This window comes from Aulonocara sp. 'chitande type north' Nkhata Bay, linkage group LG5 (assembly GCF_057382095.1).
Source record: "Aulonocara sp. 'chitande type north' Nkhata Bay isolate Kocher_YH1m ecotype deep benthic linkage group LG5, A_spYH_male_GT1.1, whole genome shotgun sequence".
Taxonomy (NCBI): Eukaryota; Metazoa; Chordata; class Actinopteri; order Cichliformes; family Cichlidae; genus Aulonocara; species Aulonocara sp. 'chitande type north' Nkhata Bay.
The window spans coordinates 3,993,918-4,138,096 of NC_141348.1; the positions used below are offsets into that span (position 1 = coordinate 3,993,918).

General features: G+C 42.9%; 3 protein-coding genes and 2 pseudogenes across 6 annotated transcripts in view; 3 read left to right on the forward strand and 2 right to left on the reverse strand.

The window, feature by feature from the left end:
• The first annotated feature begins 8,657 nt into the window (after positions 1 to 8,657).
• On the forward strand, positions 8,658 to 37,407 carry LOC147329716 (rab3 GTPase-activating protein catalytic subunit-like; annotated as a pseudogene). The gene is made up of 15 exons (XR_015128977.1): positions 8,658 to 8,675; positions 8,726 to 8,831; positions 9,590 to 9,663; positions 10,502 to 10,603; positions 10,781 to 10,953; positions 15,894 to 15,948; positions 16,249 to 16,577; positions 17,774 to 17,804; positions 18,107 to 18,334; positions 19,079 to 19,169; positions 21,935 to 22,038; positions 22,868 to 22,983; positions 23,275 to 23,377; positions 32,861 to 36,585; positions 37,168 to 37,407. The product of XR_015128977.1 is annotated as a rab3 GTPase-activating protein catalytic subunit-like (transcript).
• Positions 37,408 to 39,212: 1,805 nt separating this feature from the next.
• Positions 39,213 to 81,497, reverse strand: LOC147329717 (uncharacterized). Its single transcript, XM_086291019.1, has 7 exons — positions 80,766 to 81,497; positions 67,812 to 67,917; positions 61,275 to 61,955; positions 41,678 to 41,794; positions 41,140 to 41,388; positions 40,623 to 40,716; positions 39,213 to 40,284 (listed from the first exon to the last, which is right to left on the reverse strand). The coding sequence occupies exons 2-6, from the start codon at positions 67,827 to 67,829 to the stop codon at positions 40,663 to 40,665; spliced, it is 1,119 nt and encodes a 372-aa protein (XP_086147145.1). The 5' UTR covers positions 67,830 to 67,917; positions 80,766 to 81,497; the 3' UTR covers positions 39,213 to 40,284; positions 40,623 to 40,662.
• A 13,875-nt stretch (positions 81,498 to 95,372) lies between these two features.
• Positions 95,373 to 98,656, forward strand: LOC147329718 (uncharacterized). Its single transcript, XM_086294135.1, has one exon. It carries the CDS (start codon positions 95,379 to 95,381, stop codon positions 97,884 to 97,886), a length of 2,508 nt encoding a protein of 835 aa, XP_086150261.1. The 5' UTR covers positions 95,373 to 95,378; the 3' UTR covers positions 97,887 to 98,656.
• Positions 98,657 to 112,280: 13,624 nt separating this feature from the next.
• Positions 112,281 to 144,179, forward strand: part of LOC147329719 (NLR family CARD domain-containing protein 3-like) — a 44,768-nt gene continuing 12,869 nt past the window's right edge. For 2 of the 3 annotated variants that reach the window (XM_086291022.1, XM_086291024.1), the window contains exons 1-4: positions 112,281 to 112,356; positions 113,851 to 114,004; positions 114,077 to 114,190; positions 135,223 to 135,270. In XM_086291022.1, the coding sequence (XP_086147148.1) occupies positions 113,883 to 114,004; positions 114,077 to 114,190; positions 135,223 to 135,270 (284 nt within the window). In that variant the 5' untranslated portion in view covers positions 112,281 to 112,356; positions 113,851 to 113,882. The remainder of the gene's footprint in view (positions 112,357 to 113,850; positions 114,005 to 114,076; positions 114,191 to 135,222; positions 135,271 to 144,179) is intronic. The other variant, XM_086291023.1, reaches the window with a different exon arrangement.
• LOC147329720 (uncharacterized) lies at positions 133,219 to 134,956 on the reverse strand (annotated as a pseudogene).

The window sequence follows — 144,179 nt, forward strand, 5'->3', positions numbered from 1 at the left end:
CAACGACACTGCCCAATTCTGCGGTGATTTCACTCGATGCCCAGCAGGCTTTCGACCAAGTGGAATGGAGTTATTTGTTTGCTACTCTTGAAAAATTTGGTTTTGGGTCGAATTTTTTGAATATGATTAAGTTGCTTTACGCTTGCCCTCGTTCCTCGGTCCTTACCAACCATGAGAGGTCGCTCCCGTTCCTCTTACACCGTGGGACAAGGCAGGGTTGTTGCCTCTCTCCAATGCTTTTTGCTTTAGCTCTTGAGCCGTTGGCCATTGCCATCAGAGCCAATTCCCATATCTCTGGTATAAATTGTGGCACGTCAGAGTACACCATCGGTCTGTATGCAGATGATATCATATTGGCTCTTTCAGATTTAAAGATCTCCCTTCCTCCACTTCTTAAGCTGATTGACAGCTTTGGCCACCTATCAGGGTTCACCATAAATTGGAAGAAGTCTGTTCTTATGCCGCTGTCGTCTGGTCTGGGCCCTGATTTCCTGTCTAGTTTGCCCTTTAAGGTCTCCCAGGATTACTTTTCATACCTGGGTATTAACATCCCTAGGAACTCAAAACTCCTCTTCAGGCTTAATTATTCGGTTCTAACTGATGAGCTCAAGTGTATGATAGATAGGTGGAAACTTCTCCCACTTTCAATGATTGGCCGTATCAATATAATCAAAATGGTTGTGCTCCCTAAATTCATGTACCTATTCCAGAACGTTCCTATTTTTCTCAGGTCTTCCTTTTTCAAAGCATTGGATGCCATTATCATGCCTTTCGTTTGGGCCTACAAGCCCCCCCGCATCTCGAAGTCTCACTTGCAAAAACCCTCGGACGAGGGTGGTCTGGGCCTTCCAGTTTTCAGACATTATTACTGGGCCTGTAATGCCAGAGCCTGGGTCTTCTGGAATCTGCCTATAGTTGGTGATGCTGTGGGATGCAGGTCCAGCCCTAAATGGCTCGAATTGGAGCTTAGCACTGCTATCGAGCACACTGGAGCATCCTTGCCAGCTATCTTATTTTCAAAATCGGTTATTAAAAGTGCATGTGATGACTTTATTCTTTGCAACTCCGTAAAAATATTGAATCAAATTAAGAGAATCTTGAACCTCCCGGTAGTGTCAACTTTTGCCCCGATCTGCCACAATCCTAGCTTTACGCCTAGTACAATGGATGCTGCTTTCAAACAATGGCCTGTCAAAGGGTTAATTGCTATAAAGGATCTTTATATCGACAATCATTTTGCCTCTTTTGCTCAGCTTCAGACAAAGTACAATCTCCCTACAAGTCATTTTTTTCGGTACTTACAAATTAGGAATTATGTCAAGCAAGCATTCTCAAATTTAGATACCATCCCCATACAGCATGTCTTTTACAATATGATGAACGAACCTCCCACCTCAAAACACTTAATTTCTCGGCTTGTCAACCTTTTTTCTTCGGCAGCCCCCTCTTGCCATATTAAAGAGGCTTGGACAAGGGACACTGGTTTGGTTATCTCTGACGATCTATGGGCTGAAGTGTTAAGTCGGATAAAACTATGCTCTGTTAACGCCCGGCTTCAGTTAATTCAATTTAAGGTTGTCCATAGACTGCACTATTCCAAAACCAAATTGAACAAGATTTTTCCTAACGTTTCCCCCAAATGTGATAAATGTAAACTTGTGGACGGTACTCTTGGGCATCTTTTTTGGTCCTGTTCTACGCTTACAGCCTTTTGGACTAGTATTTTTAGTTTCTATAGCACTGTTTATGATAGGCAACTGTATCCTGACTGTCTTATGGTGATCCTGGGCTGCTCCGGCGACTCCTTGGCACTTCCCTTTGCTGTTCAACAGGCCCTCATGTTTGGTATGGTGATTGCCAAACGTTTGATTCTGGGGGAGTGGAAATCTTCCTCCCCTCCCTGCTTCAAGAGGTGGCTCGAGGAGATGGTCTCCTGTCTATACCTGGAAGAAATTCGGTTCTCTACGTCTGATTCCATGGAGAAGTTCAGGAAGATATGGGGGCCCTTTATAGACCACATTAAGAAGGACAGTCCACGCCCTGGGTCCTGACCACATTGTTTTAACTGCTTTCATTCTGAGCTGTTGCCCATAACTGTTTTTGCATGATTGTTATCAGCTCCTCCTAGCGATCTTTGGATTTGATCTTGTGGATTGGACTCACTAGATTGTGAGTTGTTTGACATGTATACCACTTGCTTTGTTTGCTTCTCTGCTGTTTTTAATAAGTGCTGGCCTTGTACCCTGTTGTGTGGTTTGTTGCTCTGTTTTTTTTGGTTCTTATTGTCTTTATTGTCTGTGTTCTTCTGTCCCGCTGTTTGTGAATGTGTAAAAAAATTTTGAAACTTGCATAAATAAATACATTAAAAAATGGACCTATGTACACAAGGCCATTAATAATTAACTGTACGTAGGTATTTGCTTTATGACTATCTAGACAGTGTGAAGAAGTGAAGTATTGAAATTATTTTATGTTGCATAATGACAACATGTTGCCCCTATACATTTAAGGACAAAGTTCAATGACCGCCACCTGCTGGATGGTGAGTGCAGAGGGGCGTGTAATTGTTGAGCTGGACAAAGAGAACACCTGTGCTGATGCAATGTCAGTCTTCTTTGGTTCATTCTATGTATTGAACCTGGAATACCAGGAGTCAGCGGGTGCAAGGTTTTTTGTAAGGATAAACCCTGAAGAGGGAACAAAATGTACCTCCAAGGTTGGGACAAGCAGGAAGACTGGGACCACTGTGAAGCGAAAGGTTGTTCACATTAACCCTCATGTCACAACTTTCCTCCAGTGGCTTACTGAATTTGAGTGGAGAACTTCAAATTAGGGAAATTAGTAAATTTCTTGTATAATTTAAGTGACCAATGTGTTGTTACCCATGTCTCCACAGATGATCCATGGCCCATGCTTTCTGGACATTTACACAAGACGAGCAACAATGAAGACAAGCTCTCTCGCCATCTTGCAAGACGCTGTCTCTGTCCAATAGGTTTTTTTGAGTGCAACAGTTTTGATTTTTTTCCCTTCTTTTACCCATCCATCCATCCATCCATTCGCTTCCGCTTATCCTTTTTCAGGGTCGCGGGGGGCGCTGGAGCCTATCCCAGCTGTCATAGGGCGAAAGGCGGGGTACACCCTGGACAGGTCGCCAGTCTGTCGCAGGGCCAACACACAGGGACAGACAACCATTCACACTCACATTCACTCGCACATTCACACCTAGTGGCAATTTGTATTATCCAATTAACCTATCCCCACAAGCTGCATGTCTTTGGACGGTGGGAGGAAGCCGGAGTACCCGGAGAGAACCCACGCAAACACGGGGAGAACATGCAAACTCCACACAGAAAGACCTGATGGTGGAATTGAACTCAGGACCTTCTTGCTGTGTGGCAACAGTGCTAACCTTCTTTTACCCGTTTGTTAAAAATTATTTCAGCTACTTACACTTTAATTGTCACATGTATTGGCTCACCCTACAAATCAATGAACTCAGTCCACAAAGCAAGATCAGGGTTCAGTGCAGGTCAGTCAAGTTCCTTCACACCACACACGCTCATCCATGTCCTTGTGGACCCTGTTTTGTGCAATGATTTGGTCGTGTGAGCCAGTATTTTGGACAAAGTGTATATAAAGGCAGACGTGTGGGGCTTGATATTATATCCATTACAATTCAGTTTGTTTGTATGGTGCCAACAAAATGAATGCCAAGGCACTTCACATTGTAGGTTTGAGACCCTACAAAATATAAGTAAGGAAACCCAACACTTGAGCATGTGTTGTCTGCCATGATATGGATATGACATAATATTGTTATTGTTTGTACAACCATCTGAGAAAATAATGGATTACATGGTTTAGTAAAAACAAGTGCTTCCTCAATGAAAATATGTTTTCAGTTCTTTTCAGTTTTTGATTTTGGAAATGTGTATTTCAGCAGGGAAGAATCAGAATTGAAATAAAGTGGTGTAAAGCACATGAATTATATTTTGTGTGTGTGTGTGTGTGTGTGTGTGTGTGTGTGTGTGTGTGTGTGTGTGTGTGTATCCATCCATCCAACTTTTTTGGAACCCTCCAGTCTCTTACAGTATGTTACTGTTAACTGAAATTACGGTAAATTACGACCTTTTAAAAGAGTAAATGACCGCCTGTTAGGACACGGTGTCCTCTAGCAGAGATGAATATTTTTGGTACTGATGATGCGTACCAACGGTAAGTTACTGGTTAATATATTGCAGTTTATTACCTTGCAGCGGGCTTACAGTGACATACCGTGAATAAACGGTAGTATACCAATTTCTTAATCACAGTATGATGTTACTTTGTTGACGTAATTTACGACATAACGACATAACGGTATCTCACTGACATAACTGTCGCCAGTGAGATACCGTAAAAAAGGCTACGGTGCGTTACCATAATTTGTCCAAGAGTATTGTTAGGTATTTTAGTACCATGGTAGCATTTACTGGATATTGTTTTATAGTGACATTATGCAGGAAAACTCTGTCATTCAATAAGGCCCCTTTGTTTTAGTTATTTTTCTCTTTGACCCAAGAATTGATGTGTGAGAATCACAGGCTGGTACAAGGTTGAAATACCACAGAGATCACTCCCTCAGCTACATTAGTTTCTTAATCTTTTAGACGCCTGTTGAAGGCCAAATGGTTTGTTTCAGATTTCACTAATGAAAGAACTCTTCGTTTTGTGCCTTGAAAATATGTCGCTGAGATAATCACAATTGTAGCTGAACTAATAAACTACACAAAGGATGCTTCTTCACCCAAGGGCAGGAAGACGCTGCCTTATCTTGGTCTGTACTGGTTTAAACTGATAAATCTGCTGTCTCATGAATTTTACCCTCTATATAAACTGTTGTACTTGTGAATAAAGTTGAGTCACTTTGGGAAGACAATCTAAAGCAGTCTCTGTTTTCTTGTTCTCCCAAGCTGCTCCCGAGCTGCTCGTACTAACACGCTGAATGGCATGCTTGAATATTACTTGAGAATATATTTGACTGTGTTACAGACTAAGGGACATTCTCTGCTGATAGGTGAAGGTACATTCTCTGCTGATAGACGTCCACGCCTCGGAGGAAGCCGATCCACGGAGTAGGCCCTGGAAACAGTTTCCTTCAAGTATTATACCACACCAGCAAAAAACGGTATCATCCTGCAGAAAGGTAAGCTACCGTAACACGGCGTCACGATATGACGCTGGCAGCAGTGACACCAGTATGTTACCGTAAAGTGGCGATGAAAAGTCTAACGGTGCAGATACACGGAGTAATCAGAAAAGTTTAGCATGAATCTGGACATTAGATTTAAGATTTAAGTTTTAAGCTTATCAGATATCACTTGTTAGAAGCTCCTTACCGTTTGAAGAAATCTCTTCTCAATCTGCTGTCCTCTTCTGCTTGCATCTTTTTTTTTTTATCTAACACTGACGTTATTTTTTCTCCGTGAAAAACACAGCAACTCATCTTATCCCGGGGTGCCAGGAAGTCGAGCTGCGGATCTCAGCAGAAAACTTTTCAAACTGATTGCAGGTTGATCCAGGTATACATTTGAAACAGGTTCTCCTCGGTGACGTGACAGTCGGAACGCATCTGCGTAACCATGGTTACAGGGGGACGCTTTGGAGCTCTGCTGTTCAGCAGCAAAATATTTCAGATCAATATGTAAATACTCCAACTCTAAAACCAAGTAATATAAATATGCTGCATATGTGTATAGTGCGTTCATGTGTGTGTGCGCTGCGTGGTGACGTAGGCGCGTGCATGTGTGCCCCGGTCACAGCTCCTTTCAGCATGGCCGGAGGTAAGTCACTGCCACGTTGCTCTCAGCTAATTAAAGTTTGTTCAGATCCCAAGCTGCAATGTGAATACAGCCAAACCGCCGCGTTTTTGTTTGTCATTAAGAGACTCATTCGGGATAAGTTTTGTGGAGGGCGGAGTTCACTAATATACGCTTATGAGTTTTAGCCGAGAACGCAGCTAAAATGCTAGCATGCTAAGTTAGCCTGATTGCTAGCGGCTACTCGCGGCAGTCTTTTTTTAACAGCATGCACTCTTTTTTCCTTCGTCAGGAGAGGTGTACTGGCAGTCGCGTGACACACACAGATCAGACACATATTTCTGTGTTGCAGGTATGGAGATGTTCTTATGTTTTGGAGATGCAGTCTTTCAGTCATTGTTTTTATAAGTACAGTGTTGTACTGCCTGTTAGATGGCGGTTATTAATATAATTGTACTGAAGTATAATGTTTGAACTATAAGTACCAGAATATTGGGTCCTGGTTATTGAATTGTATTTATCTGACTGTTTATTTGTTTTTGAATTATTTTGTTTATTGTTCTTATAAGTTGTTTTTGATGTTTTTTTCAGTGACATATTATTTATTTTGTGCTTTTTGTTTTTGAGAGCTCAAGTTAATGTTTTAAAACAATTTGTTGTATTTGATTCATTATATTATTGTAGTGTTAATGAAGCTGCAGACACAGCTGCTTTCAGCATGGCCGGAGGAGAGGTGTACTGGCAGTCGCGTGACACACACAGATCAGACACATGTTTCTGTGTTGCAGATGTGCAGTAAAGAGCCAAAGACCCAGTACTGTCTCCTGCCTCTTACTTTCACGCCAGAACACAACGCAAGAACAACAGGCGTAACACATGAAACGGGTTACACATACTGAGGTGAGTTGTTGAGGATATGTCGAGCTGTTGATAAGCACGGCTGTTTTTGTGCTCTTATATACTGTTAGCCTGTTTTGCTGGCGTTAGTGAAGCTGTTTTCAACTGGATGTAACATTGTTGAACTCTGATGATTAATGAATAAACTCTCGATGTGACGATGTGAGCATGTAATTGTAACCCTGTGTTCATTTAGTCGTTTGATACCGTTTAATATCCAGTACATCTATTGGGTGTTTTATAACATGCCCTGGAATCATTTTAAGTTTTACAATGCCGGTGATTTACGACTCTTTCGCGACAGTCAACTGTGGCGTAAACTCTGGCGGGTCTCAGAGCTAGCTTATGTGAGCCAGCAGTGACATCTATACATGCAGTAGCCTTAAAATACTGATTATTTATTCTCCTGCTAGGTAAGAATTTGTGTTTTATACGTTTATTGTCACATTGTGCGCCATGTTATTGTTTCGGTGAAATGAATTTCTACAATGGCGGACTTAGACAAAATAGTGTTACTGTTAATTTGACTCTCTGCAGTGTTTAAATGCTTACATATACACACACAGTTACTGTCCCTCCACACGTAGGACTCAGTTCTGCTTCTATGCCCCATCTTTGTTTACTCTTTCCCACCCAACAAGTGCATAAATAAGATGTTAAAAACGTCATCATCATATCAAACATGATCGATTTGGGGGGAGTTTGTTTGGCACATGCTGACTGCATCCTAATTATAACCAGAAGAGGAGGCGAGAGCAGAGAACGAGAGTGCAGCAGTTTGGTGAAAGGAACAGGTGAAGAAGAGGTGAGCATCCAAGAGACGAGCAAGAGGACAGTTTCAAAGCAGACATTATGGCACAATAAAAGCTGTAAGAGCAGAGATTCATTCATATCTTTACTATTTTTCTTTAGCTTCTACTCCCGCTGCTTACAATAAATCTGAGATAAAGAACAAACAAGAACAACTCACATGGCATTGATTGTTTAGTTCAGTGTCACTCTGTGATTGTTTGACATTTCATATAAATGTGACTCTAAAATATAGTCAATAATATTAAAAAGCTGCTGTTACTGAGTGAAACTTGAAGGATTATGATAAACTTCAGTTCTTACTGAATCTGTAACATTGCTTTTTTTAAAATTGTTAAATGACTTTTGTGTCACTGTGCACAGTGAAAAGCTCACCTGATGTAGTGGTGAGGCCATGTTCACCACTAGATGGAGACAACCTGGCACAGGTATTTTCTATACACTAAATTTCACACTGAAAAGCCTTGGTGGGAATTGTTGTTTCATAGAAAGTAAAGGAAAACATGTCTTGAGGTCTTTTTCCAGTGTTTTCAAAATTGTGTTTTTCACATACACATCAAAACTTCACACAGACAAACACACACACAAAACAACAAAATATGTCAAATTAGGGAGGGCAGAGAGCGCAGCCTTTACATTGTTTTATTGTAGAGTGACAGGAACTGCCTATGAGCTTCTAATCAAGCAGAAGTGTTGACGGAAAATCTATCAAAGGAAATACATTGATGAAAATCAAAGAAGAGAAATATTTATGTGATGTTCCATTTTCCTGAGAGCTGATTGGCTTTGATGACCCCTTCAAGTACTACATGCTACTTTGTCCTGCTAGTTAAGCCTGCTGTCTGTTCTCAGGCCTCCTCCTGTTTCACTGCCATATATCCACCACCAGAGGGCTCCACTGACCTGCCTGCTGACATCAGAGCACACCCCTGTGTCATGTGACCCCGCAGGAGTAGCAAAGCTGGACTCAGACCTGGCCAGGCAAGTTCAAAGGCAGCTGTGGTAGAGAGAGTATATGGGCTCAAATTGTGCTCATAAATATTTTGTACTTGTAAATCAATTTGTGTGTGTATGGGATCAGAACGATGCCACCTTGAAATGAAACCGAAAAAAATATTGAAACTGAAATAAATATTGAAACTGAAATAAATGTACAGCGCGGCTGCGGTCACGGACAAACTTGCATGTGTCTGTTCGGGAATGGCAGATGCTGAGAGGTCCAGCGTTTACATTACCGGCTATTTCAAAGTGACAGCCTGAGGTGTTCTTCAGTAAATTGGACTACCAGACAGGAGGACCTGAGGCCCCACCGTATTCTTTTCGGTAAGTTAAATGTGTGTGTAAGCTAATCCGTAACTTAGGTCCTTAGGTGAGCACTCGGCTGTCGGGGAAACTTGTTTTGTAAAGTTCGTTTAGCTAACCCGTGCAGGTGAATGAATTTACCCTGACTAAAGAAATCAAGAGAAACGCACCGGGCTGCTCAGTGACTAACCACGGTTACTGTACTTTTATTATGAGTATTATACTGTAAGAGCAACAGGCTGGACTCTGCTTCTGCTCCTGTGCAGAGCTGATTATTAATAAGAAGCTCGGTATACAGACAAGGATAACACAGTACCCAGGCTAGAAAGACAACTCCAGTTTGAGGCGCATGTCCTCCTGACATTTGGTGTTTGTGTTAACGATCCAATGGAAAAGCTTTGATGGGAGTGAGCTGTTCACTTGCACTATAGCACACAAAACGCTGCGCTGAGCACTGAGTGTTGCATCCGTGTACACACTGCATTGCTTCATATTTCACTCGTAAAGTAGGAAATGGGTGGAGCAGTTTATTAAAAGGGTAAACGTACATGGGTTTGATTGTAAGGCCCAAACAGAGCTGGCACAGGTCTAACAAGCTTGTGCATGAAGGGACAAACTGAGTGTGACATAAGGAAATGCTTACATGTGTAATTATCTTGATTACTGGTGAAGGACTACGTCACATGTAATCAAACATGACTCATTACTTATAAAAACCCTTTAACTAAAAGTGTATCAGAAACTCTCCTCTACTGTTTACTCTGTTTATCACCCAACAGTGACCTCGACCCTCTTCAAGCTCCTCACTGGTCAGTTCGAGTCAGGACGGCTGAAAATCCTCAGTGTTTACTGGGTAAGTTAAACTGATCAGTGGGACACTCAGGAACGGAGACCATGATGCTTTGGGGCTGACCACAGAGGTTTTACTAGTCAGTACAGATTTCAAACACACCGCTACATACTACATTAAGGTCAGTGCATTAAGTGCACTGACCTTAATGTTGTATTTTTCTGGTTGCTAATACACTTGGATCCATTACAAACATACACATTGTTGTGTGATGTGTGAAGACTTTTTATGGCTTTGTTTTTTGTCCGAACAGCACAGAGGAAACTATTTCTAAGCCAAGAGGCTAAAATTCATGCACCAAATGATACGCAGCAGATAAGATGGATGTAATCAAGCTACCGATAGAAAGAACATAATCAAGGACAAATAAAGTGTCTTTTTTTCCTCATTGTTCTCTGTGTGGGCCTCCTACTTCCTCCGTGTGGTAGTTTGACTCGTACTGATGTGGCTCCTCTGCTTCTTTTCACAAACAGTTTTTCCTTCCTGGTCACTGTTGAGCCCGTCACACTCAGCAGCTCGAGCTCGAGCTAAGACAGCCTTGAATCTTAAAACTACAGCCGTAATTGCATTTATGTCTTAGAGTGCTGGCCACAGATATTGATCCCATCTGACAGCAGCTCAGTAAAGCACAAGAGCGTCATCTTAAACAGGATATCAGACAGCGTTCTTATTTTTATTGTCTACTTCTGGTCACATCCTGCTTTTGCCACTGAGCGATCAGCATCCTGTGTTTTATCATGAAGTGATGACTACGTGAGCTCCACTTGTTTAATTCTTCTAACATCTATAAAACAACAGAGTTTCTAAATGACAGACTTATTTATTTGTGTTTGTGTCTCAGTATCTGTTTCCAGATGCTGCTGTGGAGAAGTCTGACTTTAAGAATAACACTCAGCTGTCCAACTCCAGTGGGACATCGGAGCAAGAGAAAACCTCTGATTATGTATGTTTGCCTCTTCACCACTCGCACACTCAAGGTTACACTCAGGTCAGGTCCAATATAAGTTTCAGAGTGAAGACAGGCACAGTGCTGTCAGTACTTTGTCAGGATTTTTATTAGAATGTATTAAATTTGGTGTCCTGCTGTTTGATTTCATGCTGGTCTTTTCCCTCGTTGTAGAACCTTTTCCACCAGCTGAAGTCAGCCCCCAGTGACAGTCTGACCTACCGTCTGGCTCTGTGTGTGTGTCTGGTCAACTATTACTACGGTGGGCTGCGGGCTGTTGGACACCTCTGGCAGGAGTTTGTCCTTGAGTTGCGTTACCGGTGGGAAAATAACCATCTTATTTGTGGGTGGGTACCTCACAGGCTCGTGCTGCTTTGATTTTAAAGATGTCACACATATTAACATTTTCATTTTATAGCAGGTAAAATAAGTATTGAACACGTCAGCAGTTCTCTAAGCAAATATATTTCTAAAGGTGCTTTGATGTGAAATTATCACCAGATGTCGGTAACACAGGGACATTAAACACACAGACATTTATTTATTACTTTATACAAATGTTGGTGATGACAGTTCATGGCAGCTTCTGTATGGAGAAACCAGTCCCATCATTGCTCATGACTTTGACCCACTCACCACACAAACAGTCTATAAATCCCGAATGCTCCGTGGATCCTTCCCACAGATTCAGCTCAGGTGATTGGCTGGGCCGTTCCAGCAGCTTTACTTGATTCCTCTGAAACCAACAGTTTCCATTGGCTGTGTTTGTGATCATGGTCTTGCTGAAACATCCATCCTTGTTTCATCTTCATCATCCTGGTAGATGGCAGCAGATTTTAATCAACAATGTCTCCATTCATCCTTCCTGGAGTTAGATTTAATGGCTCAGTCCCTTTTGCAGCTTGTTATAAAGTTTTTATGCATAACTTTTCTAAGCAATCACACATTTTTTTGGGAACATCAAAATCATCATGCTCCCACCTCCAGACTTCAGTGTTGCTGTGGTGTTTTTGGGATGCAGCCACCCAAACACGGTGTGTTTACAGCATTCAGAGAGTTTTGCTCTTAACAAAGGCAGTCGCACTTTTCTCCTCTCCCTTAGCTTCCCTGCTTAGCCTCTTGTGTCCTTGTTTACTCTCGTGTTTTTTGTATTACTTTTCCCTGGAACACTCTCTCACAGTCTGTTCTCTAAAACCTAAAAGAGGAATTATGGATTTGATCAACTGGTCCCTGAATGCAATTGACACCCCTTTCTCAACGAGAAGTCTGGGCTCGGGTGAGCCTGAGTGCTGAAGATATCTACCTATTCAGAACCATGATAACAGGGTTATTGCTGATTGAGGCTGGCTTGGCCCTGACTTATCGAAGAATTAAGAAAGCGGAACCGGCTGTTCAAACCCCCACAAGGCTGCCCGCTGGGATTCAAACGATGGGAAGAGGCGTGAGTTTCTCAAAATGAGCTCATTGAGTGCAGCATGGATAAGATCTTGGAGAAGCTTACGGCTGCTGTGAATACTCAGAATAAGACTTCTGAGTGCAAACTCGATCACATCTTGGAGAAGCTCACTGCGGTCGTTGTTAACTTGTTATTTTCTGTTATACTGCGAGAGTACTGTTGCCCGCGAAGGGTTGTTGTTGGTGTGGAGAAAAATGGCGTAACAAATAAAGCGCTTGGAGTGAGACTACGACGTCGTGTCTTTGAGTTCTCAGAATCGGCTCTCTGAGCACAAGAATGACAACATCACGGAGCGCAAGTTTGATAACATCATGGAGAAGCTCACGGCTCTCCAACGGGAGATTGAGAGACCAGTGTCGGAGTGTTAGAACAGCTTTGAAATTCATATGAGCTGTTCGCACTAAAGTAAAAACCTCCATCACTTATGCGGATACCCCTTCAGCCCCAGCCGTGGGCTCAAGGCTGGAGCCGAACAACAACTCCCTGATAACGACTGTGTTTAGACTGTTCTTCCCACTCCATGCAAGGCCACCTGGGTTGGCTGGAAGACTGTTTACTTAGCCTGGCAGGGAGGAGGACACTGTCTCAGCTGAACTCTGGACACGCACACGCTTACACAGACATATATACACATGCAGATGTACACTCCTCCCCCCTCCAAACGCCTTCGACGCTTATTCCCCTCCGATGCTGACGGTGGATCAAGGAGACCAGCGCACGCAGGCCTGGATGTACTGTCTACACTGGCTGTCTCTCACCCTTTACCCATCCCTGTTGCTTGTCATGTGTTTCTTTCGTGTATTAAGAGTTTTTTCATGTGCAGAGGTGTTTTTTTTCTGTTCTCAAACTGATCTCCCTGTTGGAGCTCAGTCTGGGGGGAGTTATTTTTTTCTCCTTATCTTTCCTCATGTGGTGCATTTTCCATTGTTATGCCTCTCTGACCTGTCTTCCCCATGTGATGTTTGTGTCATGTATGTATGGTCAGAAGGGTAAGATGGCGCTGGCAAAGGTCGGCAGCCTTAACCCAATTTCCATTGGGGTCAGCCTTCAGGATCAATAAAGTTTTATTGAATTGAATTAAGTGACCAAACTATAAAGTTAAAGCGTATTGTTGTACCTATGCATTACACTGGAGCAGAGCTTACATACATTCTTACCTGCTTACACTCATCATTCATTCGTCAAACTGAATAAAATAGCAATAAAATAGGGTGGCTGCAGCTCAGGCGGTAGAGCGGGTCGTCTACTGATCGGAAGGTTGGTGGTTCAATTCCTGGCTTCCCCCAGGCTGCATGCCAAATATCCTTGGGCAAGATACTAACCCCAAATTGCTCTCCGATGCGTTCATCGGAGTGTGCGCGTGTGTGTGTGTGAGAGAGAGAGAATGTTACTTAGAAAGCACCTAGAAAAATGTGCTTGTGTGAATGGGTGAATGCACAAGTTGTGTAAAGCGCTTTGAGTGCTCAGAAGAGTAGAAAAGCGCTATATAAGAACCAGTCCATTTACCATTTAACCAGAGGAGTATTGCACTGGTTGGATGGCAGCAGCCATGGAGGGAGGGTGTAATTGTCCCGTGTTATGCTGGTGTTTTGTATTAGATGTAAGCTTACATTTGGCAGCATTAGTGAACATTATACTGAATGTTACACAGGACTGTCTCAGGTAGGAGGGAGGCTCACTCGGTCCATTCACTGAGCTTAGTGTTCAGTGATCGATGGTCCAGGGGAAAAGCTGTTTTCTTAGCCTGGCTGTCCTGTTTCTTGAACAGGTGCTGTCCAGGATGAGATGAGATTTGATTGGCTCTCCTGAGACAGCGAGTGCTGACCATGTCCTCCAGGGAAGGAAAGGGACAGGCACTATTCTTCTGTGCTGTCTTAATGACCCACTGAGCAGTTAGCATACCAAGCTGTTAGCAGTAGGTGGGGACACACTATGGTGCTGTGGTAAAAAAGCCACCAAGACTTTCTTCTCCAGATGGTTCCTCCTCCTCCTCAGCATCCTGAGGTGGAGTCTTTGACTTTGGACCATGAGAGGTCCTCAGCTACGTGAGTCCCCAGGAACGAGGACACTCGCTGAACACAGTCTGCTTGATGTGGAGAGGAACGTGTTTCCCTCTGCTGAGGTCACATCTCCTTAGTTTTGATGGCGCTGAGCAGACGCTTGTGTTCATTGCAGCAGCCTGTCAGGTTTTTAACCTCCTGCCTGTTCGCCGTCTTCTCCGCTGATGATTGTCGCATCATCAGCAAATGTAACGATGGTGTTAGAGGGGCAGGTAGGTGTGAACTCATGAGTGTACAGGAGAGCAGGCAAAGACGCCTGTGGATACTTTATGAATGCAGATGATAATATTCTGCCAGCGTTTCACAGACTTGTTCAGCAAACTTTAAACACACTTCACGCTTCTCTTTTTTTCTGTGGCTCTTGCGCACATATTGTTTTCTTTGAAACAGTCGTACCTGCTGATTCCAGGCCTTTCTGTGGCTCTTCATAACTGGGCCTTGACTCTTCTGATAATTCTTTTCACTGGTCTGTGTGAAATCTTGTGGGAAGCACCTGGTCGTGGCCCATTTATGGTGAAATAATATTCTTTCCACTTTACCAAAAGTGCGCTGGAACCTTCAGTAGTTCTACTGTGACCACTGCCACCAGCATGTTTTGCAAAAGTCTTGAGAGAGCTCGTTGTTTTTACCCGTCATGAGACGTTTCTTGTGTGAAACCTGAATAATGAGACCATCAGTTGGGACTGAACCAGCTGATATTTGATTTGATATTAATTGGCGAGGTCTGTGACGAGTTACATGACTCTTTGGTGGCAGGACTCCTGGGCTGGAGGTGCGAGTCCCACTGAGTCTGTGGATGTTGTTGGACTGTCCTGGTTTCCCACCTCGGGATAAGCAGACTACAGTAGCGGTTTCCCTTTCTAAGAAGTGGGACTAGGGGCTGAGCTTGAACTTGGGAATGATACTCCAAAGCCTCCCTGGAAGTCTGTGACTGGGTCAGTTCGTTAGTTGAACCTGAGGTTGAGGATATATTTTCAGCCCTGGAGCTCCTCTGTCAGATGGTGACGGCATACAAAGTATCTGGTACCACTGTCCTCTGTGTGCTGCTGCTGTTGGTCCATCAGCTGTGGAGAGAGTGAAGAATAAGTGATAATGAAAAGTTGTTGTTCTCGTTGAACTCTGTTATTGCTGCTTTATTCGTGGCCAACACTCAGCAGATATTGGCACCAGCCGATTTCAGTCGGGATCTCAAAGGACTTCGTGGAAGAGCAGAACCTATTTGCAGACATTTGTGGGACCTCGTTAGACTGTTGACTTGGACACAGACAGAAGACAGAAACACATTTTGAGACCAGAGGAGATGGATCTGTCAGAGTGGGGGCCCCCAGGCTGTGGAGTGCTTTGCCTCCATCATTATGTTGCTTTGATTGCATTTATTTTTATAAACAGCAGCTTGAGACTCATTTATTTAGCCTGGCTTTGAACTAGATTTGTGCTGTTTCATATTATTGTGAAGCACTCTGTGGTTCTTATCCTGTGCCATATAAATAAAGTCAAATGCTGGATGTCTGTACTTTGTCCAGCTGAGCCGACACTTTAGAATCGGGCTTTGGTCTTGTTGTCAGTCATGTTGGATCTCCGTCCGTCTCTAATAACAGACAAATGACCAAAATGTAAAAATCCAAGTACATAATACCAGGCACAAAAGCCCCTGCAGTGTTTGTGCCGTGCTCTAACTAAAACTTTGCTTGAAATTGTTTAAGCAGTATTTGTTTCTCTGTTAACACACTGGTGTTCACTCATATCCATCTCTGTGCTTCCTAATCTGCAGGCTGGCAGGTGGAGCTCCTGATCTTCGCTGTTGTCTTTTGCATCAGAAGTTCCAGGTAGCCACACAGTGCACAAAGTGCAAGGACTAATCGAACGATTTAAAAGACAAAAAACAACATCATGCACATTTGTAGACTTGCAACTTTAATTCCAGTGGTTTATCAAAAGTGTTGTGTTAACTTTGATAATTGGAACGATGTTTAGGTGATAAAGAGAAAAATGAATTCTGAGAGCTGATGCTCAGTGTGATACAGCATCTTCAAACTCCCAAACACCTGTTTATGTCGTGTTGTCTGTTGAACACAAGTAGCAGTGTTATGTTTCCATGTGTGAAAAGAGTTTTTGTTCCTGGACAGATGCTGAATTGTTGTATCGAAAGGAAGAAGGCCAGAGATGAATCTCACAAGGTACCCGAGGGGAAAGAAAAGGAACACAGGGTCTCAGGTGCCTGCCAGAAGAGCCGCCAAGGACCAGAGTGTGCAACCAGTGCTTCCAGTTCAACAAGAGAGATGTCTCAAGGAAAATCCTGGGACTCGTGGAGTGACAGCGAGGAGGAATTCTTCGAGTGCCTGAGTGACCAGGGCGAGACTGAGGCGACACAAGCTGAGGGCAGAGCTGAGGGCAGGCTGCACCCCCACAACAACATGACTCTGCTCAACTCTGCAGAGCCTCTCTATGTTCACAGGTCAGAGTCACTGCCTCACTGTGCAAACACATCATATGCTGTTATTTATTCCAAATACAGCATGTTGAAAATAATAGTCGGGGTCACACGGGGTGGAGCCTATCCCATACCATAGGGCGAGAGGCGGGGTTCACCCTGGACAGGTCGCCAGTTGCAGGGCGAACACAGAGAGACAGACAAACATTTAACCCAGGGGTGGGCAACTCCAGGCCTCGAGGGCCGGCGTCCTGCAGATCTCACCCTGTGTCAACACACCTGAATCAGATGGTTAGTTCAGCCTCTGGAGAACTTCCACGATAAGGATAAGCTTTATTTGTTGGTTGCCTGCAACTGAGATGACCTAATCGACCATACATACCATGTACAAACTTAACATTGGGGATACAGGTCAGACTAACTAGCAACAAAGGATAGCCCTAACCCAAGACACTTTGAGGAGGTCATTTAGCCATTTAAATCAGCTGTGTTGGATCAAGGACGCATCTAAAACCTGCAGGACACCGGCCCTCGAGGCCTGGAGTTGGACACCTCTGATTTATGCTCTCATTCACACCTGTGGGCAGTTTAGAGTCAGAGTTAACCCAACCCCACTCGCTCCATGTTCAAAGACGTGCAGTTAATAATTAGAACTAAAAGAAAGCGGTTGTAACAGTACAGAGGCGGCCTTTGTGTGACAAAACCATGAAAGCAGATCTCATATAAGTGGTTCACAGAAATGTCATTAACCTCAGCTGAAGCTGACTGAGTCTGATATCTGTGCATCATGTTTCATTTTCAGGAACCGTCTTCTCTGTGCAGTTAATGAATGGGATATTAATGAATTAATAAAAAATGTCATGTAGGCTTTTACAAGTAAACTAGTGTGGAATAAGAGGACTGTTGATCAGCCTACGCTGTGGAAAGTTGTGACTCTGTCACTGACACGTGTGGCATGATGGATGCAGTCATGCTGGGAGAAGCTACGTGAGTGCAGAAACCTCTGATCACCAGACGATCACGTGGTCGTCAGTTTTCAAACAGCTCATTGCAGTTTTATAAATCATCTTCAGAGGTTATTTGAACCTTGTCTTTGCAGAGACCTGCAGACCTGAGGCAGTAATGCAGTGATAATGACCAGCACACAGTGTAAGTCATGCTGCAGCTGCCCTGAATCTACAGTGTTGGTTATTCCCACCATGTCTCTGTTTCTGATCCAGTGTGGACGAGCTCTTTATTCAGTCTGAACTGGTTTTAATACTAAAATACAATTGATTTGTTATTCATAGATTTTCAGATTTACTCTTACACAAAAAAGTAAAACATTTTTGTTGCCAGATCACACATATTTACTTCCAGTCCTGAACAGAAGGAAATCGTTTTGATGCCTAAATGACATTTTATGTTCAGTGACAGCCTGGTGTGCTTGGGTCCATGAATGCAGTGGTGTCGTGAGTGGGCCCTGCTCGAGTCGTCAGTGCCAGTATGAGGTGTCAGTGAATATATTTACACATTACTTCATTTAAAGTACGAGTTTGTGTCTCTGTCCACAGGCAGCCAACCCCGGCTGTGTCCTGGAGGATTTTGTGCGCTGGTATTCACCTCGGGATTACGTAGAAGAGGAAGTGGTTGATGAGAAGGTCAACACAATGGTGATGGGGACACTCAGTCCCAGGATGAAGATCCCAGGCAACACGTGGGTGGAGGCTTGGGAGACTGCCAGGGTCACACCTGCACGACGCCAAAAAAGACTTTTTGATGACACCAAGGAGGCCGAGAAGGTCTGAAGCAGGTCGTTCGTTTTGCCACATGCGTGTTTTAAGCCAAACGTGTTTACTAAGTGGATCACAAAGTGTTTTCATGAATGTTTCTGCTGATTTTCAGGATCCGCTTGTGCCATGGGACCGTTTTGGCTCATGTATGTTGAAGAAGTCAGTTTAACACAGATCTGTGCTCACAGACATGTTGAAGCATTTTCACATGTTGATGAAAAAGGATCTGATGCTGTCACACACGATGTTTAACTGACACACAGCAGCTCTCTGTGGTGTGATGGTGTTAAATGAAGAACAACTTTAAACCAGCTTCTATTAATGATCCGGTCGGCTTTATGGGAAAGGGACAAACAGTAACTGGGGTTAGTTGTTTCCTCACCCAAAGAGGGTCCTGGATTTGGACCCGGGCAGGTCCCTGCCAAGCGTTTGCATGTTCTTCCTGCACATATGAAAGCAGAGCTCGGAGCTCCAGTTTGCACCGTCACTGAAAATGTTGCCTGTCTTTTAAAGACATTGTTTATCCAAAAAGAGAAAGTTAAAAATAATGCTCACTGATAGTCTTATGACAGATTTAAAGATCTGGGTATGACTGGTCCCTCTGTGAATAACCATCATAGAGAAAGGTCACCGTTTATCTGGAGTCTTCTTCAGAGGCAGCCTGTTGGCTGTGCAAAAATATTCTGTTGATCTGAAAGAGCAAAAGGAAAACAGAAGCCAGGCAAACTAAACTTTTTGGGGGTTTGTCTTTAGGTTCTGCACTACATGGCGATGCAGAAACCTGCAGACCTGGCCCGTCACCTCCTGCCCTGTATACTTCATGCAACTATTCTGAAGGAAGAAGGTAAGTCCTCACCGTTTGGTTGAAAAACACGTTTATATGAAATAAAATCAGGGAAAATAACTCTAAGCCCACAGCAGGTAAATTACAGTAAGACCGAAATACAAAAAACTAAAGATATTAAAATAAGTACTAAGAAAATGAAATGCAACCCGAGATGTTAATGGAGAAAAAAAAAACAGAAGCTGCATGAATAAAAAAGTAGAAATCTTGGACGCTGCCAGCATAATGCACAGCCTTTTGACGGGGCTCGCACACAAACACAAAGCAGAGGATGAAGCATCACCAAATATGTTTCCAAGCCAAAGAAGATAAGATGAAGCATACCTGCGCAGCGGTGGGTGATGAGGAGAGGCCGCAGCGTGTCTGTCTTAAAGTGCAAGTTTGTGACAGTTTAAAGCTTAACAAGCTAAGACGCCAAACATCCAGAGCACAAAGACAAGTCAGAGGGCTTTTTCAGACACACACTTCTAAACCGTCGTGCTCAACAGTGTCTCTGCTAAAACTGCGTCTGTGCTCTGCTCCTGTAAAGTTGCCTATCGAGTGCTTAATGATAAGGTGCATGGTAGCTGCTTTCCTCTGCAGGTGGACAAAGGAATGACTTCTCTGCAGACAGGCTCCTGGCAGAGCCACTGCAGAGGAACTCTTTACAATCACTGACTGTGAAACGTGAGGACTGTGTGGGGATGTGCAGACGGGGGCGCGACGGCTGGGAAACGAGGAGGGCTGCAAGTGGATGCACTGTATGATACACACTGGCGTCTACACAGCTCAGTCCTGAGCTGAGTGATGTAATGACTGATTGCATCGACACAGTCATTACATCAAAATACAACCCCTTTTTTTCGGCACTGAAGCGAAACAGGCTCCGCCCACACAGCCGTTCTGTATCACAGCTGTGATGCAAAAAGATTTGGGCACCACTGGTATAGAGTGAATGGAACCCAGAACCTGGAAGTGTCCAGTGATGTGAGGGTAAAGGACGTCTCACTGTGTACTTTGGTGCACAGATGAGTTGTGGTCGGTTCAGTGAATGCAGCCCATGAGCTGCAGAAAAAGCCCAAATCCTGAGCCCCCCAAGATTTGGGCTCAAGATGTGTTCTGCACTGCAGGCCCTTGGACTCCATCAGGGTTTGGGCCAGTTTTGAGCTCTTATAAGTATCAGAGATGGACACGTGATGTTTTCAGGGCTGCGTAGGCATGATGGGTAGAACATGACCCTGGTGTTAAAATGCAGGTAAATGTGATTTAGTTTGTTTACTCTAACTAGCTACCCAACCCTCACTGTGAAAGGAGCCTGGAAAGTTTCCCCAACATGAATTTCTTTCAGTCAAGTTTTCTCCAGTAATGATCAGAAATCAGATAAAACCCACTCTTTATTTTATTCTACACACAATAAATTGATAATTATTCCAGGATACAGAAAAGTCTAGATTTCGTCTTCAGACTGTCACATCTGGAGCAGGGCATAATTTGAATTGGTTTTTAGAAGAAGCTAAAGATCTTTCAGTCGTGTTGCTGTTGTTCCCTGACACCTGCAGTGCAACCATTAATTTAGCTAATGAGAGTTCACGTATAATTATAACAGGTCTTAGTTTCTGGATCGTCTCTAAGTTGACGGTATACTGCTAAGACCAGTTCTGAGTCTAGAGACAGCCAATGAGAGACACTAGTAAGGACATCACTGAGGAGAGTTTTCTAGTACTTTGGAGAAACCTCAATCAGCTAACGTCCTGCTGTGATACTCAGACCTTTTCTCTAATTAAACCAGAAAGCTAGTTTTCATTTATTCTGTAATATCCCAGAATGTTTCAGCAGGTCAGAAATGCTTTGGTGCATATCCAGGTTGTATGCAAATTAATTCTGATTAAGTCTGGACTACAAAATACAAAACATAGCAACAATAATGTCCTCGTTTCACTTCTTTAAAAAATGTATTTTGATCTTATGACACTTACTAAAAGCTTTACTTCCAGAGGTTGACAGAGACGCTCCGTGCTGATAACACGTGAATGTGTGAAGGTTTGTATCATATCTATCTAATAGACTCCAGTTTGTGCATGTAAATGGAGAGTCCTCTTCACACACTGAGGTTAATTATGGAGTTCCACAGGGTTCAGTGCTAGGACCAATTCTGTTTACATTATACATGCTTCCCTTAGGCAGCATCATTAGAAGACATAGCATACATTTACACTGCTATGCTGATGACACCCAGCTCTATCTGTCCATGAAGCCAGATAACACACACCAATGAGTTAAACTGCAGTAATGTCTTAAAGACATAAAGACCTGGATGGCCGCTAACTTTCTGCTTCTTAATTCAGATCAAACTGAGGTTATTGTACTCGGTTATTGTAGATGGCCCCGCCCCTCCCTGAGCCTGGCTCTGCTGAAGGCTTCTTCCTGTTTAAAGGGAGTTTTTCCTTGTGCCAAAGCACATGTGGGTATATTCCTGGACAAAAGGCTTAGTTTCTATTTGCAGATGTGTTCTGTGATCCTCTGAAATAGCTGGATTAATTAACTCCAATAATAATCCATCAAGACTTTGTGGATATGTTTTAATCTCTGTAAAGATTATTATAAAATGTTGTGAAGGTTTTGTTTATTTCAAAAGGATCTGTATTAGTAAGATAATAGTTTGCAGGTTTACTCAATTTTAGGCTTTTTCTCATGTTAACAGTAATTGAGGTTACAAACGTGGCAGGTCTTTCTTTTAATCACAGCTTTCTGTCACTCTGGAAACACTGTCATTTCTTCTCTTTCAGAGTCTGCTGAAGATATTCCATCAGTGCAAAAAACCATTCAGCAAGCTACAGTTCAAGCGAGCAAGCTCCTGCAGTCCCCCAACCAGGACTACAAGAAGTTAGAGGTCAGTGAAAACTCGACCGGACTTTCCACAAATAATTCAGTTTAAAAGAAAGTATCATTAGATTCACCCAAAAAAGTTTTGTTTTTAAATACATTATTGATTGATTGTTAACTGTGTTTTTGTTGTAGTTGAGTATGTGCTGTACATGAGGTGTACGTAGACTGGACAGTGTGCACCATGGCTGAGAACTTGGCTGATAATTATTATGGCCATTGATGGTTGAACCATGAAAACAGGGGTGTGGTGCAGTGGGATTGTAGTGGGAGCTGGAGTAACAAACTCCAGTGCTTCCTCAGTGATGGCTAACTTTTTTCTAAACCTAGGTAATTCCTTCGGCTGTTCCCACCTGGGCTCAAAGCTTTTATACTCTGCTGATATCGGATGTGTTTATCAGTGATCGAAAACAGAGACTGAGATTGTTATTATTGAGTTTGATCACACGTTAGGTGCATTAAACATATGCTTTAATACTGTCCTAAAGTCTGAGAACAATCATCACTTCTTCACATATAAAAATGTTCTTCTCACTAGCACTCAGTATCCATACAGCCCCTTTTCTTTGAATAACACTGTACAGCTGCACAGCTAAACCCCACCATGTTAGTTCGGCTTGACTGGACAGTCTTGTTGTGTAAAAGCATTCTTGGCTTTCTCAAAGTACATTTAAGTATGCCATGTATCCACTGTGACTCCAAACACGCCTTTTACACCCCGAGACTCAGCCTATAACGTTCCACGTAGGAAAAACCACGTATGTGTATAAATGTGACAGTCTTGGGGTCTCATGCTGTCAGGATTGAGCAGACAGTTGTTCTTGTCCTGTGTGCAGGATTTCATTAACCAGCTGCTGAGCATGGAGACAGTCATCACTCAAGCTCGCTCGCTCAAGGCCAAGTTCTCCGTTCCTGAGGACGACAGCGGAGAGGCTGCTGATGAACTGAAGAAGTGAGTCGCAGAGTTTGAGCTGCGCTCACTGACAGCTTTGTTTGTGCTGTTGGTAACATGTAACCGTCTTCACCGTCACTATAGATAGTTAGTCAGTAACAGGTTGTCACGATGAATCTGTTTCACAAAGACGGCGTCTGAAGGATCACAGTCAGTTCACACGTTTCTTTCTCGCTCATGTTGGTGGTCTTATTTTATAGTTTTGGTGTCTTCAGGTTTTACATGTTCTTATTTAAGTGTTTTGTTTTGTGGGAATATTGTAACATTTTCCACATTGTGTGTTGTCTCTAGGTTTGTGAGCTCCCTGCTGGAGGAACCAGAGGTGGTAGTGACAGGAGCAGGCCAGGGCCTGGCTGGCAGTATAATCCACGGACTCTTCATCAGTGCTCAGAGGGTAACTCTCACTCTGCCTCCGTGTCCTTCCCACGTCTTGCTGTCAGTTTCATGTATACAGTCATGTATTTGTCATCTATAGAGACATCTTTAGAGGTACACACACACACCAGTCAACCACTTATTCAATATCAGCATCAAGAATAGGTCGGTGTCCCGGTCCTAGAACAAGACATGAAGTCAGCGCTGTTTTATTTTGTTGTGGGCAGTCTGAGGCACACCTGTGCACTACTCATGATGTCAGATCAGCATCCTGATGTGGCACACCTGTGAGGTGGGATGGATTATCTCAATATAGCAGATGTGCCCACTACCACACGTTTGGACTGATTTGTGACCACTGTTTGGGAGGGATGGTTATATTGTGTATCTGGAATGAATTTTAGGTCTCTACGTCCATCCCATGGGGAATGGGAGCAGTAACAAAGGTGTTGCGTTTATATTTTTGTTGAGTGTATATACTTCATGTAGATGAAACTGGAAGGACGTGGTCAGCACTGATGTAAAGATGCGGTGTTTTCTGTCAGTGTCAGGAGAGTCTGCTCTATTGTAACGTTGTTTCTTCCTGAAACACACAATTGCTGCTGCTGTGCTGTGAAGCACGTTCAGAGTAGAGATGGACCGATCCGATATTACGTATCGGTATCGGTCCGATACTGACCTAAATTACTGGATCGGATATCGGAGAAAAATAAAAAATGTAATCCGATCCATTAAATATCACGAAAGCACCTCACAAAACTTGCAACACACCGTAACTCACCTCAGGTTAGCACGTCGGAGCAGTATGCATCACGTGATAGAGCGGCTGTGGCATGCGGGACCTGTCGGTGGTCTGGATAGCATGTGGAGCTTCGCTAGCAACCCGGCATTTCATCTCCGACAAAGTTATCCCGAGAGAAGTAAAGCAAGTGTGTAAGTCCATCTCTGAATGTAAAGCATTCCTGCGTTAAGCTTAACAAGCGACTGCCTCTTCTTGCTGCTACTTCAATCATGAAACTGCTTAACGATCAGCTGATCGGCTTTTCTGTCGCGAGTCCGTGTCTCTTGTTTGCTTTTGGCCCACTTTGCACCAGAAAGAGGAAACCAGCGGCTGAACAACAGCAGCACGTTTAAGCTTGATCAGCTATTGTTAGAATGTATTTAATATTACTTTCTACTCGAGGATCTTTTTCTACGTAGCTGACGCTGGTAACTGTGCAGGGGCGGATCTAGCAAAGTTTAGCCAGGGGGGCCGATAGGGCATTAACAGGGAAAAGGGGGCACAAAGACATACTTTTCTTTCTTATTCTCATTTAAAATGTCTAGCTTTTAATAAATAATTATCTGACACCCAAAGTTTTAATTTGATGCAAAATGAATAGAAGTCCATTACTGTATATAGTAACTATTAAGTCTAATATATATACCCTAGTAAGCTATACTACTTTTTCCTTTGGGAAGGTACCATCTGTGCAGTCTGCAATTTTGTTGAAGAAAGATGTTGAATCTATTTAATATTTCTTGAAAAATAATTGATTTCTGTGCATTTTTTTTTCACACTGCATTAAATTAAGGTTGATTACGTCGATTAAGCATCATGAGGTGGAGCGTGAGGGGTGGTTCCCTATTTTTTATTTATTTATTTTTGTTGTTGCTGGGAGTTGGAACCCTATTAGTTAGGTTGCTTAATATTTATGCTAAGTACTCTTTAAAATACCAGAATAGGGAGGATGGTGTAGGTTTAAGTTTATTAGATTGATCAGTATTGCTGAACTATGAAATATTTTTTTTGTATACAGGTATAACAGAATAGCTTTAGTGTAGTTGTTGTTTTAAACTTGAGTATGAACTTATACAAAATGCAGCAAGATATTTAAAAAACAGTTTTGTTGATTAAAAAACACCATATCGGATTCATATCGGTATCGGCAGATATCCAAATTTATGATATCGGTATCGGTATCGGACATAAAAAAGTGGTATCGTGCCATCTCTAGTTCAGAGCTATAAGAACCAGTCTGTTTAACTATCAATGAAAAATGAAGAATTATCAGTTTGACTGTGTGACAATTCTGCAGGAACAAAGTTGTGCAGCTCTCTCCACAGTGGAGCAGATCTCCTTCCTGTCTTTGACGCTTCTTTTTCTCTTTCTGCAGTAACAACTATTAATGTGCATTTGTATATGTTTACAGTGTTAGCAGAAACAAAGCTTTGGTGGCCGTGACTCCAGAGATGGAGCCGAGTATCTAATCGAATCATCGGTTTGTTCTTTAAGCCTTAAAAGTGTCCATGTGCTCCACACTGGATCCCAGATTGACTCTGATGCATCAACTGGAACATGAATCCAAAATCCTGCTCCTCACATACAAGGTCTTAAATAATCAGGCCCCATCTTATCTTAATGACCTTGTAGTACCATATCACCCTATTAGAGCACTTCGCTCTCGCTCTGCAGGCCTACTTGTTGTTCCTAGAGTATTTAAAAGTACAATGGGAGGCAGAGCCTTCAGTTTTCAGGCCCCTCTTCTGTGGAACCAGCTTCCAGTTTGGATTCAGGTGACAGACAAAACTTTCCTCTTTGATAAAGCACATAGTTAGGGTTGGATCAGCAACCTTAATTAGTCTGCAATAGACCCTGTGCACGAGAAAATGCTAACTTCCTGTTTTAAGATCGGATGCAGGGTTGTACATTTCCGGTAGCTTTACTTTGCGGTCAATTGCTGCTGCAAAGATGGACTCCAAAATCATGTCCAAAATATGAAAACAGAAAGATGGCGTTAAGTTACAAAGAGCAGAAGGTGGGAACACTCACCACTGCTGTGTCATAAAAAAAATCAAATGATCAGTTTTGAGGTTTGAAGCGTGCAGATCGATTGGTGGTTTACATCACTCAACACAAGCAGAACTGCATTACAGAATCAGAAGCACATCTCTGTATTGATTGATTGATTGGTAATTTATTTCAACATGTGAACAATATACAAGTACATTTAGAAAAGAAATAAGAGAGAAAAAAATACTATACAAATTACATACAAAAAAAACCATTCTGATTAATTTACATGTATAGTGACAGTTCTTATGATTTAAACAGGCAGATGTTCAGCATTCAAACTACAGGTGAACAATAGTCAAAGGTTTCCCTGCTAGTCAAGTACACACCTACACAGCATGTCAACAAACCGTGGTAAGGGTCTCTATGCATGAGTATTTACGAAGGGTATGTTGTGACGTACCTTCAAAATTACCGCGGTCCCTCGCTATAACGCGGCCTCGCTGTTTCGTACATTTTTTTTGTGCAAGTTTGCATGCTTTTTTTTTTTTTTGCGCACAGCGCTTTGTGTTCTGCGTCCTGATTGGCTGCAGACTATTGTTGATCTCCTCCGTGCCGTCTCTCCTGTACAGAATCGCTGATTCATTGATTCATTAATGATTCATTGATGTTGAATTATCTCTCAGCTGCTCTGTTCTCATGTGCTGGACCTGAAAACACGGTTTGATCTTTGGTTTCTGTAATACTGGACTTATTTGTCTACGAAGGTTTGAACTTTGAGAGCTTAAACAAGAGAGAAACGTGTGAAAATGTTCATGTCTGTCTGAGTGTATAAAGTGTGTAGTGAGGGGTTTTACCTTAAAACATCTATAATAATTGTAAAAAATAAAGTTGGCTACTTCAGATTTCACCAATCGCATTTTATTTTTAGAACGTAACTCCCGCGATAAACGAGGGAGCGCTGTATACAAATACTGAGAAGTATAAAATTTGAATCCTGTCTCTCTCTGAGGCGCGGGGGGAAAAAATATCGACAAGTCGATCAACATCATCTACAGATACATTCGACATCTCGAGAAATGTAAATCGCCACTGGATTCGTCCATTTGGTTGAAAAACCCGACCGTGAACAAGGAGCGAATATCACACCGGAAACTAAGCGCTATGCCCTGGAAGTAGCATATGCTAAGGCTCACAGGTCTAAGTTATAGGTCTAAGTTCCCCATAATGCACTGGGTGTTTCTTCTTCACTCAACATGTGTTAGTAGACCTCTCTGCATTCAGTCCGTCTGCCCCTCATCTATCGATGGATGTTAGAGGCTTTGGTTCCCACTGTCGCTCACAGACGGTCACCTAATGTTTCCTGTGTAACTGCAGGGTCTTTGCCTTATAACATAGAAGCAGCTTGAGGTAACTGTTGTTGTGATGCTGTGTGTGTGTAATAAAGCTCCCTTACTGACAGTGGGTCACCACAGCTTGTAGCTCCATGTATTTGATGTGGCACGTTTGCCCTCGCTGACACAACCTTAAAGGGATTTGTGTGTATGAATAAAGTTTATTGTTCATACAGTTCATTGCCGTATGTCTGTGAAAGGCTGAATGAGGGTTGTAGCTCCCTCAGCAGCTGTGGAGCGATGGCTCGTGGTCACCTGATTCAGCCCTGGAGATGTGGTTGGTTAGACACGCTGCTTTAGTTTACACTACAAACCACACTCACCTGTTTACACTCCTTTTGTGTTACAACCACCTTGTTACACTCAAACACCAGATGATGCATCTGAGCCAACTAAGGATTCACTGAGACTGAAGAAGCTCGAGATCATAAGAATTTGAGGCTCAGCTGATACAGTATCATAGGAGAATCCAACCATTGTATGTCAAGAGACTATAGGCAGTGAAAGCTCCATCTGGAGGAGGAACGACGTGGTTCAGAGCGTTGCCTCCTGCAGCTGGTGACATGTTCAGATTTCAGCTCTGTCGGTTAGAAAGTCTGTTTTTGTTTTTCATCTGTGTGTTGCTCTTTCATCCTTTTCTTCTTCCTGTTTCTTGCATCAGGCTGGCTGACTTCACCACTGATGAGGTAACCATGAGCAGTAAGCCTCGTGTCGCTCACAGTTACATTTAACATAGTGCGATAAACACACTCAGTCATTATAAGGTACATCCTCTCTAAAGGTTCACATAACAGACAAACAGGATAATAAAAATAATCTGGTTCTTTGCAGCGTCCTGAGATGAACAACACACGACATTATTACACGTCTCAGTATTTGTTACACTGAACACAAATATAAACACAACACTTTTGTTTCCATGAGCTGAACCGGATCCTGACTGGTTTTGCGACATGTGTGTCATTGTGCTACACATGTACGGCATATTTCAGAGTGGCCTTTTATTGTGGGCAGTCTCAGACACACCTGTGCAATATTCATGCTGTCTAATCAGCACCTTGACATGCCACACCTGTGAGGTGGGATGGATTATCTCAGCTAATGAGAAGTTCTCACTAACACACATTTAGACAGATTTGTGAACAGTGTTTGCGAGCAATGTTCCCTGTAATGTTTCATGTGTCTGAGCGAACACACAAACTCCCTGCGCGTCCCTTGGACCACTGTGAGTAACAGCAGACGTGTGCACTGTGGTCACGCCAGCATCCAAGTTACATGTTTATTAAAATAATCAAATTACAGCATTTACATTTATGTTAGACTACTTTTAATTAACTGCTTTAGCCCACTTACAATGAAAATTAAAACAATCTTCTTCATGACCTGTGCAGCATGTTAACACTAATGGAAGTAAGAATAACTTGAACTTCAATTTTGAAAACACAACTTTCTTTAAATAAAGCTCTGACTTGTATTATGAGTCTGTGGTCTGAGAGAGAGTCTGTAACTCTGTCTGCAAAATACAGTAAATAATGACCAATGTTGGGCAATTAATTATATAGTTACTTCTTCAAAAAAGTAACTGAGTTTTGCAAACAGAGTTTTTTGCAGCTGTTTACCTAAAAATGCAGCCAAGGTGTTTTTTAAATAAACATTTCAAACTATTTACAGAACAATCAGCTGTTCTGCATCAAATCTGATGCCACACAAATTATTTGTGCCGCTCCAAAAAATAATTTCTGTCCACTATGAGATGAAGGAGAACAACAGCCTGATACCTGCAGGCCTGACAACAGGAGATGTATCACTGCTGTAACACCTGTAACACTCAGCAGTCGCCTCATTGTTCTGACACCCACAACAAAACTATTGACTACACTACACACTAACTACACAAGATTTGTGCTAAACTTGGCAATCGCATCTCAAACACCGCCGTCACTCCTAAAACTTCCCCCTTCCTAAACAACTAAATGTCATGTTGCCATATCATTTTTTGATTGGTCGACATGGTGCATTTTTCCACCAATAGGAAAGGCTGGTGGGGGTTTGTTTTGGTGTTGTTTTGGCTCACAGGCTTTCGAGCGTTTTCCTTATAAAACGGCGTTTTTACCGTTTCTTCCCGCAGTAAATATAAACAACGACAGTATTCAGGAAGAAAAACAAACATTGCAGATATTTTTATCATAACTCTGGTTTTACGCGGCCGATCAACACAATTTAAAAACTGGTATAAAGTCCACACTTTGTCCGTCAGTTGTTCCGTCTGTCCTGCTCACGTCTCCAATGGTTGTACACGCCACATCAGCCGCTTTGCTAAAACACCGGTGTCGCACATAAGGACGCTGTCATAGCCTGTCAGCCACGTTGATCAGCTGCGTATATACGAATGTGAATCGTGTGATTGGCTGGACTACGGGATAAGGTGGCCTCGTTCTGATCCCATACGGGAGCAGCCAGTCACTGACTAACACTGCAGAACAGAATTGTTAAAGTTTTCATTTTAATTTCAATTCAGGTGATTTTTTTTTTTTTTGTGCGCAACGCAGATTTTCTGTGCAGAGCCCGTGCCAGCAGTGCACAATTGTGCCAGCAGCGCGCAATTGTGCACGCGCGCAGCTTAGAGGGAACATTGCTTGCGAGTGTCGGGTCTTTTGTGTTTGTAGAAAATGTTTCATATCTTTGAGTTCAGCTCATGGAAAACAGGAGCAAAAACAAAAGTGTTGCGTTTATATTTTTGTTCAGTGTAAATGATAAAACATCAGGTTTGACCCAGAATACAGTTTGATCCACATGATGGCGCTGTGAAAAGTGCGCGCTGTACTGGTGGCACCAGTGTTCCCAGCCCACAGACCAGTGCTGCCACTAATCGAGTTTCATTAGCAGCATCTAAATGCTGTTTAAAGGTGGACTTCATCTGTCACACAGGAGCAGTTTGGCTTCGCTTTGCTTAAATAATGACCTGGTGTATTTCTGTATACACACCTGCTAAGGATCAGGTGACTTTTATAATAAAAGGTTAATACGTAAAACCTTAAAAATAAAAAGGGCTGTTTTTAGCAGTATTTAGGCTGCAGTCTGTGTATTATGTCCATGATATTCTACATTACAGTACAAACAGTAATTATATAAAGAACAGATGGATCAGGATCCTGTCTGTTCTTTACTATGATCTCAGCTGATAATGAGGCTTGAAAGAGACATGTTTGAACTTTTGCATTGATCAGACAAATAAGCCTGCATGTTTGCATGAGCTTTACCTTTAACTGTAAAACATGAAGCCTTTATTATTAAAAAAACAAAACCCTTTTGGTGTCATACAGGTAAGAAAGCAGTGAAGCGTTTTTCTCTCTAACAGATGTTTCATCTGTTTTCTCTGCCGTTGCTCTGATGGGACCTGCAGGGTGTTTTTGGTGACGTGGAGGTTTGCACGTTTCACTTGCTGCCTGTGGTTCATGTTCTAGTCCCACTGTGAAGCACATAGACGTGTCCTGACTTCCTGTCTGTCCCACACTCTGTTGTCTCTGTTTGTTGCTGCCAACAGTACAAGTCATCTTTGCAGATTTTACTGAATTAACAAAAACATGTTTACTGAAAGACTTATTCAGTAAACATTAGGGCTGGGCCATATTATACCGTTCACGGTAATACTGGTATAATGTTAGGCAATGATAGGAAAATGAAATATCGCGATAGAATATGAGTAAAACGCGCATGCGCAGTGCCTTTGTTTTCATACGCACATGGCCGATTGTTGAGTGAAACAGATGAACCAGAATTGGTTTGTAAAAATGGTGCAACTTCAGTGATGTGGAACTGGTTTGGTGTTTGTCCGTCAGATACACAACAAAGCACATTTTTTTTGCAGAACATGCAAGCGGCCGTCGTTACTGTCGTATTTGTCGGACTAAGATGCTCTTAAATCTGGGAGTAATCTGGGTCCTAAACTCCATATGGTTCAGGTCAAACAAACACTGCAGCATCACTGAGCGTTAAAAACTGTCTAAATTCTTTCATCTTTAATAAAACGATCAGCATTGCTGCTTTACCAGGTGTAACTATGAAGTTTAACTTCCAGGCATCCATGAAAACAAAAGTTATTACATTTAACGGAGTTAGAAGTTAGCAGGAAGCTAGCGGAAGTTAGCTCGCTAGTTTCGCTAGTTACCTAAGCATGATATAGCATGTTCTGACTGAGAGATTTCTGAAAAAATTCAAACGTACAGCTCTGCTACCACTTCCAACATAAATGAAGACAGGAAACTAAACAGCAGTGACGTTTGTAGGGTTACTGAAGTTGGGCTAGCTGGTGTATATAATGATGTGCTACGTGATCGCTAGCGACACAGCTATGTTAGCATAACATAAACAGTGAAGCTGGAGGACGAACACTAACACTTTTCCACTTATAAAAGTTAACGTGAAGGTTCCTGATGGTTAGAGACAAATACAATCGCATGGCAGGATGCTGTAAACGGACCAAACTTCAGTCAGGAGAACAACTGAGATAATCCATCCACAATACGAGGTTAGTCATTAATATACTGCAACAACATGGGAATAGAGCAGCTGCCAGAGAATTCAACATTAATGAATCAATGGTACAGAAGTGGAGGAAGAATGAGTTTAATAAAGTTTGATTTATCTGACTGCTTTGTTTCGCTTAATGTGCGTTATAATCCCGTGCACCGAAAACTACGTACTGCACACTGCAGTTTAATGTTGCAAAGCAGCTCTTTTTAACTTCAGTGGATATTATACATGGTTATGCTCAGGATATGTCAGCCCATTTCTACTGGAAATGCCTTTTGGTTAAACTTTCAGCAAGGAATTTGCATTTGCACTGTTACATTTTTATAAAGCTTTAATGTACATAAAAAACAGCTTCTTGTTTAAGTGAAAATAAATGGAAGGTTGTCTTTTTGCGCTAGTAATGTTGTGGAGTTGTATTTTGTCTCGCATCAATTATATCGTCAGTTATATCGTTATCGCAAATTTTCAAATATATATCGTGATAAATATTTTTGGCCATATCGCCCTGCTCTAGTAAACATGTTTGTTACACTGAGACTGAAAAAGAGATCCCTGTTTACGCTCATAGAAAACGAGCCTCTGTTTTACTTTATTGAAATCATTTCTAATCACAGACAGGATCAGCAGCGTGCAGCTGCAGTGAGGTGTTAGTAGAGGAGCTGTGTTTGTGAGCTGTAGTCTGGATCAGGTCTCTGTGGGAGACTCGGTTACAGTACTTCTGAATATCCACGTGTCCACCTCACACAGCACATTTCTTCAGAATCAGTTGCTGTTTGCTAACATTTGACCTTTGCCCTTTTAGGCTGCCCTTCTGGCGCCCGTCGATAAGGACTTGGGATCTGACAAGAAGCAAACTGGGGGAAGCAGCAGAGTACCAGACTTCCCTCCTCCAGCAGGCCGGGAGATCTTGTGTGCCGCGACCAGCAGCGTACTCCAAGGCGCTGCCTCAGCGGCTCTTCTGTGTCCTGATGAGGGAGGAGTTTAGGTTGACCGGAGCCTTTTCCACAGACACGTCCTTCTTTTAAGTCCTGTGAACAATTCACACCTGGGATAAAGATAAGTGAAGGACACAGGATGGAGACTTTCACATGTATGAACGTGGCCATGGAGTAAGATCATAGAAATACATTTCTTCATTTGTTTGCTTTATTTGTAAGAATGGTGCAATATTTCAGCATCTACGGCTCGCCCAAGCTTAAAAGCAGGAAGCAGTATATTACTGGCATTGATTAAGAAGCATTTATGGCTTTGTCTGGAAATATGTGAAACTACATCCTTCTCTGTATTCATAAATCTGCAGCTTCCTGCAGCTGTGATAAAACAGTTTCACACTAAAACCTTCATTTTACCTTCAAAGCTTCTCTTGATGCCTTTTTAAGGAAATGAAATTTGTCGTTAGGATGGAGTTCCCCATCCTGCACTCACCACACGCTAACACAACCTTCTCAACTCAGATATTTAGTAGATTATATTTCAGTTGCAGGGATTGGTCCTGATGGTAAACATGAGAGCCGGTGAGGACTTCATGGGTCGTTTCAGCTGAGCTCCATCCTCCAGCATGTCCTGCTGCTGGATTAACACACAGCTGTTTGTTTGCATCCAACCAGAACCAGACCGTGCAGATCTTATTCCTGTTCATAAGCTGATTGTTCAAACATGAAGCTCTTTGACGTTGTATAAAAACTGAAACGACACTTTACAGCTGACTGTGATGTTTTAAATGGAGCTGGTTCCTCGAGGCGCGTCCGACAGCATGAGGGGAAAATTGGTTTTGTAATATTTTCTTTGTTTTGTTAAGGGTGTATCCATCCCATGATACAGACACATACAGTTTAAACGAAGCACTGAAACTTGCACATATTTATTATAGATGCACTGAAGCTAATCGAGATATTTGCTGTCAATCTGTGGCTGCGATTAAACACTTTACTGGAAACTTTATTAACTAGTAACTTCATCAGTCATGACAGAAGCTAATATTTCTGTGCTAACATCGTTTAAACAGTAACAGCTTTCCTCCAATATAAGCTAACATTTACACCGTAACTTTAAGCTAGCACCATAAAGACGGTAAAACACGTAATAACATCTACAAATGCATCTTAAAGCTGTTATATTAGCACTCGGTGTATTACTAAGATAACCACATTAACATTACTGACACTCGCTGACTTTTAATAGTCATTCTATAAATGCTGTCCGTTTAAATGGTCTTACCTGTACCCACTGCATATCCACCGGGTTCCAGCCAGAGTGGATTCTGGAGTCTTCCACGCTCCTGTTAGTGATCCTCCATCTGGATGGATGAGAACAACCTTCTGAACAATCTAGCAGGAGATGGCCCATATCTATGGGACTGATTTGTGCTAATAACGCCCATTGTATGGACTGATAACAGCCGAAGCGGGTGAATAAAGTCACCCAGTAGCTAGCTGTGCCATTACCCAGCATACATCACTCCCTCCGTAAATGCAATAAACGATACAAAAGTATCGTTCTACCTGTTTTTCAGGTAGTTGTTTACATTATATAATTTATTGTGTTCAGTATACGTCACTACAATGTGATTTGGAAAATGTCTAAATATACCGACAGCAGGCACTTCCGCGGCAATCTCTTCAATCGGAGGACCCTTCACGTCAATTCCCGACGCGAGAGGGGTACCCTGCGCGTCCATAAGTGCAGCAGAGGGAGCCTGACCATGCGTCACACGTTTGACGAGTTGGGAGTGAGAACGTGTTGTATTATCGGATCGTCCATCTCTAGTAAATAGTGCACATTCATACAGTGCAGACCAGCAGCGGCACTGCTCACATATTTTGTGCTCTAAGAAGAAACCAAACCCAGCGAGTGATGTCACAGTGATTGTGTCCATCTTTCATATACAGTCTGTGGATATATCATGGTTTTAATGCCTCTGACAGCTTGTCATGAAATACAATGTGATTAACGTGGTTTTGTTTTAGAGGACTGAGGGACCTCCAGGGTCAAGAGGGTTGCTTTTGATTTTTGTAAAGACTCACACGGTGTGCTCGGGTGCTTGAAAATCTTTTCATCTTCACCAAAGCCCTCTGTTGGTTTGAGCTCAGTCTAAATGTGTTTGTGGTTTTCTGTTTGAACCCTGAAAGAAAAATTCAACTTCCTATTGCCGAGCTAATTTGCTTCATAATGACTCTGCCGGGTCATTATGAAGAAAATTTCATCAGGATCTCAACAGTGGAAACAGGATCAAACAATCAAATGTGTCTGTGCAAACGAGCTGAAACCACACAAAAGGATCCCAGACCGGCCCCGTCTCTCAAAGCGATCAACACGAAAGCTTGTGAAGTTTCATTTGAGGTCACGCAGGTTACATTTTCTTTGAAACTACTGACTATGTGTCAAATTCAGAACTATTGCTGCAATGTGACCCAAATAATACTTTTTATTCTGTATTCAATGAGATTACAGTCGTATCGCTGGGAGATCTGGCTGTTATAATAAGGGAAAAGTTAATGGAGTTATCAGTCGTCGCTGTACTTGAAAGGAGAGATGGCCCAGCCAGATTTATTGTAATAAAATGCGTGGACAGCAACATGAGCCCACAGTTTTATGTCTCTATTGTTTTATAGTTTGGAAAATGATTTGCCAAAGATGAGTGCTTCCAGTTTTCTGCAGACTGCACGACCTGACTGTGGAAGTCTGTTTCTGCCACCCAAATATGAAGTCGATGATAGTTTTGTGTTATTTTCTTCACAAGTTGGAGTCAATAAGTGGAGATAATAACCTGTTAAGTTTTGAATCATGATGAGGATCTCTGTCAGTGCCTGCATAAAAATCTCAACTGTAGCTCAACACAACCAAGTGCAGTACAATGAAAACACTGACCCCGGGTTTAACGAGGACCAGAAGGATCCGGAACAGAGTCAACGACTAACTAAATCTGACGGGTACTTCAATACAAAAACACACGCAGAGTTCATTTTTCATGTGCTGCAGCCTCACAAACAGCTGATATCATGGAGATATAAAGTCAGAGCAACTATACGTTACTCTTACTGCGCATTTTTAATCTCTTTTATTATCCCTTTATCATCCAACCAGAGTCAGAGAGGAGTCGACCCCACCCACCACAGGGCGAGAGGCGGGGTACACCCAGGACAGGTCACCACTGAAGTACCATCAAATCAAATGAAACATCCCTACACAGCAAATTCAAAAGTGTTAAATTTTTTGGTGTTAATAGTCTCCTTGCAAAAGTAGAGTTAATTTTACTCTAAGCAGAGTCACATTCTTTTAATGTAACTCTGAGGTGTAAAATGATAGTAGTTAAAATCGAGTGTTAAAAATGATTGTTTCTCTGTCAAATCTGGAGGTGTTACAATGGAAACATTAACTCTTGACCTCTTAACTCTGAACTCCTACAGGGGCTATGACACCAACAGAGTAAATTCACAGACTCCGCCCCCAGCACGGCTCCAATCGAAGCTGAAGTGAAGCCGTTTCAGAACATTTTGCTCTACATATTTGAGTTGTTTGCCATGCTTGGTAAGTCATTTTTTCAAAGATTGTTTCAATTATTATTATGAGCTTTTACTTCTGTGGCTCTTTGGAGTTGAGACAAAGCTGTGTGAAAGGCATTAGCCACGTTGCTCGCTGATAGCATAATATTCTGTTTTAGCTAGCTGAAAGGTATTGTTTGCGGGCAAATACCACAGCCTTGAAAAAAGCTTGCATGTGAATTTCCAGTCAAACCTTTGGTCAAATACACCTAAAACAATGTCTAGAATGTGAAATGTTGGTATAATGGTGCTACTTGAAGCCTGAAAACGATCGCCCATAAAAAAAAAAACGAGCAAATGGCAGTAGCAGGCGTCCTGACTGGATTCTACGTTAGCATAGATCCCTCCAGAGTTTTGTGTACACGGTTTAGGTAAAAATGAAAAAGGTTGAGGTTTTACATTTAGTTCAGTATTACCTGTTGCCTGTGTCTTTGTCTTTTGGGAAAATACTTTACACAAGTAATGGCTCAAAGAGGATTCCTTTTTTTTTTTACTGTGCTGCAATTGTTTACTGGATTATTTGTGCCATTAATTAGTGTCAACTAATTTTTATTCAATCTCCGTACAGGATATGCTTGTGAAGATGGAATATGGGGGAGAGCAGAAGTGCGTTGAAGTTCCACAAAGTGATGAATGAAGGACATGCATATTGTATTGAAGAAATAAGTGATGAGATGCTGTTATTTGCATTTACCATGTCAGACCTTTTGATAAACAAAATTCTAATGAAAGTGAGAACATGTATACTGTTACATCTTTCAGAAAATGTTTTGAAATTGTGGTGCACAGTTCAGAATAAATGTTTTTCAAAAACCATTGCGTCTTTTTAGTAAATGTTTATTTCCAAAGGAAATTTCTATAAGTTCAGAACAGTAAAATTACCGCTTTTTAGATGAATTAGAAGATAACTCTTACGTAGTTAAACTAAAATACTCTTTGAGAGTTAATATATAAACTCTTAACACCAAGTGTTAAATTATCAACTCCAGACAGATTTGGTGTTTAACACTAAATCAGAGTTAACGTACCAACTCTCCAAAAGGAGTTAAATTAACACTCTCTGGTGTGGACCCATATAGACACTTTAATAGTGTTGAAATCAAATCCGACAGTGTTAATTTGGACATGCTGGATTTGCTGTGTACAATAACTCTGCAGTGCTGTTTGAAGGACTTTTACGTTGCTCCATTGCTGCACTTCAAACTTGTCCTCAGAGCAAACATCAAATTCTCTTTCAGACTCTGAGGCTCTGGAATTCTCCTGCATATTCGCAGAATAAGACGGCGGCACAGAAGCCAATCAAAGTGCTGCTGTGCATGTGGTCAGCACTGACATGGACTTCAGATGTAGAATATTTTCACTCCCTTCCCCAGACAGTCCTAATGTTAAGCTCTTTAAATGCCATCAGACTTTGGCAGGACGGAGTCTGGAGGAGCCTCATGGAAGAGAGGAGCTCCGCCTCTTTGGCTACATCCACACGGGTGTTTTTGAAAACACAGAGTTTCCGTTTTTGTTTCTTTGTTTTTAATCCCGTCCACACGTGCAGTTTGGAAAAATATCTCCGTTGTGGGATTACAATATTACCTTATGCCATGTTAGACCCCTAATTAAAGATTGTGAATTGTTATGTAGTTTTAGTTTGCATTATTCTCCTGAATTAGAAGAAGCTGATAACTATTGCATTTATTAAACTGATTTGCATTAGAGTGCTGATTTATTGTGAATGAATGATATTGTTTTATGATGCATTATACTGCTGAGTTATAAGAAATACTGTTCACAGAAAGTCATCGCCTTATTTGTCTGATTAGAAGAGAACAGCCTAACTAAGCCTAACAGGGGACAGGTACTTCTGCCCAACCTGGCAGCCACAAAGTGAACTCATTTAGGTAAAGATAACCACATGCACCTAACCAGCCTGCACCAGCCTGACATTTCTTCCTCCTAAGTAAAAACGAATGGATGGATTGAACTTAAAGTCTCAGCTCAGTTTTCTATTTTGACCACCTACACCCCAAGATACTCTTTTAAAAAGTGTTGTTTTCAGATCCCTTTGAAGTTCATAAAGGGCCTGTTCATTTTCATTCAAATGTTTTATTGCATAAATGTTACTGTTTTCTTTTGATTTATGCTCCCACTACACTGCACCTCTACAAACAACAATGCCACGGACTGTCAGTTGCTTTTACATGCTATAAACATGAGTAGGTTTGATCAGAGTTTCAGTTATCAAAGAAAAGACAAACTGAGCAAAAAGAAGGAAAAAAAGACCAACTTCTTCCCAACTGACAAGAAAAATACTCGTCATGTTTTCATAATAAAGGATCAGGCTCCCCATTTATGACAGCTTGGACCAATAATGTATGTTACATTGATGCTACTGTAGAGACAGTGTCAACATCTCTATTTAAATATAATTAATATACAAAACACAATAAAAGTTATACATGAATTATTCATTATTTTTCACTATTGATAAAATTCATGTATACTAATCAAGGTTATACATGAGTAACGACATTATTAATAATGATTAATAATAATAATTCTAATGCCAACATGATGACTGTTCATAGCTCCTGCTTTGAAATACTGAACTTAAACACTGACCTGATGAAAGATCACAATTCACAGTGGCCCACTGTCAGAATCATTCTGAATATAAACTCATCGAGTTAATCTGAACCTTTCTCAAATGTGCTGTGAATAAATGCTGCTGCAAGCCACTGTGGGAAAGCTGTGTTATTATCATGGAAACATCTGTGACACATTCACAGAGGACGAGGACACAAAGGGACGACACGCAGAGGCTGTGTTAAAGTCAAAAATCCAAATCTTTAGTCCTAAACAGGCAGTGGTTACAAACAGGAAGACGAGCAGTCCATTAAACAGTCTACAGGGTCAAACATACAGAGAATTCAAACAGCTATTAAAAACAAATAACTGGACACTGAAAAACTTCAGTGATGTGTGAGGCACCAAAGGGAAGCAGCTGAGTATATTCAATTAATTATCTTCAAATACAAAGACAGAAACTCCTACAGGCAGCATGCAAACTGAGCAGGATACACAAAGATCAGAGATTACAAAATAAATCAGACAAGGATTTCAAACTTACTGAGAGCAAGGCCTCTGTTACAAATCTGTCTAATAGAAAAACATGCTGTACAGATACAATACGGTCAGTGTTCATGGTCATTTAAAAACTGGCTCTACCTGAACCACTTCAATATTTTATGAAGTCACTGAGTCGACCATTTCTACAGTTTGTTTCCTTCATTGCAGTTAGAGTGTGGCTGGTAAGGATGAAAACACACACAGAGCGTAAATTGTCTTTGTTAGTAAGAAACGTCAGCAAAGAAAAGACAAAACACACAAACACTCTCATGATATTCATGAATCATTAGAAAGCATCCAAACATTCTGCTCGTGGACTTTTACAGTCTTATTTGCACTCGCTCATCTTCATAATCATCCTGATCAGTACATGACAGGGGAGGCTTTGAGGTAGGCGGGGCTCTCTGCTGATGTCAGCATGAAAGGCAGGACCAGCGTCTGCCACATGTTGGTGAAACATCACAGTACACTGGCGTGGTTTCCTTTCCAGATGTTGGACGTTTGACACTTCAACGTTGAGGCCAACAAGAAGACACAGTTTTGGGTCGGGTTGCTGCAGGGTTTCTAACTGAGCAAAAGCAGAAGCACACAGACCAACAGGGATCAGATGCTGAGTGTTAGAGGAACATCTGTGCTGATCACTGAATGCTGCTGTGGTCTCTTGTTGAAGTTGGCTGGTGGGACAGTCTAATAGTGATATCCTGCCCATCGGAGGAACAGTTTTAAAAACACATGCAATACTTTGTTTGTATTACAGTCAAAGTTTATGTTAATTTTGTCCTTTAAAAGTGTTGCTGTACTATAAAGTCCTATAATTTGAGGCTAAAATGGCTCAGAGAGTCTCTCTCTCAGAGGATCTCCTTTGAAAGTGGAGACGGCTTTATCCGCTGATCCACGTCACTTTACCTGGATGTTTTCTTTGAAGCTGGATGAAGACTCCTCTCCCTCACTCCTGTTGCAGCTGTGTGGTCCAGTTGGCCTCTGAGGTCACAGTCAACATCTGTAGCAGAAGAGGGGAAATAAAAGTCCAGGTTACCAAAACTGGGAGCTTTTCCAAAATAGAGCGTAACTGGACTTTTTCAGCCTTACAGGCAGATAGTTGTCTGAAGCTGCAGCTTTTTCTTTTGAGCTTTTTCCAATCTCTGCTCTCGGCTTTCTTTGAGAACATGTCTGCTTTCTTGGCATGGGTCTGTCTGCTGTTGGTGAAGAGACTAAATCCACATACTCGCTACTAAGATCTCCTCAAGTAGTCTCAACCAGATTACAGTTTAAGAGTAAATGTCTCCTGAGAGTTTCACCTTGGGGAGATGCTGTCTTGCTAACATGCAATCATGAGCATTAATCTATGAGGTGAAAAAGTCATTTTAAAAGCTCCAGCCACAAGTTTTATTTCATCTGTGTTTTGGTCAGAGTCCCATCAGACCTCCAGAATGGTGTCAGAGTGTTTTCTATCCACGTGATGAGCACAGGCCTCAGGTCCAGACCTCCACGGGCACCATAGCCTCTTTGGAGCTAATAGGTGCAAGAAGGTTTTGTTGGGATAGGAACTGAAGAGGAAACTGACGAGGAAGGCAAGGATCTTCTTCAGCTCCTCCGAGCTGGGACCTCTTTGTGTAGGCCACCATTGGCCAGGTAGCCCTCCAGCATCGCTGGATGGCCGACAGTGGAAAACCTAGAGGAGTAGGAGAGAAACAGCAGCTTGGAGCATGTCTTTATACTGTTTAGTTTTTAGAGCCACAGACTTTCTTTTAATGTCATTGTTCAGGATCTATGACTGATTATGTATTTATTGTATTCCTCCATGACTGTGTGACAGCAAGTGGAAAAAACCAGCTTCACCTTTGTTGATATGCTTGTAATTTTAATATTGATTAAATGGCCATGAAATAATAGAAAGCTCATATATGAAAATGTATTTTAAGAAGTAAAATGTTAATCTGAGTACAAAGGAGTACACTCACCTTCTGGTAGATAGAGGTGTAGCGAGCTCTGGTGAACATCCAGGCCTCCTCGTAGAACTGATCACTGATTGGATCCAAAACATCGATGGAGGATCTGTGTAAGCGCTGAGGATCGTCCTGATGGACAGAACAGAAGGAGAGTGAGACAAGTGAAGATATACTAAACAACACTGTGACATGAACTGAGCCACACACAGTTTGATTCACAGGTGATTGACACATTATTTGACCACGAGCAATCTTTTCTGGTTTGACGCCGTCTTTGTAGCCAGAAACCAGCTCTCTCCTCGGCTTCCTCCACTACACGCTTCCCCCACGCCAGTCTCCTCCGTCACTATAAAGGGGAGAGTCATGAGCTCCATCACCCTCACCTGTGCCGTCCAACGTCCCGCCACCAGCCTCCACTGCAGCAGGCCAGAGACCACACCCCTGCCACAATAAGTAAAAGTATATCCTTGCTGTACCCTTAATGCTAAATGTGCTAAATTAACCGCTGCCTTTGCCCCTTTGGGATTATTCTTATGTCACTGGGATGTTGACCTTTGACCTTCACATTAGAGAGATGGGCAGACATAATTAGTGTATGAATTTTAAAGTAACAGGTAATAAAGAGAGTGTAGCAAATGTAGTCAGGTTTATTACTCTGTATCACACATGAGTGCCCGAGGGAGGCGGGGCTGACTGGGGAGACACAGGAAACAGAGAGACAGGGCTGACTCGACATGAAACGATGAAACGTGGGACACGGGAACAGAAACTAAACACAGGCTGAAATGAACACTGAGGGAGGGAGAACTAAGATTACTGAGAGCCTGATAAATAAGAAGAACAAAAACCAAGAAAAACAAGAGTCAAAGAAAACCAAAAACACAAAGCATTGGGCCAGGACCCACTGCTGTGACATTTATATGTGATAAAAACATTAAAAACTGCTCACATGTTGAAATCTTTCTACGTATACTTTAGGTTCAGCTCTCCAGCCTGGCATTTGGTTAAGCATGATTCAAACATTTGATTTTGTTTAACTGGTTTTAATTATAGTTACTTTTTGTGAACATTTGTTGCAGCATTTAAAAATACATCATTTATTTTCAAACTTTTATTTGATTTAGAGCATCATATTTGACCAACGTAAATGTTTTAATTTCATATAAAATAACTGAAACAGTGAACTAAATATCTGAAATCTTTCCTTCCTTAAAAGTTATAATCCTACTTAAGTTATAGTGCAAATGCTTAAGCAACAAATATACTTGATGCTAATTAATTAATATTTCCCTTTGATGTTGCAACTATGCGGTCACTTCTGTCTTTAAACAAAATAATATTTTCCAGTTACAGAAATCATAAAGTCCAAACTAAAGTGCTACTGTTGCTATATGCATTTTATATAAATCATGGATGATGGTCCTGACATGAAGGACGAGAAAGTTACAGGTTGCATCCTTTGACTTTGTCTCCGTGCCTTTGGGCGATTTTCAGAAGGACAGATGTTTCTGTTCAATTCTTAAATCAATTTTTTCAAACACAAACACTATTTTAAAGCTTCTAGAGAGTAAAATATTAATGATAATTATAATAACAATAATAAAAACAAAAGCTCTCAGATCCATCAAACCAAGCAGCAGAAAGAACAATAACTGAAGAGAAAACTTTAACCTTGTAGACTTCATTATGTTCCAGCTGCTCTACAGACGCTGTGACCTCGAACTTAAGCAGGTCGTAACGTATGTGCAGCTCAATAACTTCATAATCAATTCAATTAAATCTTTATTGGCAGACTTCATGTCCATAAAAACAAGACAAGAAAAAAAACACACAACTCCCACACACACACACACACACACACACACACACACACACACACAAGGTATAAACCATTAAATATATATATATGTATATAAATAAGTATATAAAGCATTTGTAAAAATATAAAACCATAATATACATAAAACACAATTACTTAAAATAAATCAATAAGTACACAAACACTTTAACCAGTGCTTTCTGAGACTGGATGAGTAACGGGAACCACTCACTGTCGGATCTGTGAGTGCTAAAATTATACTGTTACTCGAACCATCCAGTCGTTCTCTAAAATTGAACATTAACTTTCTTAAAAGTGCTTTAAAAGTCCAGACACCCACAGCTACAAACATCTGGCTGGCACTACCACTTCTAGGTATTGTTAAGGTTCAAAATTGAGGAGGGAGAGTACAAACCACCCATGGTCCAGAAGGTCTTGGTCAAACAATGATTTTAATGACTACACACATGTGGGAAGAACACTCTGTACGCCGACAGCAAGTGATCTCCAACTTAATCAAAGCATGAACAGATATTTTATAGCATCAGGGTTTGATTTACTGACGCCCCTTCATGCGTCACAGATACATTTTATACATAGATCAGATCAACACCACAATGGCTTTTAACCCAGAAGATCATCTTCTATTTTCATGGCTGGTACTTTCCGTTCTTGTCTTAAAGTAAATTGTTCCTCTTTCTTGCCGAGACAACAAGGACGGTTCCTCTTTTACCGAGACACTTTTGCAGTTACAACCAGACATGACTAATCTCTCCTCTAAATAAATTTAACTCATGTGTGTGTGTCACGACCTCACATGCTCTTTCTCAATTCACCTGTTGCACTTCTGACCTTTCACCAGACCAGAGGCTCACTGAGACTATATGTATGTCTTCTACTAAATAAATGTTTTAACCAAGAACCTCTACTTAAAAGCTTAATATAAAATGATCTGATATATAAGTGTTTTGTAAGCATGTACTGCAATTCCTTCTATGGCTCCAAGTCACTTGCACAATAGATTGTCCGGACATCGCGCCGAACAAAGCTTCCGACCCCCAATTAATTGACCGAGCTCCAACTCTTTAATAAGCACAGATATGCATTGTGTATAAAATAGTCATAACTGCACCTGAAATACAAGGTCAACATAATAACTGTATGCATAACATCTTAAGGCCTTCTTAAAGCTATCTGTTACATTGTTAAAGCCTCGTCTTAGCCTGCTGCTCAAAATAACTTTCACTTCTGCAAAACTCTCCAAGCCTGTTTCCTGTCCTGTTACTTTTAGCCTTTCTGAAAGACACACACTGTTCAACCCCTGAATGCAATATAAACTCCAGATTATATTATTAATGCAATGGTAATGATGACAATTATTTAACCATAGCAGTAAAATAATTTCCCTGCTCCACACTCCCTCTCTCGACCTCTGGAACACCAGAGGTCGCAATACATTGTGTCCTCGCTCAGACCCTCTCTAGCCGTCCTCTGGCTCAACCAGCTCCCATTCGAGAACACTCCATGTGTAAGCTTTGGTTTTCTCAGTCCCTCTCTGGTGGTTCAGCAGGCCTCGAGATCTCCAGGATCCTCGCCCCTCCTGTGGTCGCCGAGATCGATCTTCTGCAAAGGAAACAAAACACCTTTTCCTGCATCTCCCTAACTTATCCTATTTGGGACTCTTTAATCAAAAGCCTGATCCTAATTATGCTCTTAACTTATTGACTTGTATTTATATATATTCTTCAACGTTCCTCATCACTTTAAAACTCTTTAAGCCCTGCTTTCACGTCCGGTTGCTCGCTCTATTTTTCCCTTATCTGATCATCAACATCCTGTGCACAAATTGTCGCTGCTGCAAGTTCCTCTACTCTAAAAGATCCAAAAGAAAACAACCACTTTAATCAATTAAGTTTAAGCATATAAGCAATTACTCCTGTATACATTTCATCATAGCTAAATGCTGCCTAAAAACAACTCCTATGTGTTAACTTCATTTTAACCTCACATTTCCTATGTTATAACCCGTTTTTGGTATAGCCTTTTTATTTCATTTGCTCCCTTTAATGTAACAATACCTTCTAATTCTAATTTATCAGACTTAACCAAAATATATGCTTTCCTTCCTCTTTGGTCCTTCTTTAAGTTCAGTTAAAAGCTAAATGAATTTGAGGCCTTTTGCCTGGAATCAATACTGTCATGTGTGTTTCTGTGTAATATCTGTTTGTGTAAGCCTACATTATAACCACTTCTTCTAAAGATCAAAAAAGAAATCAAACCTGTTCTACTCCTTCAACCCTCACTAATTTTCCCTCTAAGATTTATTCACAGCTTTGAACCCTGATATTGTATCTTCTAAACAGGATTCAGTTCTTTAATCCTTTAACCTTAACATAAAAATAACAGTTTCAGTTTTACCATATCCAAATGATCAAAAACCCCAAAAGTCCTAAAATGATCCTAAATTATTAAACAATTAAATTATTAAACCCTAAACCCCCCTTTATCTTGATACATTTCATGTGTCAAGATACTATACAAAACTTAAAAATGCTCAGTTTTCCCCACTCATGTTCCAATCTATGTCATAAAAATAAACTTAAAACAGAACAGTTATCAGTCATGTGTTTCTTCAATTAATGGTAACTGAGTTACATCAAAAAATATTTCCCCTTTAGCATTTGGCATTCTCCCAACAATATACTATAATCCCATAATCTAACCCCAGTCAACAAAACAAAACAGAAATTTTCTCTGGTAAAAGCAAATTGTTTGTCCACATTTATTCATCCTCACATTCACTCACACATTCACTCCATATTTTTGCTAATAGTGGAGCTTCCCGCGTCAGATTCTCCACCCTCAGCAAAATGAGCTCAGTCATTTTTTATTTTCCATAGGAAAATATTTCTTTATGCTTTTGGACTGGATTGACTCGCATAAAATCCTTTTTACAGGGACTTACGACCTGAATAGTCCCCAGGTAGCTTTCTCCTCAGCCAATTGTAATCTGGAAAGCCCCCTTATATTTGCTCTTCCCGATAATTTTCAGCGCCGTTATTCACTCTTGCAGGCCTGCTTAAAACAGAAATGAAAAAAAAAATAGAGCTGATTGTTAGCTCATAAAAACAAAATCAAAATCACCTGACAGGTTTTCTTTAAGTGCACTCTTACAAAATAATGGGCCCAATTTTTAGACATGTCCATGTTTCCTAAAACTCCCTCTATTAAAAACAAAAACAACAACCCAAACCTAACTGACAGAATCAACCCATCACCACAACAACCTCAACAACCTTAAACACACAAAAGTTTTGCCACCACATAATTTCACCTCCTCAATACACCGAAAGTCTCATTAAAACCACACAATTTGCACACAAAAATCACCCCCTTATGCTCTGTAACATACTTCAATTCAGCATAAAACATAACCCCCCTTACAACAACATATCACTAAACTATAAATTTCCTACCCAAATCTGTACTTCTCTTCTCTGCTATGCTTCCTCTTCTGAACGTCACTTCCTCAGTCACACACACACACAGGAAGTTCCTTCGTCACCACTCACTCCAACTAATTTGCATACTGAGTCATCTCTCAATGAGTTGCTGTAACAACAGAAACATATGTTTAAACATTCCCAACTCATTAAATCATTTTATTTCTTTCTACAGTGATCACTGGTTTTGATCACTCAGTACGAGAGAGCACTCCTAAGGCTACGTTCACACTGCAGGTCTTAATGCTCAATTCCGATTTTTTGATCAAATCCGATTTTTTTGTCTCCTCGTTCACACTACAAATAAAATGCGACAGCAAACGCGCTCTAGTGTGAACGCTCAAAGCGGCCCGCATGCGCAAAAGAAGATGTCACACACAACGCGCTCTGTTTAGACCAAGAACAAACAGTATTGTTTGACTGATGGCCGTTAATATAAAGACTTCGGACTTTACGTTTCCCAATTTTTGCTTTAAGTTATTTTGTTATTTACATAATAATGTAAATAACCTAATAATGATCCTTATTGCTGTTTAAGAGAGGAGCGGTGCTTCAAAGGATAGCTGCAGATTTCTGTCAGAATCTGCAGATTATACAGTACAAATAAAATGTTTACGTTGTCTTCCCAACAGTTTCACTGACATCTACACTGGATGGCTAGGAAGCGTTCGCGATGTCTTCTCGGGCGCTGATAATTGGCTTCAGTCTTGTGTCGGTGACGTAAAAGGCGGATTTAATGCGACTTGACCGTTCAAACAGCAGTCGCTTTCTAAAACATCGGATATGTATCGGATTCAGTACCACATACGAAAGTGACCCAGATCGGATTTGAAAATATCGGATTTGCGCCGTTCACACTGTCATAGCATGATCGGATATGGGTCGCATAGGGTCAAAAAAATCGGATTTGATGCGCTTTCGCCTGCAGTGTGAACGTAGCCTAAGTCACTCTTTTAAAACTACTTTAATCACTTTTTGTTTACATAACTCACTCCCTTTGTCATATGGCTTCTTCTATTCCTCAATTACAAACTCAAATGCATTTTATTAAACATTCACACCATTGTATCATTCATACAAAATAGCAAGCTGTTCTTCATTGCATATGTTTGTGTTCTTAGCCAGGTTTAATCAGTGTCTATGCATTAAACTCCATGAGCTTGTCTTGTCTTTATAAGGTTAATGCATTTTCTGTTTGTGTGTGTGAATTTGCATATGTTGCTTTTGCAGTGTGTCAGACTCCTGCACAATTCTCCACTCAAGCCGTCAGTTGTCTTTCCCAAATTTGCTAACCCAAATTTTAAGTTCCCACCTTATTAACAGCATTCCTGCTCCTCAGCCAGAAATTAGGGCCCACTTGTCAGGTTTATGGAGACATGGCGCTGTGAACAATTCAACCAGAAACTTGCCTTGGCATGTCCAGTCAAGTTAACCTACAGGTTTCTTCCGACCGCTGCATGGGGAGAATTGATCCAGGTCTCTTTCGCCCCTAAAGAAACACAACTGAGACATTTTCATTATTATCATAAGTACTTAAACTACCCGTTTCCCTCTCTCTGGTCAGAAATCCCAACTTATGTCATGTATATACGTGTAAGCAGGTCTTCATTGCTTTTCCTATGTATTTTGTTAATGTTCAGTGAGTGTAAGCTGCTTTCTTCATTGCCTCTATATGTTATAGTCAGGTTTAATTCATGCATCTTTTCCCTGATTTCTTAATTCAAAACTATCTCACTTCTGATTCTTTCCAGAAATAATTTCACATGTAACACTTTGTCTATGTGTGTTTTCTATTCTTGTTTACCTCTTTGTTTGTGACGGTGGACATCTCTAAACCATCATGAGTTCAGGCTTTCATTTCAATCCAATTACACCCTGTATTCTCACAGTCAAACTCGTCCGGCTTCGCCTCTCACTGGTCACTGTCCTCTTCTCTCAGTGTCCTTTTGTTGTCTTGAATTCCAGCAAACACAGTCTGTTTCTTCTCTGTTTCTCTTCAGTATTTTCCTTTTGGATCAAGTCCCAGCCTGGCAAAATACCACATTCAGTGCCTTTAAACAGTCATGTCACACTGTTCTTACCAGCCTGCTGTCCACCGTGCATGTTTCATCACGTGGTTTCTTCTTTTCTGTTGATCCTCTCAGTCATCTCTTTCAAGATTACTCCAAGCATGGCAAATCTGACAATCAATGTCCAGTGCTTTCCACAGCTCATTATCCCACTGTTCAACTGCCCAGCCTGTAATTTACAGTACATGTTTCCACCTCGTGGTTCCTTACATGCTGCTGCTGGTGTCGTCAGTGTGGTTTCAGTTGCACTGTCTTTTGCCTGCTATTAATTCTTCTCAAGTCCACGATGTTCTGTTGGTCTTCATCAGGAGATTAACTGTCCTTTGAGCTTCTTCTCAGGATGGGGACAAGTGCGAGGTCAAGCTGTAAAATTTTAAGCCAAAATCTGGCCTGTTTTCTCCCAATTATGCTACTCTAGTGGTTTTGGCGCCATACTCAAAATTCCAGGTTGAGAGAAGTCCACCTTTATTTATCTGTAATCTGTGTTAACACACTAAAACATACAATTAATATCCTTTTCATTTCTTTTCTCAAAACCTCCATTCGCTTTATCTGCCTAAAGTTTAACTCATCTGTTTCTCTCTCTGGGTGCTCACTCGTCACAGTCACTTCCTTTTATGCGCATGTAACTTCCTGTCACACACCCACAGCTTCTCAGAGCAGCTCAAGCTGCTTTTCTGTTTCTGCAGGCTAATCAAACTTATTTTGTATTTACAATCTACAAACCCTCTGTAATTCTACTAACTTTTGATCTAAAATGTAGCATCATTCACACAATGATTTCATAATCCTCTCACACACACACCTTTTAAATAAACTAAACTCTTATAACATCACTCATGCATCTCTTAAATTAAAAACACTTTCAAACTTTAAAACATCCTACTTTACATCACCAAAGAAATACCTCTCACACCTTTATTCATCATTCAAAACCTTCTAGTCACCGCATTCACACACTTAAAGTGTGACCAGAGTTGAGGAATATAACTCAAAACACACTTTCCTAAGAGTATTTTAGACATGCTTGTCATAATCAAAAAGAGCAAGTCAAAAACAAAAAACAAACGAAAAATTGAAACCTCCATTAATTCTCACCGCACACACAAGAAATTGAAAAAATAAACCACACCAGCAACTAATGCTGGAGAAAAGTTACTACTGAAAGTAATGTGTTAGTCTTAAGTATATACAGTGCACTCAATATATTTATATATCTGCATCCAAACTCAGTCAATTACTATACATCCACTACGGCAACTCAAAACTTTATTTATAGTCCTCTAATAAACATAAATGGCATTTGAAACACACACTCAACAATGTTTGCAGCAGTATTTGTAAAACCAACTGTGGTTTAAACAGTTCACTGCTTACTCATTTGCATTTTCACTCACACACACACCGTCTAAAAATAGCTCCAGCATTGCCTCAGACTCCTTTCACACAGAGATCTCTTATTTTATATTACAAAGACATCTTATATTTACAACCACTGTCAGATCTGTCAGCTTTAGCACCTACACAATTTCGACAAATTTAAAATAACCGCCCAGCGGATAAACTCCCTGAGTTTTTTGCGACCAATTAACCAGTATCAAGACTTTAACTGTTTCTGGCCTCATCTCTAAAATCCCTAACTCAATTTAAAAGCGTCAACCAACTTTGCCTGAAGCTCTAATTTTGGCGTTTCACAGCCAAGGCTTACCCCAAAGTGTTAAGTTAAAGTTACACGCCCGAAGTCCAACTTCTCCTGTCCAAAAAAGCGCAGACTACCGTTCCAAACGGTAAGGAGACTCTAACTCCTAGCTATTTTGGAGGTTCCCAAGTTCTCCCCGGTTGCCAACCGTACTAACCCTATTCGCCGATAGGTCAGGGCCAAGCGTCCTTGGCCGGGAGGGAGCATTACCTCCGAGAACTGCACTTCCTAGAACCCCCACGGTTCCGTTCTAAAATAATTTATAATACTTTGAAACAACAATCAACACCCGAAACAAGTGTATAACTGAGGCAGGTGCAACCTAGTGGTCAATGGAGACTCCAACTCACAAAATGACCGCTCAGGTCCACTCTTATGACCAAATTTGGACTCTAACCAACACAATAACCAATTCCCTACCAAACTACTTGAGACTCTAACTCAATTTCTTTGGGACTTCAACCCAGTATTTAAACTTTTCTTATCAGACTCTTAACTGCTTTCATTTCTTCTTAGCAGAACTCTAACTGCTTCAACTCATGAGATTTTTCATCAAAATCAAAACAGACATCCACCAGTAACTTCAGTGAGTAGACTTAAATTTTATCATATCCAATTTGGCACACTTTGGAAATAATTCAACAGGTAGTGCCTTACCTTTTGGATAAGCCGGCTTATGCCCACTCACTTCGACCACTGGAATTCATGTCTGCCCGTCAGACCACCTAAGACCAAATTTCTCCATCTACACCTCCAATTCTCCCTCCTCAACCACCGGACGAGCCCCCAAATGTTAAGGTTCAAAATTGAGGAGGGAGAGTACAAACCACCCATGGTCCAGAAGGTCTTGGTCAAACAATGATTTTAATGACTACACACGTGTGGGAAGAACACTCTGTACGCCGACAGCAAGTGATCTCCAACTTAATCAAAGCATGAACAGATATTTTATAGCATCAGGGTTTGATTTACTGACGCCCCTTCATGCGTCACAGATACATTTTATACATAGATCAGATCAACACCACAATGGCTTTTAACCCAGAAGATCATCTTCTATTTTCATGGCTGGTACTTTCCGTTCTTGTCTTAAAGTAAATTGTTCCTCTTTCTTGCCGAGACAACAAGGACGGTTCCTCTTTTACCGAGACACTTTTGCAGTTACAACCAGACATGACTAATCTCTCCTCTAAATAAATTTAACTCATGTGTGTGTGTCACGACCTCACATGCTCTTTCTCAATTCACCTGTTGCACTTCTGACCTTTCACCAGACCAGAGGCTCACTGAGACTATATGTATGTCTTCTACTAAATAAATGTTTTAACCAAGAACCTCTACTTAAAAGCTTAATATAAAATGATCTGATATATAAGTGTTTTGTAAGCATGTACTGCAATTCCTTCTATGGCTCCAAGTCACTTGCACAATAGATTGTCCGGACATCGCGCCGAACAAAGCTTCCGACCCCCAATTAATTGACCGAGCTCCAACTCTTTAATAAGCACAGATATGCATTGTGTATAAAATAGTCATAACTGCACCTGAAATACAAGGTCAACATAATAACTGTATGCATAACATCTTAAGGCCTTCTTAAAGCTATCTGTTACATTGTTAAAGCCTCGTCTTAGCCTGCTGCTCAAAATAACTTTCACTTCTGCAAAACTCTCCAAGCCTGTTTCCTGTCCTGTTACTTTTAGCCTTTCTGAAAGACACACACTGTTCAACCCCTGAATGCAATATAAACTCCAGATTATATTATTAATGCAATGGTAATGATGACAATTATTTAACCATAGCAGTAAAATAATTTCCCTGCTCCACAGTATCCTGCAAAGGATTCTCATCGCATCATTATATGCAACATGCAGCTTCTGCATGCTACATTGTTTGTAGGATGACCACAAGGGGGCAGTATATAGCGGTGTGCAATACACTTTAAACAAAGCCACTTTAACTGGAAGTGAACAAAAGCTGAATTTGCGTGCAATAGTATTTGCCTGCACATAGAGCTTACATCGTTGTCTGTATATGTCATCATCATCATTCATTTGCTCAGTAATAAAGTGACCGAGGTATTTCACCTTTTTATGAACTTCAAGAGTTTTTTGTGCCAGTTTAAACAAAGGGAAATTTAGCTGTTTATCCTGCTTGGTTCTACATATCAAAACAGCACTTTTAGCAGCATTGTACTCAATGTCATATTGCACACCATATTCAGTACAGACATTAAGAAGATCCTGTAACCCAGCACTGCTTGGACTAAAAACAACCAGGTCATCTGCATACATGAGATGATTTATCAGTGCTTTACCTAATATACACCCAGTGTTACAGGCTCTCAGCTGTATGGACAAATCATCAACATATAGATTAAATAAAATTGGAGACAAAATCCCACCCCGTCTAACACCATTGCTGACACCAAAGGGGGCAGAAATACTGCTTCCCCATTTAACCTGCATGTTCTGATGAGCGTACCAGTAAGAGAGAATCCTCACCATGTATTGAGGAACTCCCCGTCTCTTCATTTTATCAAAAAGTTTTCTGTGGTTCACTCGATCAAAAGCCTTAGAGGCATCAATGAAACACATGAGGACAGATGAATTTTTAGCCCTATACGACCTGACTATTTCCTTGAGTGCATATATGCACATGTCAGTGCCGTGCTTTGGTTTGAAGCCAAACTGATTATCCAGAGAAGAGATGAACTCACTAACTCTATCAAACAAGATTCTTTCTAACACCTTAGATAAAATACTGGCTAGTGCAATCGGCCTGTAATTATCCAAACAGCTCACCTTTGCAGCTTTGTCTTTCATAACTGGTACCAGTAAAATACACAGCATTGAGTCTGGTAATATGCCATGAATCATAAACCCAGTGAAACAGAGCGCTAGAAGAGGAGCTAGCCTTAAACTAGCATGTTTTAAATGTTCTGCAGTGATGTGATCCAAACCAGAGGATTTATTATCAGACAACCTATGAATGGCTTCATATACTTCATGTGTCCTTACACTTATTGTGTCATTACTCATGTCAAGATTGTCCTCATATGGATCACTTTTTATACAGTTAAACAACGCACTGTAATGCTGTCTCCATAATGCTGCAATGTTATCTGCCCCAGAAACACCTTCAACAGTTGATGGTAGAGATGGTTTACAGTTATTAAGAGCTTTCACCTCTTTCCAAAAATCTGTCATATTATTACACAGCATTTTCCAAAGAATCTGCTCTCAGCATTTGCTCATTTTTAGTTATAAAGCGAACAGCGTACTTATATCTGGCATTCGCACATTTTTTCTGTTCAAATTCTGGGCCTTGTTTAGGTCTTCCAGCCATGACCCAACATTTATAAGCTATGCGAGCTTCATCATGGTACATGGATACATGTTCTTTCCAGCCAGGTCTGATGTTAGGTTTCTTATGCTTATATTGTTTATCAAGCGGTGTACCACTTTCATGCAGAGCAGTCACTATATCATCATACATGGAGCAGAGTAAATGTTTATGCACAGCATTCTTACAGTTGACATCCTTGCACAAAATAGCTTCTTTGGGCAAAGAAATGTTGTTCAGATGTATATCGGTATTACTATGATAAGCTAAGAAATCATCTTCACTACAAGCTGACCAGTCTAATTTTACACTGGTAGCAATATTGTTTCCAGTTGTTGCTGGCATTTGTTCCACATTCACAGTAAAACCAAAAGGTATATGATCTGACACAGTTACCTCATACCTGATAGTCATGTTTGCTAAAGCTGCATGTCCATCAGCTGTACAGATACAGTGGTCCAGCCATGATGTACTATGCTAGGCTTCACTTATGTATGTATAGCTATCTGCAGGCAGCAACACTTTGGTAGACAGGATAAGATTATTAACTTGACAGAAGTGAGTTAAGTGGTCAGCAAACTGAGAACTGCTGTCTGTGAGATCAGCATTAAAATCACCCAAAACATATATGCTGTAAGTATCGTTGTCTTGAATAAATGCATTAATAAAAGCCAGCCTACTGAGGTATTCTTGCTCATTTTGACAAGATTCATAGGGAGAATAAATATTAAGAATGATAAAACTACTATTGTTCTGTGTATATTGTATACCAATACACCAGTCTACATCCAGTCTAATGAGCTTTATCACAGGGTCTATTTTTTTGTCCCAAAGCACAGCAACCCCTCCAGGTATTCTGCCTCTGACTATAGCTGTGCTGAGATCAGTTGTTGATTCCCCCACTCCCAAAAAACTTGCATTTAGACAGTTAAGTTTTCCCAGGTCCTGTTTGGACAACCATGTCTCCTGCAAGCATAAAATGTCACATTCTGCAAGCAGACTGTCCACAACAATCCGTCGAGCTTTGTCCCCTGCACTCTGTCCCAAACGTAGACCATGACAGTTGTAAGATAATATCCTAATAGACATCTTCATGTTGATACGTTGGTACCAGAAGGCGCAGTTATCTCCCCTGCTGGATCCACTGAGCTTGGCACCACCGTACCGAGCTTACGAGGTTCATAAAAACGCCGGACCAGAGCCCCTTCAGGCCAGAGTTCAGGATTGTACATTTCACCCACATCATTACATTCAGCAGTAACCTTGAAAGAGCTGAACCTGCTACGTTTACTAGCAATTTTTTGACAGGTCACATCTCTTTTAAGTTTCTCTCTCAAATACAGAGCAAGAGTTTCTGCATCTACATCCAGGGCAAATATAGTGGCAAACACGCTCACCAATTTAGACCCTGTGGTATTTAGGCAGCAGAACAACTAAGAATAACAACTACAAATAATGTTTTTAGGTTTCTGTTGTACTGCAAGGTTCTGTACAGGAGAACCAAACCAAGAGCAAATATTACGTCTCATTTACACCTGAGCACGAAGAGCCATCAACATTTAGCAAATTGAATCATCTTTGTTTAGATGCAAGAAGAATCATATAGAAATGAAAAAGTAGAAATAGAAATCCAGAGCAAAGATATCCTCTAATTCAGCGTAGCACACGTGCAGCTGCTGCGATTCACGTAAGCATTCGGCTCGTCGCTGTTGCAGATTTTTCTCTCGCTGTTCTGGCTCACAGCGCTGCAAACACAAAAATAAATATCCCCAAAGGTGTGAAAGGGAGCTAATTAGTAAGAGTATTGTTACTCTCCGCAGGAGTAGTCCAGCAGTAGAAATCAGTCCAATAACAAGGTGTGTAACATCTAGCAGGGTGACAGAAAAACCCAGGGTAACTTCTAAGGACCTCAACGTCTCTCTCACATTGTGTTTTTTAAACATGCTTCCATTTGTCACTTCAGTCTTTACTCTGAAATACAGGAAGAGAAATCATGGCTGAAACAATTTCTCATGAAACCAGGGGTGTGGTCCAACAGTCAGTTTGGTGAGGAAGGTTCCTAACTGAGAGAAGTGACCCAGAAGTATCTGTGTAGCAGCCACAATGAATCCAGATCATGAGCTTTATTAACTGATCAAAGTCTCTTCTTTCATCTTCTGTATCATTCAGTTTGCATTGGTAATGCCCATTATTGTAATGCTTTTTTAAGACGAGCAAAACTTTATTTCACTTTGGGTTAGCTGGGATAAGTGATGGATGGAGGGAATTTTACTTCAGCCACAGAAATCCTAAACAGGAAGGAGGAGCAGAGTTACAGTGGATCACTATCCAGCAGGGAAACAAGGTTTATTTCAATTTCTTGGCCATGAGTGAGATTTACTGAGTGGGCAAATTAGGGAGACGACACCATCAGATCCCGAGCCCTCCATGTGTTAATCAAGAGACGGCTGCTGTGCTACATCCATAAATAATGAATAAATTAGGAGCTAAAGCTGAAAGGACAGTTTATTTGTACCATCTTCACGTGAACACATTCAAGAACATCACAGATGAAGAAACATTAAAAACTTCCACACTACATAAAGCAAGAAAAATAGTTCAGGTGGTTTCAGAAAAACAGAAACATCAAACATCTCCAAGACTCTCTTTGAAAGAACTAAAAACCTTTGTTCTCATGGTCCAATCATGAGTGAACTCCCCGATGAAGCCTTGTGTGCTAAAACATGTCAGAGTTTTAAAGGTTAAACATGAGTTTCCAAAACGTTTTGCTGGAGAACAATGAACTATTTGACTGAGTTTCAATCATTTACAGACGAGCAAAACCAGGACAGAGAAAAAAGGACAAAACTGACTCAGTAAAACACAGAAAAGAAGATCCCATGTAGATCTGTATTATGTAGAAGTTCAGCCCAGCAACCAGTTCAGTTCAACACAAGTTTAAATGATTCTATCTGAACTCTGTGGAGCCTGATCTCAAGCTTTTTGAGTCCGACACAGAAACCAGAGGATCTTTCTGTGTCTTCAGATTCACTGTGATCCAGTGATGGGAGTGATTTCAGCCCTGAGTGATCACGCTGATGTTTGCACAGAGCAGACAATGAGGTGAATGTTTGGGCACATTGGTAACAGTGAAACAGTTTATTAGTAACGTGGGATCGTTTGTGTGCAGAGTATGAACTGAGATTCCTGAAGCTCTTGTCACACTGGTCACAGCTGTAGTTTCCTTCCATGTGTCCACGTTCATGAATGTTACGATTACCTGACTGTGAGAAGCTTCTCTCACAGTGTCTGCACTTGTGTGGTTTCTCTCCTGTGTGGACTCCTTTGTGTGTTTTAAGCTGACCTGCAGTGGTGAAGGATGACCCACACTGATCACAGAGGTGCTTTTTAACCCCACTGTGAATCAGTTCATGTTGTTTTAAGTGATGTGATGTAGTGAAGCTTCTCCCACATTCTTTGCAGTATTTCAGTTTGTCTCCAGTGTGTCTACGTTGATGTAGTTTTAGGGTCTTTTGCCGACTGAAAGTTTTTCCACAGAGGTCACAATGAAAGTCTTTCCCACCACCACAGTGATGACAGGGTTGAGAACTGGATCCATCTGTGTCGCTCTGCTTCTAAACAAAGACACAAAGACAGTGTAAGTCAGTCCTTCAACATTTGTATCCTGAACGTCGCCTGAAATAAAGAGCATCTCTGCAGACGTCCAACTACATTTGACTGTTTCAGTTAACACACTCAGTTTACTGGGCTGCAATAACTACAATACTACCACCATAATACTACAGTAATACTAAAATCATAACTGAAAGGAAAATCTGAATAATCACTCAGAGCTGCTTTTCCATGCAGTAGAATTGCTAACATGCTAACACAGTTTAATGAGCAGAGTTGTTCCAAACATCCATCCATCCATCCATCTTCATCCGCTTTATCCGGAGCCGGGTCGCGGGGGCAGCAGCCTAAGCAAAGAGGCCCAGACCTCCCTCTCCCCAGCCACCTCCTCCAGCTTATCCGGGGGAACACCAAGGCGTTCCCAGGCCAGCCGAGAGATATAATCTCTCCAGCGTGTCCTGGGTCTGCCCCGGGGCCTCCTCCCGGTGGGACATGCCTGGAACACCTCACCCAGGAGGCGCCCAGGGGGCATCCTTGTCAGATGCCCGAACCACCTCAGCTGGCTCCTTTCGATGTGGAGCAGTAGCTGCTCTACTCTGAGCCCCTCCCGGATGGCCGAACTTCTCACCCTATCTCTAAGGGAGAGGCCAGCCACCCTTCGGAGGAAGCTCATTTCTGCCGCTTGTATCCGCGATCTTGTTCTTTCGGTCACTACCCACAGCTCGTGGCCATAGGTGAGGGTAGGGACGTAGATCGACCGGTAAATTGAGAGCTTCGCTTTTACACTCAGCTCCCTCTTCACCACGACGGACCGGTGCAGCGTCCGCATTACTGCAGCCGCAGCCCCAATCCGTCTGTCGATCTCCGGCTCCCTTCTCCCATCACTCGCGAACAAGACCCCGAGATACTTGAACTCCTCCACTTGGGGCAGGAACTCATCCCCGACCCGGAGTGGGCACTCCACCCTTTTCCGGCTGAGAACCATGGCCTCAGATTTGGAGGTGCTGATCCTCATTCCCGCTGCTTCACACTCGGCTGCGAACCGTTTCAGTGCGAGCTGGAGGCCCTCACCCGATGGAGCCAACAGAACCACATCATCTGCAAAAATCAGAGATGAGATTCTGAGGCCACCAAAGCGAAAGCCCTCCGCCACTTGGCTGCGCCTAGAAATCCTGTCCATAAAAATTATGAACACAACCGGAGACAAAGGGCAGCCCTGGCGGAGCCCATCACCCACCGGGAACGAGTCCGACTTATTGCCGGCAATGCGAACCAAGCTCTTGCAACGGTTGTATAGGGATCGAATGGCCCGTAGCAATGGGCCAGACACCCCATACTCCCGCAACACCTCCCACAGGACACCCCGAGGGACACGGTCGAATGCCTTCTCCAAGTCCACAAAACACATGTAGACTGGTTGGGCAAACTCCCATGCACCCTCAAGTATCCTGGAGAGGATAAAGAGCTGGTCCAGTGTTCCGCGACCAGGACGAAAACCGCATTGTTCCTCCTGTATCCGAGGTTCGACTAGCGGACGAACTCTCCTTTCCAGCACCCTGGCATAGACTTTCCCAGGGAGGCTGAGGAGTGTGATCCCCCTGTAGTTGGAACACACCCTCCGGTCCCCCTTCTTAAAGATGGGGACCACCACCCCGGTCTGCCAGTCCACAGGTACTGCCCCTGATCTCCACGCAACATTGCAGAGGCGTGTCAACCAGGACAGCCCTACAACGTCCAGAGCCTTCAGGAACTCGGGGCGGACCTCATCAACACCAGGGGCTCTGCCACCAAGGAGTTGTTTAACTGCCTCAGTGACCTCGCCCCCGGAAATTGGCGGGTCATTCCCCTCATCCCCAGACTCTGCTTCCTCCTCGGAAGACGTGTCAGTGGGATTAAGGAGGTCCTCGAAGTATTCCTTCCACCGCCTGACAATTTTCTCAGTCGACGTCAGCAGCACTCCGCCAGCACTATACACAGTGCAGGTAGAGCACCGCTTTCCCCTCCTGAGACGCCTGACGGTTTGCCAGAATCTCTTCGAGGCAGTCCGAAAGTCTTTTTCCATGGCCTCTCCGAACTCCTCCCACACCCGAGTTTTTGCTTCAGCCACTGCCCGAGCCGCATTCCGCTTGGCCTGTCGATACCTGTCGGCTGCCTCCGGAGTCCCACAGGCCAACCAAGCCCGATAGGACTCCTTCTTCAGCCTGGTGGCTCCCTTCACCTCTGGTGTCCACCATTTGGTTCGGGGATTACCACCGCGGCAGGCACCAACCACCTTGCGGCCGCAGCTCAATGCAGCAGCTTCGGCAATGGAGACGCTGAACATGGTCCATTCGGACTCAATGTCCCCAGTCTCCCTCGGAATGCTGTTGAAGCTCTGCCGGAGGTGTGCGTTGAAGATCTCGCGGACTGGGGCCTCTGCTAGACGTTCCCAGCACACCCTCACTACGCGTTTAGGTGCACCAGGTCTGTCCAGCGTCCTCCCCCGCCACCTGATCCAACTCACCACCAGGTGGTGATCAGTTGACAGCTCAGCCCCTCTCTTTACCCGAGTGTCCAGAACATATGGTCGCAGGTCTGCTGATACGATTACAAAATCGATCATCGACCTACGGCCTAGAGCGTCCTGGTGCCACGTGCACTTATGGACACTCTTATGTTTGAACAGGGTGTTCGTTATGGCCAAACTGTGATTAGCACAGAAGTCCAATAACAAAGCACCACTCGGGTTCAGATCAGGGAGGCCGTTCCTCCCAATCACGCCCCTCCAGGTCTCGCTGTCGTTACCCACGTGAGCATTGAAGTCTCCCAGCAGGACAACAGAGTCTCCAGGTTGAGCACCCTCCAGCACCCCCCCCCCCCCAGGGACTCTAAGAAGGCTGGGTACTCTGAACTGCCACTCGGCGCATAAGCGCAGATGACAGTCAGGACCCGTTCCCCGACCCTAAGGCGCAGGGAACAAACCCTCTCGTCCACCGGGAAAAACCCCAACGTACCAGCAGCAAGCCGAGGGGATATTAGAATACCCACCCCAGCCCGCCGCCTCTCACCAGGGGCAACTCCAGACTGAGACAGAGTCCAGCCCCTCTCCAGGAGACTGGTTCCAGAGCCCAAGCCATGTGTAGAGGTGAGCCCGACTATATCTAGCCGGTACCTCTCAACCTCACGCACTAACTCAGGCTCCTTCCCCACCAGAGAGGTGACATTCCATGTCCCTATTGCCAGTCTTGGCAGCCGGGGGTCAGTCCGCCAAGGCCTCCGCTCCTGGCCGCCACCCGGCACACAATGCACCCGACCCCTATGGCGCCTCCTGTGGGTGGTGGGCCTGCGGGAGGATGGGCCCATGTCTCCTCTTCGGGCTGTGCCCGGCCGGGCCCCATGGACTAAGGCCCGGCCACCAGACGCTCGCCCTCGGGCACCCTCCCCGGGCCTGGCTCCAGGGCGGGGCCCCGGTAACCCTATCCCGGGCAGGGTAAACTGTTCCCTCGGTGTCCTTTTCATAAGGGTCTTTTGTTTGTTCCAAACAGTCAGGCTAAAATGACAAGATAACAATATAAATACATACCTCACAGTAGCTGCACTTGTAGAGTCTCTTTCTGGTGTGGATCTGTTGGTGTTGTCTCAGGTCATGTGGAGATTTAAAAGTCTTCTCACACAGGTCACATCGATAAGGTCTCTCCTCAGTGTGGGTAAACATGTGTCGTTGTAAGTGTGCGTCTGTTGTAAACTGTTTGCTACACTGTTCACAGCAGTACACATCATGTCTGATGTGAATGCGTAGGTGTTTATTTCGGGGCCCTCTCTGGCTGAAAGTTTTTCCACAGATGTCACAGCTGTATGGCTTAATTCCAGAGTGGGTAACTAGATGACTCTGTAAGTGGCTACTGTGAGTAAAAGCTCTGCCACACTGATCACAGCTGTATGCCTTAATTCCAGAGTGGGTAACTAGATGACTCTGTAAGTGGCTACTGCGAGTAAAAGCTCTGCCACACTGATCACAGCTGTACGCTTTAACTCCACTGTGGATGAGTTGGTGTTTTCTTAGGGAAGGCTTGAAGGAAAAAGACTTTCCACACAAGTCACAGCTGAACGGTCTCTCTCCAGTGTGGATGACCTGATGCTGTTTTAGTTTAGCCCTCACAGTAAAACCCTTCCCACACTCGTCACAGGTGTGTTTTTTCTCTCCCTTTCTTCTGTGAGGTTTGTCGGCCTCCTGAGAGCGCTGACTTCTGGCTCCATGTTGGTCCTGCAGTGACAGAGATACAAACAGAGGCAGTGAGTGAAATGCAGTCGTGGAACAAACTCAACCTTCAAACTCCATTAACACTAGTTTTAAACCTGAAGGTGGAGCGTGGCACCAAACACCTTAAAGGTCTCTTATCCCCACCTGCTGGTAGTTCTAACACATTACATCCAACCTGCTGTTAAAGATAATTCATGACTGTTCAAACACTAAAATCATGCACACACACACACACACACACACACACACACACACACACACACACACACACACACACACACTGTTAAGGTTCAAAAATTGAGGAAGGAGAGTACAAACCACCATGGTCCAGAAGCTCTTGGTCAAACAATGATTTTAATGACTACACACGTGTGGGAAGAACACTCTGTACGCAGACAGCAAGTGATCTCCGACTTAATCAAAGCATAAACAGATATTTTATACCGTCAGGGTTTGATTTACTGACGCCCCTTCATGCGTCACAGACAGGATATATACACATACGTCAATATCAAAACCACAACGACTTTTGACACAATTTAAAAGAACAATTGTCTTCTATCTTCATAACAGGTGCTTCCTGTCACTGCCGGATGCTCGCTTGTCATCTTGGCACCTCAGCAGCAGTTCTGCGACAAACTGCTCTTTTTGCAACCCCAAGCAAAACATGATTAAACTTTTACCTATAAATGATTCTCTCTAACTGAGTGTGTGTGTGTCTGTGTGCTAACCACAATTGCACCCTGTTTCACCTCGCCGACTAGCTCCTGACCTCTAACCAGACAGAGAGACAGAAGCCACCCTCAGATATGTAATAACCGAACTGAAACTATGTATGTGTCATCTACTAAATAAATGTTTTAATCAAGAACCCCTACTAAAAGCTTAATACAAGAATATGAACATATAAAAGATATTAAAATGAACTGTTGTGTAAGCATGTATTGCAATTCCTTCTATGTTCTAGTTTTCCCTCAGCATGGATCATCTAGACACTCTCACTAGTGAAGCTTTAGACCATTAATGAACCTGAACATCAACTCAAATAAGCACAGATATGCAATATGTATAAAATAGTTCTAACTGCACCTGGAATACAAAGTTAATTTAATACCTGTATGCATAAAACCTTAAAGCCTTCTTAAAGCTATCTGTTACATTGTTAAAGCAATGATCAATTTGAATAACCTAGTAATTCAAATGGCCTCGTCTGGCCTGCTGCTCAAAATAACCTAAGACTGGTTTCACTTCTGCAAACTCTCTGCAAGCCTGTTTCCTGTCAGCCTGTGACTTTTAGTCTTTTCTGAAAGACACACTGTTCAACCTCTGAATGCAATATAAACTACAGATTATATTATTAATGCAATGGTAATAATGATGATTATTTAACAATAGCAGTAAAATAATTTCCCTGCTCCACAACACACACACACACACACACACACATTATTTTATAATTTAGATTATTTTGTTGTTTCCTATTACATATTTCTATAATTTGTGTAGATTTATACAGAATTATTCAGTGATAATAAATCCTATGTTTGTTTATTCTAAAGGAACCCCGTTAGCTTCCACAACAGATGTTGCTCGTCTTCCGTCAAATACTCACACAAAATATTACACAATAAAGTCGATTCAAGATATCCACATAATTTCACTCTTACATCCACAGTGAGGTTTCACAATTGTTCAAATATAAGCAATCAATAATAATAATAATAATATCAATAACATTGAGGCACATTACACAAATTTCAAAAACAAATCATGTCTTACAATATTTACAACAACTAAAAGCTCTGTAAATCGGCTTTTAAGTGTTCATTGAAGTTTTGAATAATTCTCTAATTTTTTAAGGCAACTTATTCCACTTAAAAGTTGCTCTAAATGTAACAGTTTTACAAAACGTTACTTTTAACTCGAGCATTTACTAAATTGCAGTTTGTTGAAAACTGTGTAATATGATGATGTATTTCATCTGGATACTGCAGCTGAGCAGAATAAATGTGGTGTGTTTAACAGAATTGCTTTCTTTAGAACTACAAGTAAGCCATAGAATATTTTAGCCTGTACAGGAAGCCAAGAAAGGTTATTATGCATTTTATCAATATTAGTATAGTATGAACATCTTCACACTAATCTGGACGCCTTATTCTGGACTAACTGAAGTCTGTTAAGATCTGTCTCATTAGCTGCTGACCAAATGATTGAACAATACTCCAGATGAGACATTACTAGTGCATTAATGACATCTTTCATAATGAAGAAGTGATACACAAAGAGCATTTCATAGCCATAGCTATGCCTTGTCGGCAGAGTTATGTGACATTAGTGATGTTTGTACTTTCAGCGTTAACTTGGTTTTAAAGCCTTTTAAATATACGCCGTTCAATAGTCGACCTTAATCTGACAGAGAATGTGATGATTTTGTGGATAATTAAAGTCAGTCATATATCCACAAACACAACAAGCTGAAAGTCAGTGATGCTGCTCGGTTTGCAGTCCTGAACATCACGGCACAAGCAGGATTCACTGCACTGTTAATGTGAGCTGTGTTATATTGCTGTCTCTGTTCGGTGGTGTCGAGCCAAACGGACTTTAACGTGTGTTTGAACGAGCTGACGGTTCACTCGTTAAGCTGAAAGAAAGATGCTTTAATCACAGCAGTCACACATGTGTCCACTGCACCATCTGGAACTCTTCTTGTTTACACTCGTAATAACACAAACACTAAATCCTGCTTCTCTGTGCTGTTGTGTAGCAGTGTGTACACCTGAGACTGTCACCTGTCTGTCTGTCCTGCACTCTCTCTCTGTTTCTTTCTCTCTGATTGTGGAATAAAAGTATGAACATGTGTTTATAAGTTACACTTGTGTTTGAATCCTGCAGCTTATCACACATTTGATTTCCATGTGTGACGACTGCAAGTGTCCAGAGTGAGGACAGACTGAGGGACCCACTGCTGCACATCATCTGTGAGGCTTTGCAGCCCTGATGATCCACCAGGACAAACTCAGCAGTGTGTGAGGAAGAGGAGGAGGAAGAGCCAGCAGCAGCTGACAGATGGAGAGAATAGACAGACTGTTCCCTGTTTGTGAAGGACTGCTAGGAAAGTTTAACATAACTGTCTGTGCTGAATCAGTCTTATTAGGTAATGTTCAAATAATGTGATCATCCCAGTGTTTTCAGTGTGGGAGAAAGTACTCAGGGCCTTCAAGTTACACACTATGAAAGGCAGCAACAAGTTTAATGTTCAGAAACCTAAAGTATGTATCAGCAGCAGGATTAGGGATGGGTATCGAAAACCGGTTCTTGTTGAGAACCGGTTCCCACTGTTTCAATTCCTTGGAATAGTTTGCCATTTTTTCAAACGATTCCCTTATCGATTTCAGTCGCCCCGAATGACGTCACCACGTTGCGGAGCGTCATTTACCTGGCAGGAAACACGGCGCCTAAGCGGCTCAAATGCTCAAAAGTTTGATTATACTTGATGAGAACCGATGACAACAGGGCAACTTGCAAAGTAGATATTTCATTTAAGGGAGGAAACACTACGAATATGCAAAAGCATTTGCTCACAAAACACGCGATGACACGTGTTTTTAATACCGCTCCGGACTCATGACTCTCAACCCAGCAGCAGCGCTAACGTTTGCACGTCCTCTCCCGTTAATGCGGCAGGTAAATAATCAACTAACAGTGCATATTATGTTAGCGCGATCTGCCTTATTCCAAAACCTGCCATTACTGTACATGTAGGTGACCATGATGAGAGAGACAGACAGAGTCTGGCTGGCGCTCGCTGGCAGTTCTCGCTGCAGTCTACCGGTAGCGTCTCCTTTCAGGCCAGGATAGACTAATGTCACCGAGCAGTGTCTAAGTTTGTGGTCAAAGGCTTGCACCCATTTGCCACAGCAGATGCCCCGATTTTTGGTAAGTGAATGTGTTTAATTGTAGGCAGGGACATTACAGGATATTCTTGTGTAATTGCCACAGAACAATTTATATTATACTTTGTTATTGCTACAGAAGAATATTTATTTTATTATTTTACATTTACAATTTTTTTTCCTGGGGACCCTGTGACACTCCATTGAAGAGCCGTAGGCTGGATCTCTTAAGATCTCACTGTTGGGTTTGTAAGGCCATGTTACTCCTAAATTTCTATCTTCTTCAAAGAGAAGATATAAAACAAAGTTCTAAGCTAATCGACCTTAGTGTTCTCTTTAAAAAAAAAAAAAAAAAAAAATCGATAAGAGAATCGCTAAAGAATTGAATCGTTAAACAGAATCGAAAATGGAATCGGAATCGTTAAAATCTTATCAATACCCATCCCTAAGCAGGATGGAGCTAAAAATAAATGTTGGTTTCAGTTCTATGAAGCTTTGAGTATTTTGGATCAGTAGCTGCTGTGTTTGTTGCATCATATTGCTGTAACTGTTTATATGCTTTATATATTCTGAGCTAAGTTGATCTATAGTGTTACATCATATTCTATAAGGATGTTATGTGTTTGTAGACTTTCTGCCCAGTTTGACCCATTTAGCAGACGTCAGCCTGTTTAAGGCTCTGATATCTATTCTGTATGACTTAAAGCAGTTATGACATGGTCTGATTTTCTCACCCAATAAAGGAATATTTCATATATCAGTCGACTCTTCATTCTATCAGACACAGTTATCACAGCTCCTACATTTGCTTTTTACACATATATGTAAGCACTGAGCCACATTTAGTACCAACATATTAAATGAACAATATTTGTCTCTTATATATGATACATCTATATAAACACTGTCACAGATACTTGTCTGTGAGTGAAGTGATTAATATAATAACTATAATATTGGCCATATTATATTTACATTACCACAGTGAGATGACTTTAGTCTCATGAACAACATCAGCTAATTGTTATTTACAGCTAATCTTAAACGACTGTTCAGCACAGAAATGAAGCCCAACAATCATGTTTCACAGTCCTGTGGTCTCAGCCTCAGATACTCATCAAATCACACAGAGCTCATGTAGAAACAAATGAACTAAATATGTTCTCCTTCATTTCTGTCAAACAAAGCTGTATGAAACGTTTCCAGCTGTTAGTATCATGGTTGCTAGGCAACCTGGGCAGCGCGACGGAGGATAGACGTCCCATTTCACGAGCCTACGAGCCTCGCACTTCGGCCTTAGCGGTCTTTGAGTACGCGGCCCTTGAGGACTTTAAAGCTGCAGAACCTGAATCGGGATACAGCCATGATGATCTCCAGCCTCGTGCTCGCCAACATTCTCACCTGAGTTAAGAAGACGATCACTGAAATGGTCTCAGCAGGTCCTTTGATGACAGCAATGAAATGCAGTGGTAAGGCTTTTTGGGGATTAAGTTCGTTTTCATGGCAAAGAAGGACGATGCAGTTCATCTGATCACTCCTCATAACATTCTGGAGTGCAGGCAAAATGCTATTATAAAAACTTAAGCAGCAACTTCTCCAGGTTCCAATATTTATGCAATTCTCAAACCTTTTGGCCACAACTGTATAACCTCTTCTGAAGTTTAGTGGATATTATACATGGTTATGCTCAGGATGTGTCGGCCAGTTTCCACTGGAAACGCCTTTTGGTTAAACTGTCAGCGAGGAATTTGCATTTGCACTGTTACATTTTTATATAACTTTAATGCACATAAACAACAGCTGCTTGTTTCAGTGAAAATACATCGATGGGTTTTTAATAAAGTTGTGCAGCTGTAAAGTATTTTGTCTGGTGTCAATTATATCGTCAGCTACATCGTTATGGCAAATGTTCAGATGTATATGGTGATAAATATCTTTGGTCATATGGTCCTGCTCTGTCTGTCACCTTCTGTGTTGAGCTCATTGTTTCCTCTGTAGTGGCTGAGCTGAGTCCAAGTAGCTGAAAATGTTCCTCTGCTGCTCCGTCAGACTCTCCTCCTCCTGCTGATCAGCTGGGACACAAAACAGATCTTTGTTAGGCTCCACACTGCACTGAAGAGTCAAAGTGTCTCATATGTTCATCTGACAAGTAAAAGAACACATTTTTGTTTCCCGAGGTGGGCAACTTGTTGGAAACAAACACAAAAGGTTTGAGCACTGATACCTGCCATTGCTAGCATTGAAAGATGCAACGCCAGCAATGTGGATTGTCAAGACTCAAACCAATCATCAAGCAAAGACAACAGGGATCATTTGTTTCTGTTTATTTAGCATTCACAGCATTTGTAGTTGCCTTCTGTGCAGGGGAAGTCCACGCACACTGTGTGGTACCGCCATCCGCAGAAGGTGCATTCAACCTCTGTAAGAGAAACGAGGTTGTCTGAGACTGAAATGATATTCACTAAAGAAGTGGTGATTTGTAAAACTTCACATTTTGATCCGGGACGTACTCTGCATGAAAACAAGCGCTCACTCTTCCTGCTCAACAAATGACAAGGGCGGAGCCTTATACCACGTGATACAGAAGCTGTGCCGTGTGATGCTAAAATTAGCAGGGAAAAAACAACGGAGAGCACGTCAGGGATGACGAGAAAGTGACAGGAGAAAATCCGTCCCGGTCAACCACCCAAACATCAATAACGGGAACCTTATACAGCGCTTCCCTATACACGTCGAACTCCCGCAGGCACAAAGACATTACGGAGGCTATCACTTATCACCTGACCAAAGATATGGCTCCATCAACACTGTGCAAAACGAGGGATTTAGGAAAACGATCAACACCCTAGACAAACGCTACACAGTGCCGTCCCGCAACTATTTTTCTATTGTTGCACTACCTGCTCTGTACACGCAGCGTCGAGCAACGGTGGAGACGGAATTTCAAGCAGGACAACATTTTGCTGCAACAACAAAACGTGAGATATTTGTTGTTTTATGTTTATTTATTGTTATGAGAGAATCATGATCTCAATTCTAAGCCAAAAAATCGTGATTCTCATTTTATGCAAAATCGTGCAGCCCTAACATTAACACAAAACTATTGTTTCACCAGAGAAACGCACATGAAGAGAGAGAGAGAGACAATAACAGCTACCAAACAGTCGTCATAATTCGTCACACAATGAGAAAAGGACAAATCAACAAGTAACAATGACTAATTACTATTAAAATCTGTAACATAATGTATTGTTTGGAGTTTAGTCTGATTGGTTCAGGATGAGCTGCCATTATCCAATCACACGTCTGCTTACCTGCATCTTTTCTCTTTTTTCTAACCTGAGCACCTGATGGCTTTGAACTTTTGTTGTCCATCTTCCATTGGTTTGAATTTTGCGCTCCAGTACAAACACAAATCCCCCAACCCGAGGATCAGCACAATTAACCTAACAGACCTACACCTTAGTTCACAGATTCACTTTGTCTAAGGTTGATTTCTGGGATTTCACACAACCCAGGATTCAGATCGTGAATCCATGATGGGCTTGGATTTACATCATTATAAATGAAATGCGCTCTACTTGGAAGCAGCCGGCCCCGCCCCTTTTGACGGGTTGTGTGAGACTTTAAATCATCAAACTGTAAATTATAAATTAAATTGTTATTGATCCTTTACCCCGAGTCCTAAAGTGTAGATTTATTTTCTTACTCTTCTTATATATATTGTTTGTTTACTTGCACCGCTGTAACTGCAGCCTCGTCGTCTCGTCTCTATATGCTGGACTGTCTGTAGCGGAGATGACAATAAAGTTTACTTTGACTTCAGCAGCGCGCAGGCGCACCGAGGGCTCTCGCGCTCACGTTATAGAATTTAGAAAAAACATCGGTGCAGATTATAAGCCTGTATCATAATATCTGTTTGTTGTTTTTATTTTGTTTTGCGAGTTGGTTATTAGATGCCGCTCCAGCCAGCCAGAGACTCCCCGCCGCCCCGCCCTCTCCTCCCTGTGCCGCCAGCAGCAGGCGCACCTCGCAAACGGAGGGCGCCCTTACTCCCAGCAAATGGCTGATAGAAAACCGATCGGTGCCTACGAATTTCCCAATATGCGCTGGCATGACGTCGGGGAAGCATGGGTACGACCGATTATTTTATTTTTTTCTTGCCCGTGATGCCCCCCCCACCACGATGCATTCTATTGGTTTGCACACTTACACACACCCAGCTGTGGTTTCCTGTTTTGCTGGACTCTGGAGAGCCCCGCCTTTAACGCTCTTCTCTCACAGAGAGCAACAGAAAACTTGGAAAAACTCCAGATTGACTGAACTCAGTTCAAAGTTACCTTGACACCTTTAGATGTGAGACGTAGTGATGGTCCGCTTGAAGCTGACGCTCCGGTGCGTGTGTCAGAAAGATCAACGCGCTGCTTCAGAAGCACCGTGTCGAGGCTTGATTCGTTTGGCCAGAGTCACGTGATCAGTGACGTCTGAAGCTTCGTTTAGAACGTACCTTTTTTTAAATCGAACTTTATTGAAACACAATGAGTATACAACATACAAACAGATGAAGTTTACAAAAGAACAGAACATGAACATACAGAACCAGGAGTAAAAAAATTATGATATGAGTAGGCGAATAAAATCAACATATTGTAACGTGCAGTGGAGATGAAGCCAGCCGCGGAGGTGTGCAGGTGGATAGCGAATGAGCAACAGCTTCTGACTTTCCAAAAAGTACTCATTTATTTACAATATCAAAAATAAAAGTGCTACCTCTACCACACATTACTAAAGAGCACACTAGTCCGCGTACACACGGGAGCATCCATTACAGGAGGAGTGCGAATAATGAACAAAAAGGGGGTGACACCAGTCGTGAGACAGGAGGCGCTGCCATGTGGTGATACACTGCATTACAATAGCAACTGTTACAATATAAATATTGTTCTGAGAGGCTTTTTGTTGGTTGAGTCTGAAATTGATTGTATGTACAATTCATATCCTTATAAAAAGGCAGAAATATGGTGTTTTATTAATAAACTTACATTTATGGATATAAAATAGCTAAAAGTATTAACAAATATTTTATAAAAAACATTTATCATTCTTCCTGGGGAACTTAAAGAAAAAGAATAAAACATTTTCCATCGTAAAGAAAACTCCCTTAAAATATGGACAATAACAAAACTGCTAAATTCTTCCAGAATCTCTGTGTAGAGGAACCAAAAGAGATGTGCCACAGTTTCTGGATGATCCCCACAGAAAGTTCAATTAGTATTTATGTCTCTTTTAAATGTTACCATATAGTGACTGGCTGGGTAACATTTATGAAGAATTTTATATGAGATTTCCTTCACCTTGTTCACAATTAGATATTTATGGGATCATCCAGACTGTCTTCCAGGTGATATCTGGAACATGTCGGTTCCAGTAAGATATTCTATATATGGGAGAGACATGATATCTTCTTGGAATAAACTACGTATTCTCTTATTGCTGTTACCAAGTTCCTGTGAAAAGCAGATTTTTCCCACTGCTGACTCAGCTGGATCAGGGAGAGTGACTGAGGCAGATATTGAGCTGTCAGTGTTTTTATATAACATTAAAGTCCCTGAGGGTATGGCACCAAGCACCATTGAGAATTCCCCAACACTGTTTGACAAGTTTGACGAGCATCTTGACTTTTGGTCTTTGGATATTAACAGTCCTGGATATGTGACTTCTTGTTTAACAGAAATGTTACAGAGAGCATTTGCAGTGCAGCCTTTAATTGCTAGTAATTCACATTTTTTTAGATTTCGACATAAAGCAGATGCCTCAGAGAAATCACTAATAACACTAAGGGCTGGACGGATTTGATTTGCATTCTTCAAGAAGAGTGTGGTGTCATCAGCTAGCTGGCTGATGATGAGCTCCTTATCAGCTGTGCTGATTCCATGTATAACAGGTCAAATCTCGGGGTGGAGTCTTAATCATTTTAATTGAGCTATTGCCATTCGTGTACAAGGTTTTGATAGCTTTACAGAAAAATGCCAAATTTTTCCAAAGAGTGGAAAATAAATTGATGTTCAATTGTATCAAAAGCCTTTTAAAAATCCAGGAAGAGAATGAAGCTATAGTCAGATACCAAATCAGAGTAATCAAGTAGATCTAAAACCAGTCTCATGTTCTTAGAAAGGTGTCTGTTTCTCATAAAGCCTGATTGTGTCTCATCGATAATTGTGTCCAAGAACTCTTTCATTCTGTTAGCAAGTACTAAAGCCATAATCTCATAGTCATCATTGAGCAGACAGATGGGTCTCCAATTATCAATAAGAAGTAAGTCTTTGTTTGGTTTTGGAATAAGTGTTATGAGACCCTGAGTAAGAGTAGGAGGGAGGATGTTATTCTCTACACTTCCTATGAAAAGCTGCAGTAAGAACGGAGCCAGGAGATTAGAAAATGATTCTTAAAACTCTGCAGTTAAACCATCTGTGCCGGGAGATTTGTTGGCCTTAAGTGCAGAAATAGGATTACAAACATCCTCCACAGTCAGAGGGCTGTCACAGTGACTTCTATCTTCCACAACAATAGTTTTTAGGTTTTTAATATTATTGAGAAACAGCGTTGAGTAGGGCTGGGCCATATTATACCGTTCACGGTAATACCGGTATAATGTTAGGCAACGATAGGAAAATGAAATATCGCGATAGAATGGGAGTAAAACGCGCATGCGCAGTGCCTTTGTTTTCATACGCACATGGCCGATTGTTGAGTGAAACAGATGAACCAGAATTGGTTTGTAAAAATGGTGCAACTTCAGTGATGTGGAACTGGTTTGGTGTTTGTCCGTCAGATACACAACAAAGCACATTTTTTTGCAGAACATGCAAGCGGCCGTCGTTATTGTCATATTTGTCGGACTAAGATGCTCTTAAATCTGGGAGTAATCTGGGTCCTAAACTCCGTATTCTTCAGGTCAAACAACACTGCAGCATCACTTAAGAGTTAAAAACTGTCTAAATTCTTTCATCTTTAATAAAACGATCAGCATTGCTGCTTTACCAGGTGTAACTATAAAGTTTAACTTCCAGGCATCCATGAAAACAAAAGTTATTACATTTAACGGAGTTAGAAGTTAGCAGGAAGCTAGCGGAAGTTAGCTCGCTAGTTTCGCTAGTTACCTAAGCATGATATAGCATGTTCTGACTGAGAGATTTCTGAAAAAAATCAAACGTACAGCTCTGCTATCACTTCCAACATAAATGAAGACAGGAAACTAAACAGCAGTGACGTTTGTAGGGTTACTGAAGTTGGGCTAGCTGGTATATAATGATGTGCTACGTGATCGCTAGCGACACAGCTATGTTAGCATAACATAAACAGTGAAGCTGGAGGACGAACACTAACACTTTTCCACTTATAAAAGTTAACGTGAAGGTTCTTCATGGTTAGAGACAAATGCAATTGCATGGCAGGATACTGTAAACGGACCAAACTTCAGTCAGGAGAACAACTGAGATAATCCATCCACAATACGAGGTTAGTCATTAATATACTGCAGCAACATGGGAATAGAGCAGCTGCAGAGAATTCAACATCAATGAATCAATGGTACAGAAGTGGAGGAAGCAAGAAGAATGAGTTTAATAAAGTTTGATTTATCTGACTGCTTTGTTTCGCTTAATGTGCCTTATAATCCCGTGCACCTTATGGTCCGAAAAATGCGTACTGCACACTGCAGTTTAATGTTACAAAGCACCTCTTTTTAACTTCAGTGGATATTATACATGGTTATGCTCAGGATATGTCAGCCCATTTCTACTGGAAATGCCTTTTGGTTAAACTTTCAGCAAGGAATTTGCATTTGCACTGTTACATTTTTATAAAGCTTTAATGTACATAAAAACCAGCTTCTTGTTTAAGTGAAAATAAATGGAAGGTTGTCTTTTTGCGCTAGTAATGTTGTGGAGTTGTATTTTGTCTCGCATCAATTATATCGTCGGTTATATCGTTATCGCAAATTTTCAAATATATATCGTGATAAATATTTTTGGCCATATCGCCCTGCTCTAGCGTTGAGACATATATATATATATATTCTACTTTTCTAAATGATTGACTATTTCAATGGAGAACCTAAATGACACGGACCCGTGTTTGTTATTACATATCTCTATTTTGAATGTGACAAGTCTATCATTGCCTGTTATTCATAGGTATTAACAGAGTTTTTGGCCTTTTTTTCCTCTATAACAGTTAATTGACTCTTTACAGTGGCCTGCTATGGTTAATAATAACATGTTCAGTCATGAGTGAAATCAAAGCTTTTCTTCACTTTAGCATTTAACATTCCCAACAATATAATGTGATACCTTAATTAAAACACAGCTAATAAAACACAATTTTCTTAATGCAAACATCAGTGACTCAACATTAGCAACCAAAGGGTTCAGTCTGCAGCTCACACTCATGTGAAGCTACAGCCTCCCCCTTTAGTCTCTGTCATCCTTCTGCTCCTGCAACAACAAAACAAAGCAAGACAAAACCTCCACCCTTCTTCTACAGGCTGGGTGAATTGTTGTGGACATTCACTAATCCTAAAGTCGGCACCGTTTTTGTCTCAGTATCAAGTCAGTTAAACTTTTAGTCGTCAGTCCATCACAGTCCAGTCACATGCATACATCCACACACATTCATACCAGATATTGCTGATAATGGAGTCTCACGCGCAGCCTATTCGAGCCTCCATCACCAGCAAGATGACGTCATAATTTTAAAGGAAAACAGCTCCTTGTTTTTGGACTGGATTGACTCGCTGCAATCCTTTTAGGCTCAGGACTTCTCATGTGATCAATGTCCCATATAAGTGAATTTCTCCCAAGCCCATTATAATCATGGAGAAAAACACTTTGCCACTGTTTCCAGTAAGAATATTTTATAGCGCTTTAAAGTTCAATCTCTCAGGTCTGGATTAAAGAGCTGATTTGTTAAATCAGGAACTCACAAAATACCAAAATATCACCACCGGTGGATCACACCTCTCAGATGTTCTTATCTCAGTGCACTGTAACAAAAGCACAAACAAACGTAATCGAGAGCCTTTATAATTAAGTGCTTAAGCTACAGAGATCGAGAAGGCATTATGAAAGCCGCTAGGACAATAAAGGAATTGTCGTATAAGGACAACAAGATAGCCTTCCTGCCGGACCTACCTGCAGAGACATATAGACAACAGCGCCAGTATGAAGGTATGATTCATAAATCTATACCTTTTCAAGTTGAGCACGTTTTTAAGGATAGTAATGGACGTTTTCTAATAATACAAGGAAATCTACTCTCCACTAGACTAAATTTAATTAATATTTATGGCCCAAATGAAGATAATCCAAACTTTTATAGCAATTTATTTCTTAAAATCTCAGACTTGCAAGGTAAATGTATAATTGCTGGGGACTTAAATTGTGCTCTGAATCCACAGAAGGATAAATCCTCAGGCATGGATAATACTCACAATAGAACACGAAAGGTGATCAAACAATTCATGAAGGAGTTAAATTTAAGTGATATATGGCAAGATCAAAATCCAACCAAGTTACAATATTCTTGCTGGTCAGGTACACATAAAGCGTACTCTAGAATAGATTACTTCTTGGTATCAAATGAGTTGGTTCATTTTATAAAAGATTGCCAGTATAAGGAAATAGTAATTTCGGACCATGCAGTCGTTACTTTGACTCTCATAGAACCAAAACTGATCAAGACTCGATTTGAATGGAGGTTTCAACTGAAGTGGATGCAGGATAAACAGTTTCTTGAGTTTTTAGGCAAGCAAATTAATGAATACTTTGAACATAACTCAGATCAAACATCGGCAAGTGTAAGATGGGAAGCCTTTAAAGCATACTTAAGAGGGCAAATTATAAGCTATACTAGTAATAAAACAAGAGAAAGAAATCAAAGGATAAAATATCTGGAAGTAAGAATAAAAAAGTTAGAAGAGATTAGCTTTCAATCAGGTCAAAACAATGAGTATATTGTAAAAGAATTATTACTATTGAGAACGCAATATAATGAAATGACAAGTGAAAAAGCAGCTGTTAATTTATTGAGATTAAAGCAACAATTCTATGACCAAGGTGAAAAACCCAGCAAACTCCTGGCATGGCGTATAAAAAAGATGGAATCTGAAAAGGCAATTACAAAATTAGAAAATTCAAATGGTAATACTATAGTAGACCCATTAGAGATAAATAATGCATTTAAAAGATTTTATGAAACGCTATATAACTCTGAACTCAATAATGTAACTAGAATGCAATCTTTATTTCTAGATAAACTTGAAATACCAAAAATTTCAGAAAAAGACAAAGTAAATGTTGATAGGCAAATTAGTATACATGAAATTATAGATGCAATAAACTCCTTAAATGCTGGCAAAACAGCTGGTCCAGATGGATTGCCAATTGACCTTTACAAATATTTTAAAGATAAATTAGCACAGCCCCTCTTAGATATGTATATAGAATGTTTTAATAATGGCAATCTTACTGACTCATTAAGGAAGTCCCTGATAATACTGCTTCCTAAACCTGGAAAACTAAATAATAAGTGTGAAAATATGCGTCCTATAAGCTTAATCAATACAGACACTAAAATTATTTGTAAAATTTTTGCTAAAAGATTAGAAAGTATTCTTCCAGTTATTATAGGGGATGATCAAAATGGATTTGTTAAACATAGACAGGGTTTTCATAATGTAAGACGAGTTTTAAACATTCTTCATAATCAAAGTGAGCAGGACGATACAGCCATTCTTTCGCTTGACGCGGAGAAGGCTTTTGATAGAATTGAGCGGTCATATCTTTTTGATGTCATTGTTAGATTTGGGTTTGGAAAGGTATTTCTGCATTGGATCAAGCTATAACATTGTCACTCTGTGGCTCAGGTTAAGACAAATGAGATAATCTCTGAACAATTTGATATTAAAAGAGGGTGCCCGCAGGGTTCACCCTTATCTCCACTTTTATTCCTTTTAGCTATTGAACCTCTGGCAATAGCTGTTAGAAACAGCGGACAGATACAAGGTGTTAGGATTGGTAGAAAGGAACATAGAATTGCTTTATTTGCTGATGATATCATAATATTTTTAAAGCAATTAAAAAATTCTGTGCCCGCTGTAAAGGATTTATTAGATCAGTTTGGGGTTTTCTCAGGGTATAAAGTTAATGTAACAAAATCATCATTAATGTTACTTAATCAAGGGTACAATCAAAACGTAAATCAGAATGTATCTGGCTTTACTGTTAACTCTGAATTCATCTATCTAGGTATTAAAATAGTTCCTTCATTAAAAGATGTGGTGGTACTTAACTATAATATAATACTACAGAAAATTTCCAAAGATTTGGAGCGTTGGATAAGTCTACCACTATCTATTATTGGAAGGATAAGTGTTCTTAAAATGAATGTATTACCTAGACTGTTGTATATGTTTCAAAATGTCCCACTGGCTCCTCCTGCTGAATTATTTACTAAATTAACATCACTAATCAGAGAGTTTATCTGGAACAAGAAGCAGCCTCGTATTCGTTTGTCTTTGTTGTACCTTCCCTTTGATACAGGGGGGTTGAAATGCCCCAACTTTTACTGGTACTATTTGGCTATTCAATTAAGGACAATAAGATTTTATTTTTCATCCCAAAATACCCCGTCATGGGTGGGGATGGAAGCAAATGCTCTTAAAATGCCATTAAATTTGTACTTATATTCTGCAAAATCCAAACAGTTAAAGAAACAAATAATCCTATAGTTCAAAACATGATTGAAGTCTGGTTTACAATAAAAGAAATGATGAATATTAAGAACAATCTCTCTCAGTTTAGCCCCATCTGGGGAAATGCCTTATTTGTACCAGGAAAGTTGGATGCAGGGTTTCAGGATTGGGCAGTAAAAGGTGTTAAGAAAGTGGGTGATCTGTTTTGTGATGGAGTAATGGTCTCATTTGAGGATTTAGTCTCAAAATTTCAAATCCCCCAAAAACACTTTTTTAAGTATTTACAAATTAGAAGCTTTATTTCATCTATGCAAAATAAATCCCTTAATTTTCCCCAGTTAAGTAAGCTAGAGGAGTTTATGGTGAAAAAAGGTGGTAATAAAGGCTTAATTTCAACATTTTATAATTGGATTGTTTCTGCCTCTTCAGAAACATCAGTTTCTAAGTTGGAAGCTTGGAGAAAGGACCTAAATATTAATATTTCTGAGGAGACATGGAAGTTAATTTGCTTAAAAGCTCAAAAACAATCGATTAACAGTAACTTAAAATTACTACAATACAATTGGATCATGCAAACATATGTAACACCGGTGAAACTGAATAAATATAATAATAGAATACCAGATACATGTTTTAAATGTGGAGAAGCCCGTGGAACATTTTTTCATTGTATATGGGAATGTAGAATTGTTTGTGCCTTTTGGCAGGAGGTGATGAACAAAATAAACCAAATTTTAAATAAAAAGATCACTTTGGATGTAGAAATGATGCTACTACAAGTGTATCCTAAAAATATTAAATTAACAACCTATCAAATTAAGTTTATGGATTATTGTACATTACAGGCAAAACGTATGATTGCAATAAATTGGAAAACATCAATTCCTCCTGCTATTGGCGCTTGGATAAACTCCTTGACACAGTGTATGGAAATGGAAAGGATTACGTACTTTCTGAAAAATAAGTTAATATATTTTGATGAAATTTGGAAGCCATTTAAAAATTTTTTAAAAGTAGTAAATATAGAACAACTTATGTAGGAGAGTGGAGTAGGAGGAAATTGTTTAGCATGTGCATGCTATTTTTTATTGTTTATTCCTATTGATTATATTTTCTTATTTCTTTTTTTTTTTTGTTTTTTTTTTCTTGAATTATGTATAAATGCCACATATGGTACAATTGTATATATATTTCATGTGAGCTTGTTCTTTTTTTTCTTTGTTCGGAAGAGAGCAGAGTGGGAGGTGAGGGTGGGGGAAAAGGGTTTCTATTACAACAGCATATTATTGGAAACTACCTTTGTATGTTGTTGGAAAAGTAATAAAAATATTAAAAAAAAAAAAAACCAAAACAAACGTAATCAATAAAATACTAATAAAGTAACAGATACTGGGGCCCATTGCAAACATGTCCAAGCATAAAACCATCTTTCTCTCTCTTAGAGAAAGAAAACAATCCAAACCTCACTGATAAAATCAACCTAGTGTCAAGCAAAACACAAAAATCAACCAAAACTTCACCAGAAAGTTTTCCTCCCTCCCGGGACAATATTGTGCAGGAATACAGGCACCGTAACTCCTTCTTGCACTGACAAAAACATGTTGGATTTACTTGATTCAATAGTGGACACTGGTTGCACACAAAGGTTTTGCTTTGGCAGAAACTTAAACAACTGAGTTAAATCAACACAACCTTTTCATATTCAGTAAACCTGCATGTTATGTTCATAAAACACGATTGAAACATGTTCAGATGGAGTAAGTTGAGCTCCTGGAACATTTTAATCCTTCAATTGAAACTGAATGGGTCTACAACAACTACCATCCTCCTATCTCTATCCTGGTTGCAGCAGGGCTGGGAAATAACCCTGAAGTGATAGGTTACCAGGCAGGGTACACCCTGGACAGCTCACCAGTCTATCAGATAGAAACACACAGCCGTTTACATTCATGGATAATTTAGCCCAGGACCTTCTTACTGTGGAGCAACAGCACTAACCAGCATGCCAACAATGGAGGAAATACAGGAAAGCTATGATTTCCTGTATTTGAGGCAGAATTATTTTGTTCTTGCCCTTGACAGGTTAATCCACAATAAATAGCAACAGCATGCATGTGGTGTGTGTGTCGTTGTCTGCCTCTTATAACTCCAGTGATTTTCCTGTAGTTTGAAATCTTATGCGGTGTTGACACAATAATTTGTTGTAAACCAGGAAATTCCCAACTGTGGTAGAAAGCACAGCTTAGCCTTAGAAAATGTTCAAAGAAAAGTCGTCACTTCCTGATTTCTGCTTCACTGATAAATATTGTCACACTGGGGTTTTTGCAAATGATATCAGTGAGCACTGTGTGGCAGCTGGAGTCAGACAACTGAAGCTCCCACAATCAAGACCACAAACAGCTTTCAAAGGAGATTTGAAGCTTTTCTGGCAGCAAGCTTCATGATTTATGGGACTGGAACTGGAACAGAAACTACCTGATCACCAATGGTGAGCTGGCATGGAATTATTTTTATGACATTTTATCAAAGTTATAAATAAGCATGCCCATTAACACATAGTGAGTGAGCATGTTGTCTTCCCACGCAGTGAACAGCGGATGCTAATGTTTTTGTCACTTTTTACAGAGTCAAACTCAAAGTAAGGTCAGTGCTTCCACGCTTTAAACGCTGCACGCTCACACTCTCTCCACACTCGATAGATTATCCATTGTTCATCTGCACACAGCTGCGGTTTTAGTAACGCAGTAACGCAGCGTGCTTACGGGAAAGTAACAGTAATCTAATTACCTTTTTTGCAATAGTAATCCCTCACTTTACTCGTTTCTTGAAAAAAGTAATCGGATTACTTCCCATCTCTGGTTGGAGCTGTGCACTTGTGGGTTCCACCTTGTGTACACGTTTATCTTTGCTGTGTGTACTTGTACCTCTGAGTGGAAGCTGAACTCTTGAGTTCGAGTATCGAAGCATCAGCTGTGACGTTAAAGTCCAAACAGCTCGTTCATTTGACGTGCAAATGCACGAAGGTAACGCCGTTTTCATGTGGATGTGTCACTGAGACACTTTCCACATCCACAGCTCACAAAATGGGAAAACTATAGAAGTATAACAATGAAGAAGTTACTATGTTACGGGTCCCAAGGATGAAGACCTCGATGACAAATATGTTACCTGTAAAAGCAGGTGAAGAGCAGAGTAAGGAAGACACGATGCGTCTCTGCTTTCCTCCAGAACGTGTCTGAGTCTGATTTATTTCACACAAATAAATGCTATAAAACACTAAACATGAGCTTTCAATATACTGTTCAGCTGGTTCCTCATTCACATCAATTACATTTACTTATTTCACAACATCAGTGAAATATACTCTTTTTAACTGGTTCAGTTTCTCAAGTTCACACTTCTTTCCATAACAGCTACATCCTTTTATCATATCAATAAACACATCACATTGTCTTCTGCAGTGTCTTACTGGCTAAACAGTTCTATTCAATAACAGCATTGGTAAATACATTACATTTGTTCCCTCCAGTAATTTACTGGCAAAATCACTATTTAGTGCATCATGAAACACAGCTTGTTGAATCAACCCATGAATGCCTCTGTTAGCTACACAGAGTTGCTCAGAGTGCTTGTGTTACACTAGCTAATCTACTCAGTCACTTTAACAGAACTATTAACATTCACATCTCACAGAACTGATTTGATTGGAGCATTACAACACGTTTGCACAGAGCATAGGAGCGCACTGACTCTGCTTCACGAGCGCTCCACCTAACGAGCGGGCTCGCGGTGCGGTCGCGCGGGACACTCCTCTGGTTTTCTCCCGTGTTTACATATAAATAACTTTGGCGGACCGCCTTAACTCTCCCATTCACATTAACGTGGGTAACCATGGTGACAATAAACAACATTTTCGATGCGAGCACCGTGTACCGACCTGTAAAAGCAGGTGAAGAGCAGAGTAAGGAAGACACGATGCGTCTCTGCTTTCCTCCAGAACGTGTCTGAGGAAGCAGCGGAAGGTGGGCTCCACTTACTGCACCCCGAAACCCCGGAGCAAGCACCAAAGTTCCGCCCTCACTGCTTTCTAACATAAAATGAATCCCTGTTACATGGATTTTCTATCCTCTTAAAGAAACTGAAAATAAATACATATAGCAATGAAAAATGTCCCGTTACATGAGTGTTTTACACAAAATAATATTAATGTGGTCATTCCCTCACAGGGGTGCCACAACTACACTGCTGTTTTGACAGAGACACAGTGTGTTTATCTAACTTGGCTGAAGCCAAAGTTCTCCAGACAAATTCAGTCTGTTTCTGCCAAGTGTGAACTCACTGGATGAGCGCCAGATACACAGAATCAAAAAGGGATAAATTACTTTTCTTATGTCATGTTCCCGTCACAAACTGGCTCAAGGAGAGGGGAAGCAGGAGTCCACAGATGAAATGTTCCTATAAATAAAGTGGAATTTATTCAAACTTTACCAAAACTTCAACACATCAAATACAAGCAGTTCAGCAGGGAGTGGATGTGTGTTGCATGTGCCAGGTGGATGCAGAGAGAGGCCAGGGCCACGTTCAAACCTGAACACGCTGCACAGTGTTTTGTTCCATTTGTTAGGGATGAATGAAATGCTTCCTTGAAAGGATGTGTGCAGTCACCAGTGGGCGTGGAAGCATGTGCGCCCTCATTTGGTGGGTGTGCAAGAAAAGTCCTCCTGTCACACAGCAATGCCTACATAAATCACACCACTCTGCTTAAAATAATAATGTTTAGTGAAGCAGGTGAAGCAAAGGGCTGCTTTTAATAGGCTGGGAGACCCAGGTGTGCTGCTTTAGCTGCTGAGCCTCTTATGACAGAACAGCGGAGAGTGGTAAGAAGGGAGGAGGGGGTCTGGCTGTGTTTGTGAACGATAGATGGTGTAACTCTGGGCATTTATCTATCAAAGAGACGCTATGCTGTAAGGACATTGAGCTGCTAGCGGTTAGCATGAGACCGTACTATCTACCACGAGAGTTTACACACGTGATTATGATAGCTGTGTATGTCCCGCCCTCTGCTAACGCTGCAGCAGCCTGTGAGGTCCTGCACACTGTAACCAGCAGACTCCAAACACAGCACCCTCAGGCCCTTTTCCTGATCTCTGGGGACTTTAAAGATGATGTAACCATTTAATTATGGTTACATAATTAATTATGTAATTAATTATGCAAAATGCAAAACGCTCAGCTGTGTCTCCAATCAAAGCTCTGTAACTTCAGAGGTGATGTTCATATGTTGACTAATGGTTTTCTTTCATTTTTGATGTACTGCAGAATATTTGTATAAAATCCAGGCCAGGAAAATCTCCTTCATGTGTTTCTGTGTTTTGTCTTCAGCTACGTTGACACAAAGGCCTCTGCTGTGACGCTCACACCTTTGATAAAGTCTGGAGAGTGTCAGCTTCCTGTTTATAGATACAAAAATATGTAATGTTGTGAACTCTGGCCGCAGCGGCGCAAGAAAAAGGAGAATTACGGGAAGCACTCACAACAGGTAAAATCAAAATAACAAAGTAAAGTAGGATAAAATAAAAACCAACAAAAGAACAACACAATATACTTCCCCGTACTGTTACTGCTAACCTCTGTTAACCTAGTAACTCTTACCTTCTAACTGACAGCTGGTCAATAAACGAGCTCCATAAACGCTCCATATTCACCTTTACATGGAATATAAAGGGAAAAGAAGAAACACAGTGCTGTGTCAGCGTTAGACATATAGATACATCCTTGCTTTTAATACATTTGAAGGTGGGTGGGAGAGGTGCTTCTCTGCGTAGTCTACGGTCTCTTTGGGATCGGTAAAGCTTTTCCTCACATCACCATGGGTCACTAACAGCTTTGCAGGGTATAGCAGTCTGTACCTGACGCCGGTCATCCCACGTAGTCTTCCTCTCATATTTGCAAATGCGGCTCTGCGTTTCCAACAGAGGGAGGGAAATCTGGGAGGATGTTTATTTTAAAAACCCTTATACATCAGGTTCTTGTTCTCTGCAGCTTTCAGCAGAATTTCCTCACCAATGTGGTAGTAGTGCAATCTCAAGATGATGGGCCGAGGAAGATGACTTTGTTTGGGACGCTGGCGATTCACTCTATGTGCTCGATCGATGAGTGGCTTCTCCTCGAGAGATAGGGCCTCCGCCAACAGGTGTGAACCAACTCAGTCATCTTGGGTCCCTCTGTGCCTTCTGGTATTCCTGCAGTTCTTAAATGATTCCTCCTGGAGTGCCTCAAGAGCTCCACATCTCTCATCTAACTTCTTTACCTCCGCAGACAAACGCTCCACAGTGGCCTGGAGAGTGGCGATGGTGTCAGAGTGGTTCGAGGCACAGTCCTGCAGTTCAGTCAAAGTGTTATCATGCCTGGCCACATCGCTTTTTATGTCCGAAATTGAGGGCTGGATGCTCTGGTTCAAGGATGATATCTCGCCTCCTATGGTGGTAGAAATCTCTAATATGCAAGTGTCCAGTGCTAGTTAGTTAGTTCTAGTTCTAGTGGTTAGTGGGGCTTTATTTGATGATTCTAGTGTGTGTTACATTGTTGTCATATTGTTGAGTCGCAGAGCTGTACAGTGTTACAGTTTCTGTAGAGTCTGGTATAAGGAACTCAGATCCCTCTGTGAATAATGTTCACTGAAACTGATCTGTAGTTAATGAACTAGTCAGGATTTACACTAGAGAATGTTTCTGCCATTACATGGCCTGTATTTGTAGAGCGCTTTACTCGTCCCTAAGGACCCCAAAGTGCTTTACACATCCAGTCATCCACCCATTCACACACTGGTGATGGCAAGCTTGTAGCCACAGCCACCCTGGGGCGCACCGACAGAGGCGAGGCTGCCGGACACTGGCGCCACCGGGCCCTCTGACCACCACCAGTAGGCAACGGGTGAAGTGTCTCATTCAAGGACACAACGACCGAGACTGTCCAAGCCGGGGCTCGAACCGGCAACCTTCCGATTACAAGACGAGCTGCCAACTCTTGAGCCACGATCGCCCCACATATTGTTGTCTTTTGTTGCAGACACCAAGTGTTGAGATCCTGTCTCAACCTCCTACATTCTTCCAGCAGGTTACACATTATTTTTTGTATTTGGAATCAAATATATGTGTCAGTTGGGCCTAGTGCAGGGGTCAGCAACCTTTAACACCCAAAGAGCCTTTTGGACCCGGTTTCCACGCAAAGGGTCAGGGTTCGGGAAAACACTGGGAGCCGCAAATACTTTGTGACATCTAAAATGAAGATAACACTGTGTATATTGTTTTTACCTTTATGCTTTGTGTGAACAACTACAGTGTGTTGCTTATGAAATCCATCAAGTGCTACAGAGAAAATTACATTTGATTTATGTAATGAACACATTTTGAGCTCTTAAAGAAATATAACAAAGGAAAGCTGAACTACAATGATCCATGTAGCAAACACAAACTGTTATATCGCCTTTGGGCTTTTGGAGCCTTGACCTGACTTTTAAAAAAAGCGCGTTCATGCAAACATCGTCGGGTCTGCCGTGATATGTTTACAACGGGACTTCTGCTCCTGAACCTCTGCGCACAGCGTCTGCAGGTAAGGTAACTTTATTTATACCCAAAGGCAAGGTAAATTTGCTTTACAGGAAAATGACAGCATTTGACATCCCTTTAAAAACACACATACCTAGTAAATATATAAAGCTCACTGTGACACATACTTTAATATTTCGAATCAAAAACAGTTCTTATTTAATTCAGTGACAGCAACGGGGACAAAGCTATTTTTATAACGCTTTGTCCTGCATCTCGGAAATAGAAACCTCCGTCCTGAGGGAAGAAGCTGAAATTCACCCCTTAGAGGATGGGAACCATTTTTAAGGATTGATAAAGCCATCCTCTGTACCTGCTCAGAGTACAGGGAGGCTAAACAAGACTGTGGCTCACCTATCAGACGACTGGACCATCTCACTATCTGATTCAGAGAGTTTTTCTCTGTGACAGAGGTCTGACCGAACCATGCCACCAAACAAAAGGATAAAACAGACTCAATAAAAGAACGATAAACAAAGTTAAAATTTTTTGGTCAATGTGGAAATGAACAAGTTTCCTAAGGCAATAAAGGTGCTGGTGACCCTTTTTACAAACTGATTTGCAATTTTGATCAAAGTTCAGTTTTTCATTGATTATGGTCCCAAGATATTTATATGATTGTACTTGCTCTATTTTCTGACCTTTAATTAAAGTGACTCCGTGCCCATTTTGTTGTTTCCTAAAATCAACAACCATGTCTTTTGTTTTAGATATGTTCAGCTGGAGATAAGACTCCTCCCACCACTGAACAAAGTCATCAATGACTGGGCCGTGGTTAGTTTCACCCTCTTTCAGTAAGCTGACAATAACAGAGTCATCTGCATATTTAATAATGACCCTGTTTTCATGTCTGCCCTGACACATGTTTGTATAGAGAGTGAATAATAAGGGCGATAGGACGCAGCCTTGAGGAGAACCTGTGGAGGAGAACACTGGGTCAGACAGAACCCCATTTATTCTCACTCTTTGTGACCTGTCAGTTAGAAAATCTAAAATCCAGCCCACCAGGTTTTTCCTGATTTCAAACTGTTCTAAAAGTCTCTTAATTAAAATATGGGGCTGTGTTGTATTAAAAGCCGAAGAAAAATCAATGAAAAGAAGTCTCGCAAAAGTCCCTTTACTCTCTACATGTTTAAGAATCAGATTTAGTAAAGTCAAAAGTGCGTCCTCCACTCCTCTGTTGGGCCTGTATGCAAACTGCATTGGATCCAGCTGACCTTCAGTCTCTTCATAATCACATTTCTGATGATTTTTTCAAAGACTTTCATGACAACTGAAGTGAGGCAACAGGCCTGAAGTCGTTTAGATTTAGGGACAGGAACCACGACTGCTTCTTTGCAAAGAGAGGGCACATGTTGTGTTTGCAAGGATTTGTTAAAAATAACCTGAAATATAGGACTGAGTTCATCAGCACAAGATTTAATTAGGCGGCCACTAATATTATCAGGACCTGGCTCTTGTTCACATTGACTGTATGAAAGGCCTTTTTAACATCGCTGAGTTCAATGATAAAGTGCTGAGTATCTCTCAGTTTCTGTTTCAGTTCCCAAATATCCTCGCTGAAATCAGAAGAACTAAAACGAGCATAAAACATGTTTAAAGCGTTTGCAAATCTCTGTCTGAATTAAAACCATCTAAAATGACCTGACTGCTGCTCTGGGGATTTTGAAACCCTGCTATGGTTTTCATACAAGTCCAGGCAGACCCAAAAGTTTTTGCAGCAAATTTGCTTTCAAGAAGGTTTTTGTAGCTCTGTTTTGCTTTCAAGATCTCGATTTTCATTTCCTTGGTAGCTGTCTGAAAATCGGTAACAGCCCCTCTTTAAAGGCCTGTCTCTTTTTCCTTAAACAGGATTTGACACTTTTAGTGACCCATGGCTTATTGTTAGCGTAAATTTTAACACGCTTACGGGGTGTAATCATGTCTTTACAAAATACTGCATAGGAGCTAGTAACATCCACCAAAGCGTCGAGATCATCTCCACAAGACTGAAGACGGGGCTGTACAAAGTCACTTTATCTCTACAGGACTGTAAGCTGTCGTCTGTGAGGCGTGAGCGTGTTTGTTTGAACACAGTTCACGGTGGAGAACAGCTGCTGACATAATGTGGATCCCAAGATCCATAACTGGCCTACCTGGGGCTGAAAGTCTCCATAAATGCAGGCGTTTCGGCGGCTACACCGGCTTCCACGAGTGTGACGCTTATTTTGAGAAAATAATAGAATATAAATTTATTTTTATATTTCAATATCACAATAATCTTCCAATGTAGAACTACAAGTTAAAAAAGAAGTAACATAAATCAAATCCACTTCAGCTAAATACTTCTCATTTATTTCCATCTTACATGCTGTGACTGCAGCCATTCCCACATCTCTGTGAATGGGACTCATGGACATGGATCAGTGGTTGTTGATCAATGGTCCTGAGAATCTGCATAATTAAGATGAAGGAACGGAGCTCCCAGCCCATCGTTCCTGCAGCTGCTTTCAGTCTTTATGCAAATGTCCTGTTTGTAAGACTGAAACCTGCAGCTGAGACTGAAGACGTCACCTGATGATGACGACACGTTTCTCCCACAAAACGCTGCGTCCAGATGAACAGAAGCAACAGACTCACTTTCCTGGATGATTGAGATGCATCAAGACTTCATTGTGTGTTACTTCTCATTCAGCACAGACACATTATTCCTGTTAGGTCATGTCAGCTGTCACTCAGTACAAGCACAACTGTGAACAACACAAACTTCTCTTCAATGTGTCACAGAAACACTAAGTGTGAGAGCCTGTATGACACACAGGACAGACTGTAAGCTCTGCTGGCTGCACAGCACTTTGTAGCAGTTTTCCAACATGTCCTCCACCCGTGATGTCAGTGGTGGGACCCCAGTCACAGCACTCAGCACCACCTCCTTTAAATGGATTTTATAGCAGTTCCTCCCGTTACTCGGTGCAACGCTTCTTAAATGTGTTTTTGCAGGATAAAACACAGCAGGTGGTGTAGAGAGGACGTCAGCTGACGGAGCAGAGGGAGGCAGACTGTGGATAAATGACAGAGTGAGAGGAGAGCAACCATGACAGAAGCACAGGTGTGGCAGATAGAAGTGGCTTTATAGACACTTATTGTCAGTCCTCGTGCATGCTGTGGAAATAAGTGTCTGTGTCATGAGGTGACATGTGAGCTTATCTTTGGTCAATAAAGCTGAACGACCAGTTTTCACTTTGCTTGTTACGCTTGTTTAGTGACGTCTGGGTTTCTGTGGAGCCCGAATTTTGATGAGTTCTGGTGAAATCATCTGAGATCATCTGAGCATCGGTGAAGAGTCAGCAGAGAAAGTGTGGGACAGAAGTTTGCTTTGGACACATGGACTGAAATCAAAAAGTAACAAACAGGATTTCCAATGGACAGTATGGAGAAGTGAAAGTACACAAAGGCTGTGCTGGAACACGTGTGTTACACTTTTTGACAGCTGAGAACAAAACACAATATTTTGCATCATCTCTGCAGTGTCTCTTCTTTCCTCTGCTGTTGTGCTTTTAGCTCCAAACTGTTTCAAATGGTTTGTCAGCAAGCTGACCTCTGACCTCTGCAGTACTAACTCCTGACCCGTACAAAGAGCGGGCGTTTCTGACCTTTGACCTGCAGCTGTATGTCTCTCAGTCTCAGTTCTTCTCTCCGTCACTGATGGAGCAGGTGTAGTTGCTGCTGACAGTCAGTCGTTTGTTTTCTCAGAGTGAGGCTGAAGTCTGAACTGTTCAGAGCATCAGGTCTCATCAACGTGCGCTGCTGTAACGCCGCTTTGTCCTCTGAGATCACCAGGTATGAAACCTGAGTGCTGACAGAGCAGCATGTTCCCCCTCATTCACCTCCACCACCACAGCCAAGGCATGCTGGGAAACTGAGGACACACAGACGGAGAACTGAAGTGTCTGCTGTGTGTTCATCTCAGAGTCCTCACAGGTGACACATTAGCTCCAGAACACCAAGCCAGGTGTTTGAAGCCTGACAGGGATTCTTCCCATCCAGAGGGAGGATTTAGCTGCACAACAATGAACATTAGTGTGTAGTTTAGAAACACAGACTGTGCCTGCACTGCATCTAGTGAAGAAAACTGTTACTGCGAGAGAACGAGGCTCCTTTAAAGCAGCTGATATTAAGGTTGAAAAATCAACAATAAGCTGATGTAATCAACGTTTCACAAAATGGTCAGCAGCTAAAATCTGGAGCCGTTCTTTGGTGGTAATTAACAGTTTGTTCTTGTTAGCTAATTATGTCATTAAAGGTAGCAGCAGAAGCCTTGTGTTGAAAGCCCATTCACTCACACATTCACACAGTATGTGTGTGTCTGTGTTACACTGTGGACATCCCTTCTGTTGGAGCGCCATCTTGTGGCAGGTTTAAGAAATGTTCTTCTTGTAAATCCAAACTGATGCACCTCCATAGCAGACTGTGGAGGCTTTCAGTGACATGAAGACTTGATTTATACTGTCATATTCTCCTGTTACACAAAGCACAGCACGCTGAACATGGATGAACTGAAACTCCCAGCATCTGACTGAGGAAAAGCACAAATCATTCTCACACTGACTCCTGCTTGATTTTAGATTTGCTTTCAAATCCTCACACTTTCATATGAAGCACTAAATGGGCTCCAGACTGTTTATCTCAGCTTCCTGTCAAACACACTGCTGCTCACACCGAGGCTCAGTTTACTCCTCCAGCCTGGCTTAACCTGCTGTCTGTTAAAAACAGTCCCACACTCCTCTGTTTAATCCTTCTGATCAGACTCTTTGATTTTGTATTGTTTTTACCTGAAGTTATGTTTTTGACATGGTTCTGTCTGTGAAATAAAGCTCACACACACACTGCTACAGTCCTTCATACACTTAGAAACGAAGCTGCTCCTTTCCTCAGTGCTGACACATAAAGAAGAGTTGGTTTTATATCCAACACGTCTCTGTTCCAGAAAACAGCTTCAGCAGCCTCTGAGTCTGAACTTGGAGTTGGTTATAAGCCACAGGCCTGTGTGCACAGCAATGAGGAAATATAATGCAGTAAGTGAAACATGGATGTGTGGAACAGATTATCCCAAAGGTTGATTCTGTTCATCTGGACGTTCTCAGTGAAACATTTCGTCTCTCGGTCAGGTGACTCCTTTAGTCTCAGCTGACTGCAGGTTTCCAAACCTTTGTCACTGGATCACTCACTTCATCTCCAACGTGTCCCTGACACAGACAGCTGGAGCCGTTACAGCAAAATCATTGATCATCGTTTTTAGAACATTAGCTGGTGTTGGTGGGCAGGCTAGCAGTGCTAATTGTTAGCACTAGTTCTGCTGCTCTCCCTTTGTCTCTGTTATTGTTGGTCTTTAGTGAACAATATAAAGTGTCTTCATGAGACTGTTGCCTAATGTTCAAATGTAGATAACACCACCTGCACCAACCTGTTACACAGCACAACCCTCTGGTGTAGCTTTGGCTGGAGCACATATTGGCAGCTCCAGTGACATCACCACTCCATGGTGACATCATCTCTACAGACTGTGGCTGTTACATATCCTCACCTGGTAATAATAAGACTGTCCTCAGCTGCACACAGCTCCAAGATGAACAAACTGAAGTAAATACAAATTAGAGTTACGATAGATTGAAATCTTGTAATCAGAGCTAATTCTTAGTGAAACTCTCACAACATCATATCATGATCCTGGGTTAGTGTCTCGGTCTCAGATCACAACATCAGCACAGGCTTGGCTTGGGTGAGGTATTGGGTGGTTCTTGTCCATGACAGCTGCAGGTACAGTGCCATCAGCCATGCTGCACCACATGTCTGCCCAGGAACATTAGTGTGGCTGAGTCTCATGTAAACATTGTGCTAAAGTGGTGGGAAAGTGGCTGCAAGCTGGCTGCACTGTGTCCAATACTCTCAGTATGATATCCACAAACCTCTGAGTGTCACAGAGTGGGCCTGTGCTCAGCTCACTGTGCCCCATTCAATTCTACTTGCATAGTTTTACAAGTAAAATTAAAAGTTGCTCAATGATAAGTTATTGTAGTAACAACTAAGTCCATGGTTATTATTTGTTAATAGTAGCTTAAAGCTTCTGCACCAATCATGGAGCACCAGGTTTAGAGCATGTGGATCTACAAAAGTAAGTCCCAGTAAGATGGGCTGAGCCTTACATACTAGAAGAAACATGTCATTCCCAGCAGATGAAGCGCCCTTTAAAGCAGGATCTCACTTTAAACCTAAAGAACTTGCTATGAGCATGCAGTGCATTCATGGTTATTATTCATACGATTGTGGGTAGCTAATAAAGTGCAACTATCACATTACATTTTATTATTAAATTGTTGTTAACAATCCCTTCACTTCTGCTTATCTAATTCATGGTTGCAGGATGGCTGACAGCTTCCATTAGGCAGGAGGTAATGTCCATTCTGGCCACAGTGCAACCCACAATGTGTAACTGACACTATTATATTGCATTATGTCACATTGTTACATCTTTTTAATAAATGATGACAGTCAGCTGAATTTGCTGCCCCCTTGGTGGAGGACATCAGGATCAGCAGCTGCTGCTCCATCACAAACACCACAGAAGAAGAACAACACTGGATCAGATTATCTGGACGTGTTTGACAGGGACAGTGTTCATGTTCATGGACATCAGGACAAAAACAGACGATGGAAACCTGCCAGATTTGAGCTAAACTGCTCGTTTCCATGTGTAGTCCCTGGGAGGTCACATGACCAACAAAGACACACAAGCTGTGTCCCAAAACGTCGGCTGCATCCTCCGGAGGCCGCATTTGAAGGCCGATGACGTCACAGCCAGGCGACGAAGGCTGTCCCGATTCCTCGACTCCTTCAAATGCGTCCTTCATTTCCCCGAGTTTGAAGGATGGGTCGGGTGTGTCCTTCGTGGCCCACCATATCCCAGAATTCATAGCACGGCCCAGCCAAATTTCAGCTGCCAACAATGGCGGCACTACTAAGTTTCAAAATTAGTCTTTTTAATCTTTCTGGGCCACAAAATAAACTTTTAACATATATTAAGGGGAGAAAGTAGCTGTGTAAACTTCAAATATCTGCTGGGTTTATCAAGACATCGCATATTTGCAAAAGTGCGCCGACGTTCTCGGAGACGTCTGTTACCCACCCGCTCGATAGCAAGCCGGGGGGTTCAATGGTCACTCCAGCCGGCGAGAGCAGCGGACTCCCGGCTTCATCGTTTTCAGACCCCGCTCTTTGGCTACTCTGGTTAAACATGATATATAAGTCAGAGGGTGGCGCCAGTGTCCGGCAGCCTCTGTCAGTGCGCCCCAGGGCGGCTGTGGCTACACTGTAGCTGCCATCACCATTGTGTGGATGTGTGTGTGGATGGGTGGATGACTGGATGTGTGAAACACTTTGGGGTCCTTAGGACCAAGTGAAGCGCTGTACAGGCCATTTACCATAAGTCACTCGGATAACTTAAAAATGTAATTGTTTGCCTTTTTTCTGTGTTTTATTTGTTCCGGAGTAAATCGGTTTGGCTGATGTGATCAGGAGATATTTTATTTTGTATTCTCATAATCAGTTATCATTGATTAATCATTTACCATTGTTGAATCTGTTGACAGAATAATCTTTTAATTACATCTGTGTTACTCTGAGCAAATATTAATGCACACTGACTGTTTATTGAGGTTCTGTATCATTCTTGTTATCTGCTTAAGTTGTTGCACTTTAGTGCAGTCACACCGTTCAGACCCACCAGTCCTGTTGGGCACGTACGGCCTGTAACCACATGCACGCACTTATGTAACACACGCACGTCCACCTACACACTTAGTAATAATAGGAGGGTCGTCTGAGGACAGTTTCTCTGATAGATACACTTTCACAAAATGCACAATGTAATACACACTTGTTTTTCTCTTAAGAGTAGCAGTTGATGTCTATATAAGGGAAAACTCTTTGATAGGCGGGGAATTGTTATCATTTGTGATCATTTCCAGTAAAGATCCAACTGTGATGTCATAATGGCAATATAAGGAGACGGGATGGTCCAGTTGACGAAGGATTGGATTGCAAATTGTCTTTCCCACACTGACTGCGCAAAGTGTGTAATAAAGGTCACTATTTTTTGACACCTACTTCGGCCTGGGCTTGCTTTCTTCTCTTCCCTAAATCGAACGAACCATAACAATTCCTGGTGCCGAAAACCCGGTTGGGGAGGAGTGGGACCCGCAGCTCGTCGTTGAGGTGACAAAGGGGCGAAGGCCAGCAGCTTATCTGAGTGACGCCAGGCGGAATAAGAAAGGTGAGTAGTGCCACCTGTTGATGTTTATCCAAAGGCGCTATATTGGAAGTTAAAACTAAATTGAATTAAATAATATTCACTCAGTATAGGCTTCTGGCGTTGGTCCATAGTGATCTTGAGTAATTAGTTTTAAAATAGGGCATATTAGTCTGACTAAATTCATTGCTGTTTATTTTGGGGGTGAATTTTGAGTTAAGAAGTTATGTGTTTAAGTCAAGGTGTGACAGTGTGTGAAAACTGATGTGGGGTGGTTGGATGCCAGCCGATCACCTGGTAGTGTAGGGATAATTTGGTTTTAATTGGGTAGCAAAAACGCGGTTTTGGGCTTCAGATAATTAAACTGGGGGGGCAAAGTGCCCACAGTGAAGCTTTTAAAACAATTAAAGGGTGTTAGGACGGGGGACGCGGTCCCTTAAGAGCGCAGCTGCTCAGCGCCGTGGCGGCGACTCCTAATCGCGGACGCGTGGCTAGGCTTTTTGCTCGGTTGGTTGCCGGGGAAGTTCGAGCATCCCAAACAGACCAGAGTGGTCGACAAAAGACCACTCTCTTACTGCGCTTCATTGGTCGACAGAGTTAGACTCGGCCGGGACCACACAACGTCGTTGGCCTGAGAGTTTTAAGTAAAGCTGAAGGCGTGCGTTTGATACTAGCGCCAGAGGTGGAGCTCCTTTCCAGCTGCGGGAAACGGTTATAAATTAATTAGAATTTAGTAATCTGACCGTTTTCAAGGCGGCGTACTTGAAACGTTAATTGACCAGCAAGGGCGCGGCCCTGGGCTATAGATGCTTTTAAATCAGTCTAAAGTATAGGAACACCGCTAGAGAAATAAACGAGATAAGTGGTTCTGGCATGCGGTGTGTTTATGTTTATACGGGCCCGTGTGTATATTGAATATAAATTACCCGTGTGTGTGTGTGAATTTAAAAGTGTAAATTGTATAAACTGTCTTGTGTTGTTGAATTTCTTCTGTGTGGATCCAGAGTGTGAAAAAACGAAAACGCCTTTCTCTTCTCTCGCTGTTAGAGAAGAGGAGAGTGTGTGTGTGTATTTCTCCTTAGGAGAAAGGAGGGGTTGTGTGGTGCTGCGCGGTAGCGGGCACACGCGCGCAAGTACGAGCGGAGTGTGTGTGTGTACAGCTGCGGCCCTTGGTTTCATCTCCCTATTTCTCCATTTCTGTCCTTCTGAGCTTCTCTTTGTTAGGTGAAAGGGGGTCTCAGAAGTATGGTTAAAAGATTTCAGTATATTAAATAAACTAAACCTTGTAGTCTTGTGTTTGTGTTTTCCTAATGTGACTATGGTTTAATAGAATTCCATGAGTAATGATCCCTTGTGTAAAACTCCCGTAAGGTAGGAGTGCGGGGATAAATATCTTGACAAAATTTGAGAACTTTGTGTGATTGCTGGGAGATTTTTAGTTGGGTCGTATTTCCTTCTCTACCTGGAAAAGGCAGAGATCTGTGCTTTATTTGATGTTGTGTAAATAAAGCTTTTAAAAGTTGGTTGAGTCTCTCGTATAAGGAGGGAAGACGGTGCATGGTAGATTGTCTGGATTATTTTTGTATGTGAAAACTTTGTAGTTGTTAGGGAAGTGAATGTGAGAGTGAATTTTCGCTGGCTTTGCGTGCTTAAAACTGTTGTATTAGACGTTTGTCAAGCTTTTAGCTTGAAAGGAGGATTAGAGAGTGTGTGTGTGAGTGTATGTGTGTCTGTGGGCGGTCTCTCTCTCTCAGGCTGGAGCCTAGCGGAAGTTCGGCTTGACCAGCTTGTGAGATTCTGACTGCCGAAAGGAAAATACAACGAGGCAACCCCTAAGGGAGGAGCCTAAGACCGGCCATTTTGGTAAGGTAAGTGAGGTCAAAAAGCAAAATGGCTGAAGAGGAAAAGGCGACCCCTGGTGGGGGAAAGAGATACAAGCCACTGAAGGAGCAAATACAGGAATTGAAGAAAGCCATTAAAATGACTGAAGGGACTTCTTCAAAAGAGATTGCTCGTCAGTGTCAGGATTTAGAAAAAGAAGTGAAGGAATTATGTGAAAATCAACAGAAGACATTGGAGGACAGAATCCCTCTGCATTCCATCTTTCAACTGGAAGGGGAGAAATGTGAAAAGAGGATCAAGGAGCTTGAAGAGGAACCCTTAGGACGCTTTCAGGGGAGGAAAATAAAGGCTGAAAAGAAACTTATGATGGAAAAACAAAGTAAGTATTGTAAGCTTATGATTATCTCCCAAGGTGTTTCCCACTGGATGCAAGAGGAAGTGAACGACATCAAGCCAGCCTTAAAAAAGGAAGCTGAGGCTGAGGGAAAGCTATATCCCAGCCTGAAGGACTTCCTGAGTGCCCCACCCCCTCCTTATATTTGTCCAGTGGTGACTTTGGAGGGTGGCACTATGTGGGGGCCGGAAGGAAAAACAGGAAACGTGACAGGTGGAATTGTCAATTTGCAGGAGAATCCTACACCATCGACATCTGCTCCAGCCACAGTGGAGGCAGACACAGGAGTAGTGCAGTCTCAATCAGGGGTACCTGCACAGAAAGCGATGCAGCCTCAATCAGCGGCAGCTGCATCAGAGGTAAGTCAGCCTCACCCAGTTGCTGGGACATCACAAGGAATCACTACACGGGGGTTGATCTTGATTCCTCCCTCTCTTTTTAGCCCAGATAGAGCTACAGAAGAAGCTCAACCTGTGGCGTCTACAAGTACCGGTCAGGTGACATCGCAACAGCCCAGCCAGGAAAATCCATCCCAGGAGGTCTGGACTTCAGAGGAAGACTCACCTTCAATGCAGTATCAGAGGGCGCCATCAAAGGCGACCCATAAAACCAATCAGAGGTCAACGGTTGATAATTCTGAGAAAGAACAGTGGCAAGGCCACGTTTTTGGAAAAGAATCTGACAATCGGGAGGCCGTGATACAGCTGGAACGCCTCTTGAGAAAATTGGAGGAGGAAGGCGTAGCAACACCACGTAGCGAAGCACAAACACTTTATGCCTTGGAAAAGGACTTGGCGGCCTCAGTAAAAAGCAACACACGAAAATCCAGAGAAGTGTCAAACCTGCAAAGGGGAGGATTTGCCCCAAATTTTCAGGCTCCCACAGGAATGACGACCCTTCGCTCTGGGAGGGTTCTGGAGGAACCAAGAGATAAAAGACCGTCCATCTTTGAGAAGAACCAGAGGAAGACTGTTGCATTGCCAACTGGAGAAGGGCAGTGTGACGCAGAGGAGGAATTACCCCTCACAATGCCTTTATTGACGGGTGTAAGGGGTGAACCAGTTTACCACGCCTACAATATCAGAGATCTTGAGGCTCTGGTGAAGCAGCTGCCCCCAATCACGGAGGGAGGAGCCGCTTGGTTGAGGAGACTAGGAAGTCTTACAGAAGGAGAGGAATTGGCCCTGGGAGATTTCCGAGCTATCGGTGGGAGGACCTTCAGAGGAGGAGGCCTCGCAGATGTAGAAGAGATAGCAAGAACTGTATGCCAACCGAACGACGTCCCCTATGCAAGGGTGCGAAATGCTCTCTCTGACGCAGTGCGTGAGAAGTATCCGACCCATAACATTGGTACTACACCTAGGATTGTTTGGAGCCCAGAACATTCCCCTAGAGAGTTTATGGAGCATGCAAAAGAACAGTGGATTCTTCAAACTGGTGAACATCCTGGGCGGGAAGGAGAACCAAGGGCGTGGTTCCGATCTGCAGTGTTAGCAGGTCTCCCAGAACGAGTAAGAACAGATTTACAAAAGAATCCTGACTTTGCGGTGGCGGATTCAGCAAAATGGGAGAGGCACATTATACATCGACTTGAGCTGGAGAAAGACGAGGTGAACAAGAAGAAACAGGAGCTGGAGGAGGCGCAAGGGCAGTTAGTGAAATTGAAATTGGCAGAGGCGAGAGAAAAACTAAACGAAAAGAAAAAGGAAAACAAAGATGGACCTAAGAAGATGCTGGTGGCGCAGCCACGGGGCGATCCGGGGCCTGATTGGCCAGATTTGAATCCGGTTCTGTACCCTGATGACCGATGGCCCGCCAATGAATTCCCAAGGCAAGGAAGACCCGCGGGGAATTGGGGGACTACTAGGTCGTTGAGGGGACGTGGTGGATCCCAAAGGGGAGGTGGACCAAGGGGCCGTGGTCTGGGGGGACCTATGCTGGACCCGAATGTATGCCGAAGGTGTGGAGGACGAGGACATTGGGTTTGTAATTGTCCTACGCCATGGCCACCAGAAACAGGTTATCCATCATCACCCCAGGCACAGGGAACTTTTCGAGGCAGAGTGGGCCAGACAAGGGGACATCAAGCTCCGAACCCAGGCATGGCGCCAGCGGCTCAGTATCCCCTGGGCTACTGGGGCGGAGAGGAGGAGCTGTACTGACGGGACCCACAGAGACCAGACAACATGGGAGTGGCAGATCCTATGTTGTCAATGAGTGTGGAAGGAGATGAAATGACCTTCCTTGTGGACACTGGGGCTACCTATTCAACACTGAAACAAAAACCAAACAGTGCCACACTTTCCAACCATGTGGTCAGTGTTGTGGGGTTCTCTGGGGTACCAATGACGCTGCCGACAACCAATCCAGCCCTGACGGTGCTGGGAAAACAGACATTGAAGCACAGCTATGTGGTGTCTCCCCATGTGCCTGTGAACTTGATGGGCAGGGATCTGCTCATTAAACTGGGGGCCACCATCATGTGTTCAGCTGATGGACTAACAGTTACACTTCCAGGAGGAAAAGAGTTTCCGTGCCTGGGGACATTTTCAAAGAACCAGTACTTGCTGAAAGACTGTGAACAAACGACCGCTGACATCTATTGGGGTCGTATGGTGGAAGAAGGCATACTAAGACAATATCAGTTGTGGAAACCTTGGATTATGGCCTTGGCAGTCTTCTCTCTCCCCAGGGATCCGTTCCATGTCACCCTCTATTATGATAGAAATGATGATGAAATTTACAGGGACCTGTTCCAGTCTGACCTTGAAGGCCAGACTTGGAATGTGTGTTCTCAAAACATCTATGTCGGTCCGGAGGGCGTCGCGGCAGCAGTAAAATTAACCGACGAACAACGGCCTTGGTTCAAAATGGGACCTGATTCAGTGCCCCATATAACATTGGCGGTCCATGAGAGTCATCAGGCGAAGGAGCTGGGAACGATGGTCAAGAGAGCCCTCGAGGAACCTGGCTGGCAAGCTACTCAGATTCCAGACGTTTGGTACGCGCCAAAATGCAAAATTTATCGTATCACTTGTCAATCAGAGGACACAGTGATGTTGGAGCATGAACAAATCTCAAGAATCCATGGGAGAGAAAGAACAGACCATGCGGATGCAGTTGCCGCACTTGCGACTCTTCCTGACACCTTGTGGTCAGCAGGGCCTACGGATGTGGGCCAGGCAACGTGTTCGCCCGTTTTATTCCAGCTGAAGTCTGAAACTCCAATTTGGAAACCACAGTATAGGCAAAAGAGAGAAGCTGAGGAGGGAATTGCAGAAACCATTGAGGGGCTATTGAAAGTAGGGGTGCTTGAGTCCTCTCAATCCTACTGGAATACTCCTATTTTGCCAGTAGAGAAGCATGGGACAGGAAAGTACAGAATGGCACATGACTTAAGAGCCATCAATGCCATTTTACGTACTGACACGGTGCCAGTCCCAAATCCATACACAGCATTGACGGCATTAACACCAGACCAGAAGTGGTTTACATGTATTGATCTAGCGAATGCATTTTTCTGTCTCCCATTGCATGAGTCTCTGAGGGACATTTTTTCATTCACATATGGGGGACAACAGTACAGATACACAAGGTTGCCACAAGGGTTTGCACTTTCCCCTGGCATTTTCAACCAAGTGTTGAAAGAAGCTTTATCGCCATGCCATCTCCCAGAGGGGTGTTCACTAGTGCAATATGTTGATGATTTGCTCATTGCAGCTCCGTCTGCTTCGGCATGCACGGCAGCTTCACTTACCATACTGAAGAGACTCGCTGAGTGCGGTTTCAAGGTCAGTAAAGAAAAGTTGCAGTTGGTCCGACCAGAAGTAACATTTCTGGGCCGTGTCATTGCTCACAAATCAGTGGGTCTGCTAAATACTCATCGTGATCAGATTTTGACACATCCAAGACCGCGTACGGTTAAGGAGTTGCTCTCATTCTTGGGGTTAACAGGATACAGCCGGCACTTCATTCCAAATTATGCAGGCAAAACAGCCCTGTTGAGGGATTTGGTAAAAACGGCAGGTGTCAGAAATCTTAAGGCTGAACTGCCATGGACATCGGCCACTGAGTCGGCGTTTATTGCATTAAAACAGGACTTATCCAGATCGGCTGATCTTGCTATCCCTAATTATGAACAACCATTCTATCTTGATGTTTCTGAAACACACGGGATAGCTAATGGGGTGTTGTTTCAGAAAAAAGGGGGAGGAAGAGATGTACTTATGTACGTCAGCATCAGGCTGAATCCATTAGAGACAAGGCACCCAAGATGCACTCAGCATGCCATTGGGGTGTCAAAAATTATACAAAAGACAGCACATATAGTGAGGGACCATCCGTTGAAGGTGCTGACCACCCACAGTGTGGTGGCATATGTTAACTCACAAGCCTTCACCATGACACCTCTTACACAACAGAGAGTGTGTAAAGTTTTAGACGCTCCTAACTTGACCTTCACACATGAAGGAATTAACATGGCAGATTTAATGGAGTCAGGAGGAGAACCTCATGACTGCGCAAAGAGAGCTGAAGTGGACGAGAAGATAAGAGAAGACTTGAAAGCAGAACCTCTGACAGGAGCTGAAGATTGGTTCACGGATGGATGCTGCTACAGGGATGACGAAGGATTAAAAGCAGGCTACGCGGTAGTTTGCAGAAAAGGGGCTGCATTTGAAGTGAAGGAGGCTGGAAGACTTGAAGGGCAGCAGTCAGCCCAAAGAGCAGAAGTAATTGCTCTAAGTCGAGCTTTGAGACTTGCAAAAGGAAAAAGAGTCAACATTTACACGGACTCAGCTTATGCCTTTGGAGCGGCTCATGTGGAGCTGGCCCAATGGAGAAGAGCAGGATTCAGGACAGCAGATAACGCACCAATCTGCCACAAAAAGGAAATGGAGGAACTTGAGCAGGCCTTGGGAGATCCAGAGGAGGTGAGCATCATAAAATGCAAAGGCCACTCCTCAGGGACCGGCCTGATGGCCAGAGGAAATCAGGAAGCCGATCGAGCTGCAAAAGAGGCAGCGGGTTATAAAGCATCACGACAGATGGTACAAATAACGGTGGAAGAAGAATTAGGAGTTAACATGCTAGAGGAAGCCAGGAAGGCCCAAGGGGAGGCCGCTCCAGAAGAGAAGGGGATCTGGAAGAGTCGAGGAGCCTGGGAAGAAGGAGGTCTCTGGCGAGGACCTGACGGTCGACCAGTGTTGACAGCCAACTTGGCAAAACAGAAGATTGCCGAAGCGCACGGCCTTGGACATGTAGGTGTCGCCCAGATGGGGAGACATCTGTGCCATTGGTGGCATCCCTTTTTGAAGGATATGATCAAGGAGAAGGCTAGGACGTGTCTGATCTGTGGGAGGCACAATCCGAAGCCAGTGATTAAACCAGAGGCAGGTAAGTTCCCCATTCCAGAAAGACCAGGTGAAGAGATTGTCATTGACTTCACTGACATGATTGATCCAGGCCCAGGAGGAGTTCGATATCTACTGGTAAGCGTAGATGGTTTGACGGGCTGGCCTGAGGCATGGCCTACCAAGAGGGAGGATGCAAAAAGTGTGATTAAGTGTTTAATCAATCATTACATCCCCCGGCATGGTTTCCCTAAGCGGATTAGGTCCGACAATGGGACTCATTTCAAAAACAAAGATTTGGCAGAGGTAGAACAGAAGCTGGGGTTGCAACATAGATTTGGCACGGTATATCACCCCCAGTCGCAGGGAAAGGTAGAAAGAATGAATCTAAACCTGAAGAATAAAATTGCTAAGATTTCTGCTCACACGGGGCTAAATTGGGTAGCGGCCCTGCCAATTGCATTGATGATAATAAGATGTTGTGTTAATCAATCCACAGGTTTCACACCATATGAGCTGTTGACAGGACAACAGTTTCCAGGTCCTTGGACAACAGTTCCGGCGGAAGAAAGTGTAAAAAGTAACAGAAAACATATTGAATGTTGGAAAGAATTAAAAGCTCTTGTGTCTAGTTTCACACAACAGGTTGGAGAAGGGGTGAAAGCGGAGGACAGGTCCATCCCCGATGCCAAGGCGGTGTGGCTGAAGGTCATTAAGCGAAAGTGGAGAGACCCGAGGTGGACCGGACCCTTCGAAGTAACTGCCCGAACCACCAGTGCTGTCCGTCTGAAGGGGAAAGGGGAGACCTGGTTCCATTGGTCTCAGTGTGCAGTCGCGGACGAGAGCTTGCTGGAGCTAGCCTCCACCCCATCGACGCAGGGGGGAACATAGAGGCAGAATAATCCTCTCTCCCCCTGTGCCACGGTCCTCCTCAGTAGTCTAACCTGAGTGAGGCGAAGAAAGAAGAGGAGCGTCACGCGCCAAGGAGGAATCCATTCCAGGCTCTTAAATAGGCTAGGGCTCTAGTCTAAAGTATTTGATAGTTTAAAGGAATCGTAATAGTTTTGTATGTTACTCGCATATTTTTATACTCATAACTTTATACTCTTCTTTTTGTAACTTTATCTTTTTAGTATAGAGTAAAAGTAAACGAGCCTGGGAACAGTCATCATGAAATTGTGGGAAAATTGGAGAATAACGGGGGTGTTGGGGTTAATAAGTGTTATAACGTGTTTCTTTGTTTTTTGGCAGACAGGTGAATTGCCCAGACACAGAGGTCTATCCGCTCCAGAGCCCGAACCGATCAAATCGTCGAAAAAAGTCAAGCGTGCGGTTGGTTCAGGTGGGGATGATGGGTGTCTCAAAGCCAGTGGCGGAGTCGAGTTTGGGTATGTTAATGGATCCACGACAGCGTTCACATTCACTAGGGACGCGGTGGAAGGTCTTGCAGAACAATTAGGTCCGACGTCGTTAATGGGAATCCAAAATCGAATGGCGCTGGACATGTTATTGGCTGAGAAGGGAGGCGTCTGTGCGATGTTTGGGGATTTATGTTGCACCTTTATTCCCAACAATACAGCTCCGGACGGAACGGTCACGCGGGCGCTGGAGAATTTGAAAGCGTTATCTAGAACCATGCATGAGCAATCAGGCGTGAACTCGAGGCTGGGAGACTGGTTCACATCTGTTTTTGGGCAATATAAGGGATTGTTTATGTCTGCCATGTTTTCTCTTTTAGTTTTTCTAGGTTTATTGCTGATCGGGTGTTGTCTCATTCCTCTGGTGAGGCAGGTGTTGGGTAATCTGGTGAGCAGGGCCATAGCTTCTGGTTCAGCTGGGTCAGCTGGTCCGGAACATATGATGCCGTTGCGAGAAGCCGCTTGGACGGAGGAGTGACACAATATCTCTAAATGTTGGCCTTTTTTCTAAAGGCCAAAGAGGAGGAGTGTGATCAGGAGATATTTTATTTTGTATTCTCATAATCAGTTATCATTGATTAATCATTTACCATTGTTGAATCTGTTGACAGAATAATCTTTTAATTACATCTGTGTTACTCTGAGCAAATATTAATGCACACTGACTGTTTATTGAGGTTCTGTATCATTCTTGTTATCTGCTTAAGTTGTTGCACTTTAGTGCAGTCACACCGTTCAGACCCACCAGTCCTGTTGGGCCCAGGCCCGCCTGCGTTTAGTTCTGCACGTACGCCGGCCTGTAACCACATGCACGCACTTATGTAACACACGCACGTTCACCTACACACTTAGTAATAATAGGAGGGTCGTCTGAGGACAGTTTCTCTGATAGATACACTTTCACAAAATGCACAATGTAATACACACTTGTTTTTCTCTTAAGAGTAGCAGTTGATGTCTATATAAGGGAAAACTCTTTGATAGGCGGGAAATTGTTATCATTTGTGATCATTTCCAGTAAAGATCCAACTGTGATGTCATAATGGCAATATAAGGAGACGGGATGGTCCAGTTGACGAAGGATTGGATTGCAAATTGTCTTTCCCACACTGACTGCGCAAAGTGTGTAATAAAGGTCACTATTTTTTGACACCTACTTCGGCCTGGGCTTGCTTTCTTCTCTTCCCTAAATCGAACGAACCATAACACTGAGATCAAAGTTATTAGATTATTAGATTAAATACAACTTTATTAATCCATCGGTGGGTTCCTGCGGGATTTTCACACAGCTGAATAAACATCAAACAGAAAACTGATTAAACAGAAGTGTGAGACGGTCGAGAGTTTACTCCAGTGTCCTGTAATATTTTAGATAGCAAGGAGCAGACGGCGAGTTTATTAAACTCCACCCACACAGCGGTGACACAGATCTGAAGGCTGGACCGTCCCATTTCACAGCCTCGCACTTCTGGCCTTCTCGGTCTTTGCAGGACCCGGCCCACGTAGGCTAGGAAGGCCGGGTCCTCCGAAGGATGCGGCCGACGTTTTGGGACACAGCTACAGACACACAAGAAAAGCCAGAGAAACAAAGACAAATCCAAAGAATCCATCATACTGAGTCAAAGTGATCACAGGTCTGCTTTGTTGGAGCCTTCAAAGTGGAACATGTGGACTGTTCCTTTATTACTACCACTGAAGGCCACGCCCCTCTGCTCATGTGATCACGTGGTTTGTAGGAACGCTCCTCTTCCTCAGAGGATCCACCTGTGCTTCCTCTCCTCTCTCCTCCACCTGTTACAGTGAGGGAACGTCCTCCATAATGGAGGAGCTGCTGGAAAGTGCTGAGAGTTTCCTCCAGAGTGAGACCTCTGTCACAATTGTTACGGATTCAAATATTGGGGATGGAGACAAGAGGAAAAACCACAATAACAACACTGGTCCGGCCGGGTTGAGTCAAACGATGATTTTAATGATCACACGCGTGGGAGATGGACACCGTACGCAGACGGCATCAGATTGTTAGGGTTCCTGGGTCGGTGACCCAGTGTCTTGTGTTTTTGGTTATTTGATTTTGTTATTTCATTATATTCTAGCTTTGCTTTACGGGTTTTTCTTAGTTAAGGTCCTCTGGGTGGGGTTTGGTTAGAGTGTTAGTGTTTTGGTTTTCTGTCTGTGTTCCTTTGTTGCTGTCTTCCTTGTCTGCTGTATTTCCACGTCCAGTCAGTGTCTGTGTCTGCCCTGGTCCCACGTCTCTGTTCCCTTTGTAGTGCCTGAATGTGAGTCTGTGTCTTTGTTCAGTCTGTGTTATGTGTTTCCTGTTTTACTTTGAAGGTCTCTGTCTTTTCTCAGTGTGTTCAGTTTACACTTCTTTGGTCTCGTCAGTTCTGATTTGTCCCAGCTGTGTTTCCCTCCTGTTACTCATTCCTTGATTGCTCCCTCTGTGTATTTAAGCCCTGTGTTTCTCTGTGTCCGTGTCGTGATCTACCGTTTATTTTGCTGTGTGTTTTGCCCATCCACCGGTGTTAGTTTATTTTGAGTTTTTTCCAGTTATGTCATGTTTGCGTTCAGCATTAAAGCTGTTTTGGTTTAAGTTTGTCTTTGGAGTCTGCATCTTGGGTCCTATCCCTGTCCGCACACAGCCGGCACCTAACACAGATCTCAAAATGGTGGAGCATTGATCAAACTCTTATAGCCTCTGGTGCCTCCACCTTATCATAAAAGCCTAAACATTCACATGCTTTCTCTCACACAGCGCCTAAGCTACGACCTTGGCTCCCAGTTTATCTGCTCCTGCTGAGATGGGGCAGAAAACTCCAGCATATTCTGTTCTCTTCTAATCAGACAAATAAGGCGATGACTTTCTACGAACAGTATTTCTTATAACTCAGCAGTATAATGCATCATAAAACAATATCATTCATTCACCATAAATCAGCAGTCTAATGTAATGCAAACCAGTTTAACAAATGCAATAGTTATCAGCTTCTTCTAATTCAGGAGAATAATGCAAACTAAAACTACATAATAATTCACAATCTTTAATTAGGGGTCTAACATGGCATAAGGTAATATTGTAATCCCACAACTGCTTAAAACAACACACATCTCTCTCTCTGTTTTGTGAACTCTCCTTTCTTAAAAACAGAAAGTGAGACTGTAGTTGTTCTTGGGTGAGAAACACAAAACCGTTTCCTTATTATTATTTTTCATCTACAATTTAAATTTTGTGTCTCTCTCTCTCTCTCTTCTTTATTTGTCCACTGCGATAGCTTGTGAGCTGCAGAATCACCGCTTTCACAGTTGGAGACAATTACTTTTACACAGCGCCAATGGTATGTGCCATGGTGATCCATAAGTATGATCACAAGTTTATTTAGTTATTTTTCAACCCAACACAACAAACAAGCAAAAACATGATGCTGATACTATGAACACTCTACACACATGAGTCAAGATGCAGGAAAACTGCTGCGCATCTGAGGTGTGAGGAAGAAACTGAACTCTCAGATAGCTGTATGCTCGAGTTATCATAGCTCTGTTTCCCTCCCTCTGATGCATTCTCAGCCAGCTCCTGCTCTGATAATGTGTAGCTTGCTCATCAGTTCAGAAGAAACCGCAACGCAACCTCACACAGTGGTTCCGTGCTTTGCCGCACACAGTGGAAAAGACTTGCACAATGGTCAAGATTTTCATATTCAATTCAGCTTCTCCATCATGTAATTTTCAACTGTTTCATACAGGGTTCAGCATATTAGTTGTTTTTATAGGTGTGCTCTATATGTCAACAATGGCTCATAATAGGATGACAGGTTTTCAAACAGGTCAAGTACCCCTATGCACTTCATTATTTTAAATATTTTCATTGTATTCTTCATCTCATATGTCATTGCACTGAATTTGAGCAACCCTAAACTTAATGCAGATTACTTTTAACAATTATCCACCTCAGTGAAATCTATGGTCTGGAGCACAGGCTGTTGTTGATCAGGTCAATCTAAAGAATAGTCTAAACATTTTGTTTCCTAATGAAATCAGCAATGGCGGGTGAAAGCCATTCACCAGAGCATATCTGAACTGCTGCTGATGTGGGCTGGCCTTCTCTGCATGCTCTCCAAGGCTGCTGTGTTTTCTGAAAACTTCTAACATCTGACATTTGAATCTGAAGTGTATCACATCACAGGGAAAAAAAGCACCGAAAATAAAGCAGTGTGCTGCTTTTCGGTCTGGTTACTACCGTTTATGTCAGAACCGGTGCCATTACCGGTACCCATCCCTACTCTTCACCCACAAACACTGGGTGGTGCAGTCGTCTTGCAGCTGTGAGCTGCCCTGTATGATGTGATCATTAAGTTTGTCCTCTGTGGTTCTCCCTGCAGGTTTTCCAGATGATCGTTAATGGTCACAGGAGGGAGGAGAAGAGGATGAAGGAGGTGGGCTGTCAGTGGGAGAGTCCTGAGGAGGACAGGAAGGAGGTGGGCTGTCAGAGCAAGGGAGTGCAGGTGGATGTGCTGAATCAGCAGTTCAGCTGGAGACACTCAGGTGAGACTCAGGGGGATGCGTGATCTATGACTGTTATACGTGAAACACAGAGCTTCAAACTCAGGTCCAGTGTGACATGGAATAGAATAGAATAGAATATCTCTTTATCTTTATTGTCACTGTCACAAGAACAATGAAACACAGTTAGCATCTCTCCATTGTGTGTAATACACAAGTATCTATGCAATAACACAGACATTTACTGACTGAGTGACCTCAGTCCTGCTTACAGTAAACACATCCACACACTGCCTGAGGCTCTTGTGGTTGGAGCTCACATCTGAGCTCAGCATTAATCTGTCCTCCCCTCTCTCTCTCAGGTCTTCCGGGTCCTGATCCGTTAAAGCCCGCTGCTGACTGCACGGCAGAGGAGATGCTGATGGCCTTTCGCTCTCAGTTTATCAACATAGTGTCCGAACCTGTCCTGAGGAGGCTGCTGGATGAACTCCTGGAGCGCCGCGTCATCATTGATGATGAAATGGATTTAGGCGGAGCGGATGGAAGGGTGAATAACGCCCGACGGGTGATCGACGTAGTGCGGAGAAAAGGATCCCAGGCTAGGCTCTGATCGCCGCTCTCTGCGAGGTGGATCTTTCACAGGAGCTGCAGCTTATGTGATGCACTGCCAGATGTTCTCCATCAGACTCACAGGTCAGCACTCACAGGAAAGCAAATTATGACTCACCCAGAAGAAGCTTACACCTTTCAATATTCAATTGTCCAATCCACTTACAGAGTGGAAACATGAGCGCTGGCTCATCTATTTGGTTTTGCGTTTTCACATCAAAGGTTTTCACAGAGACGATTTTCGATTTTATTTTATTGCTTTATACAAACAAAGATGTTCCAAACAGCAGAACATGGCAGAGTTTCAGCAGGTTTCAGGACTGAAGTGCTCCAGAAATTAGGTCTTGAGTCAAACCTGAACAGTGAGCTCTGTGAAAAAGTCCAACAGAAACCAACAGATTAATGGAAATTTTGGTTGCTTTCATGTTGTTGAAGTAAAACGTGTCAGAGAGCAGAGGATCGGACTGTTTTGTGTGTTTCTTTCTGTAACTCTGATCAACGTGAAAATAAAAGATGAGTTCAGTGTTGGGTAAGTTACTTTAAAATAGTAACTTAGTTACATTACTAGTTACTTCTCTCAAAAGTAACTCAGTTACTTCAAGTTACTCGTTACTTTCAAAGTAACTAGTTACTAGGGAAAGTAACTTTGGTTTTACTCAGAATTCTCTTGTTAATGTGTTTCTTCCATAACTTTGCAGTCTTCTAGCTTGCTTACTTGCCACAAGTGCACTGTGCCACCTACCAATAGAAAGGAAAAGATAATGTGCATATTTCCACGAGAGAAATCCCACACCTGGACCGTCATTGACTGCTGCCATGATTCTAGCCTGCGTCACAGCGTCATGTGCGCCTTTTACATCCAACACAAAAACTGCAGTCGTGGTGCTTTCGATTGTACTCAGAACTCGGAAATTCTGCCTTCTGAATAGGAAGATGTAGGTAACACCAGACTGCAGATGAGCTGCATACAGGGCTGGACTGCGACAGAAAATTGGCCCGGGCATTTTGACTAGAGACTGGCCCACCATTATAGGAAAAATCATAAAGCCTTTGAATGAAAACAAACGCTGTTGTGACAGTGATGTTCACTGTTTTGATGGTATATATGCATTAATCTATCAATCGTTTGTTGTAAGATTCAGATAATTATTTTTTAAAAGCGAGACATTTTAAATGAGAATAAGAAAGAAAAGTATTTCTTTGTGCCCACCTCTCCCTGTTAATGCCCTACATGCCCCCTGGCAACACTTTGCTAGACCCGCCCCTGCACAGTTACCAGCTGTCAGCTACCTAAAAAAAGGATCCTGGGGTTATTTGTCTCTCAGAAACAGTTCATAACTTCCCTTCAACTCATTCATGTCACCTAAAAGGTAAACCTGTTTCTCCATCACCTGTTCAGCTCTGATGATTCAGTAAGGACATCTCCTGGTTTCATCTTCATGTTTCCCTCTCACCAGATATACAAACCGATATCATGACCAGCAGCTTTTTTGCAGCTGTGGCTCCAGCAAACATCAGCTGATACTAGAAATGAATATTAAATTCTAACAACAGCTGATCAAGCTTAAACGTGCTGCTGTTGTTTAGCGCGACATCCGCTGGTTTCCTCTTTCGGCGCAAAGTGAGCGATAAACAAACAAGAGAGCCGATCAGCTGATCATTGATCAGTTTTCATGATTGAAGTAGAAACGGGAGAGGGAGGGGGGAGAATGAGAGAAGAAGAGGCAGCTGTGCAGCGTAAACACAGAGTAACTCCAGCTTTGTGTCTTTTTCATTGTAGCTGAATTACGGGACAAACTGTTCCTTTTCACCTCAATAACAAACGCGTAATATTTTCTCTGAATACCAGACGGGACGGTTGGCAACTCTAATAACTTATGAACAAAATAAAGTTCAACATCATTAACTTCATAGCACCCACCCAGCTGTATAGAAACTCCGTCATGCTAGCTAGCACGCAGTACGGAAAAAGTCAGCACAACGAAAATAAACTCCACCTAAACTTGGTTTATATCTGACCCAGAGAGACTGCAGGTCATAACTTCTTACCTGAAGTTCAGTTCACACTTGGACCGGCGGCCGCCTCGGGTCTCTTTTCCTTCTGCGTCCCTTTTCCTTCATCGAGAACGTGTTGCTTTCTCTCATCCACCTGCTGGCCTCCACCACTTGCTAATGTTACTGAATCTGTGGAAGCTCCGCGATAGCCACCACACGAAGTAACGAGTAACGACCCTATCTAAATCCCAGTAACGACTAACGCGTTCCTGATTTTGGCATAATAACTAGTTACCGTGCTCGTTACCACAATAATAACGTAGTTACTGTAACGCGTTACTTAATAACGCGTTAGTCCCAACACTGGATGAGTTTCCTGGCACTCTGTCTGGTTCAGTCTGGATTTGTAAAATAACCTTGAAAATATTTAGTAACTGATAATCATAAATATCAATCATTGTAGGTTTTCACAAATATTCAGAGATGTTGTGGTGAGTCAAGAAGCTAATAACCATCCACACCTGGACCCTAGTTTACTGTAACCTGCAGTGAGTGGGGGTGGTGGTGACGGGGAGTGATGGTGAGCAGGAGCTCTGACTTCATGATTTGAACAGGACTCTGTGATGGATTTGTTACAGGTAGGAAGCTCTAATCTGTCCATCTTCATCTTCTATGTCAGAGAATAAAGAGAAGCCAAAGATTCAGTTACGGATATCCTGACAGTAGCCCCAGTGAGAGGTTCAAATAAACTAAACCTCCTGAAGGAGGACCGTCAGGGTTGTTCAGATCTTCAGTTTGGGCCAATCCCATGGGCTGAGATCCAGCTACCGGGCACTTGACTTCTCTACCCTGGCTCCAGAGTGGGACCTCTGTAATGATTTATTTCCTTTTTAGGAATCGTCTGAATTGCTCTTTGTTTGGCCACCCTGGACCCATCTGCCTCGGGAGACCAGGAGCAGGGGATGACTTATGGTCAAGATTGACATCTCAATGCTAAATAAATGTTTAATCAAAGTTGGGTGCTAATCCAGCTGTGTGTGTTTGTGATGACAGTAAATAAATGTCAGACTTACAGCTCCTGTTTTACTGCATTAAAGAGATAAGATGAGTTCAGCATTTTGACATGGATGGAAGTGAAAGCAGGAAATGACAAATGTAGCAGCAGCGTTTAACACGTCTGAGCTGGAAACACAAACTCTGGTATGAACATCATTCTTAGAACAGCTTCCAGCTTCTTTTGCTCGGCTACAGTTTGGATGGATTTGCATTTAAAGACGCAAAGAGACTAAAATGATTAGGGTCAGGAGGTCAAAGGTCAGAGCTCCCGTGGATCTGAGGGCGGCCTCATGCTGGAGAAGGATGAAGGAGTCTGACCTGAGCCAGTGTTTGACATGAACACATCAGCACTGCTGTCAGTGAGCCTAACGACAGCCGTTAGCATCACTTCAGTGTTTTTTTTTTTTTTTTTTTTGTCCCGTTTGGATCTATAGCCATCAGAATTGTTGTCTTGAGGCCAAGAAAGATGCCAAGCGGATTTATTTTACCAAGTGGATCATCATGGCCTTGCCATATTGGTCCATTTGATTGACCTTTATTTATAATTATGAATTTATTTTATTTTCAGTTGCAAACGGGACAGACATAACTGTGGGATAGGACAGGGAGAAAGAATGAAAGAAAGAGAGGGAGAGAAAGAAAGAAAACCAAAGGGGAGAAGAGACGGTGAGAAGGGGGGGAAGAGAGAAAAAAACAAACAAACAAAAAAAACAAAACTCCTGGGTCACCTGTATGGAGAAAAAAAAACAGAGAAGACAGCAAACAACAAAGAGCAACATAATAAGAGAAAAAAAAAAAAAGCACCATCACAATAAACTAGCTAGTCATAGATATCAATAGTTACTAAATAATAAACGATATTGTGCAGCACGCAAGATAGACAGCGCACAGTGTGCTTTGAGGCAGCAGCCAAGAAAGCTGTAGTCCGCGTCTGTGAATACCCATGTGTACACCTGTGTGCATACCTGTGTGGATCAGCATGCTTGCATTCCAAAGGTTTCTCCATGTAATGATCTGCTAGGGAGTGTGGGGAGCCACGCCCTGTCCTCTATGGTATGAAGCAGGTATGGAGGAGATCAAAACTCCAGACCTCCAGAGGCCCCCAGAACACAAGAGACCAAGGAAGACCAACAGAGGGGCAGCCGCGCCACTGTCCCAGTAAGAGCTGAGGAGAGTCCCAGATGAGGGCTCATTCAGCAGCCGCGGAGCAGAAGCCAGGGGGAGTTGCAGTGACGCGCCCGTGAGCTCCGCCGGCAGCCAGCCGTGCCTGAGTGACCGAGCCCCAGGCCGAGAGGCCGGGGGCACCCCACCTCCAAAGTGGCCCGAGCGAGCCCCAATAAGCGGCCGCCAAGGAGTGAGCCGGTGTGTACCCGGACGCCCACCCCCAGATACAAAGAACCACCAACGCACCGACACCTGAGGGAGTCCGCCACCGGCAGGGGAAGTGGTGGTGGGTGGAGATAGGCCTCCAAACCTTGGAGGGCCCGAGATCACTTCAGTGTTTCACAGAAACATGACACGAGTGATCTGAGCCAGTCTGTGCAGTCAGACAGCATATTTCTGGAGTAAACACATGAAGGTGTGGCCCTCTCACACTCTTCAGGTGCAGTCCCGCCTCCTTCCAGGAAGCAGCTCACCTGTGTGTCCGTGTTTAGTGGCTAGGTGTGGAGTGGAGCTTGTTGTTGGTGTGTGTGTTTGCAGAAACTGTAAGTTTTCTTTGTTTCCTCTTTTAACAGTTTGTCTTTAGGAACTTTACTGTTTAACGTATATTTGCTTTTTTCACACAACAAACTGTTGTGTTCTTATTTCCTAGAACAAAGCTGTCATCTTTCCACTAAATTTATACAGAGAAGTTTGCTGCTGTTTCTTATCCTTCCTTTCAAAATAAAATCACAGTCATGCTAGTTTAAAGTGTTTGATTGTAGTCAGGTGCTTAAGTTCATATTTCCTTTATGGACTATTGAAATCACTTTTGTTGCTGTTTGATTCTCATCAAAAGATGTTGCTAATGTATAGTGTTTGGATATCAGGTATTAGGTACTCATGGTTTCAGTGCTTTTTTTGACTGTCTGACTGCTTTACATGCTGCTAACTATATGAAGTAAATATAGATGAGTGGTTTTAGAGCTGCAGGAATCTGGAGGTAAACTTAATTACTGACAGTAAATGAATTCCAGTTAATCAAACCACTGATAATTAATCCAAATATTCACTGACAGTGTCTGATGGTTTTGTTTGTTTGTTTGTTTCATAAACTAAATATTCTCACAGTGCTCATTATGCATTCAGGAACTTCTGACTGATATGTGATGGAAATACGATTTTGAATATTTTTTACACACAAACTCAGCAGGAATAATTAGAGTGGAGCTTTTAACCCTACTGATCCTCTTTGAATCATGGATCAGCTGAAATGTTTGAAAATGTTGTTCAAACATTTTGAACTGACTGAATATTAATCGACTGAAGCTTCGTGTGTGCATCATTGCTCGATCTAGAGCAGTGTTTCCCAACCGCTGTGCTGCAGCACACAGGTGTGCCGTGAGAAATTATTAGGTGCGCCATGGAAGATTAACTGGTTATACCTGATTAGTACTCTAAGCGACCGGCTTAGGTAATGGGCAGAACGGTTACATCCTCTTACACTAAAGAGCAGTGCCTTCTCTAATTTAAGTGGTTGCCAACTGCCAGTAAAATAGAAGAAGACAAATAAGAAATTACATAATAATCATGCTACGTGATGCGTAATAGCAATATTGGATATTTGAAAAGAAAAAGTAGTCAGTCTGTCCTGGGTCCTGGAGAAAATTCTGACCCAGATGAAGGCCCTAGCATGAGTAGAGATCAGAACAAAGTAAAACAAAGGTATACTAGGGAAAAACCGAACCAATTCCGCTATACCTGGTTTGTGGGGGAAAATGATCAACATGCTTTTTGTGACATTTTTGTTTGGTGGTGTGCCATGTGATTTTTCTAATGTGAAATGTGTGCTATGGCTCCAAAAGGTTGGGAAACACTGGTCTAGTGGACTGATAGCAGAGCAGCTGATGGCAGCTTCCTCTGCCTCACACTGCTGTCTGACTGCATCCAGCTGACACTGAGATGAAGCAGGAAAGAAGCAGCTGATATTTGGACAGCACACATGATGAAAGGAGGATTTCAGTTGATGTGCACATAAATGATTTGTGTTTCCTCTGCAGGTAGAAAGTGTGTGTGAGCTGAATTGAGCAGCATGGATCAGTGTGAGGACAGTGACAAACAACTGAGTCATGGAATCAGTGGTGTGTCCTCTAAGAGCAACGTGCTGATGGGTGTCATTTGTAGATTTGGACAAAAACAGTCCTTAAAAAACAAGTAAGATTACACGAATATAAAATTGTATTTAGGCATGTCTTGATGCTTTAATTAAAGAGCTTGAATTAACAGGATCCTTCAAAGAGTTGAACATGAGCCTGAACCCACCTGTGTGTCCTTAAAGAGTGACCAGTCCCACGAACACTACGTTCATTTTAAAGTCCGGCAGGCACCAGCTGCAGAGAGGTGAGTTAGTGCTATATTCAGTAATAGCTAATTTAACTGCTTGATGTTGTGGGATGTAAAAACAGCAATAAAAAACTTTGTTTGGTACAAAAGCTCATTACATCACAAAAATTAATATTAAATACATAAAATTCTTGTAAACACACACACACCTTTAATCTGAACATTTTCACATGTATGTAAGCAACTGAGTTATTAATGTATAAATTAATGTATAATGTATAAATAGATAAATAGTAGACTAAAATTTAATAATTTAAGACTATAGTTAAAATACATTTAAAAATAATTGTTAGTAGAAAAAAAACTTTGATTCAGCTGTGGTTTTGAGGATCTTAAGAACTGATGGTCTGACTAATTGTTTAACAACCCACAATTAAAACAAGAGCTGTTGACCAAAGGGCTGTACAGGCTGTAAAACTATTAAAAATTGCTTAACAAAAAAAGGTTTAAAAACATCTCCCTTCAAAACTGACTAATAGCTAGTATAAGGTTGATAATATGAGTTATATGTGGTATTAAATTCGGTTCTTTGGATTCTTTACGGCCAAAAAAGACACGGCTCAAAGTGGTCTTTTTACTTTAAAAATGATCTTTATGTGTTCGTGTGTTCAGGTCTCCATGTCCCGGGATATGTAAAATTAAAGATCATCATCTCAGGTCTAAAGCACAAAAAGGAAGCCTAGTTATTTATATACTTCCTCTCCACGTCACACCACACTTTAAGTTTCAATCGAACACTCTGCTTAGTTTCACTTTCTGCCTGCAAAATCATGTAATTTCCTGTCAGTACTAAGAGTTGGGCCTCTCTTATATAAAGCAATATAATCAGTATATAAGCATTTAAGATTATAAATTTAAACCTCAACAGTGGTCTCTGTTGTAGGTGCCAATTGGTAACTGTGCTGCAGTCAGCTAAGCATTGAGGCAATGACAACTTAAAAAGACTATTGCATTAGTGAAGACAAAATTCAGGCATGAATAGCTCTCTCAAAGGCTGAAACAGAGGAATGTTCTCACTTCTGCAAGTAGCCAGACAAGAAAGAACCTAGTTTTAATGTCATTGACGCTAAAATGTCATTGACATTAATGCTGGAAAATGGAAAATTTAACAATAACCTGCAACACACCCAGTGAGCTTGATTCGAAGTGGTTTAATAAAAACATTGCAATGTGGAGACAAGCATCCGAGCAACACTAGGATCATAATAATAATAATAATAATAATAAGTGGCGGAGGGTTTTTGCTTTGGTGGCCTCAGAATCTCATCTCTGATTTTTGTGTGATGATGTGGTTCTGTTGGCTTCATCGGGTGAGGGCCTCCAGCTCGCACTGGAACGGTTTGCAGCCGAGTGTGAAGCAGCGGGAATGAGGATCAGCACCTCCAAATCTGAGGCCATGGTTCTCAGCCGGAAAAGGGTGGAGTGCCCACTCCGGGTCGGGGATGAGTTCCTGCCCCAAGTGGAGGAGTTCAAGTATCTCGGGGTCTTGTTCGCGAGTGATGGGAGAAGGGAGCCGGAGATCGACAGACGGATTGGGGCTGCAGCTGCAGTAATGCGGACGCTGCACCGGTCCGTCGTGGTGAAGAGCGAGCTGAGTGTAAAAGCCAAGCTCTCAATTTACCGGTCGATCTACGTCCCTACCCTCACCTATGGCCACGAGCTGTGGGTAGTGACCGAAAGAACGAGATCGCGGATACAAGCGGCAGAAATGAGCTTCCTCTGAAGGGTGGCTGGCCTCTCCCTTAGAGATAGGGTGAGAAGTTCGGCCATCCGGGAGGGGCTCAGCTGAGGTGGTTCGGGCATCTGACAAGGATGCCCCCTGGGCGCCTCCTGGGTGAGGTGTTCCAGGCATGTCCCACCGGGAGGAGGCCCCGGGGCAGACCCAGGACACGCTGGAGAGATTATATCTCTCGGCTGGCCTGGGAACGCCTTGGTGTTCCCCCGGATAAGCTGGAGGAGGTGGCTGGGGAGAGGGAGGTCTGGGCCTCTTTGCTTAGGTTGCTGCCCCCGCGTCCCGGCCTCGGATAAAGCGGATGAAGATGGATAATACTAATAATAATAATAATAATAATAATAATAATAATAATAATGGATTGCATTTATATAGCGCTTTTCTAGGCAGGCTTTTCTATACCTCCTCCCTCACAGAGAGAATTATGACCTTGCTTTCTGCTAAGCCGTCATCCCCGTAAGAGCAAGACATCTGAATGTCATCACCTTTACAACAGGGCCCCTACCTAAAAAATATACATCCCTCTATAAGAAGGGTTAGTCTTACTATCTCTTTAGTGTCTCCCATTACAATGGCCTGACTGTGATAACATAACACATGCATGCAAACTGGTGACAGGAATGCTCTTACTATACTAAAGTGAGACAGGGATATTACTATAACTAATGTGATATGATTTAATATGTGATTATTACAACAGAAAATAAGTCTTCTTCCATAATGCAAAAAAAGAAAATTTACACTACTGTAAAAAATGAGTTCCTCACAGAGGCTTTCGCTATCTACATGATAGAATTAGCCAACACTTACTAGCACAACTAAATTAGCTCATTATATTGCAACAGAATAATTTCCCTACAAAGATGGAAAAGAACAGTTCAATGTCAACTTTAAACAAGCATTCTTGGTAAGACCATTACTCCATCTAGAACACTATGAGCATGTCTCCATAGTATTCGTCCCAACTTGTAAACCACTCAGGGGCGTATCTAGAAGGGTTGGCATGGGGTGGCAAGTGCCACCCTAAAATAAGCCTTTGCCACCCCAAGTGCCACCCTAGTTTTGCATATGACAGTGTTGTTTATTAAAATAAGATAGCATTAACACTTTTAGCGTAGTTACAGTTAACAGTAAATATAAATGCTAAACTGAATATACTGCATAGTGTTACCCCCCTCCACCATTAACAAATGGTTCATCCCATAGCATGGACTGGCTTTTTTCTTGTTTTCAGTAGCAAGCGATGCTTATGATTGTGTCAGAGCACTTAGAATAGAATAGAATAGAATAGAATAGAACAATCCTTTAATTGTCCCATAAGGGGAAGTTTCGTTCTAACAGCAGTCATAAAGGCACATATACAAACAAACAGTACACAGGACACAGAACAGAAACATACACAATTTTTCTTACATATTTACATTAAGTACAATGGTTACTATATACAGTACTGTACAGTTATTAAATTAAATAAAAATTACTAAGAGGCAAACCAGGTTGTAGTGCGAATCGGTTGATTAAATTATTGCAGTTACAGCGCAGATGTAAACATCTATGTTTGTTGGGAGCAGTTCTGATTGTACAGTCTGACAGCTGCAGGGGGGAAGGACCTGTGGAAACACTCCTTCATGCATCGAGGATGCAGCAGTCTGTCACTGAAGCAGCTCTGCAGTTCCGCAACATTTACAAGCATGGGGTGGGAGACTCTGTCCACCAGAGATGTTATTTTGGCCACAGTCCTTCTGTCTCCCACCACCTGCACTGGGTCCAGGGTGCATCCCAGAACAGAGCTGGCCTTTCTGATGAGTTTGTCCAACCTCTTCCTCTCAGCTGCTGATAAACTGCTGCTCCAACATACCACACTGTAAAAAATGACAGATGCCACCACAGAGTCATAGAAGGTCTTAAAAGTGCTCCCTGTTCTCCAAATGACCTCAGCCACCTCAGCAGGTAGAGTCTGTTCTGACCCTTCCTGTAAAGAGCATCAGTGTTGTGGCTCTAGTCCAGTTTATTTATTCAGGTGAAAACCCAAGTACCTGGGGAGAGTGGAGGACAGGGAGATGTGATTAAAGTCCCCAGAGATCAGGAAAAGGGCCTGAGGGTGCTGTGTTTGGAGTCTGCTGGTTACAGTGTGCAGGACCTCACAGGCTGCTGCAGCGCTAGCAGAGGGCGGGACATACACAGCTATCATAATCATGTGTGTAAACTCTCGCGGTAGATAGTACGGTCTCATGCTAACCGCTAGCAGCTCAATGTCCTAACAGCATAGCGTCTCTTTGATAGATAAATGCCCAGAGTTACACCATCTATCGTTCACAAACACAGCCAGACCCCCTCCTCTCTTCTTACCACTCTCCGTTGTTCTGTCGGCCTGGATCAGATGAAAACCATCCATGTTTACGTGTGAGTCCGGAGTTAGCGCAGTTAGCCACGACTCTGTGAAGCACATCAGGCTGCACTCCCTGTAGCTAGGGTTGCCAACCGTCCCTTAAAATACGGAATCGTCCCGTATTTCGAAACAAAAGTACACGTCCCGTATTGAGCTAATAAGGGACGCACTTTGTCCCGTAATACAGTGAGAATCAAAAGTAGTCTATAAATGTTTATGGAATTAACGCTTTGTTTGAAAACATAATTCCCAGCCCCTCTCCTGCTTTGTGACCAATGAGCTGACAGCACACTTATGACAATTCGAGTATGACAATTCAGATTACCGCTCATCTCATTGGTCGAGGAAAGGTTGCTTGCGGAGAAAATACCGGAAGACAACAGATGACCACAACAAGAAGCATGGCCAACAGGGGAACAAACGCCGACTCTGCGGTGCAAGTCTCGGACGACAGTACACCTAAAGCTGGGCAAACACTGTGCGATTTTTTTCAGTCACGTTATTCAGCTCCTGCTCAAACTGCACGATTGACTCGCAGGGGTTAGAAGTTCGTATGTCATGATGTACTCTCACACTATACCGCCCGATGCTCTGATGCGACCTGAGTGCTCACACTGTGCCTCCATAACATGAAGGTTATAACAGAAAATCTGTCGCTCGCTCTCTCTGTCTTTCACTCACACAGACACACCACTACCATCAACTTTGCTAAATTGCTAATGAAAAACATTGATCAGGCAGCTGTGATTGAGCAGCAGAGTAAATCCAACTATTTTCACGGTTGTTGTGGTCGTGATAATTTTGTGATGCCACATCGAAAAGGCTCGGATGAGCTTTCCAAAGTTCTACAAGTTGTGCCTCCATCGCTTGTGTCCAGATCACAGGCTGCACAGCCGTGCTGCAACGTCTTTTTCACCAACGTTTACGTTTGCGCGTGAGCAGTGTGAGCGCCTGTGGTGAGACCCTCACGAGCGATTGATGATCGGGAGCTGGTCGTGAGGTGTTAATCACTTCTCTTTACCCCACGTATACTACACGACGCACGATGAAGGCCAAAATCGGTCCGATCACTCAAAAATCGGCTCAAAATGGGCCAAAAATCGCACAGTGTGAGCCCAGCATTAGAGCAGCAATGTTTGTTCCCCTCAGAGAAAGGGAAGAATGGGAAAAGGAAAACACCTGGCTGGAAAAAGTTAATATGGGCATGTGCAGTGAATATCAGCGCTATGTGGCCAGAAGTGTGATAATATAATTTATTTTGTGTAATAAACAACTGCAAGGATAGATGATTACAACAAATAGATGACTAATACATAAAAGTAATACATCGATGAATAATGATGAGTTATGATGCGTAATCATGGGAACAAGCGGGTTTACAAACAGGAGCAGCTGATTAGCTTTAGAAAAGCTGAAATAATACCTCAACTGAAGCCAATTGTACTAATGCACTAAATGTGCACTGTTACAAGAATGTTTTTCTTTCTATTGTTTTCTATTATTTTAAGTTAAGCAGGACAGAGTGCTTTTAAAGAAAGATTTACTTATATTTTCAAAAGTTAAGCATGACAGGCTTCTGTTTAAGAAAGAGACCTGTTTTACTGTGTTAATGTTGTCATTTTGAGCTAAAAATAAATGGCTAAATGATCATTTGTTTCACATGTGTTCATATCACAAAGAATAGAATATGCATCTACTTAAATCAACTTCAAGTCAAATGGTTAAAAAAATAATTTCACACACAAAAAAGAGCTAGAAAATTCACCACACTGGGAAGGGTGAAGACAACTGGGTCGCCCGGCCCTGGCCACGAGGTGTCCCTTATTTATTTTTCAGGGAGTTGGCAACCCTACCTGTAGCTCCTCTGATGTCGGGTAAGAGCCGCCAGTTCGTCTACTTTATTGGGGAGAGATCTCACATTCCCCATAATAACAGATGGAATCGCTGGCCGGTATCTCCTAACTTTACTGCGACGCCCGATCCCGGCCCGAGTACCGCGTCTCTTCCTCATCACCTCGCGGGGGATGTTAGCTTGCTCGGCTGTAGGCAGGGCAGCGAATGCTCCGACGGCTAACAGCTGAACCCTGCTGTAAACAATGGGAGGTCGGACCTCCACGCGCTCTCCGGACAAAGACGCCGTAAAAAATGTAATAAAGAACACCATTGTCCATAGAATTCTGAGCTCCATTGTGGGGGACAGCAGTCTGCAATAGAAAAACAAAAACAATAAACACAAAAACAATAAAGAAACATATATTAAAGAGAAAAAAGGACTTGGTCAGGTTGGAGCTGCTGATACTGGCTGCCAGCTCAGAGCAGCGCTGGAAGTTGCCCATTTTGAACAACACCATGAGAATTTCAGATTTCACACAGGTTGTTGGTTGTTACGTATGGGCTCAAATTGTGGTCATAAATATTTTGTACTTGTAAATCAGTTTTGTATGTGTAAAAAGAATTTGTGTGTGTGTAAAAAAGATTTGTGTTAAAGTCTGCACTCAAGTTTCAAGTTACAAGTATGAATTTTGACCCTATTTTTCTTCCTTTCATCTGATTGGCCAATGTCATGTCAATCTCAAATTTAACTATCCAATCAGAGAACAGATGGATTTGGCTGTTGGAGGGGATGGAGCTTATTATGGAGCTTCAGGTCCTTGAAGGGAATAAATGCCCTTTTACATGCCAGCCCAGCATTTTCCTTCATCACCACGAAGGGAAATAGTCTGTGGGTGTCTCAGTTTGGTGATTTTTGTGTCACAGGTTTACGTGCTTAACACAGGGACCTCCCGAACCTTTTCAATAGCGCTGCGAAACTCCGGGGGGGGGGGCAGTGTTGTAGAAATGACAGTCTTCACTAGTGGGGATACCTACAAAGCTTTCTTTGTTATGAATTAGCATCCGTGTTTTTATTGAACATTTGAAGAACTAGCAAAAAAAACCCAGAAACTCTTGTAGAGGACATAAAGTCAGAGATAGAAACGACAAGGAGCAGGTGCATATAGTACAGGTAGAACTGCTGCAAAAACCCACAGAGCTCAGCAGCCAGCGCAACAAATTCTGAATCCTTAACTTTTAGTTAGCAGTTAGCATTAGCAGCACATGCTGGATCCAGTGTGAAAGGACCTTTATGCTGGACACTGTGACTAACAGCAATGGTCCCGGGTCAGCACTGACTTCGTGTTAGACTAATCCTAAAGTAATAATGGTATTTCTAACCACTGATATACCACAACTTTATCCTTTCAACAGCTTCTATTGGATATTTATATAGATATCCTCCAGCTTCAAACTGTATTACCCTTCAAGGACCTGCAGTTCAAAAAAACACCCCTCTGACAGCCAAACCCATCTCTTCTCTGATTGGATAGTTAAATTTGTGATTGACATGACATTGGCCAATCAGATGAAAGGAAGAAAAATAGGGTCAAAATTCTTACTTGTAACTTGAATCCTGAGTGCAGACTTTCTCACGTATTTTTTGGCTAAGTCCACACACAAATCTTTTTTACACATACAAATCTTGTTTACCCACGCACAAATTCTTTTTACACATACAAAACTTTTTTACACACACACAAATTCTTTTTACACATACAAATCCTGATTTACAAGTACAAAACTGATTTACAAGTACAAAATATTTATGACCACAATTTGAGCCCATAATTACGCTCTGGAAATGGAATGAAGGTGAGTGTTATTAACCCTCCATGGTCCACGGACACGCTGCACCTCCAAACCACATGACTGATTTAAGCTGACACAGCAACAAGCTGCAGCCACGCTGAGTCTTTCAGCCCGTGTTGAAAGTTCGGACTACAAAGTATACACCGGTTTTTAAATTTTAATCACAGGCCAGTAAATCCAGAGTTATGATAAAAAATATATATGCCATGCTTTTTTCTAAATACTGTCATCATGGTTTTGTGTGTGTGTGTGTGTGTTTTAAAGCCTTATCTAAAGACAGTGCAAAAACAGTAAAAAAAAAGATTAAGGGAGATCTTTTTTCCCATCAGTGGAAACTTTCTGCGTCACGTAGGAGAAAGAAAAGTTTTGGGAGTGACGGTAATGCCAGCGAGACAGAGCGAGCTAATGTGTGTGAGAGAGACAGAGAGTTTTTAGAAGTGGAAGATTTCTGACGTTTAACGTGGAGTGTATAGTTAGTCTGTTGTGTAGTCGTTTTGTTTTGTGTGTCAGTGAGGGCACTAACGTATGGAATCAGAACAATGCCACCTTGAAATGAAACCAAAAAAAATATTGAAACCGAAAAAAAATATTGTAGCTGAAATAAATGTACTGAAAAATCTTGTATTGAAAGTGAAAAAAAATAATTGATAGTGAAAAACAATTAATTGAAACTGTAATTTTTTTTATTTTTGCTTACAATTTTTTTTTTCAGTTTCAATCCATTTTTTTTCGGTTTCAATCCACTTTTCCGTTTCAATCCATTTTTCGGTTTCAAACCATTTTTCAGTTTCACTCTGCTGGCACTGTTTTGGTGTCCGGGGGCGCGCTGGGGAGGCGGGGATTCCAACCTGCATGTATTTGCATATATTATAATGTTGACCAATGACTGGAGAAAACACTGACGACACGGCTGCGGTCACGGACAAACTTGCATGTGTCTGTTCGGGAATGGCAGATGCTGAGAGGTCCAGCATTTACATTACCGACAAAGTGAGAGCCTGAGGTGTTCTTCAGTAAATTGGACTACCGGACAGGAGGACCTGAGGCACCACCGCATTATTTTTGGTAAGTTAAATGTGTTTGTAAGCTAATCCGTAATTTAGGTCCTTAGCTAGCTACCTAGCTACCTAGCTAGCTAAGGAAACTTGTTTTGTATAGTTTGTTTAGCTAACCCGTGCAGGTGAATGAATTTACCCTGACTAAAGAAATCAAGAGAAACGCACGGGGCTGCTCAGTGACTAACCACGGTTACTGTACTTTTATTATGAGTATTATACTGTAAGAGCAACAGGCTGGACTCTGCTTCTGCTCCTGTGCAGAGCTGATTATTAAATATGTGCAAACAGCAGCAAGTTTTCTGTCGCTTTCCACATGTGGAACGACATTAATGCCAATTTTTAAAAACCTGGCACTTCAGGTACCCCTCATTGGTCAATAGCTACGGATTAAATAGCAAAGCCCGATACTTATGTACTGAAACCAACTACTTCTGCTTGTCAGCTTAAGTTAAAATGTTACATTTTTCTTCTGATTATTGTTTTTAGCATTTTTTTTACTGAGTTTGTTACAAATATTCAGGTTAAAAAACTGTCCAAATTATTTTTAATGAATTATGTTCACAAAGTCACATGTGCAGTACTCTGTACAGCTTGCATCTTTAGGACAAATAATTTGAAACATTAATGTTTCTTGTTCAATACTGAGCTGATAACACCTCCGTATGTTGTGACCAGGATGCAGCAGCAGACTGAACCTCGACTGAAACCTGCTCCATCATCTCATCTTTGCAGATGTCCATTTATAAAGCATCAACAACTCAAAGGTAAACATGATGTTAGAAAATGTGTTAGTAAGGCCTTTAAAACAAATAAAAAATAAACAGCTGTCGGCAGAGCTGTAGGACTGAACAACTTCAGATCCCGAGTGTGTGAGGACGGAGAAGGATCAGCTCTATTTCAGATTTGAGAGATAAACTTTATATTTCAGTTTGTGATGATTCTGTTCTGTTTGTGATTACAGGAGCCATCCTCAGATTCAGACCTCAGCACCACCCAATGACAGCAGACAGATCATCCTATATCTTCAATCTTTGTAGTAACTCTTTGTAGTTTTCTTCAGTAATTAACTGAAGAAAACAGTAGAAAGGTTAAAATACCACATGTGCTGTCAGTGAAAGCTGCAGCTGTTTTATTGATAAATTTAAATACAAAAAGTCAAAAGCATTAATCACCCCCTTTACTGTGTACATCAGCATTAACAGGACCTCCGTTTGGTGTTTCAGAAAACTGCTGATCTCAGACCTGCACAACTTCTGTTTTAAACACTGAATATACTCAGCTACATGAAGAGTTTCAGTCTTCCTGGTGTTTCTGAAATGATGCCTCTCACTGTGGGTCAACAGAACATCTGGCACAGGACAGCTGTAATGAAAGAAATTGAAGAAGTTTTGAAAACAAAATCTTGGAAATGCCCTATATGTGAGAAGCAGATTTTGTATTTACTTTTCTTTTTGCCAATCAAGTTAACTAAAAGTATAATTTTCACCATACAATTGCTAACCTTGTCATCTCCTACACTGTCTGGTTTGGGCTCTGGGCTTGTCCTTCCGAGCTTTCATGAGACTGCTTTTGGTGCACTGTGGTATGAGGTGCTAACCTTTTGACAGTGTTGGGAAGGTTAATTAAAAGGTTATGAGTAACAGTAGGTGGACATTAGGTAAGGCTGCACTTTTTGCAGCGATCTCGTATAGAAAACTATTCCACGGGTATATAAAACAGGTCAGCGGCTCCGAACCGTAGTAAAGGGACCTCTGGCTAATACGTTGGGTTCCGTGTCGGGCTCGTAGCTGAAAACTAGCTTTACTTTAATTTAATTTATTTATTTAGGGCAGTGCATGTTAATGAACAGAAATGTAAAAAAAGATTTACGTATATATAGTTACGTATAACTGCATCATCCGCATACATTTGAGCAAATATATTTGGACTTCAGGTAAGTTATTGATAAAAAGAGAGAGCAATAAGGGCCCAAGAACAGATCCTTGAGGAACCCCTGTATCACAGTCTAAATATGGAGATTTAACCCCATCCAACACCACACACTGTTTCCTGTGTGAGAGATATGAGGCAAACCACTGAAGAGCCTGACTGGAGATATTAAACTGAGTCAATCTGGACAACAATATCTGATGGTTTACAGAGTCGAAAACCTTCTTCAGATCTAAAAATACAGCTCCAACACAGGGACTCTTGTCCAGCAGGCTTTTCGAGTTCTCCACTAACAGACACAGGGCAGTATCTGTGGAGTGATGTGCCCGAAAGCCAAACCGCAATGGATGTAATGAGGGTTGGGTGTTTTCTAGGTGAGCAGTGAGGAGTTTCACCACCTACTTCTCAGCTATTTTAGATATGACCGGGAGTATGCTTATGGGGCGACAATTAGCCATGTCAGTCTTCACACCTGCTTTGAAAATTGGTGTAACTGCAGCAATTTTCCAATCTGTTGGAACAATGGAGTGTTGGAAAGACATAATCAAAACATGAGTTGTTGGACGTACAAGCAAATCCATATATTCCTTTAGGAAATTTGTGTTAATAATATATACATCATGTGCTTTTTTTTTTTTTTTTTTTTTTTTTTTTTTTTTTGCCTGTCCCATTTGGTTCTTTAGCCATCAGAATTGTTGTCTGAAGACCAACAAGGATACCCAATGGATTTACTTTGCCAAATGGATCATCGTGGCATTGCCGTATTGGTCCATTTGATCGATCTTTGTTTTTATTATTTATTATATTTTATTTTCAGATGTTACAGACGGGACAGACATGAGTGAGGGATAGGAAAGGGAGAAAGAAAGAGGAAGGAAAGGAAAAACAGAAGGGGAGAGGGACAGTGAGAAAGGGGGGGGAGAAAAAAATCAAAAATCTCCTGGATCACCTGTTGAGAGAAGAATAGAAAACAAGCAAAAAAACAAAAAAACACAAAGCAACATACTAAACACAACACCATCGCATTAATCTAGCTAAGTGTAAACAGCAGTAAATACTAAATATTCAATGTTGTTGTGCAGCACGCAGGACAGACAGCGCACAATGTGCTTTGAAGTAGCAGCCAAGAAAGGTGTAATTTAAGTCTACGAGCAGTGAACACCCGTGTGCATACCTGTGTGGATAAGTGCGCTTGTATTCAAATGGTTTCCACATGTAATGGTCTGCAAGAGGATGTAGCGAGCCATAGCCCCGTCCCCCAGGGCATGAAGCAGGCATGGAGGAGATCCAGGCCCCAGACAACCAGAGGCCCCAGAGTGCGAGAGCCCAAGGAGGACCACCGGAGGGGCATCCGTGCCACCTTCATGGGAAGGGCTGAGGATCCCCAGACGAGGCGTCACCCAGTAGCCACCGAGCAGAAGCTAGAGGGGCTGCACCGGCGTGCCCGCCGGCTCTGCCGGCAGCCAGCTGTGCCAGAGTGAACCGAGCCGCAGGCCCAGGGGCCGGAGGCCCGAGGGCCCCCCGCACCCCGGAGGAGGCCTGACCGAGCAACAGGCGCCAGGCCCCGCCACATACCTGAGTGCCCAGCCCCGGACACCAAGAACCACCAATGCACCGACCCCTGAGGGCATCAATCACCGGCAGGGAGTGTGGTGAGGGGAGATAGGCCTTGGAGGGCCTGGGAGTTCCCAGAGAGGTGGAGTCTAAGACCCGACCTGACATATAGACACAGACAAACAGGCACACACAGACACAAACATGCATTCCCACCCTCATGCACACATATACAAACATTCAGCACTCACCCAACGTAAGGATTGACATAAATGGACATGTACACACAATCACACTCCCAAAAACATACTCTATACCACAGGTCCAGGTACCCTCGCCCCCAGACCCAAGAGATGTTACCCTTCCCCCTGGGGTGGAGGCAAGCAGACCGTCCCAGGCTCCGCAGCAGCAGGGAGGCCAATCGGACAGCCAAAATCTCCTCCCAGCCCCCCCGCCCCAATGGCTAGCAGAGAACGGGGGTGTGTGAAGACCCCATACCTCCCTCCTCCCGCTCATGTGTAGTGTTGCTGCGTGTTGTTCTAAAGTGCATTTAAAACAAGGGAGAGCATGGTGCTGCTGCCAGAGAGCAGCAGGTGTTAGCACGGCCCCTCCCGAGAACCCTCAATGTCTACATGGATTTATTGCTTTTTATTGTTTTAAACCTGTAATTAGTTTAGCAACTTCAGTGTCTGAAATATGAGTGATGGTGAACAAATTTTGACCAACATCATTCACATTATCAGAGCATACGACTGAGTCAAAGCTCTGACTGATCTCCTTAACCGATGAGATAAAGAAAGTGTTTAAGTTATTGGCAATAGATAGATGCTCTTATTAGATTATTCTGTTATTATATGTTACCTTATATATGTAATCAAAGTAGTTGAATTAGAATACTGCTGTAGATCACATTATACCCTTTAATATAGAGTGTGTGAGCTGTATGTAGTGTAGTTCTCATTATACTTTTGAGTTAACAGAACATATTCACATATTAGTTCATTAGATAAATGTGCATCACTCTGTATCCTTGATCTGCTGGGAATGTGTTACACTGTTTTCTTGACATGCTTAATTGTTGAATCATGAAGAGAAGGTTGTAAGCAGGAGACTGTGTCTAAAGACAGGGGAGATAGATAGACCACATTCCACACCCCCACCTTACAGAAAGCAGAGAAACAACTGCCGAGGTCATAACTTAGGTGCTGTAACAGAGAAAAAATGTGATGTTTTGGCTTTTACGACTAGCTGGGGGCCACTAGAGACTATAAAAAGCTGAGCAACCCGTCACCATTTTGAGACATGTGCCTGACCCTCTGGTAGCATCTCTCCCGTCCGGACGTTGTAATGCTCTGACTGTTGAATTGTATGGAAATAAATGATTGTTGATTGAGCATTGATACACCGAGTATTGTCCCTCCTTCAGCCCAAAGATTCAAAGAATTGGGAGATTTCAACACTCTCTAACAATAGAGTTATTTACATAAAGTTCAATTGTAATTTTACTTTTGTTTGAATGACGGCCAAGTAATTTATTTAAGTTTTGCCAGACATTTTTACCATTACCTTTGGCTCTTTCAATTATATTTATAAAAATTTTTGCTTTGGCCTGTCTCAAACTTCTTGTTACTTTGTTCCGCATTGAAGTAAATCTCTGTCTATCCAGAGTTAGACCTGTTTTCAGGAACTGCTTTAGTAATTGATCTCTTGTTTTCATTAGATTCTTGCACTCTTTGTTTCACCAGGGTAAATTAGATGTTGTCTTTATTTTTTGTCGACCTCTAATGGAGTATGTTGATATAACATTCTTGACAATGTCAGTGAAGTGACTGCTGCAGAATTGTGGATCATCACTACACAATAAAGGCTCCCAGTTAACTGATGCTAATGCTTCTGCTACATTTTGTCGCTGACTTCTTGGTATAAATTCATAAAAGGATCTCTTATTAGATGAACTATGAAAGTCATTCTTAACCCGTGATTTCATAATTTTTCTAGAAAATAATATAAAATTGTGGTCTGAAATACCAGTGATAAAATTATAAGATTTAATAATTCGCTCGGGCTTATTACTGAAAACCAGATCTATTTTAGTTTCAGAGTGTCTCGTTATTCTTGTGGGTTGTTCATGTGTGGAGTAAAGTTCAACGTCTCCATTATGTCCTTGAGTGTTTTTCTGTCCTTTTCACAGTCCCAGTTGACATTAAGATCTCCCATTACAATTATTTCATTAGACTTATTATTTATAGTATGATATTTAAGTAATATCTGTAGTTGCTCATAAAAAATATTCTTTGCGGAAGGAGGGCGATATAAACAGATCAACGTAAATGACATTTCTGGAGAAAGAGTGATTTTAACAGAAATATGTTCTATTTCGACATCTATTGGTGAAATAAGTAAAGAGCAATCCAGGTGTTTTTTACATACAGAAGTATTCCTCCTCCTCTTGTTTCAATTCTATCCCTTCTGAATACTGTGTACTCTGGAAAGACAACCGCAAACTCAGGAGAAGCACTTGTGAGCCAAGATTCAATTCACAAAATGGAAATATTGGAATTGCTTAGAATATGTTCCAGTTGCTCATGCTTTGGTAACATACTGCGAATGTTAATGTGTCCACATAGAAGCCCCTTTGGTTTATTTTTAGTGTCCCAGATTACTTTAGTCTGATTATATGTCTTGCAGATCTTTGTTCCTCTGTAACTTTCAAAGGCAGGATTTCTTGTCCTTTTGTTGACAATGCTATGAGCATTTAATGATGAGAAACCCTTTACCGGAGACTGTAGTTTGGGTACAGCAGGTGGGGGCCCAGGAAGCCGAGATGGGGGCCCAGGCAGCCGCGTTGGGGGCTAAGGCAGCCGAGGTGGCGACCCAGGCAGCCGAGGTGGAGGCCCGAGCAGCTAAGGTGGAAGCCCAGGCAGCTGAGGTGGAAGCCCAGGCAGCTGAGGTGGAGGCCCAGGCAGCTTAGGTGGAGGCCTGAGCAGCTGAGGTGTAGGCCCAGGCAGCCAAGATTGAAACCCAGGCAGCTGAGGTGGAAACCCAGGCAGATGAGGTGGAGGCCCAGGCGGCTGAGGTGGAGGCCCAGGCAGCTGAGGTGGAGGCCTAAGCAGCTGAGGTGGAGGCCCAGGCAGCCGAGATTGAAACCCAGGCAGCTGAGGTGGAAAGCCAGGCAGCTGAGGTGGAAACCCAGGCAGCTGAGGTGGAGGCCCAGGCAGCTGAAGTGGAAATCCAGGCAGCTGAGGCAGAAACCCAGGCAACTGAGGCGGAGGCCCTAGCAGCTGAAGTGGTAACCCAAACAGCAGAAGTGGAGGCCCGGACAACAGGGGCGTAAACGCTATTAGCTGCAGATGTAGCCTTACTAACTGGGACGGTGTTTGGAGCACAGTTAGTTGAGGTGGAAAGCAATGCAGTGACAGCTGTGCCCATAGGCTAACTAGGCTAATTAGTTGTAGCCAGACCAAATCACTGATGTTTGAATTAGGTCCAGGATTTAGTTCTATATCACCAGACTTTGTTGTCTGGGTCAACTTTGCTAGTGAGAGACAGAGAGAGGCGTTGAAAGGCTGCTCCAACGGAACTTATTGTTTCGGAGGAAAACACGAACACAGGCAAGGCAAGGCAAGTTTATTTGTATAGCACAATTCAACAACAAGGTGATTCAAAGTGCTTTACAGAGACATTAGAAACAAAAACAAATAAAAAGCATGATTTAAAATTGATTAAAACAAGCAAACAAACTAACTAACTAATTAACAAACAAACAAACAAACAAACAAACAAAACAGTATATAAAATCAAAACAGATAAAATCAGAACAGTAGATAAAATCAGTAGTTAAATGTAAGTTTTGAAATTTAAGCTTAAAAGTGTGGATTTGGTGCTTTATTCAAATGCAGCTGAGAACAGGTGAGTCTTCAACCTGGATTTAAATAAACTGAGTGTTTCAGCTGATCTGAGGCTTTCTGGGAGTTTGTTCCAGATATAAGGAGCATAAAAGCTGAATGCAGCTTCTCCGTGTCTGGTTCTGACTCTGGGAACTGATAAAAGACCGGATCCAGATGACCTGAGGGATCTGGAAGGTTCATACTGGGTCAGGAGGTCACTGATGTAATTTGGTCCTAAACCATTCAGAGCTTTATAGACCAGCATCAGAACTTTAAAGTCTATCCTCTGACGGACAGGCAGCCAGTGTAAAGACCTCAGAGCTGGACTGATGTGGTCCACTTTTTTGGTCTTAGTGAGGACTCGAGCTGCAGAGTTCTGAATGAGCTGTAGTTGTCTGACTGATTTTTTAGGTAGACCTGCAAAGATGCTGTTACAGTAATCAAGCCTACTAAAGATGAATGCATGGACTAGTTTTTCCAGGTCCTGTTGAGACATCAGATCTTTTATCCTTGATATATTCTTGAGGTGATAGTAAGCTGATTTTGTTATTGTCTTAATGTGTTTTTCTAAGTTTAGGTCTGCATCCATCACTACACCCACATTTCTCGCCTGGTTTGTGGTTTTTAGGTGTATAAATTGAAGTTCTCTGGTGACCTGTAATCGTTTTTCTTTGGCGCCAAAGACTATTACTTCAGTTTTGTTTTTGTTTAGCTGGAGAAAATTGTGGCACAACCAGTCATTAATTTCCTCAATGCATTTACCAAGAGCCTGTACAGGGCCTTGGTCTCCTGGTGACATTGTGATATATATTTGTGTGTCATCTGCATAGCTATGATAGTTTATTTTGTTGTTCTTTATAATCTGTGCCAGTGGGAGCATGTAAATGTTAAACAGAGGGGGTCCCAAGATGGAACCTTGGGGAACTCCACATGTGATACTTGTCTGCTCAGATGTGAAGTTACCTGTTGATACAAAGTATTTCCTGTTTTCTAAGTATGTTATGAACCAGTTTAGTACAGTTCCTGAAAGACCTGCCCAGTTCTCTAGTCGTTTGAGTAATATGTTGTGGTCAACTGTATCAAATGCTGCACTGAGATCCAGTAAAACTAGGACTGACATTTTTCCACTGTCTGTATTCAGACATATGTCATTAAACACTTTGGTCAGAGCGGTTTCAGTGCTGTGGTTCTGTCTAAAACCTGACTGGAAGGCATCGTAGCAATTATTCTGTTTTAAGAAGTAACTGAGCTGTTGAGAAACTGCTTTTTCAATGATCTTACTTAAAAATGGGAGATTTGAGATCGGCCTGTAGTTGTTCATTTGTGTCTTGTCAAGATTGTCCTTTTTCAGTATAGGTTTGATTACAGCAGTTTTTAGTGATTCTGGAAACACACCTGATAATAAAGAAAAGTTGACGATCTGTAACAGGTCTGACTCTAAAGTCTTTGAGACCTTTTTGAAAAAACTTGTTGGCAGGACATCTAAACAGCAGGAGGAGGAGTTCGGTTGACCTAAGATGTCCTCCAGGTCTTTGCTGTTAATAGGTTGAAACTGTTTCATGGTGTTTAAACAGTTTTTTGGTGGACACAGTACATATCCTGGATCTGCTGTTGATGTACCAATTGCTTGTCTATTTTTTTGGATTTTTTCTGTGAAGAATTTGGCAAAGTCATTGCAGGCCATGGTCGAATGAAGTTCAGCTGCCACTGACACAGGAGGGTTTGTTAGCCTGTCAACTGTAGAAAATAAGACCCGAGCATTATGGCTGTTTTTAGTGATGATGTCAGAGAAGTAGGACCTTCTTGCACTCCTCAGTTGTAAATTATAATTGTGAAGTTTCTCTTTATAGATGTCATAATGAACCTGGAGGTTTGTTTTTCTCCATCTGCGCTCAGCTTTCCTACACTCTCTTTTTTCATTTTTCACTAGTGTGGAGTTTCTCCATGGAGACTTCTTCCTTCCAGAGATAACCTTCACCTTAATGGGAGCAATAGTGTCCATTACATTTAACATGTTAGCATTGAAGCTATTGACGAGCTCATTGACTGACCCTCTGGGCAGGTCAGGTGTTAATGGGAAGACCTGGTTAAAAATTGTACTACTGTGTTCAGTTATACACCGTTTTGTGATCACTGCTGTTGATATATTTGTGTGGGCTGAGATTTTACTTTCAAAGAAAACACAGTAATGATCAGACAGGCCCACATCAGACACAGTAACCTTTGAAATGCTCAGGCCTTTGGAGATCAGTAGGTCAAGAGTGTGTCCTCTATTATGTGTGGCCTCTGTTACATGCTGAGTCAGCCCAAAGTTGCCCAGAGTGTTACTCAGGTCTTTAGTCCCTTTGTCCTGAGGGTTGTCCACATGAATGTTAAAATCCCCAGCAATAATTACACAGTCAAAATCAACACAGATCACAGACAGCAGTTCACTGAGGTCATTAAAAAAGTCTGTGCAGTATTTGGGAGGCGTAAACATTAAGAAACACAACTTTGGATGGGGCCTTCAGCTGTAAAGCCACATATTCAAAAGACTGAAAACTTCCAGGAGATAGCTGCTTACATTGAAATGATTCATTAAATAAGACAGCAACCCCTCCTCCTCTCCTGCTCGCCCTGACCTCACTGATAAAACTGTAGTTAGGAGGGGTCGTCTCGATGAGAACAGCTCCACTGTTACTTTGGTCCAACCAAGTTTCAGTTAAAAACATAAAATCAAGGCTGTGCTCAGTGATTAAATCATTAATTAAAAATGTTTTCCCAGCTAGAGATCTAACATTTAATAAAGCCAACTTAAGTGTTTTAGAGGCATTACTTGTCCCCTCGTGTTTGGGAGCAGTCTGTGGCACACAAGGTATGTTTACTATGTTTAAGGATCTTTTAGAGTGCACCTCTCTGTGTTTTGACCAGGCCACATGTCTCCTTCTGTCACCTAAAAGTACAGAAATTTTAAAACCTTCTAGTAAACAGGGTCCCAGCTTCTCCTGGGAAAAGTCACCACTGCCATAATCCTCGCAGCCCGGACCCTTCACACATCACACATCAGACTGCGGAGACAGAGCATGAAGGTGGTAAGGAGGAACTAAGGGGGGCGAGGCTGGGCAATGTGACTTCGATTGCTCTGTTGAGGGTGGGGCTCGATGGCGAACCTTTGGCTGCTCTGGTGGGGGGTTTATGGGGGACAATCTGGGGTAGATCTGAGCCCAGCATTGACCCGCTCCATCATCTCCTCAGTGAATTTCAGGTGTGGGGAGGAGGGAGAAAGGGAGGGGGAGGAGGGTGATGGGGGTGATGGCCTGTCAGGGGTTTGGGGGACTGGGGAAGATCGTGGTCCCTGGTCCTGGTCCTGGTCGTTGGTGTTGTTGAGAGAGTTGGAGGCAAATAGGGACCCCTCTTCTTGCCTCAGATGTCTCTCCTTTCTGAGGCTCTTCCCGGGTGGGGGCAGATGGAGCTCCTCCTCAAGGTTTCTGCTGGGCTTTGTCTGTTCTTGGAGTACTGTTTGTTCCTCTTTATGAGATAACTCCTCGTTTATCTCAGCCTTGGCACCAAGCACAGATGGATGACGTATGGAATAAAACAAGTTGGAGGTGAACAGTTTCACCCCTGACTTGTTAAAATTAAATCCATTTGCTTTAAACAGATGCCTGCGTTCCCAAAAAATATTAAAGTTGTTGATAAAATGCACTGAGTGGTCAGCACATGCTGATATAAGCCATTTATTCAGTGTAAACAACCTGCTGAATCTCTCGTCTCCTCCTCTGACCGGCGGTACAGGTCCACTGATGAATACAGCTGCATTCAGAGAGTTTACAGTATTTAATAATCCAGTAAAGTCCCGTTTCAGAACCTCCGACTGTTGTTTGGACACATCGTTTGACCCTGTATGCAGAACAATGTTTGTCACGGTTAGATGTTCATCTGCAATTTGAAGAATTCTCTCCTTCAGGTTGTTGACCATATCGTTAGGAAAGCAGAGGACTTTAGTGTTCTTACCGCACATCCTTTGTACATCCTTTACGGCAGAGTCACCCACAATCAGAGTTTCAGGCCTAGCTTTTAGCTTTTCCTGTGGCCTTTTACTTTTCAAAAGATTTTCGGACTTTACTTCGCTGCTTTTAGATGGATGGTTGTCCGATATAGATCCAGGGTCCTTTGATAGTGGAGCAAATCTGTTCTGCAGTTTCACATTCAGTTGTTTTGGAGGTTTGTTGTTAACCTTCCTATTCACGGTTGTCCAGTCCTGTTTCCTCTCGTATACAGGGGTAGAAGAGCTTCTCTGTCTCGTAGGAAGTGAAGGCCAGTCGGTTTCAGAGATTTCAGCTCGCTGTGCCCTGCCTGTGATACGTCCTCCCCCTTCCAGAAGACATGATTTATGTCTTGGTTTTGCACCAAGACAGTCCAAGGGGGGATTATCGCTTGAGGATTTATAATAGTGCACAAAGTCTACTTTCTTGGTCACTTTAATCGTTCTTAGAACACTTTAATCCTAATGATCTATAAGTGTCCAGAAACTATCGCAGGTAAGCTCATATGGAAAAAAGGGAAAAAATCAGCATAAAAATCAATAAAAATCAATAAAAGAAGCAAAGCATTTAAAGAGCAAAGAGATGAAGCGTCAACACTCACAAAGGGGGAGGAGTTGAGTCGCACAGTCGAGTCTTAACAGTTTACTTACAGCTGGGCTCGTCAGGCACTCTTTTTGGCTGCAGTGGTTATTATTATATTTACATGCTTCCAGCTCCCGTTTCTGCTTCGTGACAGCTCGTACATTTTCTTTTTCTCCTTCCCTCTGTCAGGCGTTGTGTGGAGGCGAGGAAGAAGGAACCCAAACGCAGGACTCGCAGGTAGGTGAAGATTTATTATGACGAGTGGATGAACAGAACAAAGGGAGAAAATGGCTGGCTGGCTGGACGACTGACTGAAGGACTGACTCAAAGACTGAATGGCCGGCTGGCTGAACGCAGGCGGAAACGACAACAGAACATCAATGACACAACAGAGAACTGGTGAAACCGAGGAACTTAAATACACAGGTTGAATGATGACAATGATTGGAAACAGGTGAGTACAGGGCTGAACATAATCTGACTAATGACATGGGAGACAAGCTGACACGGGGAAAAAACAGGAAGAGAGAACATTAATGTGGTGAACTAAACTGAACATGAACAAACTGAAATCACCGGGTCAACGACCCAGGAACCCTGACAGGACCCCCCCCTTCAAAGGCCGGCACTCGACGGCCAAAAGAAAAAAAGACACGGAGGCCGGACCAGGCGTGGACGAAGACACGGAGGCTGGACCAGGCGGCGCGGAAGCCTCTGGCTGGAGACAGGCAGGGCCAGTAGGCGCGGAAGCCTCTGGCTGGAGACAGGCAGGGCCAGTAGGCGCAGAAGCCTCTGGCTGGAGACAGTTAGGGCCAGTAGGCGCGGAAACCTCTGGCTGGAGACAGGCAGGGCCAGTAGGCGCAGAAGCCTCTGGCTGGAGACAGGCAGGGCCAGCGGGCGCGGAAACCCCTGGCTGAGGAGCGGCCGGGCCAGCGGGTGCGGAAACCCCTGGCTGAGGAGCAGGAGAGCTCACAGCTGGCTCTGGGTGCTGTGGCTGCAGGTCCGGGAACTGAACGGGATGGTGGACAGGTGACTGGGAAACAGGAGGCGACTGGACTACAGGGCACTGGGCGGCAGACTGGACAGGCTGGAGGACGGGCGACTGGGGGACAGGAGCAGACTGGACTGACTGGACAGGAGCAGACTGAGCTACAGGTGACTGGACAGGAGCGGACTGAGCTACTGGTGACTGGACAGGAGCGGACTGAGCTACAGGTGAGTGAACTGACGGGGCTGGAAGCTGAGCAGCAGATGAGGGAACTGACTGAATTGAAAGCTGAACAGCAGGTGAGGGAACTGACTGGAGTGGAGATGCTAAGGGATGAACAGAGGTAGGCGAGGCTGACGACGGAGCCGAGGTTGGTGTGGCTCATGGCTGAGCTACAGACTGAGCTAGTGACGGAGATAAAATTACAGCTTGGGCTAGTAAGGCTGGTGCCTGGGCAGGGGACAGTTCAGCTAATCTAACTAGGGATAGTGCGAGGGCGTGAAAGGCTGGGTCAGGAGGTGGATGAAGTGGTGAAGTAGCAGCTGAACCGGTTAGCTCTGCCTCGCCTCTAGGGGGGTCAGGCTGGGTTCTGGCTGCCCACAGCCTGGGCGCTGGGACAGGCACGGGAGGTGGCTGGACACCAGTCACCCCCACCCGAGAAACAGGAGCGGGTGTGGAGGTAGACTGGGTCGCAGCTGCCCTCCTCCTGGGAGCTGGCACTGGAGTGGGTGTAGGCTGACTGATAGGAGTGGAAATAACGACTGGGTGAGTGAATCTGCTAAGTTTTTCAGGGATTATGCTGGTCCTTCTGCCACCACTATTTACAGTCTTTGGGGGAGCAGAGCAGAACAAATCTTCCCAGTCCACAGAATCCTCCAGGAGTGAAACATCCCATGAATGAGAGATGGGTTTATTATTGGGTTTAAGTGGAGGGTCAAATGAGGGTGGAAAACAGTCACTGGAACTCACCACCGGGTATTGCTGGAAATAGTCCATTTTATGGCGGCGTGTGCGCCGCTTTCCCTGGGAGGAGGAAGCGGGCGGGGTGCACGTCCGAGCCTCTGGCACGGGAGCCTCTGTTGAGCCGAGGTGGGAGGCAGGTGATGTGTGAGCGAGGAGCGGGGCGGTGAGAGAGGGAGCGGCCGAAGCGCGGCGTGAAACGTCCAGTCTCCGCGGCAAATGCTCCGGTGCAGGTGAGGCAGCAGGTGGGGGAACGCGGCGTCTCCGAGGCCCGCCCAGAGCCAGGCGAGTCCCCTCGAAGACGTGCTCTCTCTCCGCGAAGAGCCGCTGTTTTCCCCTGAGCTCCTCTGCCCAACGGGAAAGCGCTGCCTCCTGCCGCTCGTAGAGGTCCGAGTCTGCTGGGTTCCACTCGTGTCTTCGTGGCACGGGTCGTGTCATTCTGTCAGGCGTTGTGTGGAGGCGAGGAAGAAGGAACCCAAATGCAGGACTCGCAGGTAGGTGAAGATTTATTATGAGGAGTGGATGAACAGAACAAAGGGAGAAAATGGCTGGCTGGCTGGACGACTGACTGAAGGACTGACTGAAAGACTGAATGGCTGGCTGAACGCAGGCGGAAACGACAACAGAACATCAATGACACGACAGAGAACTGGTGAAACCGAGGAACTTAAATACACAGGTTGAATGATGACAATGATTGGAAACAGGTGAGTACAGGGCTGAACATAATCTGACTAATGACATGGGAGACAAGCTGACACGGGGAAAAAACAGGAAGAGAGAACATTAATGTGGTGAACTAAACTGAACATGAACAAACTGAAATCACCGGGTCAACGACCCAGGAACCCTGACACCCTCGCTCACAGACACACAACGGTTATGGCAGTCCATTCTCCCTACAGCATTGACTACACTGCCCATGAGGCTACATTGTTTAGGGCGATGCCTGTAACACTCTGCTATTGCCTTCATATTAAATCATTTTTGTATAATAATTTTTAGAGCCTCTTATTGCGTGTTTTTTTTTTGGGTTTCCACCGGCGTGGAATAACCAAAAATAGAGAGACAATAGCCTAACATATGAAACAGGAAAATACCGCCATGTAATCCATTTATTTCAACAAACTAACTGTATTTTCAATATCACCTATTGAACAGTAACTGTAATGGATACATTTAGTCATATTTTGTATTTTAAATACGTAACGCCGGTTCATGTATTACGTTACTCACCAACACTGCCTGTTGATGAGATCTTGTGCTGCTCCTAAAACACCGGTCTCCAACTCCTAAAGAGACACGGTATCCCTAAATTTAGCAAATATTAGCTTCAGGCTGTAACATTGGGTTGTGTTGCGTGGTTGAGAGGAGGTGGCAAAACACCTAGCAGGCTAGTCGGAAGAGCACACACCCACGCTGGTATCGGTAATCCACGGTGGTTCTTTAATACGCCTTCTTCAACAACCATATAAAAGCCCGGCTGTACGGCTGCGGCTCAACAACATAACGCCCAGCGTTCATACAACCCAAGCATTGCAAACAAAAACAAAAAAAGGTCTGGAGAAGAAAACATAAATCCGTCCCTCGTTAAGCACGAGCGTGCAGACACGTGTCCTCATAATCCCAGAGAGAGAGAGAGCAGTAACACAAACTGATGACACCATCAACCCTCGACTTGGGTGTCTTAAAGGGACACCACACCATAGTGGCTGTTACATATTCCCCCCGGGTTAAACAAAGGCTGTCCCCAGCCGAACACAGCAAAGGTACAGGCCAGACTTAACCAGCTTCCATACATGGTCAGCAGGATAAGATGTTTTTTTTTGTTTTTTTTTTGCCTGTCCCGTTTGGCTCTTTTGCCATCAGAATTATTGTCTAAAGGCGAAGAAAGATGCCCAACGGATTTACTTTACCAAATCGACCATCCCAGCCTTGCCGTAATGGTCCATTTGATTTACCTTTTATTGTTTATTTTATTTTCACTTACTGAATACGGGACAGACTTGACTGGGGGAAAGAAGGGGAGAAAGAAAGAGGGAAAGAGAAACAGCTGAGAAGAGGGACGGGGGAGAAGGGCAAAAGACAAAAACCAACAGAACAGGCAGAGAAAAAAAAATGCATATATCGATCACCTGGATCACCTGCTGAGAAAGAAAAAAGAAAGCAAGCAGAAGAGAACAAGAGTAATAGAATAAACAACATCACAATGATATATGGGAATATGACAGTAAATACTAAATGTTAAACATTATTGTGCAGCACATAAGATCAACAGAACACAGTGTGCTTTGAGGTAGGAGCCAAAAAGGGTGTAGTTTGTGGGTGTGATCACCCGTGTGTACACCTGTGAGCATGGACGCGCTTGTTTTTTGTTTTTTTAAAAGGTTCCTTCATGTAATAATCTGCTAGAGGGTGTGGGGGGGCCACAGCCCCGTCCTCCAGGGCGTGAAGCAGGTGTGGAGGAGATCAAAACTCCAGACATCCAGAGGCCCCCAGAACACAAGAGACCAAGGAAGACCAACAGAGGGGCAGCTGCGCCACTGTCCCGGAAAGAGCTGAGGAGAGTCCCAGATGAGGGCTCACTCAGCAGCCGCGGAGCAGAAGCCAGGGGGAGTTGCAGTGACGCGCCCGTGAGCTCCGCCGGCAGCCAGCTGCGCCTGAGTGACCGAGCCCCAGGCCGAGAGGCCGGGGGCACCCCACCTCCGAAGTGGCCCGAGCGAGCCCCAGGCTCCAGGCCCCGATAAGCGGCCGCCAAGGAGTGAGCCGGTGTGTACCTGGACGCCCATCCCCGGACACAAAGAACCACCAACGCACCGATGTCTGAGGGGGTCCGCCACTGGCAGGGGAAGTGGTGGTAGGGGGAGATAGGCCTCCAAACCTTGGAGGGCCTGAGATGTCCCCAGAGAGGTGGCGCCTGACACCCAACCTGACATATAGACACAGACATACAGGCACACACAGATACAAACATCCATTCCCACCCTCATGCTCTCATATGCACTTACTCCACACTCAACCAACGTGGAGACAGACATAAAGAGACGTTGTACACACGATCACACTCCCCAAGCGTACTCTACAAACCGGGTCTAGGTGCCCCCGCCCCTGGAGGGGGGAACTGCACCCAGACCCAGGTGGTGTTTCCCTTTTCCCTGCGGTGGGGGGAGGCAGACCGCCCCGACTCCGCAGCAGCAGGAAGGCTCCACACTCCAGACCGCAGTCGGACGGCCAACTCCTCCTCCTAGCCCCCCTGCTCCAGCAGGTCGCAGAGAACGGGGGTGAGAGAAGACTCCGAACCTCCCTCCACCCGCTCATTGTAATGTTGATGCATGTGTGTTCTAAGGTGCATTTAAAACCCAGGAGGGCTTGGAGCTACCTGCCAGAGAGCAGCAGGTAAGCGCATGGTCCCTCCTGCTAGCCCTCAATGTCTACGTGTATTTAAAATTGAGAGGTGGGCAACGATGCCAGGGGTGGGGTGTACACCCTGATGGTACTTTGGACTCCGTGTATCGTGCCCACCCCCAAGATCCTATATGTATGTGTAATGAGAGTGTGAGTAATGTGAATGTCTAAGTTGGTTGGACTTGGGTGTCTTAAAGGGACACCACACCATAGTGGCTGTTACAAGGCTAGCTTGCTACAACGAATAGGCTAATACCAGCATTTTAATTCCGTCACCTTTTGTTTGGACTCCAGAGACACTGTACAGTGAGGCACCTCAGTGTCAGATCATTCACCGGTTGCTCTCGCTAGTAACCTTTGTGTTTTTGAGCCCTCTGATTCTTGTAATGCTCACAGTATTTTCTTTGATTTAGCTGATATGAATGTGTCACCTGTAGAGATAGCTGAACCTAGGACTGTTGTTCCACACCAGACTCATCTACATACTGCTACCAGCATTGTAGCCCCGCAGAACTGTTTTTCTCAGCCCTTAGACTCTAAGGTTTCCCAGTCTGAGCTCAGCCACACACCGTTAGCATCATCAGCTCTAGATGTAACGGTGCATACTGAGAGACACATACCCCCTGAAACTATGTATTCTAAGCCTGCTAAGGTTAAGAGCTGCAAGGCTTCACTTGCTATACATAGACTGGCAAAAGATTTTGGTTTGAGCACTGCAGAGCTGTTTGCGCAGGTTAAATTTTCTGTTCCCCGGTCATGTCAGTTTAACTCTGTGTGCCATGCTTTTCGGCCAGGTTTCATGGACTCTGTGTGCACTACGTCTCGGACTACATCCTGTACGACTGTGTGTAGTGTTGTTTCACATCCAGATTATCCAGACGCTGCTTGTGTGAGTTCTCCTGTACCTGTGGCTGCTCCTAAACTCACTCTTTCTAAGACTGCTAATTATGACATGGACAACTTAAGTACAGCAGAGTTGCTAGAACCAGCCCACCATAAGTCTCTGTTTACTGAAACTGTGTTTGGCTCCACTAACTTGGTTCACCCAGTGACTGTTCCTGTGCTTCGCTCTCCGCCTCCAGTTCCTGTAACCAGGGCAGCGCGGGCCTGGTTTTCCCTTGCTCCCGTATCAGTTCCTCGGGAGAGGGTGGCTGAGGTCCAGCTGGTCCCTGCTTCTGTCCCCAGACTGGCAGAGGCGCCGTTCATCCCAGCACCCGTACCTGCCCCTCGGGTGGGGTTGATGCACGCCCAGCCTATGGCTGCGCCAGTTCCGGTTCCCTGGGTGAGGTCTACTGTGACCCTGCTGACTCCTGCACCCATCTCAGTCCCTCGGGTGGGAGCAGCAGAGGTCCAACTAGCTCCTGCACCTACACCGGCCCCCAGGGTAAAGGCAGCCAGAGCCCAGCTCGTCCCTGCACCCGTATCTGTTTCTCGGGTGGGGATGGCTGGTGTTCGGCCAGGCCCAGCACCCGTTCCTGTTCCTCGGAGGAGAGCAGCCAAGAGTCAGTCACCTGTTCAGTCACCGGCTCAACTACCTGCTTTCCCACCATCACTACAACCACAACTACAACTTGCACTTCAATCGATAGCACAGTCATTAGCCCAGTTATCAGCCTGGTTTCCTATTTTGTCTTCAGCTCAGTCTCTAGCACAGTTATCAGCTCAGTTATTAGCTCCGTCACCAGCTCAGTTCATAGCTCAGCAACCCGTTCAGACACTGCCCACCTCAGCTGGGAGCTTTTGTGAGCTTTCTCCGCCAGCTGAGGACTGCGTGGTGCTGACACACTTTGGACAGACTGTTTGCCCTGCACAGCCCCAGCCGTTGCATCCTAAGCCGACTGCGTGCCCTGTGCCGCTACAGTTAGCGTCCGCTGAGCTAGAGGTCCCCGCACCTGCTGGCTCTGCATCAGTTTCCGCTGGGGATTCAGGAGAACCTCTCCAGCCGTTCCTCGTTTCCGCTGGGGGTTCAGGAGAACCTCTCCAGCCATTCCTCTTCTCCGCTGGCGGCTCTGGTCAGCCCGGCCAGCACCTCCTCGTCCTCCTCCACCGCCTGGTCCGGCTCCGTCGCCTGTGGCTGCCACGCCAGCGCCTGGTCCGGCTCCGTCGCCTGTGGCTGCCACGCCACCGTCTGGTCCTGCCTCGTCTGGTCTTGTGCCCTCCAAACTACATCCGGTACGCCCGACGCTCTGTGGCCGCCGCCGTCTTCCACGCGGCCGGCCTCCGGACCCGTTCTATGGCCGCCGCCGTCTTCCACGCGGCCGGCCTCCGGACCCGTTCTATCGCCGCCGCCGTCTTCCAAGCGGCCGGCCTCCGGATCTGTTCTGTCGCCATGGCCACCTTTCCCCTGGCCGGCCTCTACATTGTAGATACATATTGAAGACATCAGATACATCAAGCAAGATATGTGAAATAATGTAGGCAAAACACTGATAAATAACTCAATTTATAGTGAGGATGCGCTGCGAACGCCTGGCAGAGGCCCTGGTCTGCAAGATCTTCAACACACACCTCCTGCAGAGCTTCATCAGCATTCTGAGGGAGAGTGGGGAGATTGAGTCCAGATTGGACCATTCACAACCACCTGCTGCACTCAGGCACGATGACTCATCTATCTACGGAAATGAGGCCACTGAGGCAGTTAAAAAACACCTTGGTGGCAGAGCTCCTGGGGTGGATGAGGTTCGCACAGAGTTCCTGAAGGCTCTGGATATCATAGGGCTGTCTTGGTTGAAGCATCTACAATGTTGTGTGGAGATAAAGGACGATTCCTCTGGATTGCTAGACTCGGGTGGTGGTTCCCGTCTTTAACCCTCTGGGGTACAATTTGGCGTTTTTGATACTTTTGATTCTACGTCTTTAGTTCACCTTTAAAAACTGTTTACATTACCTAGCGCTGCCCTTAGAAAGTTTTTACCATTTGTTCCCGCAGTAAATACCACAGTGAATGTATTATTTAACATAAGTCTGCACTTTCAACTAAAATGTTGAAATGAAATGGAGACTCTGGGTCGCTGCATCTTGTTGCTGTGTTATGTTAGTTATGTTAGCTGTGTTGGTGAAATTGGTGATTTGGAAGCGCCGGCACATGAATGGTAAATGGACTGATACATATATAGCGCTTTTCTAATCTCCCGGAGTACAATACAATAAGCCTCATTCACCCCAATCACACCCACTCATACAAGCACTGCTAAACACAAGTCCAAACTAACCAACACTGACACGCATTCACACTCCGATGAACATGGGGTTAGTATCTGGCCCAAGGATATTTGGCATGCAGGATAGAACCACCAACCTTCCAATCAGTAGCTATGGCTATGGCTCAGTGAGGTCGATAGCTGTCGACGGATATCCATAGCTGTCCGTTAACCTTAACAAGTGGGACTGAAGGGTGTGTTCCAATTGTAGTGGTATCATACTCCTCAGCCTCCCTGGGAAAGTCTATGCCAGGGTGCTGGTTCATCTGTTACTCAAACCTTGGATACAGGGGGAACAATGCCATTTTCATCGTGGTCGTGGAACACTGGACCTTTACCCTCTTGAGGATACTAGAGGGTGCATTGAAGTTTGCGCAAAAAGTAAACATGTATTTTGTGGACTTTGAGGAAAGCATTTGACCGTGTCCCTCGGAGTGTCATGTGGGATGTTCTTGGGGAGGATGGGGTGTCTGGCCCATTGCTAAGGGCCATTTGATCCTTATAGAACCGTTTCAAGAGCTTCTTCTTCATATCGAGCAATAAGTCAGACTCATTTCTGGTGGGTGATGGATGCCCTTTGTTACATCAGCTCT

Coding starts and splice junctions, on each gene's coding strand:
- LOC147329718 (XM_086294135.1), top strand. CDS start 95,379: ATGGCTGAAGAGGAAAAGGCGACCCCTGGTGGGGGAAAGAGATACAAG.
- LOC147329717 (XM_086291019.1), bottom strand. Junction 41,795..61,274: donor ACAAGTGCAGCTACTGTGAG/GTATGTATTTAT, acceptor TCTGTCCATCAG/GACGATCCTCAGCGCTTACA. Junction 41,389..41,677: donor ACACCTCTATCTACCAGAAG/GTGAGTGTACTC, acceptor CTACTCCTCTAG/GTTTTCCACTGTCGGCCATC.